Below are 105103 nucleotides of genomic sequence, written 5' to 3' on the forward strand. Positions count from 1 at the left end.
AAGTGAGTGTGGAGCTTGCATGCTCTCCTCTCATCAAGCAGGTTAATTCTGAGTGCTCTGGCATTCTCTTGCAGCCCAAAGACATGCAGTTTGGGTAGCTGGCATCTCTAACTTGCCCGTAGCATGCACCCTGGCATCCCATCCAGGGCAGACCCCTGCCTTGTGTCCCTTACCGCCTGGAATGGGCTCCAGATCCGTCCCCAACTCTTTCCAGGACAAGCCTTGCTTCAACATGGCACCATTGCACGTTCGCCTGGACTTTTGGTGTGCATCTGTCTGTCTTGTTTTGTTTGTTAACTCATTGTTATGTTTTGTTAAGTTCTTGTTCTTCTATGTTATCTGCGGATATAAGCACCAATATTGCCGAAACATATTCCTAGTACATGCGGCTGAACCTGGCCAATAAAGTGAATTCTGATTCTGATTCAGCTGCGAGATGGATGAACGGACGGAAAAAATGTGAAATATTTGGGTCCAACCACAGTATACATATAAGACAAAGAGAAGGTGAGTACATGAGTTCTGCATGTGTGGCTCCCCTATGAAGGATGGAGGCATGGTATATGGTTATCAGGGTCTCTTCACAATATCCATGTCAATCTCATCCAGCCTGACTATAGTAGCTCCAAAGGCATGCTACTCCATCAGGATTATAGCTGATCAGGCGGTACTTCAGCAAGCTAATGATCCGAAACATGCCTCAAAATTGTGCAAGAACTGTCTGGCGAAGACGGAAGGTGAAGGACAGCTCAAGCAAATGACCCAGCCAACCCGGTCTCCAGGCATCAGTCCCATAGAACTTGTACGGGACAGAAAAGTCAAATCAAAACACTCCAGAAACAGCACATCTCTGGCAATCACTGAGTGAGAGCTGGGAAGACCTGGGAGGTGGTTTCCTGCTGAAGCGTGTTAGCCGAATGCCTTTTGTTCGCAAAGCTATTATCTAAGCAAATGGCGGCTATTTTAGGGAATCCAAGATTTAGAGACAATTTTCTGTTTTTTAACACTGTCTTAGTGCTCCCCATCTTTTGTTTTGTATAATGTAATGTGCTTCTTCATCTTACATCTCTCAAAGATATATGTGATACATGAAAAATCTAGGCAAAACATTGTGAAAGAGCTACTACTAATTGTACTCAAACCTTTTACCAGAATATGTGTACACACACACACAGCTGTGGAAAAAATTGAGACCACAGCAAAATTTTCAGTTTCACTCATTCCTCAATTTAAGGTTATGCACATGTGTACAATATACATATTTTTTTTTGCAAATTGTAGCCTGGTTCTACCCTGTTTCTCACTAATGAAGGGCTTCTTCCTTGCTTTATGGGACTTCAGTCCTGTTTCTCGGAGCCTGATACACACTGTCCTAGCTGTGCACTTCACACCACTTAATGTTTCCCATTTCTTTTGAAGGTCACTTGATGTCATTCTCCAATTTATGAGGCACTGCCGGACAAGATGGCAGTCATCTCTGGTATTAGAAAGTCGCTTCTGCCCCCTACCTGGCTGGTTTTTGGTCGTTCACAGTGTCTCCTGCTTCACCTGGTTCTTGTGCACTGCTGTCTTAGACATGTTGAGCCTGGAAGCAACCTGCTGCTCAGAGTTACCTTCTTACAGCAGAATAATGATTAAATCAAGATTTAAAAATGCTGATTTTTTCCCAGAGCTGTGTGTATATATATATAAAACCAAACAAAATTCAAGACATTTGTAATTTCTGGTTTTTATTGCAGTCCCAAATTTTTATAAAATTGAGTTGCCCCTTCTGGGGACTGAAACGATGGTGCCCACGATGTCAAAATAACAGGCTTTTATCACATTGTGGCAATATTTGGCCTCCACAATGTAATATATAACCATGATTCATTGCAACCCAAATTAGCAAGTTATCAAGGTGCCATCGCCGCTCCCTTGGTATTGAGAAACACCCCATATACAGTATATACACACACGGCTCTCACTAGGGTACATTCCATCCATTGGGTGCAGGGATGGCCAAACCGCACACACCTACGGCGGGGAGCTTTCATTTCCTGACCCAAACGAGGCAGCGGCCAAGCGCTGAGCAGAAGAGTATCACCCGCTCTCAGTCCACTGGTCTCAGCCTTGATACGGTCTGAGGAGGTCCAAGCTGCCAGTCAGGAACATGCTGGGCGAAGGAGTGCAAGAAGCAGGCCATCAGCTGGGAAAGGGGGTCCCTCCATGGTCTGTTTAATTCATGGGTGGCGAACCTGTTCCATGGAAAGCCAGTGTGGGTGCGGGTTTTTGGGATGACCTCTCTATCAGCCAATCACAGTGGGTCCCCAGCACTGGAGTTAAGAACCACTGTTTTATTATTGGGTGATTGAGAGGCCATCCCAAAAACCCGCACCGGCCCTCCATGGAACAGGTTCCCATCCCTGGTTTAATTATTCCCTCTCCATACCTTATGTGGCAAAAGTAATAAGTGACAGCAGCAGCTCAATACCTTGTGGTATTTGAGGAGAAATGTCACCTGGGTAGAGCAGCCTTACCTACAGACCCCTGTGCTCACAAAATATTCCTGCCTCCTCCTGGCTTCCAGAGCCACAGAAAAGTCCCTCCACACTTTTAATAAAGCAGTATAGCCCCCTGCTGTTTGCTCAAGGGGGGTCTCCTTTAAAAATGCCGGGAAACCTACAGGGGGGTGTTTGTATTAAAGACCTAATGGGAAAAAAACGGCCGTACCCCGCTTTAATTGCAGCTCACCGAATCTCAGCTGGCCAGCCCTCACCGTGGTCCGCATATCGCCGGCTCCCAGTTGCCGTAGACGCGCCACCGTCTCACGGCAGTCTGCAAAAAAAACAAGATCGCCTGACCCTTCTTCCGTGGGCGAAGGCAATATAGGACACAGAGATGAGGGTGGGAGGGTCCTCTGGGAGCAGTGGACAGAAATACGTCTGAAAAGCAGACCTCCACTTTCTGTGCTATCGCTCCATCAGCTGGACTAATGCCTGAGGAGCTTTTCCTGGCTTTGGTTCTCCTATCGGGCTGGCGTTCCTCCATGCAAAGGGTGCTGAATTGACCTTACCACTTCCTCCCTTCCTTCCTACCTTCTGTCGTCTCTCTTTGGCCTGTCCTCAGGTCTGTGTGCCGCCTTGCTTGTGTAATAAAGGTAAGTCGCTCTGCTTTTCTCCTCTGCCTTTTTTCCGTAAAGGCTTTGTCCCTCCACATTCTGCCAGATTGTGCAGAAGCTTCTAACTATTTACTGCAATTGTACATTTTTTTTTGTTTTAAAAAAACCTGAAATTCTGTATTTTATTTAGAATTTACTTTGAACTAAATTCCATCTAGGACTGTACTCATCCACCACCCCCCCATCTCCAGCCTCCTTCTCCTGGTGAGGGATACAGTAAAAGAAGTCACAGCCTACTGCTGAAATCACAGGTTTGCGTTTAACACCCCCAGCTTTAAGTTAAAGGCTGCTGAGGGCCTCGATAGCTGATTAGCAACTCGCTACCGTTAGCTTCCTCCTGCCTGGTTGGTGCCTCATGCCCCAGTTAGCGCCTCCCCAGGGTTGAAGGAGGGATTGAGAGGCCCCCGGTGACACACGCCCAGACGTCTGCTCCATGCCGTAGGGCCGCTGTGATCGCTCTGCAGCTCCCGGCTCCATGAAGCCTCTCCTCATTAGGACTGATGAATTTCAGGCAGAGGTCATGTGTTAATCATGTTTTCCACTCTGCTCTGGCAGATCCTAAACAGTGACTCCGCTCTCTGCCACCTGAAATGATTACTTGCCTCCTTATTGATTTGACAGGCCCCTGCCAGCCTGTGTGAAACTAATAAAAATTATAACTTACAGGGCGTAATTCAACGTGGGGGTGGAACAGGGTGCCAGAGGTAATGGACAGCATTCTCCAGAAGGGGTCATTACCCTAAAATTAATTCTGGCCCTGCCTTGGTGCCACCTGTCTGGATGTGATCACAATCCGGCCAATGCTGTGACTGCCTCCTGTGGACTGGAGGAGTAACTGCAACTGGTTAAATGTGTATTTGTTAAACAGGACTAGACCCTTCCATACATTCTGACAAATACAGAAACTAATCATGGCCTAATGAAGCAGTTTCCACGTCTATGAGGCTTTCCAAGTAAGCCTGAAGGAATTTATGGGAAGTTTGTACTACATGGGCATGTTCACTTAAATACTGTACTAACCTGTACCATGTGCAGTTAGGGTGACGGGTTCTTCATCCTGTCAGTGGAAAACTAGTGTATGCTGAAGGGGAAGAGGTACAAGTCATTCCTGCTTAAAATGGAGAGCAGCTAGTCCTAGTCCACGTCATCCCAGATTGTCCTCAGCTCACCTGGAGGAGAACAACTCAGAGCAGGACGACAAAAGGTAGGTCTCCACAGCAGTTAAACAAACATTGAAAATTTGTCATACAACAGCAGACATGAGGAATAAATAAATGTGCTGTGGCACTGGCGGCCACAAAAAGGACGGCATGCACAGCGCTGTCATCCTGTCCTACAAGACGTGTATGAAGAACAAATGGCATTTGTCGTTTGGGGCTTTTGGACCCAGTTGTACAGTTCCAGTCTTTGGAAACAACAGGATGAAATATGGCCACAATCTCCGTGATGCACATACCTTTGTGAGGAACAAAAACAGTGAAGTATATGAATCCTTATATTTAGCTGCTGATTTGGTTCGCATAGCTACTGGAAACGATATTCGTCTACATAAAACTTGCATATTTTTTTGAAGGTCTTCCTTGAGTCGCCTGCTTCTGATCAGACAGCTTTTCCACGGGGTTTGAGGTCAGGACTCTCTCTCTCAGCCATTCTAAAGCCCGGAATTTCTTATGAGTCTCTCTGATGTTGAGTTTTGCTCCTGCATTTTGAGTCAAACTTCTTTAGAGTTTTGGATCACAGACGGACGCCCTGACATTCTGCTGTAGGATTTCTCTTGATACGACTTGGGATTCATCGGTCCATTGATGATTGTAAGCTTTCCAGACCCCGAGGCAGTAACAGAACCTCACACCACTAAATTCCCTCCACCATGCTTCATGGCTGAGGTATTGGTGTTGGTACACTGCGTTTTGTTTTTGCTAAACACAATGAACATGTTTACAGCTTTAAGTACATCAAGTTAAACTTCCTAGATCCAAGTTGGAAATTTCAATTGGAACACTGCCTGAAGCCAGAACCTCGGCAACCCAGACCTCAGAATTCAAGACAGCTGCACCTTTCATCAACAGAAGTGAAAGCTGTAGTTTTATAGTGTTTATTAGCATTTATATATTATTTGCGGCTCATTAAATTAGTCATACTGTTGCTACACTGTTTGCATGCACAAAATACTGCATAATATGTTGCTATAAAGTGATATTGCTAACGATGTCTAATAATGATCCTGGAAAGAACTGGGGCATGTTTCAGAAAGCAGGATTTGTTGCTTAGATGGATAACTTGTTGGATTTAAGGTAGCCTGTGCTAAATGTAATTGAAGGAAGAGAAAGGCCATTTAAACTGGGGTACCTTAAATCCAAGAAGTTATCTGGCTAAGCAAGAAATCCTGCCATTAAGGAACAAGTCTCCGGTATTGCTAAATGGCTTTTTGACTTGATGTACCACAATGCGGTTAACCCTTTCAGTCTCCCTTAAGCTTTAATAATTCTTCTATTTCTAGCCCCTGAAATTCGGCCATAGAAAACTTTACAGCCACCTGCTTTGACGAGCAGGTTACCAACATTGTGTGGTTTTATATGCTGCCAGACAGGTTGAACTCACACCGGAACTGACTGGAACACCTGTCTCCAATTACACTCTTTTCAAGAGGTAATCATCTTAGATGTTCATATAAGCTTTCCATCAATGATCTTAAGAGTTTAAACCATTTGTTCAATAAGGACAGGGCAATATAAAATTCTGTGTATTTGTTAGATTTACATATTATTACGACTTGATGAAAATCAGATCACATTTTGGAAGCCATACACACAGAAATCCAGATAATTGCAAGAATTGTTTTCTTACAACTATAGTTTAATTATATCGTAAATATACATGATCCATAGGGGTGATGTGTCCAGCATTCCTGAGTCTGCTAATAAAATTCAGGCGTCACACATCAATGACGATAACCACACACACACAAAAAAAAAAAAAGAATCGTCTTCAGCCCGCTTTCTTAAGGACTGGAGGGATTTATTAAAGCCTGATCGATGGAGCAGAGCAGATTTAAAATAAATCATGATAATACAATCCAGTGTCAAAAAAAAACACGCGGAGAGAGAAGGCATGCTTTCGGCAGCATGGTTTCCGGCCGTGACGAGAGGCCACCGCCGGCTCTGGGGACACAGACGAGGCCTGAGCTCTCAGCTTCATCCGCGATTCGCCAGCAGGTCCTGGGAAAAAAAAAAAAAAAAAAAAAGAGGCAGGGAGAGAAAGCAGAAGAGTCATTATCTTGGCGCCCCTGGCTAGAGAAGCCATCGCCACTGGGCTGCTTTCTGCCTCGACGGTCACAACAATCTCCACAGAAAAAAAAACTGATCCTGGTCCGTGCCTACGGCGAACCGAACGATGGGGACATAGTGACAAAAGCAGCTTTTGGGAAACAAGGGAGCGGCAAGAAATATGGTGCAGAAAAATATGAAAGGAAAAAAAAAACTGCAGTGGGAACATTAAAGTTATAATTGCATTTAGAGTTTGTGGCACACGACTCCGGGTCGGAGATAAAGCCATATGTTCGGGGGGGGAGGGTTTCTGTAAATAAGGACTGTGTCACCGCCGCGCGGCAGCGCTGCTCAGGAACCAATGGGAATATTCGGGTCTGGATTAGAGGTTAATGGGATTGGATTAAAATTAATTGTGAAACTCGCTCCGAGCGGCATAGGGAGGGGAGGAAGGAATGTAGACTTGTATTCGGAGACAGGAGTGGAGGTGGGATTATCCAGCCGATGGGGAGGAGCTGGGGGGCAGGAACCAAGATTTGGTCTCATTTTTGGTGGAAAAAAAACAAAGAACTTTGTCTTAATTGACTGGTAACGAGGGGCAGGAATGGATGAGTTTCTTATCTGGCTTTGCCGTGGACCAGGCCCCTGGCTACCCACAGCTTACACTAATATAAATACTTCATTTTATTAATTATAATAATAATAAGTCGAATTCAATAAACCCACCGGTGGCTGACCTAACACGCGCACATTCACCACAACACCATCAGGGGGCGGTGCCCGGCTCAGCAGGTTAGGACTCGTATCGGAAGGTCACAGTTTGAATCTCAGGGCTGACAGGGCAGTGCACCCCAAAACTTTCCAGGGGTACAGGAAGCTGGCCGAACCAGCGTCTCATGAAGGGCAAGACGGGACTGCCAACCAGACAACCCCCCCGGGGAAGAATCGCCATTGTATTCTGTCAGCTGTTTCAGTGACACGTCACGTATGTGCGCATGGAAAAGCTCAGAACTTTCCTATTTAATGGACATTTCTCTCTCTGTATTGCTTGATTATTCTCTTCTCCTTGTAAAATGACCTTTGGTTTGTGAAAGGTGCTATATAAAACATTATTATTATTATTATTATCATTATTATTATTATTATCATTACTATTATTATTATCATTATTATAATAGAACTTCCTTGCAGTCTGCACTTCTGAAGATACACCCAGAATCCAGAGCTCAGTTCAAGCGGACCTCTAGCTCAAGACCACCAGTCCTATCGTGACAGGCCTCGACACCACACCCTAGCGGTGTGTTTAAGAGTAACACCTTTGCGGGAAGGGCCACACACACCACGGCTGCGCTGATATCCAGCCGGAAGAGGGTCGATGCCGCAGCAGACTCGGCGCCACTGGCCCAGCGGGGACCGTGACTGCGGACCCAAGGAGATGAATAAAATGTTTTATGGACACACAAGGCTTTCCAGCTGCCCCTTAAATGACCAGTTAGACAAAGGTCATAATGGAGCGCGTGTCACATAACAGCAGCAAGTCACCAGCTGATGTTACCGGGCGACGGACCAAGTAGAACGTTAACGGCATTGTTAGCAAGCTCATATTTTCATTCATGGTCCCTTTCATCATCATACCCCCCCCCCCAGCATCAAAGAACAATCCTGTGGGCCATATTTCAGAACCTTTCTATAACAGTGAGGAGTGAATCGCTGCAGTGGGAAAAGGCTCATTATGGAGGCGGGGCCTCCAGTGAACTCCAGAGCCAATCAGAAGTCGGTATCATGTTAGCTCGCCGGCCGAACAGGTGTGACTAACATGCTAACAAATAGCATCCCTGTCCCGGAGCTGCAGGGGAACACAGTCATCCACAGGTAGCAGATAACAGGTAAGGGATTAGACTTCTACCCAGAAGGTCATGCCCCCGTGATACATCATACTGTTTTACCTCTGGGGAGGAGACTTAGCCTGTACTGCCTGTCCACCTTTCTGCTGGCATACGGCATACAGCACTGCGCGCGTGTCTCTCTGTGCCTGTTTGTTCTAGGAGAGAAGCCGGGCAGCATCACTGACCTCCGGTAAGGAGGAGGAATCGGCTGGAGGCGCCCATCTGCAGGCTTAATGAGCGTTACGGCGCCCCCACGCTGTGTGGAGGACAAAGAGCCACCGTCAACCTCAGACATGGCGCTCGATGGCTCCGTATCTCTATCTGGCACCCAGTGGAGGGCCTTGGCTCACTGAGGATCACGATGTGGTTAAGACATCTGACAGACCGAGCCCCCCACCCCACACACACTGTATTTAATGGAGGGAGTAGCAGCATGGCACCACAAGGATACTGCACACAGAGTGCCCCCCCCCCCCTCCCCAGCCACCCCCTGTACCAGAGCTGCTCATTCACTGTAACACTATCGTGATTCTCTTGCAGAGGGTCGGGGGTGGTGGGGGTGGGTGGTACAAAAAGATCTGGAACAGCTCTGATCTACCGATTCAGGGCGGCAGTGGGAGGATCCCCAGTGAGCAGGCCGGCTCCCCCCCCCACGCAGTGGAGCGTGCAAAGCTACATGGTTCACCTGAATACGTGAGAGTGATACTGCACATGGAATTTACACGATAGACACACAAACACATGCATGCATGCACACACAATCAGACACAGACCTATACAGTCATACACAGGGATGGACCCCCACACAAGTCCCACACTCACTGCACACCCAGCGCTGACAGCTGCCGACTCAGGCCCGCCCTGCGCCTCACACACGTCCGCCCTACACCACGGCGGGGCCCGAGTGCTCCTGTGCGCCGGATGGGCCCCTCGAGGGCCACGCTGGACCTCTGGACATCTCGCAGACCAGCAGTCTGACAGGAGAGAGTGCGGTTGCTGCGGCAACCAAGGCCCCGTTACAGGCTATACTGGCTGTCTGCACAAATGAAATAAATATTTTATCAAGGCCCGGCGGCAAACTTCCAATTACTCTGCCGTCAATGGAGAGCAGAGCTGACAGGCCCGTCAACCAAGGACTCCCTGTTCATTAGCGGCCTACATGCACACACACACACACACACACACACACACACACACATATGCACACCAACATCGTATCTGTCTAAACAGCTGCAGAAACACTAACAACCCTAGCCCCCGGTGTTGCTAAATAAGAAATGAGAAAAAACAGGACATTTCTTCCATATTAATCATTTCAATACCCTTCCTTTTGGAATACAGCATTGTAGAGGGGGGAAAAACACACACCACACAAACGCACGTCCGGGAGAAAGCGTGAGGTTCGGTCGGCTGTGTGAAAGGCCAATCCCCCACCCATCCCACCCCCCCCCCGGAAAGCGACGGCGCGATTAACATGCATGCGGCCGCTTCGGCTACGGCGCTGGGAGCTGGCATGGCGGCGGCCCTCTTCAAGGTGAGAGAATGAAGGATGAAGGAATTAGGAGGCAGGGTGACTTTGAGGAGACGCAATGGGCCGCGGGCCAGGAGCGACCTGCAGGGCCAGGGGCCTGCAGGAGACGGAGGATTAGAGCGGCCCGGTACCGAAGACCAGCCGCCTGAGAGCCGCTCTGCCAGCGAGGCGCTGGGAGGGAAGGCTGCAAGCGGTCCGCCTTGACTAGGCGATGACGGCACCACCCGATGGATACAGGTATTTGTTCTCCCGGTGAGGACCGGGCAACAAAAGGCCCACGGGGCAGGGTGTGTGCCCCGAGAGGCCAAGGCAAGAACCTGACAAGAACCTGATCATCCCCCCGCTGCGGAGCATGGAGGTGTTTATTTCCCAGGGTCTGGATGGGAGTTCCAGCAGAGCCTGAGCCTAAGCCTCGAGGGAGCAGACACAGAGATGTGGGTCGGGAGCAACGTGTCCGCAATGACACCCTGAACCAGGGTTACAGGGAGCCGATCCACAAAGCTACATGCCCAAGGCAGGGAATAACCCAGGAAGGGGCCGCGACCCATCGCAGACACCAAAACATATTAACGATAAAAACTACCTGAAATGTGACAAAAACAATGCGCAGTTTGGAATATCGCACACGTCACACTCCGATTTTCTAACTTCAGTCTAGGATCAGAAAAAAAAAAAATGCGGCTTTAACTTAAAGAGGACGGTGCATTCACTTAACACTGCGGCACAATCACTTAACACTGCGGCACAATCGCAGTGTCACTGGAAATGCACCTTGCAGAAGGCAGTCGACAGAGTGTTTTTTTTTTTTTTTTTTTTTAAAAGAGTGCGCTCGGGAAAGGGGGGGGGGGTGCAGCATGGCAGGTAAGGGGGAGGGTGTGAGCTGAGCCACATCCCAGGAACGGAGAGCAGCCGTTAGACACAATTACCTGACGCGGCGAGTCGATGTCAGAGCGGTGAGTGGGGAGAATAGAGCGTTTAATACGATGGTGCAAATTGGAGACAAACGGGGAGGAAAAGAAATGGGGGGGGGGGGGGGGATCTTTAAAGCGTCAAACGGACAGCTACTTAACCGAGAAGTGAAATATGGATCGCGAATCTGCGGGCAGAACTCCATTAAACGCGATGTGCTTGGGCAGCGGTGGCGGACAGGAAATCGTTGGCGCGCTCCAGACCGGCGTGTCGCCACACTTCCTCTGAGTGATGCGGGCCACAGCTAGGGGCTCACGCGCCGTCGGGGCCCCGAGCCGAACATCTCGCCAGTAAACGCACCAGGCGGCTTTGTCCCCTTCTCTTTACGGGGACACTGCCGCTTGATTCGGCACGGGAGGATGGGGAGGACAGGAAGGACGGGAAGGACGGGGAGGACAGGAAGGACGGGAAGGACAGGAAGGACGGGAAGGACGGGAAGGACCCTCGCCAGCTACGCGGTGACAGCCCACTTAAAGAGCAGGACTTCCTCTCTGCCGAATCCACAGATCAGCGTTTCGTTGTGTGAACGAGGCTAAGCGGCATTGCCTTTGGCGTGAAAAGGTGCATTAGTGGTGTCAGGTCATAAAAACACACGACGCAAAATTGAACAAGACGCTCGGCAGTGAAATCCACTCTAATCTACCGCGCCGGCAATCCCAGCGAAACACCGGCGGCTCCATTTGCCCAGGAACTCCCCACTCACACGACGGAAATATTTTATATACATATTACAGCAGTCTTTTCATTAGTGTGGAGCTGTCAGCGCGTTGATGGAAGGATCCTGCTGGCTGAATACTGACATGCTAGCTCTCCATCCACCACGGCATGCTGTCATTACAAATATAATCGAATGAGTAATTACCGGCCCCTTAAACAGCTGTGGATAATATCCCAGTGATGGTCATCACTGCTTTAATAAGAAATTCACTGCGGTTCTAAGTAGGAAAAAGACGAGTGTCACACCAAACAATCGCCGACTTTTTCCCCAGCTTCTCATGTCATTATTCATAGCTGCACAACATCCGAGATGGTCACGGCAGGTCACCCATCACACAGGCAATCGCTACGCTGACTTTTTACCCCAATGCTGCCATCACATTCTGCTGCTCAGCTGACTCTTTTTAGGGGTGTCAAACAGGAAAAATGTCTCATAGCATCTTGCGTTGCATCTGTACGCTGCGTCTGAATTCCTGAACCCTGCCATCAGCTGTGTGGATTAATTCTTTGGCTGTTATGGTGTTTATTTATGTTGATGTGTCTGATCTGTACTTTACAGGCTCTCACACAGAGAAAGCCGACAACAGCTCCGTTTATTCAGTCATGCCTCTTTCAGAACGTTCCTCAACTTTGCGAAGTTCATCGGTTTTTTTTTTTGCAGCAAAGTTGAGCCACGAAACACAATCTGGTCTGGATGCGCCAAATCAAAACCGGAACTATCCTGCTCATTAGCGAACCAAATACTTACAAGGTGGGAGAATAGGCCATTTTTGTAAAATTCTCAAATATCACGTAATCGGAGTTACTTAACGTTGCGGCAGCCTGAATGCAATGATGTTCTTTGTCCTTTGTGTCTTGCACCCCCCTTCGTTATTAAAATGTTAGCCAGATCCATGCTTTCTCTGGATTGTCATTCTTTCTGGTATTTATGCCATTTCAGTACCAAGGATAGCGCACCTTCTGAAAGGCCCATTTAAGGAACTCAGCATGAAACAGACCTCACAATTCATTTTAGTGGGCTGAGATCTGTTACCTCCACACATCATTAATTATAAACAGGGCAATGTCATTTAAAACGAGACTAGGAAGCATGCAGCAAATACATTTTGACCAATTACCCAGATTCACAAATGTTCACAAAATCTAGCAATGCAAATGTCAGGGAACACAGAAGCTCAAAACAACATGGCTAAACCACTGCACCACCTGGGTCTAATTTCCATAAAGACTCTCAGATTCCAGTGACTGCCAGCCTGTGACTAAATGTGACCAAGGTCAGTCCTTCCTGACTGACTGCTGTGTGTAAGTGGACCATGCAACCCAGTGGTCACATCATGCATATCTAATGGTGCAGCACACAGCCCCTTAGAATCACTGCACTTCATTACCTCAGCATTCCTGTATAAAAGGATAACAATTACTTTGGATAAACATGACTACTAGTAAGACAACAGAATGAACAGTAAGTGTGCATTGCAGGTGTCAGGAACGTACTTAACTTGGAAAGTCGGGCTATGAGGCCAATCTGTACCATCCAGGCACAGATCAGATCTAAAGGGCCCCGGGCAGGTGCGTCGGGTGTAAAGGGCCCCGGGCAGGTGCGTCGGGTATAAAGGGCCCCGGGCAGGTGCGTCGGGTATAAAGGGCCCCGGGCAGGTGCGTCGGGTATAAAGGGCCCCGGGCAGGTGCGTCGGGTATAAAGGGCCCCGGGCAGGTGCGTCGGGTGTAAAGGGCCCCGGGCAGGTGCGTCGGGTATAAAGGGCCCCGGGCAGGTGCGTCGGGTATAAAGGGCCCCGGGCAGGTGCGTCGGGTATAAAGGGCCCCGGGCAGGTGCGTCGGGTATAAAGGGCCCCGGGCAGGTGCGTCGGGTGTAAAGGGCCCCGGGCAGATGCGTCGGGTGTAAAGGGCCCAGGGCAGGTGCGTCGGGTGTAAAGGGCCCCGGGCAGGTGCGTCGGGTGTAAAGGGCCCCGGGCAGGTGCGTCGGGTGTAAAGGGCCCCGGGCAGGTGCGTCGGGTGTAAAGGGCCCCGGGCAGGTGCGTCGGGTATAAAGGGCCCCGGGCAGGTGCGTCGGGTATAAAGGGCCCCGGGCAGGTGCGTCGGGTATTAAAGGCCCCGGGCAGGTGCGTCGGGTATAAAGCAAAATTATAATATTATGTCTGTCAAAGTGTGTCAGCTCAGTCATTTCAAAACCTCGTATTTGCACTAAACATCTAACATACATGCGTTTTTTTTTTTTACTCAACCACTGTCCCACTTTGTTTGGCTCATCAATACCTCATTGAGATATTTAACTAATTAAGTTAATTAAAGAAGGGAACTGATAGAGAAATTTCACATGGATTGGCTGAGGTGCCCCTGAGGAGAGGTTTGAGAACTGAAACGGTACATATCAGTAACTTTTTAGAGGAAGGAAGAATTTTTTGCATGACTTTTAATGTGAAATTGTGATTTTTTTTTCTGAGCAAACTCATACTTAATACACAGACAAACATTTTATTTAACTGCCTGAAACTGTACGTCAGGTCTAATGAATCCAGGTTCGTGTCGAGTACAGTCTCAGTAGAGTCTTTTGCTGTGTGCAGGTGAAGGAACACAGATAGACTAAAGGAACGTCTCTGCTGCAGCTCTATTCACTGCAGCCCCATTTCTAGTTCTTGTCCACTGGGAGTGAATCGTTAAGCCCTCGCTTGATATCCCCACCTGCCATTATCTACAGCACATGGGGGGGCGCCTTTTCAAACACAGCACGGAGGCAGCTTCGCAGCAGGAGGGGCGTCCGGAGCTCCTAGATATATCGCGCCTTCAGTTGATGGACCTCATTGAGAAGGTTTACCATCGAGACACGTGGTTCGATACCACATGGGGTACCAACGATCCCACCGACAAGAGAAGAGACTTTTGTGTGGTACTGACCAAGGGTGACTGTGCAGAGAACAGGGACTATGCTCATTCACACCTGGAAAAGCCAGCGGCATGGTGGGACCAATCCAGGGATGGAAGCCACTTTCTGGGCCAAATCGAACCAAACAGCCTGCTTCAGAACAACAAGCTTCACCTCCCAACTAGGATTAACTGAGCAGTTTTAACACTAAACAGCAGAAGTCAGCATTCTCTATGAATTGTTATGCAGTGGTTTTGCATAGGCTAAGTACATTAGGGGGAGCTTTCATCGTTGGGGCAGCAGGGGGGTACTGGTTAAGGTAATGCTCTCGAAGGCTGTCAGATTGTGTCCCAGGAGAGGTTCTGCTATTGGACCATTCAGCAAATTACTTAGATAAGCAACTAAAAAAAAGAAAACCACAAGGAAAGGTTTAGGCACCTCTGGGCTAGACCAGAATAACAAGCATCTCAGAGATTTTCCATCACGGTGATTGGCCAAAGTCAGAAATCAGCCCCCCCCCACCCTCCCCCCCCTGAGGGCTTTTCCCTCTTCTCACCTCTTCTGGAGTATTCCACACCGCCGACCGTGACGGACACATTGAATCGCTCACAGAAACCATGATCCACACATCTACATGGCCCATCCCCAACTTGTGCCCCCCCAGATGAACCGCTGGTGAGATGTACAAATGTGTGCAGAAAATGCCAGCATACGAAGGCAGATTTGTGCTCGACGGGTGCGTCTAGTTAGCCCTCACCCCCCACCCTAAAAGCCCAGTTGCCCTAAACATCTGCCCAGCGCTGAGCAGGCCTGCCGTGACAACCACCTATCGCAACTCGCCAGCCCCTTTTCCAAGCGCTCCACGGTGGAACATAAGCAATAAAGGCCATCTATCACAAGGCCAGGTCAGGTCAAGTCAATGGCTTGGGATTAATTTCGGAATAACAAGGGAGGGGAGCGTAAGATCATACCCTAAAAAATCCATGGACAACCATGAGATCATAAATTCGAGTCCATATTTCCAAGCAAACGTAGAGTGTGGGTAATCTACAGTCTCTCAAGATTCAGCCACCGCTGGGGAAGCACACTTTGAAATATGTAATACAGCAGAAAAACTTTTTTTTTTTTTTACATGATCTTTTTGCTTCCTTCTAATTTCTAAGTGCTACTGAAATTCCGGGTCTTTCAAATGTCCAGGTTCATAAACTTATAGGTCATGATATATATCAATTCACTAGGGGCCTAATCACATGAAAACGAACTCATCCTTCAGATAGAGCTAAATGTGCATGACAAAATAACCTTTTAATAAAAATACAGATTATCATTCCCTTTGTAGCATCGGGAATGTCTGTCAGCTCACTGGGAGCCGGAGTGACTGTTTCTGTTCCTCTGACTGCAGTGACAAATTAAAATGTGAAATGCAGTTTTTCTGACATGCATGGGAGGTCAGAACTGCAAGTGGTACGGGACCTGAACGCCAAATGGGGTATGGGCTCAGAGAACTTCAGGATATGGGCTCAGAGAACTTCAGGATATGGGCTCTGCCCCCCCCCCCCCCTTTTCATCTACCACCCTCACACAAACCTGAACTGTTCACTGAGATACTCTATGTATTTCTCTCCTTCAAGGAGCACACTGCATTTTCAAGCCAGTGCAGGGACTGCTGAGGACTCTCTCTTTTGTGATTCAGCACCATTCACTTCCGTTCCCCAGGATGTATGCACTCCTTCTGTGGCCCAATCCCCTGTGCTGCTCTGCGGCAAGGTTATGCATTCTGTCAGTTGCTCTCAATATCTCTAGGACCGCCCCATCACCGTGACGACGTTCCAGAAATCCAAGGGTTTGCCTAGGGGTTAAAGATCAAGCAGGGGAAGACAGCTCACTAGGTCTGGTCCCCATTTATTGGGTTGGTAAAGTTTAATAAACAGAAATACTCTCACATCCTGCAAGACGGAGAGATTTTTTTATATTGCCCGTTTTAGTATATCAAAGACCAAATTCGGAAAAACGCCAGTCATGTTAATGGGTTTGAACTAGTGCAAACGGAGGAATATGCCGCTCAACAGCCACAGCACGAACCTTGAAATCACCTCCAACCACCAACACCCTCCAACAATGTGCCGAACCGGCAGCTCACTGCGAGGGCCAGGGCTACGTCCACACCATTACCCCTCTCGACTGCTTTGTGATTGTTCTGGAACAAAGAGGCACCATCGCAGTGACGGACAGAGGATGTTACAGGAAGAAAAAGGCAGGCTGGGGGGTGAGCTGTAAACGCGGTATAGTACCCCACACCTGCCCCACCTTCAGCAGCCTCACAAAAGGCGTCTCTGCCTCAGCGGTGACACCAAAAACATCCAGACTTCATCGTACCGTTGTCCAAAAAAATGCAGCCTGTCCCCTTTTACCTCCCATGTGAAAGGGACCGAGGCCACGGTGAATCTGTCAGGCCTCGGTGGGGGACCTTGGCATCACGATGTGGTGACGCCGAGCGCAGCAATCTGCAGGCGTGCTGAGAGACCCGCAGCGCGGTCAATCTCACGCCAAGCAGCCGGAATGCAAATATACCAGCGAGCCAGAGCACGAGGCGACACAGGGAGAGGCTTCAAATCCCATTAAATTACAGCCGCGACACCGTGCATCATCCTCCATTACAGGCAGAGGAACGGAGTGTCCATTCCGAATTAAAGAGCTTTGAAAGTCTCCTTCAAAGCCGCAACAGAAATGTCCAGGGAAATGTCCACTTTTCAGAGGGAGATGAATCATTGGAAATAAATAAGGAAAAGGATTTTTTAATTATTACTATACAAATATCCTCATCTGCTGTAATTCATGATGACAGGATGGGCCGAAATGCTTCTCTGATTGGTGGGAGGATGATTTACATGCCACAAATGTTTCTTTTTTTTTTTTTTTTTATAGCAGGCTATATCAAGGCAAGTCAACCTGGAATTTATTGTCATGCCACCCATACACAAGTACACGCTGGTACGGGACGTCGCTCCAACAGGCACCACGGTGCAACATAGGGTACAATTACAGGGGTAAAGTGCAGATTCACACATGACAAGGGGGCAGACACACAGTATACATATGAATAGAGAGAACATGACATAGCAGCAGGAACGTAGCAGCAGTATATAAATATGGCATATAAACTATGTAACATGGTTAGAATGGTGTAACTATTTGTACATAACAATATTGAATATAATCTTTCTGTACATTAGACGCAGTATGTGAACTATGAAACATAAATCGAAATGTGGTATGTAAGCTACTGGTACATAATATAGTATGGTATATTATAGTATAGGAGAGCAGCAGGTAAAGTAGCAGCAGATAAAAGTGCAAACATGCTAGTTAGAGAAAGTTAAGTGTCTGTAAAGTTAAGTGTCTATATCAATTCATCAATATCACGGATCAATAGTGATGTTTAACATTAATAATAATAATCTTATCAATAACAAGAGAATAACGCTGAGAAAACAAATGATGATAATGATGATGATGATGATGATACCACGGCTGAAATAATAAGAATGTGTGCGGTTGTAGTTTTCAGAGACAGCCACACCTGTGCGCACATGCACACGCACACACATTGCTCAGACTTTCATCACCTGCTCTGAAATTGCCTAGGCTGTCTGTACCATGTCAGCATATACAACATCACTTCATTATTCTGACGCAGAAAGTGGGGCATTCCGACAGCAGGTGGCAGAGCGGTTAAGGGTGCGGCTGTCAGGAGGACCGGAAGGTGACTGGATCTAACCAAAGGACCTCAGGGCCGGGCGTCAGGCGGGAGAGTGACGGGGACTGGCTGGACAATAATCTAGCCTCGCGTGCATGACAATGAGAGGGGCGTGACCTCAGTGACAGGAAGGTCAGGAACATGTACGGCCGGGTCAACTGACCAGCTGCGGGCAGACGGGAGGGACCGGGAAGGACCGGGCGGAACTGCGGAAAATGTCAGCCACCTGACTAGCAGAACAATGGGACGCCACTCCCACCCCCGTGACCTTTTACAGACACTCCAAAGGGGTCTGTCTGGAAGCTCGCATTTTCAGACAAAGGACACGCCCCTTCACGAAAGCTGCGGAAAGGTCACCCAACCATCACAGCTGGGAAAGAAGGCGGGGACCAGGGGACCCCTCCTCCACCGTGGTCAATCCCGCCCACCGGAAGTCAGGCCGCCTCCCTCGCTTCTGATTTACTGTATGGCTGTGAACGTGACCCTCTTAGCTCCCTGCGGACTGCAGAGCATGGAGAGATGATCACTCCCACCAAAGCTGCTGCAGATAGAGGGGTGATGCGGCCAGACCGTGGGCCAGTCACACGCTGAAGCTCAGAGAGCAGCCTTGGCCTGCACACTGCACCGTGCTGGAGTTTGCTCAGCAACACTGGCCAAGTCACGCTTGACTAGACGCTACGTTACAGACCGAAGTCCATTTATAATATCCTGCCGCACCTGTATCTGCTTTTTTCTTGCTTATTGTTGCTTTATAACTGAGATAATAACAATGACAAAGAATAACAGCAGCATAGCACAGCGAATGTGTCAGTCTTTGAACATATTCTCTAGGGTTACAAACACACCCACATAGATGCACCAAATAACACACATTCAGTCACTCCTGCGATCTCCTGTCCCGCCAGAGGCGGACAGCCCATTTGTCAGCTTTCCTCTAGACATTTCTGTGCGAATCAGGCCTCCATCTACTCAAGCAACTCAAATAACTTCATAGACTCGTTTACTTTAGACTGCATACCCAGAAGATTTCGCTCCGCCAGACAGTTATCTTTGTGGCTGTGTTTTTATCGTTATTATTACCGTGGTGATCCAGGGAGTGTCAGTAAAGCAGCAACGTGGCTCACATCTCTGCCTGCCGGTCGGAGACGGTGCCCAGTAAAGACTCCTCTGATGAAAATGCTTATTATTACGGGTGCTATTAAGCACTGGGGATTTCCGAATTGACGCTCACAGCTTTGTCATGCCTTTGTCACGCCAGTAGGCACCCAGACCTGGGGGGGGGGGGGGGGTCTCCTTGTTAAAGCGCTTGTGCCTTACAGGTGACACCGGTGATATGTGTTAATTTTCTGGAATGCGGCGTGACACCTTAACTTAGTGGGTGTTATGGGTATCAAAGTGGGGCGCGGGCAGTGGGGCGCGGGCAGCGGGGCGCGGGCAGCGGAGCCGGGAGTGGCCCGGAGTGGCTTTCGGGACACGCAGAGCTCTATTGATGGCCGAGCCAGACGAGACGATACCTTTAATGGACTCGGGAGTCTGAGATGAGACAGAGATGGATCGGCTCACTCTGAGTCAGCTCTTTATCCATAGAGGACGCAGCGAGCCGGGGTGGGGTGGAGGGCTCCCTTTCCCCCTTCAGTTCCGCTCGGCAGACAGCTGGGTCAGGTTTATGGGGGGGTAGGGGGTGGGGCGGCAGGCTTCTGTTCTTAATAAAAGCTGCTGCTGACTTGCCTCCATCCTGCACTCCACAACATCAAAGCTAACGGATCCCTTATTTCTAAATTAAATTCACATTTTTTTTTATTTATTTATTTGTATTGTGCTTTTTAACATGACGACCCCCCCCAGTGGTGCTTTTTATTACAAGCGAGGCACTTCAGTGCAGTGAAGCGATCCCAGAATAACTGAACCAAATCATAAGCGCTATTTTAAATGTTATTGTTTAAACGAGTGGGCATTGTCAACAAGGCATATACATCGCAACAGCTTGTCTTTACACACAGCATACGGCCGGGAAAATGATAAGTAATTCCTCGATAAACAGTAAGTGCGGGAGAAGCAGAATGCCTCGCTGGGAACGTCACCATTTCACAGCGGCTTGCGGTGAAAGCCGACAGCCAATCACTGCTGGTACTTAATTATGATGGACAAAGACGATGTAGAATAGAACTGTGCCAAATATTTAGGCATTTTACCGCTGGTAAAACCTCAGATGAAGAGAGAATTTGAAAGACAATCTGCAGATTCACCTTCATCAGCAGATGGCAAAGATGGACAGTGTGGTCATCTTTAAAGGGCCCTGAATCCCCCGCCCCCCCAAACACACAGTATTCCCATAAAACGTCCCTTCCAGCCATTCCCAAATCTCCGCCCTGGGTGTGCCTGGTGCCGTCGGAGCCCCTACCTTCTTGGCAGCGTTGACACACAGCATGTACTCCTTGGCCAGACCGGAGCAGCTCAGAGTCCGCTCTCCGTTGTCCCGGTAACAGTCGAGGATCTGGGCTTGCAGGCCGCTGCAGACTGGTGCCGTGCTCCTGGGCCTGGGGGGGGAGGGGGTACAGACGGGCCGGTCGCAGGTCAGTACACACCTCTGTGCCACAGAGAGAGCCATTTACTGCTTCTTTGGGGGTGGGGGGGCACTAGTGATAAAGCATCTGTGTGTGTGCTGGGGGGGCACTACAGATGAAGCATCGGTGTGTGCCGGGAGTGGGGGGTGGGCACTAGTGATAAGGCATTTGTGTGTGTGCTGGGGGGGGGGGGGGGGGGCACTAAGCTTCTGGGTGTGTGCCACACAGAAACGGTACTACCAGTGACTACCCAAAAAAGACGAGCATGAGACTTACTGCCGCCAGTCCGTTTCAGAGTCTTTTGACAAGGTTCCTTTCTGAACATCATCTCAGCGCTTCACCGAAAGAACGGTACAGCATACATACACAATCACACATTCAGATGACAGCAAGCCCTGTGAGGACGGCCCGACAGCACCAAGACGGTGTCGTGGTTCAGATCAGAAGGATTCTAGAATGGGTCCGGCTCCAGCACCCTCTGGAACGAGGCGTTCGACCTCCATTCAAATATCCTGCTGTAAATATGTTTTCCTGAAACTTGATTTTGATACCAGCACTAGTTTAATGGTAAATTATTGATAATGGCAAATATTTAGGTGCCCAAATATTTGGCACTATCTATAATTTACCATTAAACTAGTGCTGGATAATTCTGTCTGTCACATAATTTGAAATGTGGCTTTAAAACAAATTATTACATTTGGCCCAGTGTGTTCGGCACGATGTCCTTCAGATCACTCATAAGCTCGGTGCCCAGACCATGCCCGGGAGCATTAGCGTCGGCTGCTTTGTCATCAGTTTTTCGGTGCCATGCGCGATGTCGGGATTCACTGCATGCATGTCCGAAAGCAGACAGCTGGCTGCTCGCTCGCAGGCCTGGGGGATGGCCCTAGGGGGCGATCACCCAGCAGTCAGTGCACACTGCACCCCCCCCAATCAGGGAACCTTGGACAAGAGCAGCACATGGAGCATGGAGTTATGCTACTTCAGAATGGCTTGGCTACTGTGTTCTCATTGGCTTAAACTATGACTGACAGCACAGTAAGTCCCACCCACTGCAGGTCTGGAGTGCAGGTCCTTCACCCTGCTTATTCAGTAAGTGTCATCAATTTAAAACAGCACATTGCCTACACCTGTGGCAGCAGTGTTACCCCACCCTCGCCCACGTCGCTCCTGCCTGTTTTTTTCTTGAATCACATACTCATGCAAGATGGCACTTAGGCTAATGAGGCAAAACGCATGGGTCAAAGGCTTTGTGGCAGGTTTTTAGCTCTCTGCTATCCCAACGCCAAAGGTCCAAGTCTCACAGCCGTGACAAAGGCCGCCGTGCCCGTTTCTGGTCAGATATTTATTACGGTGTTAATTACCGCCATTTGTCCCACAAAAATTATGAACGTCGCCTTCGACTCGCTGGATACCAAACGGCCCCGTCACCGGGTCACTTGTCAGATGCCTCTGTTGCCGAGCGGGTTGTCATTAGCAAGTGGCAGCTTATACCCCCCCCCCCCCCACTTTGTAATTTATGCTACATTACACACCTAAATAGGAAACACATCCACTTTCACAGCAGCACCCTGGCAGAAGACCAAAGGAGCCACCTGAACCGGACCCATAATTCCTGGCCCTCGACCCCAGTAAACCGAGCGATTGTGTGTGTCTTTGCCTGGTCAAATGCCCCCCCTAAGTCCTCAGCTGAAGTACGTGGGAATGTGGAGGCGGCCGGATGCGTTAAACTGAACTAACGGAAGAGAAAATATTCATTAATACAGCAGCCAGACGGTGATGTATGATGATGAATAACTCAGTGCACAGGCTGAGCGTAACCTTGGCAACCTTTCGGCACGGGTGTCAGCCTCGGCCCGGTAAGCCGACACGCGGACGTATCGGGCCCTCCAGCCCGCTCTGGGTGGCACCAAACACACTCGGTGGCGCCTCATAAGGCAGCCAGCTCAAAGTGCCTGGGCTGCTATTTAACGAAGGTCTCTAAGCTCCGCTGTCAGCTCATACCCCTGGCAGCCACTTTGTATTAATTTTTCTGCCCCATGCAAACAGCGAATTCCCTGAGATAAGGCACACGTGCATCTCTCTGTTCCATGCCTGGAGTGAACACCTTTCTCTGCAGCTCTCGGACGCAGGGGGTGCTCAAAACAGGCAGAAATGTGCATGCGGTAGTAGGTGGTTCACAGGTGAGGGTGCCGTGCCTCTGACTGGAAGGTCTTTGGTTCAGATCCCACTATCAGCAACGATTTCACTGCCGGTTCCTTTAGTTGAGGCTCTTAACCCCTTATTGCACCAAGGACTGGCTAACCGTGATTTCTCAAAGCATCTACTAAATAAATAAAACCTTTTTTTTCCAGGGTCCACAATGTTCGTAGTGCAACACTGCCCAAACTGCAAATACCTGAATATCGCAGGACTGCCCAGGCGCCCGCACACCTTAGCCCCCAATATCGTTCCCCATCCAAATTAATTGAACGTGAGGTAATTAAATGCAACAGTTTCATTTTTTATTGCGTGTAGCAGCGGCCGCTTTAATTAAACCGATTCAAGACTTCCGGCCCTTTCAATAAAGTCTTGTATCGTTTCGTTTCTTTTTGTTATCTTGCTAAAGCGAATGGTATGAAAAAAGGGACGGGAGACGCACTTAGATCAACACATTTTTTGATCAAATGTGGAAGCCTATTGCGTTTAATTAACCCGGCAGTAAATGAATAAAGCGGGCGCATTCTTCACACAGGCGGATGAGAAACTCGCTTTTCATTTAAGGCAGATGAGAGGATGAGACGCCCGATAGGAAAGGCGCTTTAATAACGGGGTGTGAAGCAGAAAATTGGTTCGCCGCTGCACTGCGCTTCTTTGAGCCAAATTGGAGGTGAGGTCTTATTAAAAACATTAGCTGAGCCCCGTTACAAATTAACTTTGTGGAAGGAAATATTTTATATATATATATATATATATATATATATATATATATATATATATATATATATGAAAGTCGCTCTAATGCCAGTTCCTGGTATGCATCGCCAAGTAAATATAACAGCGCGTTACTTTTAATAGGAGATAAAAGGAAACGATAAGGAAATGAATAAATGCATAATTTTGAGGAGAAGACAAAGGCGGTTGGGTTTATTTAGTTCTCTTTAAGCTGGCCGACGCGCCGCCTTCGCATCTGTTCGGCGGATCCAGGAAGCGGAGCGAGCCTCGGTTCGTCAGTTACAAGACAGGAAAAGCGACGGGAAAATTAATGAAATAATATTAAATCACATCTACACGCTAAGCACAGATCTGGGTGGGCTGCCGACCCGCGGCCGGGCAGGTAACGGTGTAAAAACTGAGGTTACGCAGCCACGAAATTCTACTCGCATTCGAATTAAGGCGCCAGACTTACGGTCTATCACCGTAAGTCGCACAATCACCTCATTCAACAGACAACGGAACGGTGAGATGTTACAAGCTCATCGGCACCATATAACTCCGATCGTTTCAGCAAACACCCTGGCACCGACCTGCCCTGCAAAAGCTTTTACTTGTACTTGTACTTTAAATTCACAAAAAGCTTTTTCCTCTTTATAACCCTGACACTTTCCAGGGCACCAGTTGGTCTATCTCTCCCAGCATGACCCAGACCCTGCATCTACTACTTAAGACTCCAAACGCATAATATTAGAACATATACATTTTAGGAATAAAAAGACATTTTATCTAATTTCACTGTCCCTCACTTGTGTAAATCAGTATGAAAGGGAATTAGGATTAACAAATTATTCAATGTGTTAATTGTTCGGAAACCAGAAACTGCATAATTTGCATCATTGCAAAATTTAACAATTATAAAGTTGAACCAAGTTATTGTATTAAAGACTACAAAACAAAGAAACACTTTTTTTTTTAGGCTCTCATTAGCGCCAATGCACCAAACCAAAACTCTTCCAGAAGGTTGAGACTGGTTTGACCGGCTGCCCAGCAAAGCCCAATTATTCAACAGAACCCTGCGCTGATGGGAGTCCGGACAGGCCCGGTGGGCCGCTACTCCGCTGGACGTGCTGACATGCACTACGAAGGGCCTTACGAGAGGAACCGGGAAACTGCTCAGCTGTGATGTATTACATGGGGGGGGGGGGAGAGAAAAGTTAAGCCTACAGGAAAACTCTGGATAACTTATTGCACGGTTCAGCGCGTCAGCTAATGCTACCCACAAGAGTTATTACGGCAGGCCCGGCCGGCACCTGCCGCCCGCGCTGAGAGGAGTGGCGGGCGCCGTTACCGCGGAGAGGCAAGCCCTGCCGTCTGCTCTGCCGGTGATGGATGTGGGCCTCACATGTCCCGGACAGTCGGTGTCTCGTATAATGAATGCTTTTGTTTGGGGAGCGAAAAAACAAAACGGTAGGCTCCCTAATTGGCTCCTGTTGTCAGCTGCGGTTTGCAGTGACGTACGGGGGGGGGGGGGGTCCACCACCGGGGGTCGAACTTGTGTGCGGGCACCAAGGTTGACGTAGGCAGAGGTGGGGGAGGGGCACACTTGTGCCACTCACACTGTCAGATCCTCTCATACTGTGCCCTGGCTGCCCCCCCCCCCCCAAAAATCAGGCCGGAGGGTCCCGAAGGTCGGCCCTCATCTATATTTCAGAAGTCGACAAGCGCTTCCGAAACACCGCAGAAACCTTCCGAAACAACGCAGAAACCTTACGAAACACCGCAGAAACCTTCCGAAACACCGCGGACACCGGGAGGGCACTGTCACAATTCACTGAGCAGACTTGTGACGGGCACCGCCGAATGGGCAGAGGTGCATTTGCCACCTGAGAGATGAGAGGAAGGAGAGGAGACTGCAGGAGAGAGAGAGATAGGGAGGGATGGAGGATAATGCACCAGGTCCACAACCCAGAATGACTGTGGATTGGACCAGAACAGACATCATGTCCATGTTACCTAGCAGGTCTGAGCTTATACCCAGCATACCAGGCAAGCAGAGGCTTTACTCCCCCGCCTTACCCTACCCTGTACCCTATTACATCATTCCTTGAGAACTGTTTAAAGACATTTCTTTAAACTTAAACACACGCCCTCCCATCCTGACAGGAAGCCTCGCAGCACGCTAAGTGCTAGAATGAATTTCATGGCTGGCGTCGTCTGTTTTGCCCGTGGCGGGGGACACAGTTTTGATGTACCTGCCACGTGCTTTCGGCAAGATCCTCGCCCGCCCGGCGCAGCATTCCTGGACGCTGGATGTGGGCTCCTAACATCGCAGTTTAACGTGAGGAGCAACAGATCCAGCCACAGCAGTGGGAGGTCATCCCTCCTTGTCGGGCCAAGCTGGAGCAGCCGTGTGCAGGGGCCAATCTCACCTCCCGGAGGCTGGGGGGCAGCGGAGGAGGGGGCTGGTGACGGGTCTGTCAGCACATCCGCTAACTCTGCAGAGCGCCAAACCCGGAACGGGATGGAATAACAGCCGACTTCATTCCCCCCGCGGTTCTCCAGCGACGTCGTAATGAGAGACGCTCTTCCGCGCATCTCGCTGCGGCATGCGACACCGCCTCACGCATGCTGGGAGCTGCGGATTAGTCACGGGACCAATGAGGCTTCGGAAAACACAGCGGGTGGCATTCTGTCAGTCAGCGGCTGATTTGATCCATTTCCTGCTGGTCCCTTCATTGGTTTCCATCAGGCGGAACCGGTGACAGATGGCCGACGTTAATCCCGCCGAAAGTGGCTGTTCGAAGTTTCATTTTTTATCTCCCCATCACTAAAACAAATTCGAGCACATAAATATGCTTAGAGTCACTTGTAAGGGTAAGCAGCAGTAGCAGCGCACGGCCTGACATGCAGCCGATACACAACGACGCTCAAATTAACAGGAGGCTCTTCACGGTCACAGTTTATGTTGGTTAAGGGGAGAACCGGGTCACAGTTCTGTTTTTCACCCATAACCTGAGAATTTCTGAACCTTCTGAAGTCTGCCCTCTGTGATGCCACATGAGGAACGTTCACGTTAACAAGGTGTTTGTGGCTGAACAGGCCTGGGACGACTAAGCTTCAGAGAAGCAAAAGAACAAATTAACTGGGATTAGTAAGGGTCAATGGATTAACATTAACTACAAGGAGATATTTTGTGCGACGGGACTTCCAAGTCAGGGGGATTTAAAAAGTCCTGAAAACATCAGCAAGTAAGAAATGGCGAGGTCACACAGAAACCCCAGTAAGCCCAAGGCCACAGCAAAGGTCAACTTCGGATTACTTCCTGTGGAGCGGAGGAGGCCCGGTCTGGAGAATCCTTGGAAGTAATTCATTGAGCCGAGAACCAATCACGGCTGGATTCTGAATAGGCGGGCAGTGCGTGCGGCCCAATCGGGGGCCCGAAACACTTGCTCTCAGCAAAGGTCTCTCTTCCCTCACTTTCAGGTGAAATTCACTCAGGAGGATAAGTGAATAGAGCGGAGATAAAAATGAAAGTCTCATCAGTCTTTGAGTACGAGTGACTTAACCACCATTTTTCTGAGGAGCGCAGAAGCAGCACTTCTGTATCTCCTGAAGTGTCGAAGAGCTGTTCCCTGAGCCCCCATCTGAGCTCTTTTCAGACCTCCACACACAGGAGTGCCGTGGCACCGATGACCATGACACTCTGAAGAGGTTCCCTGCGGCATGGCAGCCTTTGACCAGAGACGTCCTGCCCATCGCTGATGTTGAAGGACCTCCTCAACGTGAGCCTGACTGCTCCTCCTAGTCTTCATGGTCTCCCTGGCACCTTCAAATGGGGTTAAGCTCTACACCACTTAACCAGCGCATGGAAGCGATTAAGAACAAAAATTTAATTTACAAACAATTTTCAGAGAACTACCCAAGGCATTTAAGAGCCTAATTCATTTTTATACTTAGATAATGCTGGGCAATTTTAGATTATCTGGTATAAGGTTCTAATTAAGAGACGGAGAATGTATTTTGTTCCTATGGGTATTCCTATCCTTTGCTAATATAAACACTACGAGAGATGGAAGGGATTAACAAGAGTTAACAATATTGGAATAGAAATATTTTAAACCTCCTTTCATTATCACTCTCAAAAAAATGCTATTAGCTTAGGCTTCTACGCTAATTACGCTTTACAGGGTCACGGTGAATCTGGAGCCTATCCCAGAATTGAGTGGGTACAGGCAATGGGACACCCTGGATAGGATGCCAGTCTGATGCATGGCACACACTCATAAACGCACTCTGTGGGCAATTTAAAGACATCAATTCAAGTAAATCGGGATACAAAGCAGAATCCCACACAAACAAGGCAAGAACCCTCTACGGCAAGGTTTCTCAACCCAGTCCTCGGGGACCACCAGACGGTCCACGTTTTTGCTCTCTCCCAATTCCCTGCCAATTGGGAGAGAGCAAAAACGTGGACCGTCTGGTGGTCCCCGAGGACCGGGTTGAGAAACCCTGCTCTACGGGAATTGATTCCTTAAGAGTGGCCATACTTGCCTGCTCTTAACCTCACGTATCATCCATTTTTGATATTAGTCGCAATGGCTGTAATGAATGCTCCATCCATTTTCAGTAACAGCTCACCCAGTGTCGTGTCACGGCCCGGCCGTTAAATGTTAAAAATATGCACAATATTCCTCTTGGTCGTGATGGCAGTTGGACATAGGCACCGGACCCCCTCCCTCTTAACGGGGACGTCACTCTGTCCACTGTGGCGGGAGGAGATGCTGAGTCACCCTTCAAGGAGGCAGGGGGTGTCCAGTCTGAAAGGCCGCAGCCCTGACCCAAGGGGGTGGCACAGGGAGCCCGAAATGAAATCCGAGCCAAACACCGGTCAAGTAGGAATGTCTGGCATCGCACATTAAAGTTTCTGCCAATGTGTTTGGGGCCAAAAAAAAAAAAAAAAAGTGTTGGAACAACATTATTTCAACTCAGTAGTCTGCTAATATAAATTACCCAAGCAAGACCTTACAAGCACTTATATGCAGCAGTTAGAAATGAAAAAGGGTCAATGCCGGGAAATGTTACTGGCCGTTTGTAAATACCTTTATCACCTTGATACGTGCGCGTACACATGGAATTAAGATGCAGCTCATATCCAGCTCTCTGCCGTTTCAATTCCTCAGTACAGGGCAATAATCTCGCTTTCTGTTTAGACAGGAGCTGGTAACGCAGTTTATGGCCTTGGTCTTATGGCGTTAAATGGACTGGAGTGTCTGGCTGTTGGGGAATTACCTGAGTGTTTAAGCCCTTGCTCCCACTGACATAAATGCAGCGAGGACCCCTGCCCATTCTGGTCTTATCCAGCATTTTAACACTGGACTGGTGGGCAGGGTCACTCTGGGCTAGCGGGCAGGGCCACACTGGGCTAGCGGGCAGGGCCACACTGGGCTAGCGGGCAGGGCCACACTGGGCTAGCGGGCAGGGCCACTCTGGGCTAGCGGGCAGGGCCACTCTGGGCAATGTATTAAGCTCCTGTCTACAAGCAACACAGAAGGCACATGTGCAAAAGTTGTCCTACTCAGCTAGTGTTTCCCATTCCATACCATCATTTGTGAAATCTACCATCAATAATTTAATTTTTTTTTTTAATCGATGTTCTACATTTTTTATTGCAAATAAGGATTTTTTTGTGCAGTTTTCCATTAGACTTATCTTTGGATCTTTGAATGGCCTGATTAAAAGAACCAGATTACTATCAGACATGGACACATAATTAGCGCACTGATCTAATATCCGTTTCCCCCGAGAGAGAGGCAATCCGCCTCCCTCAGATCTGTCCTTGTGTGAATACGATAACAAGGGGTCTTGCCTGAATGCTCAGTCCTAAATGTTAGTGCCCAACCCCTTGCTGTGGACAGGCAGAGAATCAGGGAAACTCAGCAGGGACTAAAGTGAAAATATGTTCTGGCGCTAGGCAATTTATCATAACAAATCTCGGCATAGTGTCGACCAATATCTCATCCACTGTTTTCATTCAATGAAAACTGAAACAAAAAAAAAATGCTATATTGCAGAAAGCCCCCTCTGTGTGCTCACTGTGTCAGAAGGGTGGAAAGTTCCTTAGCGGAGAGAAAACGGTTTTAGGTTCGAAAGCAATTTCAGCCCATTTCTGTCCACGGAACGAATGTACAAGTGAGCGAAGAGCAACGCACTTGCAGCGCAAAGAGAGGTGAAGAGGGCCAGCGGGGAGCTCGGCAAGCCAGGCCCCGGGTTCCGGCTCCCCGTCGCCGCGGTGACAGTGCGGAACACTCGGAGCTGTCACCTAGCTGACGGGGGAAGGAGGCGGCGCGACTCACGGCGCCACTGGGAGGTGGCAGGGGAGCCGCGGGAGGCCTCGGCTTCTACCGCGTCAATAAACTGAGTGCTTACTCGCTGAGGAGCAGCCACTGCGGAACGAAGCGCACTGTAATGCGACAGAAATGCGACGGTGCGGAGGAGGCACCCCATATGCCTGAAAAATAAATCAAGCAAAACCAGGTAGAAAATTTCTCTTTCACTGAAGCAGTAAATGTGAAGCGACGGGAAGTAAAGCTGCGAGGCAGGGCTGGGTTCGCAGGATTCCTCCTGTCGCTAAGAGCGGAGCCTCGGGCCTACGGGAGACAGCTAGCTGACGCGGACGGGACCCTTTGGTGCCTACGGGGTTAAAAAGGGTCAGCTGGCCGGCTCTGGGGATGACGGGCGATTCTGCAGCGCGGGCAAAGGAAGTCGCGCCAGGTTAGCGTGCGCGAACGCTTGCGAGTTCAGTCCCGCGACCTGACAATAAACCAATGTTTCTCAAGGTAGTCCTTGGGGATCCACATTTTTGCTCTCTGCCAGCTCCCAGCAGACCTGTATCTGCTGTTTGCTGTTCTCCATTGTTAGTTAAGGCCACCAGCAGATGAAAGACATCATCTCTGGTTCACATACAGAACTACAGGATGAAAACTAAGCAAAATTCCCAGACCGTGCTGCCCACACATATTTATTTTCACCCCCTCCACATGGTTCTAAGGAACCCCCAAACAAACAAAAATACAAACATAATTATTAGTATTTCTCTCCTAAGCTGTGAACAAAGTCCTAAAAAAGCAGGCTGAGCACAAAAAGGTGAGTGCAGCAGGTCACTCTTATTAGCTACATATTGGCAGATGCACTACTATTGGAGGGGTGCATCTATTGCCCATGACACTCCATCAGTCTGGAAACAAGATGAAGGGTCACCTAGCAAACACCTGGAGCCGAGAATGAATCCAGCAAACAGAACCAGGTGAAGAGGCCAGATCATTCAAATTGATAAGAGATTTTAGACTAGCCTCAAAAACTTATAGAGGTACATTACAATACTTCAATTTTATTTATGCTGCTTATCCGGCAGAATATTAAAAACGGAGGGGTGAGAGTCGGAGGCGGAAGGATACCATCCCCCCCTATCACCTTACAACAATCGATTATTCAGCTGCTAAAACGGCTCGTGTAAAGCCCATTAAGAAGCCGTGTGCAGATCCATTACCTTTCTCATGTTACAAGTGAAAACTGCAAAGTCAACAATGGACAATTTTGCTAGCTGCACCTAGCGGACGGGATCGGCTAAAATAAATCTATTCTTATCCATCAATTAATTAAAACGCTCGCCATTTCAACAACTATTACATTACAGGATGGGGCTCTGGGAATTTCTTTTTTTTTTTTGGGGGTACTTGCTACCTTGTCAGAGATAACTACATTTCACGGAGGAGGGGGAAAAAAAAATATATAAATGGTGTAGGAGATTGCTATCCGTGCAAGTTATTACCCTATAAATGAATGCACCATTGAGTCAAATTTAATTTACCGGGATACAAAGTTCGGGGAGAGCGCGGGCGAGGGGGGGCCAAGGGTGTGGGGGAAATTACACGCCATGGGGGGAGCATACGCGGAGCCTCTCCTGCCACTGCCTAAAACAATCTGCATTAATTACACGGCTCCGGCAAGGCCGGGCACCACGGGGCCCGAATGGCAGCGCCTGTCACACGGGCACATCCTGATAAATCCCCATGGGAGGAAAACGATACAGGAAAACAAAAATAACTCTTTCGGCCGGCCCAGGGCCTCTCCGGGGGGCGTCCTGTGCGTCCTCCTGCGACCGGTGACAGGAACACACTGATGTGAGACGCCGGGGTCAGAAGGTCGCGCCGTGCACGGCCAGTGGCACCAGCGGCGGGGAGAACTCCCACGCCATGCACTGCGGGGCCAGGGGAGTCTCCCCATGAAGAAAAAACACACACATTTTCTTCAGGGATCCGAGTCCTTCGGGGTGAGAGGCTGACGCTTCAGCTCTCATAGGCATTAACCTACTTCCTGCTACATTCTTATTCAAACAGATATTTTATACTTAAAACTCTGAAAGACTAAACAAATCATGTGTCTTCCATAAGCTTATCCAGTACAGTGTACCCGTGAGCCTAAAGCCCCTCCCAGGAAGCAGGGGACACCCAGGGAGGCATGCCAGTCCATCGCGGGGGGGGGGCGCGCGCGCGCGCGCACACACACACACACACACACACACACACACACATATCACGGAATTTAAAGACACTGTGCTGCCAGAATAGAACAATGCTATTTCTCCAACCTAAGCATTTTACTCGTGTATTTCAGGTTAAGCACCATCCTCTTGGGGGTAACAGCCGGGCACCTCTATGTGCTTATATAACAGCAGACCGTTTGCACAAAATAAACGTGAACAAGCCTGTGCCTATGGACCGGGCAAATATAATGCTGCAAGAATCCCAAGTATTACTCACTGCAACTTGGTACATTTAATTCATAAAAAAAAAAAAATGCAGATTCTTACTAATAATGCACAAGAAGTAACCAACGTATCCAGAAGTGTTTCGCTACTCACCTGATGTGGGCCTCGGCCTTGCTGGCGGCCTCCTGGTACTGGTCACACGTCATCTGGTAGTACTCTAGGTTCTGAAGAAACAAAACAGGCAGGCATTCAGACAACATGGTGAAAGTGGGATAACTGAAGCTCACAATCAGAGATTTTATGTACACAAGTGCAGCGGTTGACGTGCTAATGGAAGCCTCAGCATTAGCTTCAGCTTCACTCCAGAAGCACGCTTACGTTTGTTTCAGGGCTGCATCACAACAAGGAGACGGAGGTTAGCAGAGGTAAGAAACAGACAGGACAAGAAGTAAAACTATTTCTGACAAGTTGTTCACATTGAGATTTTCCAATTCTCTGCTTTATCATGTCAAATAAGTGAGTATCGCTTCTACAATAAAGTAGATCTTGAATCGGACCTCCGTTTGTCACGACAGACAGTGTCATATTAAGGACCTGGTTTGTGATGTCCCCTAGGTGTCTTTAACGGCAATAATTCACAGATCCCTTCAGAGCATGCAGATCCCCCCTCTCAGGAAGCGCGCAAGAACAAGCAGGGATATAAAAAAAAAAGCCGTTTGTGAGCTAATCAGCCCTGCATGTGTGTCTAATTACTGGCCACTTCGAAAATTCACAAAAAAAGTTCCGGGAGGTTCCTTGTGAAGTGTGCATCAATTTTTGACCCGAGAACTAAATGTCAATCTGGCTACAAATTAATTTTAAATGACAACAGCTAGGTGGAGGCATTGGCGACGCTTGACAGATAACAACCCCTGGAGCTCTTCAGGAAAATTACACTTGAGGAGAAATGATTGGGTCCGCTCTCAAAGCGACCCTCACGCCGATCGCAGTGGCACGGCCCAGATTAAGTAATTTATGGAGCCACGCGAAAATTCTAGCCAGCGCGGCGGCCGGCCTGGCGTTTAATGGGAAAGGAGAGCGTGCTCGAGATTAACGGGCAGCGGTGGCAGGTGTTTAACAACAGCTGTAAGCGGAGGCCTCTCACACGCGTCTCCGGACGCTAATCGCCACGCCAGCTCAGAGGGGGAGCGCTGAAGGAAATGAGCTCTGGGCCGGGAGGCCGCAGCTGCCCCCACTGCTCGCCCGGCGTGTCAGAAAAACACACGGCCTCGCACGTCAGGGGGGAACAGAACGGGAGCCCTACAGATGGGGGGGGGCATGACAACCCAGCCATGGTCTGTGCGGAAGCAGAAGGCAAGTTGGGCCTGACTTTTCCACCGTGTGTGTGTGTGTGTGTGTGGTCTGGGCTACTGTGTGTAGGGCCTTGCAGAGGAGGAGAGCTCAAAAACAGCCTGGGTGAGTCAACTCTCCAACTCCACCCTCTAAAACCCTGGACCTTCTCAGCTTGATGTCAGGACACATGCTGCATAAAAAGCAACATGGAACTGGAGCAGTTACACACCTAGAGACGGGGGCTTCTTTGGTACAATCGGTCAGAGCGTGATACTTAGGCAGCAGTGTCTGGTGGAGCCATGCGGAGGTTGAGAATTCGAGCGTCACCTGGAGCAACAGACTTTCTTCCGAGCGCTTTTTTCCTCTATACGACCATCTTCAACAGAAAATGGGCAAGTCTCACACAGACTCGGGGATTTCACAATTTATTCAAGGCACCGCAGGGATTCAAACCCAGGATGTTCTGTTCACTAGACAGGCACAGGTAACGTTTTTCCTTGTACCTGGTCCATAGCAGCCCCAGTTGCCGAATTCAAAAAGCATGCAGGACAGGGCAGGACCCACCAAAGATAAGGATGGGGCTTGGAGACCCCCCCCCTCTCTGAAAGCGAGGGCTATTCACAAAAATGACTCAAAAAAAAAAAAAAGATCCAAAACCTCGCTCCCAATTCTTTGGAGCCTCTGCAAGCTCACGACCGCAATCCCAGTCCCAAGCCGACATGACATGTGTGTGTGTGTGTGTGGTCTGGGCTACTGTGTGTAGGGCCTTGCAGAGGAGGAGAGCTCAAAAACAGCCTGGGTGAGTCAACTCTCCAACTCCACCCTCTAAAACCCTGGACCTTCTCAGCTTGATGTCAGGACACATGCTGCATAAAAAGCAACATGGAACTGGAGCAGTTACACACCTAGAGACGGGGGCTTCTTTGGTACAATCGGTCAGAGCGTGATACTTAGGCAGCAGTGTCTGGTGGAGCCATGCGGAGGTTGAGAATTCGAGCGTCACCTGGAGCAACAGACTTTCTTCCGAGCGCTTTTTTCCTCTATACGACCATCTTCAACAGAAAATGGGCAAGTCTCACACAGACTCGGGGATTTCACAATTTATTCAAGGCACCGCAGGGATTCAAACCCAGGATGTTCTGTTCACTAGACAGGCACAGGTAACGTTTTTCCTTGTACCTGGTCCATAGCAGCCCCAGTTGCCGAATTCAAAAAGCATGCAGGACAGGGCAGGACCCACCAAAGATAAGGATGGGGCTTGGAGACCCCCCCCCTCTCTGAAAGCGAGGGCTATTCACAAAAATGACTCAAAAAAAAAAAAAAGATCCAAAACCTCGCTCCCAATTCTTTGGAGCCTCTGCAAGCTCACGACCGCAATCCCAGTCCCAAGCCGACATGACCACCATGACCACCATGCCCACCGCGGAGGTCCCGTTAATTATTTTTTTATTAATTTATGCCCTCCTGCCGAAAGAGGGTAATTGAAGTGGACGAGGGCCGACTGATGGGATTGAGCGAGGAAGCCTCCAGAATCGCATCCATTTCCACTGCGCGGTTTTCCCAGTTCATGCAGTTTGGCCCGCTTCCAGGAGCGGCTCCGGGGGCAGGCCGAGGGACTCGTTTTCCATTTGCATTCACGGTGATCCTTAATCTATTACGGGGACAAATTAAATCGTCCTCCCTCACCCTTTTATTTAAAAAAAAAAAATTAAAAAAAATGGGGAAATATGTGAAAGCACGGCTTATAGAGAGCTGCTCTATTCTGAGCGGTCTCTTAAGGGATAATTAAAATAATTGCTTTTTAAATGTTAATGGTTTTTAATGACCCAGTACAGGGCTCATAACTTGAGCCTGCCTCCTGACTTTGCCGAGACGCGACTCGCTACCGGAGGGCTAGAAGCGGCGGGCCATGGGGTACTGGGGGGCCTGAGGTTGGCGAGGCGTCTGAATCAGTGCCAGAAAAATTAATGGATTCTGGGCAAAAACTGATAAACAAACAAAGCAAAAAATAAAAAATAAAAAAATACTAAAAAGAACAGTGACAAAAACTTCCATTTAATCAAAACGAGTCGCAGCTTTAACTTTTTAAATTAACAAAACGTGGCTGCGGATGTCTTCTTATGGCTGCTTTTTAATTGCTTGGTTTTATCAGAGTTACCGTTCAGCAGGACGACACGGAGACACCCTTCTGAAGACTCGCTCGTGCTCACAAAACCAGAAGTGTGTTTTTATCTCCTATCTGTCACACGGAGCCTCCTTTGCTGCTCGGGGGGGGTGTCGGACCAGCTGAAGCCGGATGCCGGGAAGCCGGATCGCGTCTCGCAGCCTTTTGAAGGTCCCGTGATGATGAAGATGACCGAAATGTCATCGCAGCCCTCTCAGGGCCTGGGGCTGAGGTTTCAGCTCAGGCTGTAGATGGGCGGGGGGGGGGGGGGAGAGGACTCAGAGCGACTCAGCGGAAGATATGAAAGGCGACCCAACTTCCCTCTTGTGTCCCTGAGCCAACCACCCCACTAAGGTGGTGGGGGGCGGGGGGGAGTGCAATCAGACAGCCTGCTAAGTCCTGTACACTTCTGCTGCTTGCCAAGGGTCCCTACGCTGGCCTACACCAGGCCATGTGCCAGACTACCAGCACCAAAGCCACGGAGACGGAGCCTGCCCAGCTCACAAGTGGGGGGGGGGCATGCCCATCAGCTCCGGTCTGTGGCTGGCCCCGCTCCCAAACCCTCCCCTCTGGCCACATGGTACAGCCCAGCGCATCTGCCTGCAGTGCCCAAAGACGGCCAGTTGCTACGGCAGCCTCCTCCCGCACCGACGTCCGCATAAGGTCCGCGAACACGGGCCGACTCCCTCCCTCGAGCGGCCATCTCAGAAAAGCGGAAACGGACAGCCGCCCCTCCGAACCGCAGCCGCCCCGCCGAACCGCAGCCGCCCCGCCGAGGTAAACGCGTAACTGAAGGTCCTCTGCAGGTGCCAGAATCCTGGCAGCCCCTTTAACCCTGGCTTTACACCACAGCTAATGGGCCACGGTACAGACAAACAGCAGAAACCAGCCCGCATTCATTTTTCATACCTGAAAGTCATCAAGTACAGAAAGAGTCAAGAAACAAGATACTAATAAATTAAATGCAAGCCACAGTTATTACCCTGGCACTGTAACAAGGAAACAGACATATGCGACTTCTCTCTACTTAGCCGTCAATTTACTTCCTGTCTATGCATTTACACAGTTTTTTTTTTTTTTTAATTATCAATTTATCGTTCATTAAGGAGAAAAGGCACTTTCTCCGGTCTAGAAAGACAGGCGTTAATGACAGCGGGGGCTGTGCACTATTTAAGATGCGTTTCATCAAATTAAATCGTGACATCTTTAAAAGCCTGATTCTAATTAGCTGCTGTATATCTTGCATTAGCTACGCAAACATCTTTTTCCCCGTTATGTGCTTCTAAACAGTCTATTTATGTTTGATGTATTATAATTTAAAACTAGAATATATTTTTGCCAAGTTGGAACGGAAAGTTTCAGAATCCGATCTCTGCAAAGTCACAGCACTGATATTTAATTAAATGTGTAGATCTTAATGCATAACCGTGTTAAGATTACAGACTTCGTGGTTATGACTGGCAATTAAAAAAATTGTTTTAGGTTGTGAGATGCTCTCAGGCAAAGAACTTCATGTTTGTGATGAGACTGAATGATCCATCGACCTGGAAACTGACCATTATGGCTCTGATCTCAGTGGAGGCTTTGCTCCTAGAACCATCCCGCCAGCGATCCGGTAGACGTGCTGCTCACCACGCTGGTGCTGCTCACTATGATGGTGCTGCCCTCGGTGACCCTACAAGCGACTTCACAGCTCGCTGGCCGCTGTAAATCCCTCTAATGGCGTCCTGCTCCTTTGGAGACCTTCCGTGGATCGCTTTCGGACATCGTGCCACTAATTCTCTCTTTCGCCCATTCCCTCAACTAAATTAAACCTTAAAAGACAGAGCCAGCATGTAAATGTACCTTGGAAATGTTACATCCACTGTACCGGGGAGCTGATGTCGTCCTCAAAGCAGAGGAGCTCCATTATTACCCTGAGATGTGCGTCTACCAAAGTCCTTCTCGGGGCACCTGCCTTACTGCCCATTCTGATACCAGAGAATAAAGCTACACAGAACCACTGTGCTTATAGGTCAGCTTGGTTTAGGGTGAGACCACCTCATCCACGTCACGGAGGACACAATCATATATATTAGTCTATGTATCTCTCAAACAGGAGGCCAACCAGAGTGGCACGTTCACCTTCAGTCAGCTGGATGGAAGCAGGGCTTCCTGGGATGGAGAGGGGGTCCTGCTTCTGATTACTCTCCTCACACCGGTCCATTTTCCACGCCATGTGAAACGTTCACTTACACATTAGCCGCCTCCAGCAGTGCCGGCGATAAGCAGCAAACTGGTGATTTTCAGACATTTTTTAATGTCTGAAATGCCGCTACATCACCTCCACTACAGCTGCCAGCGGAGACTCTCCCCGGCGACCGCTCATGCATCCCTACCACACCCAAAGCCAGCAGATTAATAAGAACCCGCAGCCGTTTAGGATCTAGTCAGACTGACAAAGTGTTTTACGCGTCTGTGACACTGAGGGGCAAGATCCTCACACCATCTGGATAGAAACACTGAAATAAATAGTCGCAGAGTCACTGACATACCTACAGACAGCAACAGACACAAATACCTGCACACAGATTCAGACACACACACACACACACACACACACACACACATAGACAGACACGCAATCTTTTCACTGCCAGACCTCACTTGCTGTTGTGAAATCATACTGGTGACACCACAGGTGACTTCTCACTTTTTATAAATCAGTGCAAATGATACGCACGCTGGTTACTGGAGTAATTATGCAGTGTACCCTTAGAACAAGTCAAATTAGTAACTATACCAGGTGGTGTACAGTGACATCAACAGGGGCTATAGCGACGCTGTCTGTGGGTCCACATGAAACAGGGCCACAGTTATATGAGAGTACTGCCTCTCGCTGAGGATGACCGGGTGTACGAGCCTAACTGTGTAAAGGGGGGGGGGGGCAGCTGGCTCTTTACCATGCCCCCCCCCCCGCCCCAGCGCTACAGGAAGTTCCGACTGACGCTAATGCGATTTTGGGGACCGTGAAGGGCTCAGCCGGTCGGCAAAAGGTGAAACCAAGGGGGAGGGACAAACCCCCTCCACAATTCGAGAGTGATCCATTCCATCTCGTGCAGGGGGGGGGTTCAGATATGTACCCTCGTCAACTCCTAGGTCGAACCGTTCCCTTGTCCACACAAAGACCTTACTTAAGGGTACAACAGCAGAACCCCTTGTGGAAGATCATCTTAAGAATACGATCCCACGTCCTTAACCACTGCGCCACCTGCTGGCCAATTTACTCTCTCACTGCATGAGGGTGGCCTGCGTGATGCCGGCCCTGTGATGCGTGGGGAGGGGAGACGAGCCCTGGGGGCCTCCGCACCTTCCTCTCCAGCGCCGTCAGCTGCTCCTTGTAAAAGGCTGTCAGCTCCTTCAGCTCCGCCTCCTTTTGCGCCAGGTCTTTAGCCTGCCGGGAGAAGGAGGAACAGTGGAGCGTCAGCAGGGGGTCAAGCCGACGCCTGGACGCCGGCCGCTCATGGGTCATGTGACTGGTGGATGGATGGATGCTGTAAATTCCTGTAAAACACAATATCTATCTAAACACATGTTCACGTACACATGTGCGGCTGAGGAGAAGCACACCCCATACCCCGCAAGATCTACTGGAGCTGCAGAGAGGGCTGGGGGGGGGGTGAGCATTGGAAGGGGGGGCCCAAATTACACACAATGCAATCATCATCTACTCCAGCCACTGTCTGCATGCAGGAAGAATAACTTCAATCAGCGCGCAGATGATATGCAATTTTCTAGATGAATACCTTTAAAGCGTGTCGATGGTGACGCTGCCTGCGTGCATGCGCGTCCCCCCCCCCCTTTTGTTAATGCACAATGAAAACATGACATTTGAATAAAGAACAGAAAGTAAGATTAACAGCAAGCGGGTCCTGCTCACCCAAGCGTCCAGTTCTGCGGGCTGGAGGAGAAGCAGAAGAGAAAGCGGGGGGGGGGGGGGGGGACAGGCAGCATTAAAAAGTGATTCATGGAGTCTGGCTCCCGATGCAGCCTGTGATTTGCTGATGATAAAATAACAGGGTTAAGTAAGAGTGGGCCGCCATTCCTCATCATTAAACAGACACCGGACTCCTGTTCCTGTTTTTGTTTATAAATCGCAAGCCATAATTCAATCTCACGAGGACCCGTTCACCAAGCAGAACGCCCCCACCGCAGCCCCCGCCGTCTTCATTACGCCCCACTCAGATGTCGGATAAAATCAGTCGGACGATTCGCAAATGAGCTCCACGCGAGGCGAGGACGGCAAGCAAGGAGAGTTGGGGGGGGGGGGGGATTTTATTTTGGTTTTCAACGCTGGTTCAGTTCAATGGCGAACGGGGAACGGCTGGTTCCGGAACATTCCAACCCGGCTGGTTCCGGAACATTCTAACCCATCAGCGAGACCTTGGAACCACTAATAAGTAGGGATGTGACCTAACAGAAATAAGAGCGACCCAAAGACTGATCTGATGGCAAGCAGAACCACGTGCCGGGGGTAGCAGGATGGAACGGGGACTTTATTTCAGAAGAGGAGAGGAATGGTGATGAGGAACAGAAAATAAAATATGCAGGAGAACAACACAGACAGGGGCTTAGGGGAGGGGGTTACAGCAGGGAGAGGGGTGAGGATCTGGATGCGAGTTCTGGGGAAAAGCAGAACCTGATATTAAAGGATCCATAACAAGGCAGAGGTGAAGTGGACTTTGGTCCAGCCCAGTGAGGCCGCGGCCCCGCGCTGACGCTAGGTACCGGCAGGTAAGCGCACCGACTGGCGCAAAGCAAAAAATCTGGCCCAAAATGCTTCAGATTCAAGTCATCCGTCCAGAAATGTCACATTAAAATTTTTTTTTTTTCTTTTTTCGAAGGATATTCCTCACTCTCTTTGCCAACTGATGCCATTATTCCGTTCAAAAACAGCAGTGAAATTGACTGGTCAATTTCACCCTCAGTTTTCACATAGAAGCCATACCAGTCTCACTAACGTTTTTCAGGAGATTCCGTGTAACCATGTGTAAGTGAATGGGAGGCCCCCACTCCTAAGGTCAGAGGGAACCCTAATAGTCATTATCTCAGAAACCATTTAAAGTAACGACACAAAAAAGTTTTGCGTTTGTGTCTTTATCTGATATCAAAATAAAGCATTCTGAATTATTAAATCTAACCCGGGCCAACTTCCAGTCTACCTGCTGACACGTACTCACACATCGCGTTTGTGCATGACAAGCCGTGACTTCACGCCAGCTGCAGTGTCATATCACGTGACCCACACATCCCCGAGTCAGCCGCAGTAAATGCCGCTTTCTTTCCGGCCTCCGAGCACCAAGGCAGCAAAATCGCTCAGTCACCTGAAACCGAGAGGCTCGTCTATCCCGCATCGATGACACCGTCTCTGCTAATTAGCTCCCGCTCCTCGGTTCCTCGCCGGCTTGCGGCTCGGTTGAAGGCACGGCTGCGAACGGGACGGAGGAGACCGAAAGCGGCTGCGAGGTATTCGCTCACCCCTTGAATCTCGCCTGCCAGACTGTGTCAATTCCACGTTCGGTAAATTGTAGCCAATAACAGCTGCGGTGCTGGAAAAACTGCAACGGTGTGAGAAAAGTGACTAGCAAACAGATTAACAAGACACCGGAGACCACGCCCCCCCCTCCCCCCCAGGCAGCCAGCAACTAAAATATGTGAAGGCGCAATTTCCTCCAGAAAATATCACTTTATGCACCATATACTATACGGACAAATGCAAATATTTACATACGTTATGCAAATGTTTTCAAAAATACTTCCTAATGGGGGCGCTGTGGTGGCCTCACAGCTCCAGGGCTATGGGTTTGAATCCCCTACCCAGGCCTAGTGTCTGTATAATGTCTAACGGTGCGATCTGCGACAGACCGGCGTCCCATCCAAGGTGTCCCCTGCTTCAGACTCATCGCGACTGGATAAGCAGAGTGCAAGACGGATTTCATCGCGGCATCGGAAAAAGCATCTTCGCCAAAGCCAGGGAACAGGCGCTTTAGGTGACGGCGGATTTAATGTGGCAATTTGGACCTCAGGTTTCAGACACAGACTTCCTTCTAAATCTGTCTTTACCCAGAAGCCTCTGTGTCACAAACGGGAATGAGCTCCCATGTGATGAAGCGGGCACGCTTGGTGAAATAAGCAGGTGGGGGGGCTGCACGGCCGCGGAGTGCGCCGTTTGGGGGGCGGGCGGCATGACGCCGTTACACCCAGCGCCATCTGTTTAACTGGCCCGTTCCCGCCTAGCTGGAGACTTCTGCCATTTACACTCGGCGGCCAGTCTCCGCTCCGTTAACCGCGTCCTCCTTCCCGCGGCCGGGGGGGGGGGGGGGGGGGGGCATCGCAGCGATTCCAAAACCAGTGCCCGGGTGCCATAAAATTAGAGCCATTTCCAAACACAAAGGGGGGGGCCCAGATAAAATGGCCGTTACCGCGTACGGATCCCAGCACTCGCAGCTAACGGGCTGCTGCCGGGGGAACCGCGCGCTCAGCCCAGACTCCCATGTACACCTCATTAAGCGCGTCCATTACCCCAGCCCTAGGCCCGCCTCCCCCAGACGTTCTGCGTTCCGTGGAAAACGTTCCAGTATTTTCCACGCCAATCCCATCATCCCTGTGTCAGAAACCATTCGGCGTGCGTGTGCCTGTCACACGCCTCTGCTCGAACCCGAGTTCCGCTCACTCCTCATGACCTCTTCCGCACAATGGCACCCCCTAATGTCAATGTGAATAGTTGCAGGGCAGAGAGGCACTGTCCCTCCATATGCGTCGTCCTTTGATTACGAGTTTGCCTTGTCCTCTCTGATTAATCGGATGCCTCGGCGGCACAGAGAGGCCAAGGAATGGATCGGCAGACACCGAGGGTCCAGACTTGTGTACAACACACACCCACACAAATCCAGGGATCGTGCAGGTTAAACCACAAAGTAAAGCCCCCCGCCTTAGCAAGTCTGCGTCCGGTGATCCTTAGCGCTTTATATACTTAGAGCGCCGGGCAGAGACCAGGGAAAATGCTGGAAAATTAAACCCAATCAAAGTGAGAGAGCAGAAAGGCGGCGGCTTAGCGAGGAGCTAAACGGATAACATGCAACCTTTGCGCGTCGAGCTACGGGGAGAAGCTCTTCCCCGGAAATCAATTATGTAAACTAAATATTATGCAAATCAGACATAAAAACCGAGGGTGTCTGCTTATGTGCAGCTTTGAGACAAAGTTTGTGGTGGGAGGGAGGATATCTCTGCACAGAAATCCATTAAAGGCTTGTGCCTGAAATGAATGAATCTACTCATTAATCGGCCCAGTTCAGTCCCCAGCAAACGGCCTCCCTGTCAACTCCGTAAGCTTACGTGAATAAGGTATGCATGGTCCTGCAGTGGCTCCCTGATCACCAGCAGGGCGAGGCCTCTTAGCAGGGCTATGGTTACTACAGCGCCCCCTCCTGTGCGGAGGACCACCGACCACTTGGGTGGCCAACTGTAGGCTCATATTCCACCGATACAGTTACTCTAACTGAATGAGATTCATATCGGGGGGAGGGGGTTCTGTGCCTCAGTTGGTTAGGATGCTGTGCTCATAATCAGAAGGTTGCTGGTTCAAATCCAAAGATCAGCAGAGTGGTTTTACCTTTGGGCCTTAACCCCAGTTGCTCAAGGAACTGTCTGACCCTGTGTCACTTTGGATAAAAATGCTGGCTGAAGAAGTAAAATATATTTTTTTATATATATAAAAAAGGCAGATGGTACATCAGGCTGTAGAACATGTACAGTAAATACAGAAACATGCATGTCATTTGTGTCACCGGCCGTGTGCTATGAGGACACTCAGGTGTGTCACTCACCACGTGATGACGCCTAGCAATAGGCAGCATTAAGTATGCTGTCAATCATAAGCCAATGAGGGATTTAGCCTGCAATCCAGGCTGTCGCTGGGGGGGGGGGGGTATGTTTGTCTTTGGTGACAAACCAAGAAAGGAGAAATGAGGCATAGGGTGGGGTTAATGGTTTATCCATTAATATAGATGGCGTACCCCTGCCTGGGCTCCAGGCCCCCTGTGACCCTGGCCAGGAAGAAGCAGGAGGAGACTGGATGGATGGATGGATGGATGGAGTAATGAATGGTGAAAAATGCAGTGAAGCTGAGCGGCTTCATTCCCTCCCCCATCATCCTTTGTCTGATCACAGGTTAACCAGCCTGGCTTTTTGGCTGATATGGGAGGGATGGGACTGGTGGCTGGGAATGGTGGGCACCACCGGTGGCTGTTGGCTTAACTCCACGGAAACTATAAGATTCCCTCTTGGGTTAAGACAGGCAGTGATTACAGTAAACATTATAAAGAGCACAGAGTAAATGCCACCCACAGCGGCTTCTGGAAACTTCTACCTTCAATAATTACCTGGACGCCAGTGTTCAGCGCTGAACCCTCCCACTCAGAGTCAGACTGGGCCTTTTGTTTATTTAAGGCATTTGTTCACAGCTCCGGGCACCGTGACAAATCCACAGTCGGCTGGTTGCTAAGAAAGAAAACGTGAACCCTATTCCCCCCCGACAAAACCCGGTAATAAGGATTCATACCAACAATAAATATTACAGGTTAAATCATCTTCACCTTTAAAGAACAAGCTGCAAAACACACATATATTTGCTGAAGAAAACAAGTTTGCCAACAAACTTTCAAAAGTTTTAATTTTCTCAGATTTTTCACAGTGGCACAATAAGAAATATACCGTTAATAGAAATAAGAAAACTTTTAAAAATAAAACGGAGGATGTGGAAAACTGTGAATTTGTAATGAGAATTCATCAAACATTGACCTTAAATACTTACTGGCCAAAAAATTAAAGGAAAATTAATGAGCAAAAGCTATGAATTGTACTACTTTGGACCTACTGAGTCGTACATGACGGCTAAAGTAAAAAAAAAAAAAACTCACCAGCGGCTCGTTAGAGGTAAAATTTATACCATTTCCTCAGTAAACGTCCTAATGCTGTGTTTGAGTTATTAATTCGGCAGTACCCATCTAAGCGTGGCTGACCTTTAGCGGGGCTGGGATCTGAAGACTGTTTGCTTAGAAGCCACATGAGTGTCTCTCCGGTCAGCGGCCGGCCTGCCAGCCATTAGCGGAGCTTTAAGCCTCCCTGAGCTTCAGGGCGTTAACACAGCCACCGGCTTTACGCTGCGGCAATCTAGGCGCGGCTGTGACCAACTTAACAACGAAAATCGCTGAAAACGGCAGACAGCAAAATGTCCAGTCTGAGCCTCCAAGTGAGAATGCAGAGCAAACGATAAATAAACAAACAATTTTGGCATAATATTTTATAGCATTTATTCATTTTAAGATCGGTTTTGCATTTAAAAGCGCAAAATTCTTCAGTAAAATGCAATATCCCCTGATCACAGGAAGCAGTCAGAAGACAAACTGATGGATAGTATATTGATTACTTCCATGCAACTCCAATATACACCCAGTGGTTTGATAATGCAGACAGTCTGCTCCTCTAAACAGCCAATCATGTGGCTACAGCTAAACACATACACCCTGCAAACAGGGTCAAGAGGTTCACTTGCTGTTCCGCTAAGCATTAGGATGGAAGGCGCATCCAAGTGACGCGGCGGTTCACAGAAACAGCAAAACTCCTGGTATTTCCATGCACTTAAGTGTGCAGAGTTTACAGGGAACTGCGATGCATGGGTGTCCAATCAGCAGCATATCTGTGGCCGAAAACACCTAGCTAATGATGTAGGTCAGAGAAGAACGGCCGGACTCGTTAAAACTAACAGGAAGGATACCAGTGCAAAAGGAACAGCCCAGTACAGCAGTGGTGTACAGAAAGCCTTCTCTGAATGCACAACTTGTTTACCCTTGAAGCGGTTTTGCAGGCATAAGTCACTAGCTAGGTATACGCAATAAAAAGGTCCCCGAGTGTATGTTACCAGAAAACTGTTTGTTTCCTATATAAATAAACTTCTCCTATAAGGAGCTCCGATAGACCAGAGGCCTGTATTTCACTCAAGGCAAAACAGCCTAACACACTTAAAAGCACGTGTAGTTACTTTGTGTATTTGGCTACGAGATCAAAAGGACCTCTGGGGCGGTAATGGCTTCAGAAGGACCACTGTATTTATTACCTCCGAGAGCACAGGCATTGTGTGCATTTATGATCTCACAGAGGCTTGTCAGTGAGCTCACAAGTAAAGCGGTGTGTTACAGGGAGCACATGTTTATTAATGAACCTGGCAACCAATCAGTAAGATCAGAGCCATCATAAATATTTATGACCTCATGGGTATTAAGGGGAAAGGGATTAATCGCAGGGACAGTTCTACAAGCTCACAGGCATCGCATATAGATGTGACCTCTCAGGGACTAGAGGGGGCATTCGTGATAAGATCGATAAGATCACTGGAACAGTTACAACCTCAAAACTATACTTCTTACGAGCATAACTAAGCACGTCACGAACAGCGACATGAGCTCACAGGTTTTGTATGTACTTATGATCTCTCAGGTAGGTAGTTATAGGCTTAGAATGATCTCTGAGGTCGTTAGGAACTCCCAGGGACCAGCTGGATATGAGCTCAGAAGGATCAGCCACCATAATTGAGCACCGGCCGCTGCAGGGCATGAAAGAGGGAGGTGCAGCATCCCATGGGGGGGGGGGGGGGGGAGGAAGCACAGCTGGCTGGAAACTGGTGCTGATTCACAGCAGAACGGCACCTCAGCCTCAAAACTCAGATTCACCGGTACATCACAGCTAGTATATTTTACCATTCTAGCATACCACACTTCGTTCAGTCCACTTGGTAACTGTGCCACAGCATGGATGCAACAATGCACGGGCTGGTGATTTCACACCGCAGAGACCTGCTCCAATTCCTGGACCCCGCAGTTTCGAACCTCTGCTGCCATCTAGTGGACGCAAAACGAGGCACTGCAGCATTTAAAGAATGAACAATATGACATGGGTTAGTGAAATGGTGAGCTGAGGGTGCTGAAATATTCATTGAAATTATCCTATGGAAACACACAAATTTTAGTTTTGGCAGTTTTGCAGTTTGCAGACTAAAACTACCAATAATTCAAATGTAGCATGACTGTAGCCTAATTTATACATTTACATATTTATTTCCAGGACGCCTTTATCCAAAGTGATGTACGATAGAGAAAGCAGAGACAGGCAGCCCCCAGAACAACTGGGGGTTAAGAGCCTTGCTGAAGGGCCCAATGGTGAAAACACTCTGCTGACCATAATGCACAAAGGCCCCCCAAAGTGACACAAGCTTAAATCCATTTTCAGCACAACGACAGTTATGTCCAGCCAGCTGAGCTATATACTATTTCAAGCAGCAGCAAACGGGGTTCAGTACCACACAAAATTACAGGGGGGTGGGGGAACGAAAGCACGCCCCCGAGTACATCCATGTATCAAGGTAGGGCCCCCCCAATCTGGACAGGAGGGCCAGAATCCAATACAGTTTGCAGATTACCCTGCTCAGACACACCTACTGAACATGGTAATTATCCGAGTAAGATGTGTTTGAGCAGGGAAATTGAAAACTGTGTTGGATTCTGGTCCTCCAGGGGACTCGGGCTGGGGTACGGCCCAAACGGGATGGGAAGCCAGGCCAGCAGGGTTCCTGTGGCCCCAGCCCTGTATAAGCCCTTGCCTGTGAAGCACTAATACACCACCCAGTATGAAGCCCCGTCTTGCCTCCCCCTGCAGTCCTGACAGGGTACATCATTTGGGTTGAGCAGCAAATGGAACAGAGCAGGCATGTTCCTCACTGAGAGCTCGCGACTGCCTCACCACAGAAACGTCCGCGAGCCTCTGACACACTGAGAAACGGATTTGAAATGACCTCCTGTGTACATGCTGGAGACCAGTCCGCCATGACTATTCATCCCAAAGACAGACCACCAGACCGTTTGCCAGCCGCACCCAGTGAGCGTCGCCGTGCGGCACAGGCGGTCGCTCTCCTGTCTGTGAGCACGGTCACCAAACTGAAGAACTGGGCTTTTCGGTCACAAAACGAGCCAATTTCATACAATTAATGTTCTAAACAACCATTCCAGTCAAAAGAACAAATCTGGATGAACCAAGTCTTTATCCTGAGAATAAACGCCGATTTAAGACTTACCCAGCAGGCAAAGTTGGCCAACAAACAAAACACTTATCAGCTAGCAGACGCTGAAATGAGGTTACTTTAACTATTTATTCCTTCTTTTCATGGTTTCCGATCAAACAGAAAGAAATGTTCACCAAATGGCCCTAATAATGCAACCCGTCATTATAAATTTAAAACCGATGCCAATTATATTTGCCTAAGAAGCAATATAAATGACTTAGACGGCAGATCACAGGTATTTACTTATGTCACACAAATCTCAGGAGCCATTCGAACATCTTCCACACCCACTCTTTGTCTTTCCAAAGCACCAAAGATTCATGGGAAACTGAGGACAATGAGGTGAGGTCCCCCCCCCCCCACCCCCACTCAGGCTAGTGCTGACCTGGAGATCAGAATAAGCTCCTGTCCAAAGTTACAGCTCCAATGTAAAAAGCTCTCTCTCTCCCCGGTACCTAGGGTGTCATTGCCATTTAATACTTCTACTTGCAAATGGTTTCCCCTTCCTTTATACGTTGAAGATAAATTCCATCTCTAACTTTTTCCTCCTCCAAAAAACGAAAACCTCAGCTTCAGAAAGCAATTTATCAGAAAAATAGTAATGGACAGACTACTGTAATTCTGTTTTACATAGTGATTCCATTTTCCATAACTACAGTATGCAATTCCATTATCCACAACTAAAGCTGACAATGCCATACTGTAACACGTAATTTAATTGTCCACAACTTCGTGAAACGGCGTGTCTTTGTTTGCGTGGTTTGTAAGCCAAAATTCCTGCCATCTCCCCTTAGTAATCCACCAAATACTTCATGTTATCACTTAAGTATCAGTGTTTAAGCAGTAAATTTCCTACTGCGGCTGTAACACATTAACCGCCACCCACCCATCTGCATTACACTAGTCCAGAGCGAATAAACATTTAGCAAGATCTCTGCAAAGCCAATTAAGCACTTGGCAGGTAAGACAGCTGTTGGGAAATTTAATTTTAAAACTATGTGTTAACAACTATTGCTTGTAGGGAGCAGCTGCTGACATTCAATTCAATTCATCCATCCATTTTCTGAAACCGCTGACCCAGTTCATGGTCTCGGGGGGTCTGGAGCCTATCCCAGAGGGATGGGGCGCCAACCCCTTGCAGTCAGTTCTATTCAATTTGATTTTATTTGTATAGCGCTTTTTCACAACATTACATTGTCTCAAAGCGCTTTACATTATCCCTGCCCAAAGCAACCAGTGAGCAAAGTCAGAGGAGACAGTGGCAAGGAAAAACTCCCTAGAAGGAAGAAACCTTGGGAGGAACCAGACTCAAACGGGGAGTCCATTCCCCATTGGCCCGCAAAGGAAGTCAACGTTATATGAGCAGTGCTGTCACTTCACTTTCAATGCTGTGACTGACATTAAATTTACATTTTAGTTCTTCGTTCAAGTGAGGATTTGAAAGCAGAGCCAAGCAACATGTCTGGAGCAACTGATCTTGTTTAAGGGTACAGCAGTGATATGATTACTCTGCTGGCCATGGGATTTAAACACACAACCTTCCGGTTACTGGCACAGAGCCACAAACTGCTGGACTATACACCACCCCCATACCCCATTCCATCTGTAGTGATTGCTTTGAGTGTACATGCTATGCAAATTTATTTCAAAGAGCTCATTTGCCTTTTAAATAAAAGCAAAAAATGACCAGGTGCAAGCTTTAAAATAATTGATAAACACATCAGGGTCAATTTGTGTAACTTCAGCTTTACTTTGGCTGCCTCTTTTAGAGACCCGATAGGACATTTCTAGTTCTTCTTTGATTCTGCACTGTGGATGCAACATCAGTAGCAGTGCTGGGAATCCGGGAGTAAAGAAAGAGGACATGGGGGCCCATGTGGTCTAAAAACACTGGAAAGGGGGGCCAAGGTAATCAAACCGAGAGAGAGAGAGAGAGAGAGAGAGCGAGAGAGAGAGAGAGAGAGAGAGCGAGAGAGAGAGAATAAGGGACAGGCGGTGAGTCAGAAAGAGGGAGACAGACAGAGACAGGCAGGAGAGCAAGAGACAGAAAGAAATGGACAGACAGGCAACGAGAGAGAAAGATGGAAAGGCAGGCAGTGAGAGAGAGAGAGAGAGAGAGAGAGAGAGAGAGAGAGAGAGAGAGAAGTAGTGAGTGTGAGAGAGAGGGGGGAGAAACAGAGAGAAAGATGGATAGAAAGAGCTAGAGAGACAGATGGACAAACAGGTAATGAGTGAGACAGAGATGGAGAGACAGGCTGTGAGAGGGAGAGAGACAGAGGAGGACAAACAGAAAGAGAGCAAGAGATAGAGACAGATGGACAGCCAGGTAGTGTGTGTGTGTGTGTGTGTGTGTGTGTCTGTCTGAGTGAGTGTCTGAGTGTGCGTGAGAGAGAGAGAGAGACAGAGATAGTGAGTGAGAAAGACAGAGAGTGACACAGAAAGTGGGGAATGGGGGGGGGGGGGGCACAGACGTGGCAGGAGCAGCCCTCCCCAAATCTCACTTCATCACCCATCCCTCTGACAAGCTGAGAAGGCGCTCAGGAAATCTCAAAGAGGGAGTCTCTTTGATGGCACCGCCATTAATATAATCACCTGCGAAAGAAAAGAAGCACCGGCAGAGAGGGGGGGCAGTCCAGAGAAGGCAGATTAAAAGGGAACGTGTGAAAGGAAAGACAGCAGGAGACAAGGAGAGCTTACCCGGGGGGGGGGGAGGGGGGGGCACGAGGACGAAGAGTTCTTCCATTAATATCAGATGCTGGCTTGAGCTTCCTCCACAGCATCTAACAATTTTGGCTCCGAGTTGACAAGTAAATTACTGTATTGGCTGGATCCCTCCGTCTATTTCTGCCCTTCGACTTAAATTATTTATAAAATTTGCATCAAAGGCTGCAGTCCCACACGCGCGTGAACAGGGGCGTCGCTCGTTCCCACGCTGGCTGCCCGGAAACTACAGCAAAACGCACCCCTAAGCGTTTCAAATTACCCAGCCGTCGCATAATAAACAAACAAAGACATACAAATAAATAAATAAAGCGAGGAATGCTGCCAGCAGCCACACCCCCACCCCAAACAGCGTGCCAAGACACAGAACAAGGGAGAAAACGCTCAATTAACTACAGCAGCGCACACAAGAATCAGGACGCGGGCCTGATCTGATACATCAGCAGAATGAATGTGAACAGCGTGAGCGGGACAGCAGCGATAATGCCGGCAAATTAGCCACGTCAGCTAATGGCCCCACCAGCTTTTTCCTTCATTCTTTATTTATTTATTTTTGCTGAGGAGCTTGAAAAGCACCAGGGCGACTTCACTGTTTTAGCAAGAGTCTGCAAACAGATGACAGGCCAGGTCTGCAAATAAATCATAATACATGAAAGCGTAACACACCGGCTACACGGCGGGATCGTCACACCTGAACTGCTTCTCTAGTGATTATGGGATTGATGAGGGTCTACGCAATCCCACTCCGAACTGGAAGCAGGGGGCTCCGGCTCCTACTCCGGCCGAACAGCCAGCTTTGCCAGGGCCTTAGTCTGACGGTCCTCACAGGAGCGCGAGGGTCACTGCTTGGCTCGGTTCTGCCAGAAGTCTCGTTTCCGGGTTTGAGGCTGTGTTCGTCTGCTGGAGCTTTGCATCTCCTGTGTGGCAGCGTTCCTCATCCGGGTTTGCGGGCATGTTGCCTTGGCATGTCGCTTCCGGGCCAGCCAAATTCCTGCCTCGGTATTAGGTTTGTGGTGAATTGGGTTTGGCCCTGGTTCATTATGTGGAGAACCACCACCCACCCCCCCCATGTCCCACCATTCCCCTGGTCTCAAAGTTGTTAGCTGGATTTTATTAGCTGGATGCTGGTTATAGCATCACAGCTGCTCTGTTGATTAGGGAAGTGAGCACAGTCCGTGTCACCTTGGTCTGGCCTGGAAATGGGGGGATCCAAGCTCTACTCAGAGAGCTTCCGTTATTTCAGATCATGAGATTTCATGAGGAGGCTCGTTGGGACGAGAATCAGCTCAGGAGCCAAGTGCGGAAGCACCGCCTTAACATTCAGTGTATTAACAAACAAGTCATGAGTTTAGCTAAATAATCGGAGGAAATGTACTGAACAGAAACACTGTCCGTCCATCAATCAAAAAAAGGGGGGGGGGGGGGGGGCACACACACAACTACATATCCCACGTCATTCTCATGGAGTAACAGCCGAATCAAGTCGTACAGCATTTTACGACATCACCCGCTCTGCCAGTTCCGGCACCAGGACCAACTGTGGGGGCTAAATTTGTCAAAACGAGCGTCCATTTCTACACACTGCCGGCTTCCCTGAGAGTGAGACATTTGTCCGTCGCCACTTATGCAACACAGGAGCTCTGTCTTGCTCTCAAGATCGCCCCCATCAGGACTGCGTACCATTCGGGTTAGTATTCAAGTGCCGTAGCGAGGCTGTCGGAATCACTCATATTACCAATTTATTCTCGTTTTGGTTTTTGGTTTCGCAGGTCTGTGGGCAGACTGGAGGGGGGAGGGGTGATCAGAACAGGTTACTGTGAGCGACGGGACAGGAGGGCAAGGCTCAGCACATTTATCTACCCTCTTGACAGGACTACCCGCTCCAGAATCTCACCTGGGCACCCAACAGCTAATTCCTTCTCATCCCGGAGCTCATATGCAGATTCCATTACGGAGCGTTTTACAGCCCCGATCCGTCAAAGGGTCTCAGAACGGCTGGTCTGTTAGCCGCAGGACTGAGCAAATCGGCCTCCGCTTTTGGCCTCCAGAAGCGAACTTCAGCCATGCTGCAGGGTCACATCTCAAACATGGAAGAAACAAAGAGCTTGGTCCAGACACTTCAAAAGACAAAGCTGAGCGAACCAGCCCTTACTTTGCGGAGACTGACCGATACAGCCCATCTCCATACTTCACGGTGATCATAAATCCAGGCCGAAACAGGGTGCACCCACATTTCCATTAGTCAATCACTCCATTCTACTCAGCACTGAAATATTTCTGCATCTAGGCTCAGGATGAGCCATCATTCGGTGCCAGTCCTGACCGAAATCTCTCTCCTTTCAAACCCTTTATGAAACATCCCGAGTCGCTTCTCACTGAAAACTATCCACCACCCACCACTATCATCTCACTTCATTCCCCCACATACTTCAGTCTGCTTTTTGCTTCATTGCGAGATCACACTTCAGAAACCATCAACCTCTCAATTTCAATCCACTAACAAGAAACTAGCCAGCAAAATGAAAACATCCAAATCACACCCCGGCTCTCTGAACTTTACAGTCGGCTGTAATTCTCGCCACATTTACAGGAAACGAGTGCACATCTGGGGAACGGCCACGGGAAGACAAGGTGCAACCACCGCTACTAGCGAGATTTGTTATACAGCCATTATAAGTGCCTTAGCCATGGTGAGAGAGAGCCCCCGGAGGGCCTGAACTGCAATTACAACTCTGCGACAGCTCCCTCAGCCCGAAACACATGCCATACACGCACGTCTCCTGCAAATTTCTATTAACGGCCAGACGCGTGTCGGAGCAGAGATAAGGTGCAGCAGAATCTCTCCAGCCAGCCACAGAAATAGGACGGCGTGCAGAAACACAGGCCAGTATCTGCATCCCGAGGACATACTCAGGTCATAATTTCACTTTCATACACAGAAGAGCAGTTCAGACTGAAGAAGTCTTCGGAGGACGGAAATTCTCAAGAGTGCAAGATATTTTCTCCTAACATGATATTATTTTGGAGACCAGACGGGACCTTTTGACTTCACTAGGTACAAGAAAAGCCAATTTAATACGGCTAGACTAAAAGAAAATGGAAGAAAGTGATTTGTCACAGAAGTCTAGAGAAAGACAGACATCTTTGATCATAAATTTTCATTTGGGAATATACCAAATCCTTTTTTTCAGTAGCATAAGTTAAAAAAAAAACACCAATTATATAAGGAAGCATTCCACTTTTCCCTGCAGATTAGTAAGGTAAAAATCAATCCTCAAGACTCAAGAAAAAGCAAGTAGTAGACAAAAATTACCTTAAAGATGAACTTATGGCTGAACCTATTTTACATTTAGAAGAAATCGAATTTTAAGGTACTACCCAAGCAAGGTGTAAGTCCTACCTTGCAGTAAACAGTGAAAGCCTGTCTTCATCATGCGCGATAGGCAACAGAAAATAAGCATTAGCCCCACCCCCAAATAAATGTTCAGTCTAAATAATGTATTTTCATTAAAATCAGACCCCCCTAGTGAAGACTTAACCCCCCCCATTACGTAAATCTGAAGTGCCGAACTGCTCCGAGTTACACTGTCGATTAGGGACACACCAATACCATTTTTCTAAGACCGACTACGAATGCCAACGCTCATTTCGGGACTCTCCAACCCACCATTTAGAAAGTTACGAAGTATGGTGAGACTAATGCAGTGTTTCTTGTGGATCAAGAAGCTTGGCCTGGGGGCAGAACCAGCGAAAAAATGCAGACAGACCATTTTGCATGTTTCGTTATTGTTATTGTTGAGTAATTTATGAGCTAAATTGAGGAGACCGACTAGATAACTAGCTATCATTTCATGTGAATGGAACTCTGCCATTTAAATAGTTTAAGGCTATTTCAAAGTTTGGTGCCACTTTGCAATAAGGCTACCCTTATAAAGGGATTATACATGGTTTATAAGCAGGTTATTAATTAGGCTGTAACACTTTATAAATCATTACTAGACAATTATAAACAAGTTATACCAGTTTTCTTCATATTAATGAGTTACAAGCATTTATAAGTGGCAAAGGGAGCCTTACTGGAAAGTGGTACCTAAAGTTACCGTAGCAACCAGGCTAGCTGTCATAGCGACTAGGCAACCCTAGCGACAGGGGGCCATTTCTGCTGCAAAGTCTAATTTAATTTAAATTCCGCTCACCAATAAAAAAAAAAAAAAAAAAAAACAGTGCTGGGTTCATAGTGACCGCAACCACTTGCAGCGGCTGTTGAATGGCTTCACATAGACATTAAACAATCCTGAAAGAAATAATGTAACATCAGTGGGCAGGGGGCTTACTCTGATATCAATGAAGAGATTTTGGCGTGGAGGCCGCCACAGAGAAATGTTACCGGCGGAAGCTCCGCTGATTCTTAGAAGAATGTAATTATAACTTATAATCAGGGATTAACATAAGTGGTACACATGTACGCATTTGGCATATAAAGCAACAAGCACAGCAAGTTCTTGTCGTCACAGCGCAAACGCGTGCTTGTTTTATGCGTTTGTGCGCTATTATGACAAGAAATCACCATGTATTTTAACCTTTAAATGGCAAAAGCGATTTGTTATCGATGCACCCCTGCTGTCAACTATTAACTGCTGTAACGTCTGAATTTTCAGGTAAATCTGGCAGTGCCTAACTGTGCCCATTGTATCCCACCCACAGTGGGACTGGGAGCCTCTTATATTGCCAGCATTGCAACATTGGTCTAATCACAGTAGGTGGGGGGGGGGGGGTCTTTTGGGAAAGTAGGTGGCAAAGGCAAGATGTTAAGCGAAGACCAGCCTGCTGTCTCATCAAGTCTAAAACCCAAACTGGATTTTCATTATTTACATTAAGTGCACAAAATAGCCTGTCATTTAAACACTAAAAACAGGGGACAGTCGGAGTAGCTATTGCTAATTCCACACCCGTCCTTGACAAATTGATCTGAAGACTTATCAGCTACAAGGATCTCGATTCAGTGGATAATAGAACCCCCCCCCCCCCCCCCAAGACACACACACAGTAACTCAGCAGTATAAAGCCCATCACAGAATCAGCCAGCAGGAAGATTGAGTTATTGGCAGGATGACAAGATACAACAACAATACTACGAACTTGGGGGTCCACTGGCCCCCGTCAAACCCACCACAGCAGCTGTGTTTGCCTGCCAGCATTTTATATTCACCTTCCTGTTTACTTCCTTTGCATATTATTAAAAAGATAAAAAGAACAAAAAAAACATTTATCTTTGTATCGTCTTCATGAACTCTATCAACTTGTTGACAGTTTTACTGTGTGCTGCGTGATTCACTCTCTAAATCATAATCACAGATCATGGATCTAAATAAGTGATGGAAATACTCGCCAATTTCATATGTGCCATTGTGCGAATTAATTGGAACAAGCAGTGATTTTCAGTTTCATTCCTGAAAGCCAACAATATGCCTTCATTAGACACTTATTCGATGGCCTGTGGTCACGTCATCATATGCAGGAAATTTCCTGATGGGTCAGTCATCTTTCAGCATGGTCTAGCCCTGTGACACATGTCGAAAATGGTGAGGAGTTTCATCAACAAGAAGAAAATCAAGACACTTGACTGGCCTGGAAAACCTCTGGATTTAAACCCTAAAGAGAATGGGTGGGGGTGTGTGTCCTGAGTCTGCCCCGGAGTCTCCTCCCTGTGGGACTTGCCCAAAACACCTCCCCAGGGAGCCGCCCAGGACGCATCCTAGATAGATCCTCGAACCTCCTCAAGTGGCTCTATTCGATGAAGGGGGGCAGTGGCTGTACTTCGAGCCCCTCCCAAATGTCCGAGCTCCTCACTGTGTCTCTAAGGCTATATGTGTGTGTATGCACGCGTGCATGTGTGTATATATTATATATATATATATATCACGTCCCCTCCTCCTTGCATGTTAGCTTGGGCTCAGCACAGGCATGTGGAGATCTTTAGCGCTCTGGCTGAACGGCACAGCTCTGCTAGGTGCCACTGGGGGGGCGCTCTCACCAGCTGCTGGGCCCTGTCGGCCTCCTCACGGACCCGGGCACGCTCCCTCAGCACGGCCGCGCTCTGCTCCTCACGGCCGGCCTCCTGCTCCCGCCGGGCCACGCGGGCCAGCTCCTCCTGGACCAGAGCACGTTCCCGCTCATACCTGCACAGCAACACACAGGCTGGGGAGACGGACGGAGGGACCAGCGACCCGACGGGCGAACGTTCCGTCACGATTCCGCCGAGCGGAAGGATGACTGACCGCAGTCACCACTCAGGGACAGCGCTGATCCAGCAGTTCGCCTATCACCCCCCCTGCAACCCCCCAGCTGCCGCACATTCCACCACCCACATATTTACATAACTAGACAATTTAACTGCTCATTAAGTCCTTTGTTAGCTGAAAAAGCAGCACTGGAGGGGGGATTCCTGGAATGTATGGGGCTTTTATCAGAATATTTAGAAATTGCTAGTATTTCTGCCGGTTTAGAGAGAGAAGTATAAGAAACGACACATCGCGGTCCCTTCGGACCCCGGACCGAGAAACACTGACGTAATCTTTTTCGCAACAATTCCAAGACCCCCCGCAAGGTGCCGCTAATCCCCCACCAAGGCTCCTCAGGTTCTACGGTGGTTACTTTAAAAGGATGAAATTAAGTTCTTCATATGCAACGTTTCCTCTATAAAACAAGCTGAACCTTGTTTAAATGAAACATTCCTATCCCCAGCTCAACAAACAAACATGGTTCGACACCTACCTCCGGCGCAGCTCATCTTGCATCTCGGAGGTGCTGGGTCCTGGTCGTTTACCTGCAAAGGCAGTCTTATCAGGAAAGACCTCTGGCTCTGGTAGGGCTGCGATATGCATGGTTCTCAATTACACCTACCCCAACATTAGTTTGTCCCAATATTATATTATATTGCTTTTCAATATTAAATCATGCCCTATTTTTCCCTTTTATGATTAGCATGTCATGGCAATGTAACCAGATTGGATCTATGCTTCAGGTGTCGACAAGGCGGTGCAGACTACCGGCTTCCCCCGAGCGGCTGTCAGAGGCGGCTGGTCTCTGGGCTGCATCCCGCATCCGCTGCAGAACATCCTCTGAGAGCTGAGATGGGACACGTTAATATAAATAATGCTGTCCCCTCACAAAGAGCTCTCTGTCCTAGTTCCCAGTGCCGAGGACTCAAACCTGTAGATTAATCTAGATTAAAACCACAGATTAATCTTTTACTCCAGTACAATATGCTGATTGTGGTGATACCGGTGTTCTTTGTCGAGTTAGGCTACCGTAGTGCTAATCGATAGTCCTAACGCCTAACCCTAACCCAACCCCCCCCAAAAAAGCATTTGTCGATAGAACACCCTGGTCCAAATCATTAAAACGAACATACACTTTATAAATCTGACATCTGTTGCTCTCAAATAGAGGGTAAACAAAATAAAGGGTTGGAGACATTTGGGGTCAAAAATGTTGCTTCCTGTTCATGTCTACCAAGATGTTTTCCAGGTGTACAGGACAGAAACGAGAATAGTGCAGCCTTGGTCTACATATAGGCCTACGATTCTTCTTTAAATGATTTTAAAAAATACTAATACGATCCTGTATGCTTTGTCCTCACAAAGACCTTCAAAAGGGTTAAAGGACTTATGGGATGTTCCTTAAATGAAATGGGGGAGTGAAACGTTCATCCATTTCTTTGCGGACCTTGTTGAGTTTCTAGTTTTTTTCGCTTCTTTTTAATCGCCGTGCAATGACGACAAACACTTCAGGCATTATCAAAATGCAGACTGCGCACAATGTAAAGTAAACGTAAAAGAAATAACGCAGCAAATAACCACATGGACTTCAAAGTCAAGTGTAGTCCTCTTTCACCATCGCTATTGTGGGTAACTGTCCTAACATCAGCACACGCCGAGCCGTGTCCTGCACACCGCATGCTAGAAATTTCGCTGCTTTCGGAGCCTTTTAACCCCGCAGCGAGATGTAATTAACCCGCACAGCTGTAGGTACCGCCGTTCCAGACCCAGTCTACGAAAATCGCCGGGACCCTGCGGTTCCACCACCATGGTCAGGCGAGTTCGTCCGGTCATCGGAAACATTTTGTCCAAAGTAACTATTTTTTTCACCCCCAGTTAGCTATACGGCCTCATCGCATGGTGGTAAACGTGCACTTTCCTAGACCCTAGGTGCCGTGTGACATTCGCGCTGCCCACTATGGTTTGGGTATGACAGATATCATTACCTTGACTCCGTTAAGGATTCTAACCCGATCCTCCTCGTCGAGACCGAAGGACACTCTCCGGGTCGAGCTCTCACCGGCCCCCATACTTGGCGCCTGTGCCGCCGGTGCTTTAATGTTAAAGGAGACCGGGTTTATCTAGAATAGAATTTCTTATAGCGGACTCTAAGAAAGGTCACCGTCTTGGACAGGGCAGTATTCTGAACTGCCATTGGAGGATTAGCAACGAAACACCAATTGCGTTTTATGATGGTCCTTACGCGGTCGCAAAGGACGCTGGGACCTGTTGTCCTTGTTTTGTCCCGAACCCTCGATTTTCTGTTTAAAAAATTACTTTTTAAATAATGTTTCAAACTTAAACAATAGATAAAACTTGTTAAATATTTATTTGCAACAGAACAAAACGGTGGTAATTAATTTGATGATAATTTTATATTCGTATATCAGAGAAATGTGTATCAGAGAAATAAAACTGCAGCAACACGTGAACCACTAGAGGGCCTCAGTTTACATTAAATTTAACAGCAAATAATAGTAAAACTCTTTTCAGAAACCTGTGAAACCATTCATCCATAAAAATTATTAAAAACTATTCAGAAACAATAATTTAGCTTATGATAAATGACTACATCAATTAACACTGACATCAATCTTGAATCTTGAACAGCATATTTAACTTGGAACTTGTTACCTAACATACTGTACAATCATTTATTACAGTCAGACTATATTTTGCTATTTGTCTTTGGGAAATGCATTCAAAATCACCACAATTTAAACATGTCTAAGGGTCTGTTATATGCTGCAGAGCAAGGGCGGGGCATGCAAAAAGCGACAGACAATGAACCCAGTCAACACAACACACAGTATCAGCTATTACAATAAGACTGATAAACACATTATGCAATTATTTCCTCCACATAAAAAACCTTTTTTTTTTCTGGCAGAAAGTGGCACCTGAAGCAAATAATTCATTAAAACAATTATTATCTTCCCTGGTGGTTGTGACTGACAATAATATATGTGTTGAGCATTGGACTTATTGGGAATCTTTGTTTTGCTGCTTTGTGCTTAAATTAGGACTTTGCATCCTGGTTCAGAAGGTCTGGGCTTAACACAATAATTCCACATCTCATTAGACCTCCAACAACCTCAGGAGTCTGGGGGGGGGTGCCGAATTAGCTCACTCACAAAAACAGTTATTAATTAAATCCGTATACATGCCAAACGCCCACAGGCCCCAGAATTAGTGAGTATAGAAGCATTACCTTACCACCTACTGCAGCTAGGTGTTTGATTGGACAAAGGACTCAACATGACGGACCATGTGCCTCCCCATTGGTGGCCTGCCCGCTTGCTACCAATCACTGAATTTAAAAGAATTGTTCTGAAAAGCATGCAGGCAGGTGGCCAAAGGAAATGGACAGATCTGGTTCCAACAAACAGAAAGGAATTATCACAGAGGTCATGCAAGCAGATTCAGGGCCAAATCTGAGACCAGAGGAATAGCTGCAATTTTTAAATCAAAGTCATTGTTTTACCAGAGGATAAGGCTAGTTTGCTACTATATACACCAGCAAACATAACTTTACGTAGAAACGTCACATTCTGTAAAAACTGTTAAACTAAGAACTTGTGTCTCATTTAAACTTGCAAAGCAAAAAATCAGAACACTCAGCTTTTGTGTGCAAAATATTTTCTTTAATTAAAAAAATAAAATACACACACCACACATGTACAGAAAACACACCACCCCCCCATAAAGCAGAGAGACCGCGGGTCTCGGATCCTCGTTGATTGCCATCAATGTCTCTTTCATGTACATCCAATTACTCAGCATATCTGCAGAATTAGTCAATCTGAAATTAAAATGTAGGAACTGTGGGGAAAATGAAAGTAATGAGAGTCTCCTACAAAACAAACGGTGCTAAGAACTCCACAGAACCTGATTTTAGTGGTGCGAGCAGCTTTTGGTCACAGGCCTCAAAGGCAGAGTCCAGGGAGGTTCTGCGGCTCTCAAACTTAGGGACTTGAAAAGCACATTGAAGTTGATCAAGTGTGAAATATTAATAAAGCAAGTTCAGAAGGTAAATAATTGAAAGGCAGTTACTTGCATCAGGTGGTTGAGCACCCGGCTGCAACAAAATCTTATAGACATTCACCTCCAGGACCAAAACTAAGAAGACTCATCTTAAACGGTCTTGGAAATTCAGGAATCACTGATTTAGCTCAACGCTAAGGTGCAAAGGAGCCACGTGGCCACCTCCTCTGCAAGGCCAAGAGTCTAATCTCATTTGCACAAAGGCCTCGCGTGGGGAGCCCACAACATGCAGGAATGTAAAAGAACGTCCTGGAATACACACAGCGCAGGGTATTCAAAGGCCACCTATCTTACAGTTCCCCCAAAGCCTTCCTTTAACAGCACAGGAGGGCTGATCAAATCTCGGATGTAATACATTCCAGGACCAGAGCTGAAGTATCGAAACGGTCACAGAGAACAAATGATCCAAATTCACAGATATCATGCAAAGATACGGCCAGATAGCCAAGAGTCCCAGCTGATCACTGACGCTAATTTTCACATTATTTTTCCAGTCGATTTCCTTAAAATTATTTTAATGGGGTAACACTTAAGGTGGCTGTGGATTGTGCAGCTCAAATGCATCTTCTGAATAAAACACAAGGCCGATTCCCATGGGACCAAGCTCTCTTTGGGAGAGCTTCAGAATACTGCTCCCTTCCCTGCATCTATGAGTGACTGTCCTGCTAGGAATGGTCTCGCTCCCTCAGCCAGCTCCTCTTAGGAGTTGAAGGCCCTCCAGCGGTCACTGTCCACACTATTGATGCTGCCCACGGGATAAGGCCCTGACACAACATCATCCAGGTACGCAGAGGAGCTGTCGATGTGTGTGCTGGAGTAGAAGTCGGGATAGAGGTCCTTCCTGCCCACGGCATAAGTAGGAGGCAAGTGTACATCCATGTCCTCTGGCTCGTCTACCTGGGATCTGTAGGAGAAGAGGATCTTTGGCTCCGAGCTGCAAATGGAGACAAACAGTCATTGCTGGTGATGGAGGTATTTTTTTATGACACAAATGATCTCAAAGATAGTATCAGGAACTCAAACTGCAGTCAAATATTATCCTTCACAGCCAAGTAGCATGCGGAATATTATAAATAACTGCCTAATAATCATCTGAGCCATCCTACTGGTAAAAAGGCAAGGAATTCATACTGAAGTCCTATTAACTACTGATTAAGTAATTAAGGAAAATATGCAAGCAAGAAAACAACATACCCAAAAAAGCCTTTAAGGAATGTGACATAGATGAGTGGTGCAAAGGCAGAGAAGTAGAGGAATGTGGTCACATCAACACAGCTGCAAGGAAACAAACCCAGGAATCAGCACAAATACAATCAACCAAATGGCAGTGTGAGGAAGAGCCAAGGCAAAAAATAAATAAAAAAAACTCACAGCTTTGGGCCTACTAAACCAGCACAGAGTGTGCATGGTCAAATTACGTCCAACCAAGTATGAATCCTGGGTTTAACATATTATCAAATGTGAGCCCAATTCAAAAAGGATGAAAAACTGACCAGAGTCCCTCAATGATGTCCGCACACAGCAGAGCGCTACCGATCCCCTGTAGCAAGTTTAACAGGGACAGGATGGCAGCATATACGTAGAAGGTCTTCTTGGCTGTAGATACAACACTGTGCATTAAAATTTGGCATATTAAGCAAGAAAGACTGTCTTTCTACTGATCTCAACTGATCAAATTGCCTACACAACAGGAGTTGGCGACAAGTCCTCTTGGTAATTTTATTAAGCTGTACCACGAAGGAAATCAGTACCTTTTGTGTTGGGCTCTTACTAATAATGAAAAAATAACTATTTACACTCACATGGTAGGAAAATCCTCTCTCTCACAGGAGTCTTGGGAAGGATGACTATGAAGGAGTAAACCTTAAATTCAGAGGAAGAAAAATTAATCCTCAAAAAAATCATTCAATGTGATTCTTCAAGCAGCTGGTTTTGGTTTCCATAGAAGGCTGTGTTCCTGATTAAGCGTCAAAAATACGCCCGACTTACCAAGAAGAAGAAGCAGGAGCTAGCCAACCAAAAAAGTCGCCCCCCATGGCCATAAATGTTAAAGTCCTCTGCCGACAGGTGCCTATCAGGGTAGAGGATCTCCAGGGTGCCCTGGAAGGCAGCATGACACAGGCAGGTCACTCTCTCAGCATCAGTGGGTCACAGATGTGTCATGTGCCAGTTAATCCTGAATCTACTTTGGACATTCAGTCCCTCTTCTTCATTCAATATTTGCTTTTCCATGACGATATAATTTCAGTACCAGCCAAAATGTAGAATTAGTTTATCTTTATACAGTGAAATATAAACCAAAATAACACAACCAATATTCATCAGCATATTATCAGCAGTTTGCAAAGATCCCTGTTACTAGCCAAATGGTGATGTTAGTGTCTGATGTTAAAGCACCAAGGATCTCCACTGACATCAATTACAACAGATCTGCAGGTGACACTTTAAACATGCAAACGCTCACATTTTCAAAATCCATAAGGGATCGTCCAATTAACGGCTAATAAAATCCATTCACTAATATATTGCTAGTTTTCCTCTACGAGGCAAAATCACAAGTTGCAGACCCACTATCATTATCAAGACAGCCTCTGACCTGCGTGACGGAATATCCCAGAGACAGCACTGTTGTGATCGCCAGAACACGCTTGATGCTCAACTTGCTTTCAAGGTGACCTTGGAACAAGAGGGAGATAAAACGCAAAAAAAGAAATAAAACCCAAAGATAAATGCAGATGTCACGGTACAAAGGATGTGATATATTAACAAAGTACTGCTTATGTTTAATGAGTGTCACCTGACCAGTACTGCAATAACTATCAATACAAAAATGAAACACATTGGTAATTCACATGTATTCCACAGGCAAGAAATTGTTTTTATTTATTATTTTCGTCTGTGTTTGTCAAATATACTTTTATAGATCTTACATTCCAGGAAATGTCATCGGCCTTTTAAGGAAGCAGGAGTACAGAAATTATATTTTATATTTTTACCTAACATTTGCATATACATAATTTTTTTGCTGAGAGATAAAGGGGTTTCCTACAAAATGACAAATGCACAAAATGTGCTTTATGACAGTCGTACCGAAGGCCAGCCCCAGTATAATGACGCTCAACTCGATGGCCAGCAGAAAGAAGCGTGTGATCTCCCACAGCACCTGAAGGGACGACATACCAGCCATTCAGACAGCTACACCCCGGGCTGCATTGGCGAATCAAGAGAACAGTTTAGTGATACTTTATTAATCCCCAGGGAGAAACTCTCTGTTTGCCCACCCCATCTTGCTCTCCATGAGACACGCAGACACACATGCAGGTGAGACCATGCGTGGGGTGACAGTGAGGGTCAGTCAGCGTGCAGGACGCCTGGAGCTGGGGGTTAAGGGCCTCGCTCACGGGCCCATAGACACGTGCCTATTCTGCCAATGCTGGGGCTCAAACCAGCAACCTTCTGATCACACGCACAGAGGCTTAGCCTGCTATGCCACATGCCAACCCCAGTCAATCTGGTAAAACCTAATTTATAATTCACTTATCCACGTGCCGTTATGGTCCACGCAATTTGCGTGGCGTAAATTTTGTCACCATGATTGTTTGCAGGGACTATAAGCATGCAGCCCAGTGGAATTTTTGCATATTTCCTATGCATGTACAAGGAATTGATAATGTATGACTAGGTGTTTCCAGTAGGTGGCAGCACTAACTTTCACAGAGCTGAGGTCAAAGATGGAAGTGAAAGAAGACCAGTTGTAATTACAGATGCTTTTGATGAGCAGCTGCAATAACTATCAATAGTGCAATAGTGCAAGAGGTGCAAAAGAACCTGCACATACATATCTTCCCACTGAAAAAGCACAAGGACATATTCCGTAGCATGAATTCACATGTAAGCTTCATTCAGACCAAGAAGACAACATCTGCCCTCTGCTGGTCTGGTGGAATATCACTACTTTCTGCACCAGCTGAACATGACAGCCTACATACACCGACAAATGTAGTAGGCATGCAAATGTACAGGCACGCAACTACAACTACAACTAGGCTTAAGACTAGGGAAGGTTGACGTGTAATACCTATGTGACAAAGAAAACAGTTGTCTTCAAAGAGGGGAAACTCAGAAAAACATTTGGCGTAAAATCACGGGAGATTTTGCATACTGACCGTTGTCCTTAATTCGCGCATGAGTCATTTTATAGCGACAAAACTTGCTGAATAATCATTCAAGGAAAACAGGCAACTGTGTGTTCATGAGAAATACAAAACACAAAAGAAGGAACAAAAACAAGAATCTGGAAAGTTCCCAAAAAACACAGCTTGCACCAGGGAGATCCTCCTGATTGGAGACGTCTCGTCTTACCTTGTCGATAATGGTAGCGGCGCTGGAGGCGCTGACCGTCATGGAGACGACGGCACGGGTAATCCCGACCGCAGCAACGACAAATACCTGCAGAACATGTTCACGGTACCCGCTGAAAACCACTGAGCGAAGCAGGAGTCAGTGGAGCACGTTTTTAAAAACAACAAGTCGCAGCAAATTTCCTCGTTATCCACCTAAACATTCAAAGTCAGGCAGCTGACAAATACTCGCTTACATTTCCGATACAGCTCGCTAAATCTGACCTACCATCCATTCGCACAGACAGACGAAGTCAACAATGCAAAATAAACACATGCACATACACACAGTATTACATATATATATGACAGAGACTGTTATGCTGATGGTTACCTGCTCTGGACCGCCCAATGCTCTACACTGCATGCACTAGTTAACCACACTGAAAACTCGTCCAGTAAAGCCACCAGTTGCTATTGTCAATGGCTGAAAGTGTCAGATACATGCGAATAAGTGCCACAATGCTCTAAGATAGTCCTCCTCACCAGTATGTAGAAGGTGATGAAGATTGGGCTTGGGGTGAGGTGGATCTTGGCTCGAGCTGATGGCAGTTTCCACAACAGGAACCCGAAAAATGCCACGTTGGGCACCAGGAGCAGTAAATCCCAGAAACGCACCCTGGCGAGGAAAAGGTGATGATACAATAGTCTGCAGTACCACATCACACTTATCTGATACACCGTTTCAGAGTTACTGACACATAGGTAAGGTAAGCTCAATGCTCGCCACTGCTCAGCAAAAACCTCTCGGGACCAACACAAATAACACTGATATGTACTGATATGTACGGGGGGAAATCTTAGAGCTGACAGTGTGAATTGAACCATGTCAACAAGGCAAACCCAATTCCAGCAAAAGCTTTTATTGCTTTCAGATTCGAAAGCCTCCGTTGCAGGATGAATATGGAAAATGAAAGTATAATAAAAGAATAGCAGTCCAGGCGCAACCAAACTAAATTTATACTGCCTTTCGTTTTAATTGTATCCTTGATTTGAGAGAAAATTTTATGTAAATAAAGAATATAATCTGAAAATGACTCAAAGCAAGGACGCGGAGGTGGTGTAATTGATATCCCTACATACCAGGAGTCGCCGATGTCTTCGTAAAGAACCTGCAGACACTTGTGCGTCTTGGTGCCGTTGTTTCCGCCGTTCACCCCCCAAACGGGACTAACGGAGCCGTTCTCCATCGCCGCTGCCGCCGATCCCCGAAAGCTCAGCGCCGCGTCGGTAGCACCCGGCGTCCTGCGGCGCTTCCCGCCCCCGCTTCAGACCGTCCTGGCAGGAAGAGCGGAGGGCAAATCCGCGGTCACTCCACCGCCTACTTCACAGTCACGGTTAATGAGCTCACACACCGCCCGCTTCTGCTCTCCGGAACCGTCTCGACGGATAATACCCACCGCAAAATTTGAAATCAATCGGGTGCTGCACAAGTGGGAGATGGAGCCACACCGTGATGGCAAAAAAGAAAATCCCGTCGCGGGGATTCATTGAATGCACCATAGCTAAGGAACTGTCCCTTTTCCCTCCATACACATCCAGACTGGGGGGTGCGCATGCAAACCCCTGAAATGGCACCACGTGCGCCACCAAATGTCACCCGCGCGCTGGCGCAGCGTCCCTCCCGTCACCGATTCCCATCAGAATGAAAGCCCGCTTCATTAACAAAAGCCTGCCGCGTTATTAACCTAGTTTGAGTAGCCAGTGACGAAATCTTGAATTACTTTCAAACCCCCTACAGGAATAACACAGCGATCCCATGATCATGACACAAAACACCCACTTCATAAATATCCTGAGATCATCGGAGTGTGACGATACATTACCTTTAAAGAAACCTAAATAGAGCAAAATGACCCAAAGCACCATATGAATAATATATATGGATTATAAATACACACAAATATACAGCGATATACAAAGGGATTCAGTATCTAGACAGATCAGATAGCTGCTATGTATTCGAGCTGTATACTTACTAAATGAAGTTTCACTACATAAACGAAGAAAAGTCATATGTAGATCCCTTGACTGAATATCCAAGGCTACTGTACTAAAGAGACAGTTGAATGGTAATTTTTACTATTCTTAACGAAGAACAAAGTTGGAAAAACAAAAATGAAAGCAGCTAATAGCGCCGGCTCGCGAATTTTCCCAGTCAGCTGACAGCGGCCGCCCCGCAAAACCCGCCCCCACTCCTTTTTTGGAAAAGTGTGTCATACTTTTTAAGAACCTGGGAAACGACATGAAAAAACGCTGCGAGAGCCCTTCAAACATTTTCATTTTTATTTGGTAAAATACACTGGTTTTAAGTTTACCTTACGAATGTATAATAATAGGGATGCATATTGATGTTTGACATCGCAATCCGGCGAATTGCGTTGTTAGAAGACTTAAATTCCCGTTTCATTTTGGATATTTGTTTGATGGTGCATTGTGGGATTCGTAGTCCTTTGTTTCTTTATTGACAGAAATTGGGTGTTTTAAATGTAAAAATAAGTAGGTCGTATACGCTACAAATCTAATATTGACACTGAGCTATTTGTAATGCTTGAATGTAACATAAGCATAAAGGAACTGAAAATGTATTAAAGCGCGCCTGTTCTGGCCGTAGACCAAGTCTTATTGGTTTTTCTTATTTGCTAAAACATTAAACTCTCTGAACAAACCTGAAAAATGCCAAAACTCATTTATTTGATCAATCACATAAACCGTAAATGATGTTCACCTAGTAAAACTCAACTTCAAATGGACACATTCATTAAGTGGAATGGAGGATCCGACGCGGCTGTCTACCATCCTGTCTACAGGTATCACTCTCAGCAAAGACCTTCTTTCAGACTCCACAAGCACTGGCACAGTGGCAAGAGGAAGGTGTGACGATTGGTTTGTTCTCCCTTCCTTCTCCAGGTAATAGTGAATTCCCTGTCCGCACGTGTTAATCATTGTAGAATGAACCCATGGAAGATGATGTAATGCAACAAACAAATAAAAGCAGGCTCGTGAAGTTGCTTATCTTTTATGAACAACTTTAGTTGTTACAGTTAAATATAATGTAAGACAATGAACAAAAAAACTTGAGAAATTTGACAAAAGTGTATATATATATTAAAAAAAAACTATATTAAAAAACTATATAAAATGTTTTAAAATCTCATCTTTTATTATATGTAACGCAAAATAATCAATTTTATATGGTAACGTATAGGTCTATATTTTTTCCTTAGTTTATGTAAGATTTGTCATTTTTTTCATCTCTAACACTGGTCGTGGATTTGGTTTAATACTTTTATTACAGAAATAAATTGTAATATGATAAAACTAACTACCACAGAGGCAAAATCAACAGTTTAACTAGGCCTGCATAATCCATGTCAGGAGGGATGCTATGAACTACTTCAGGTTTTACAAACTACTTTACAACCAAAAGGCTCAGGCGCTTGGCTAATTAGTTCAGTTCTTCTTGTGCTTTTACTGGTTTGTTTCCTTGATTGAAAGACTAATCCAGCTGTTTCACATTAACATCAGTGACAGATGCACGATTATAGGAGACCAACCAATCAGCACACAGCAAGAACTCAGTGCTTAAGTGAAATCCAGATCCTTTTGATTGAAATGGTAGCTTACAAACCCTGTCGTAGCTCATAGTGTCCCCCTGACAAGGGTTAGATGGTCACTGCATGTAAGCTACGATGTTAATATCTACATCATGCTTTATGTACATGCAGTAATCACACGGCAAGGACCGCAACAGTCACTCAATATCATATTGCATGTTAAAAAACACAATGCAAAGGTCACATGAGTCCTGCACACACTCTCCAATCCAAGCATAATAATTTTCATCCTTGCTGTTTCAGTCACTGAGACAATGTGAGAACTTTAAGAAAAATTAGTGGAGGAGAAAAGTGAACAAGCACTAGTCACCAAAAGACCACGGTCTTGCACTCTATGAAAATATTTTGGATTCCATAGATATTTAGCAAAAACAAGGGATTTGTAGGCACTGCTTTGCATCAGCACAGCTCACCACAACAAATCATCCGAGAAATTCTACTGGCAGACAATACAGGTTCTATTTGGCTGTGTTTTATTTTGGATTTTATTTTCTAGATTTTCATTTTTAATAAATATTACAATAGTTATAAAAATGTGAAATATCACAAAGCTATTTCCCCCAATATGGTGCAGCCCTATGAATTGTATAATTTGAGCCCATCTTCAAAATAATTGTAAAAGCAGAGTTCACTAGATGTACTCATATGCATTGTGCCTGTAATGCAGCAGGTATCAGACAATTCCATCACGGTGTGGCTCCATCTCCCACTTGTGCAGCACCCGATTGATTTCAAATTTCACACAGGATCTTGTTTTTTGGTCCATTTTTAGAAGTGCCTGGCCAACATATCGCCCAAAGGAGAGCTCCTCACAGCCACCTTCTTGATCAATCTTCCGCAGACGCAGCATCACTGCTTCAGTCAAAGAAGTCTGGCATTCTTTCCTCTTTCTTGATCTTTGGCAGTGGTGAAATGGAGACTCAGGTGAGCTCTGGTCTGACATTTCCGATAGGGATGGGGATGGTGGTGGAGGCGGCAGGCATAAGTTTTCTGAAAATGTCTCCTGCTCCATGTCAGCGACAGAGGGCCCCGACGCGATGCACTCCGATTCCAGTGTTTGGGACTGCCGTTTCCGTGGGACAACTGGGGAAGTTGTTCCGGGCCCGGACCCAGGTGGAGGCCCAGGGGGGAGGGGCTGCACGTCGTGAGGGCCCAGCTGAAATAATTTTGTAGCGGGCCTGGGATTTTTCCGCGGCGGGCCTGCTTGTGTCACAGCTTCACTGGAGCCCTCGGTCTGAAATGACGATAACAGGATGCATTACGTAATGTACAGGCACCAGGTAACATGCTGAAAAGCAATGCTGTCCCAGAGCACTACCTAAAAAGTAGACGGTGTTTCCTTCCTTCGATCCAGTCGCTTCAAGAAACTGATTCTGCAATACTCACATGCACGGTGCACAAAACACATTTTATTGCAATCAATCATTCCGCACTCAAATTAGCCGATATTCGCATCGTTTGTTTGTTTGTTTAGTCGGAGCCAACAAGGTGCAACACAAATATAATGTTCAGATAAGTTTTTGGTTTAGCTGCTAGAGCTACCCCTTATAAACAACTAGCTAGTTCAATAGTGTCACACAGCGAATTAATTTGGGTTAGTGCAATTCGCTACTTACCACATCACTGGCCACGTTGGAGTCCGTATCCCTGTGACTAACGTAACTTGACAGCCAGCCCAGCATGGCTAGGATAGGTGAGCGTTTGTTGCCTCTTCTTCCAGCGGTTTTCCGTTTTGCTTTCACATATCTGTCTCTCAGATATTTCCACCTTACCCTACAGTAACTTTCATCTTTACCCAATGTTTGGGCGATTTGCTTCCATGAATTCCCGCACAGGAATATATCCCTGTGCTCTTTCAAAAACGCGTTATATATGTGCGGGTTCCTCCGCACCTCCTCACACAATCGCTCATCCAAATCACCCATAATGACTATTCTTCTTCTAACCTTTCTTTCTGGATCCCGGCTCTGTGAAAATCAATGCTGCCACCTAATGGAAAACCCTAATAATGCATCAAGTCTTTGCACGTTACTGAACTAGGCTCGGCGCCCACAGAAGTACTCACCCCCTCTGTAGGGCCGACAGCTACGTCATCAGGGAGTGGGGAAGGGTGTGGCAATTAAGTTTAGCACGGACATTCTAAGTTAAGTAGGCTGTCAAATGATCCACACCATTGTCATTTAATCGCATATGCAGTTATTCATATTCAGAATACAAATTCAACTCTATTAAAAATATTGGCTCATATTATCAGAGTTGCCAACTCTGGTCAGAATCAGAATCAGCTTTATTCGCCAAGTCTGCTGGGACACACAAGGAATTTGGTTCCGGCTGCTACATACTCCCTAGTACACAGACAATAAATGAAACTGTACAAACTGTACATGTCAGTTGGCTGACATGAGACTCAGCCTGCGGGCTACACACACACACACGCATATATAGCCGATATATGTATATACACTGCTCAAAAAAATTAAAGGAACACTTTTTAATCAGAGTATAGCATCAAGTCAATTAAACTTCTGGGATATTGATCTGGTCAGTTAAGTAGCAGAGGGGGTTGTTAATCAGTTTCAGCTGCTTTGGTGTTAATGAAATTAACAACAGGTGCACTAGAGGGGCAACAATGAAACAACCCCCAAAACAGTAATGGTTTAACAGGTGGAGGCCACTGACATTTTTCCCTCCTTATCGTTTCTGACTGTTTTCCCACTAGTTTTGCATTTGGCTACATTCAGTGTCACTACTGGTAGCATGAGGTGATACCTGCACCCTACAGAGGTTGCACAGCACAGTCCAACTCCTCCAGGATGGCGCATCAATACATGCCAATTGCTAGAAGGTTTGTTGTGTCTCCCAGCACAGTCTCAAGGGCATGGAGGTGATTCCAGGATACAGGCAGTTACTCTAGGAGAGCTGGACAGGGCCATAGAAGGTCCTTAACCCATCAGCAGGACCAGTATCTGCTCCTTTGTGCAAGGAGGAACAGAATGAGCACTGCCAGAGCCCTACAAAATGAAAGGGTCTGGAGAAGCTGCGGAGAACATTATGCTGCCTGTAACATTGTTCAGCATGACCGGTTTGGTGGGGGGTCAGTGATGGTCAGGGGAGGCATATCCATGGAGGGACGCACAGACCTCTATAGGCTAGACAACGACACCTTGACTGCCACTGGGTATCAGGATGAAATCCATGGACCCATTGTCAGACCCTACGCTGGTGCAGTGGGTCCTGGGTTCCTTCTGGTGCACGACAATGCCCGGCCTCATGTGGCAAGAGTAAGCAGGCAGTTCCTGTAGGATGAAGGAACTAATAGCATTGACTGACCCCCACGCTCGCCTGACCTAAATCCAACAGAACACCTCTGGGGCATTATGTTTCAGTCCATCCGACGGCGCCAGGTTGCACCTTAGACCGTCCAGGAGCTCAGTGATGCCCTGGTCCAGAACTGGGAGGAGATTGCCCAGGACACTATCCGGCATCTCATTAGGAGGATGCCCCGACATTGTCAGGCATGCATACAAGCATGTGGGGGCCATACAAACTACTGAGTACGATTTTGAGTTGCTGCAATGAAATTTCGGCAAAATGGACCAGCCTGCCGCATAATTTTTTCACTTTGATTTTCGGGGTCTCTTTGAATTCAGCCCTTTGTAGGTTGATCATTTTAATTTCCATTTCATGGAGCAGTTTTTTTATTACCTTGTAAGTATAGTCTGTAGGGTTTGCAAACTGCCCAAACATTTTTGGTGTAGCTAATTTTAGGTTTATAACGGAATAATATCGGTTTGCCGTAAGAATTCCCGTGTGGGTCTGAAAGCACGCCTGTCATGTCAGATGCGCGAGTTGGCGGCCCTGTATTATTCTCCATCTGAGATATCGAAATTAACGTTAAGTTAATGTAATCAAAGACATAACACACTATGACTTAGAAGCACCTGTTGGGCACAAGAGGCTTTGACCAGCACTGTCAAAGACCAATCCTGACCAATCCTACATTTAACATAAATAACATAAATTAGCTCTTTAAAACACATCTGCCTTAGAACAAAACCACACACTAAAATGAGAGCATTTTCTTAACTGTCTCTTCAATGACTTTATTTCCCCCAACATAGTTTTATATCAGATGGAAGTACAGCAGTCTGACATCCACCCTCAAAGTGTGAATGAGCCCTAGTCACATTCAGCCAAGTTTGCCAGCCTCAGCAAAGCTCCTCTCCAGTCTCTCCAGCATCTTACTGTGCTGCTGCTGCAACAGAAGGGTTAGCTCTGGCAAACCTTGGGGGTTAAAGGCAACAAAAGGCATTGTTAATTACAAGTACAAAGTATCACAGGACAGAGAACAGACACTATTAAATGTGCTTTTTATAATTGCAAATAATTGTCAATTTTGCATTGCACTGAAATGGAAGTTGAAGCGTATTCAAATAATGACAAATAACGATTATAAAACTGAGGGAAAAAATAAGGTCAGCCACCCTTCTCTCTTTATAAATTTAACATATTGCCCTTTAACCATTATATTGATTGCTCTGTCTTTACTTTACTCCAGATCCATAGATTCACCTGAAGTAATGAAGATTAGGTTTTTTTTATCCTAGGCTTGAGAAACAGCTATTTGAAAAACTTTATCTTATGCAAATACATACATTATGGTTGGAATAAAATTCAACACTTCAACAGTGAAATTAAATCTATGAAATGACTGAAACTGGCTTTAACAACAGTGGGAATAAAAAAACAAACAAACACAAACAATCCCAAAACAAGACATAAATAAAATGGCACTTCAGGTCCAGTTACTCCCGGAAGAAAATTCAGCTTATAAAGGAGACCTCTGTAATATGCATATATTAGCCCAGCTGTAAACATTTGGTCCTTTCAGACATGTTTTGATACATTATTAAATGTCAAAGAATTATTCTAGTGCTTTGCTGTATAGCAGACATGCAGATATATATTTATGCAATCAATGCAAAAATGTACATAGTGGTTTCTTGTGAATAACTGAAGTTTGCATTTCAAAATAAAAATATGTATATTGTCTGGGTGCTGGAACAGACACTTGGCATAAGAATATAAGCATTTATTCCATTTGCTGACTATAGTCAGCAGGCCAGTTCGGTCCTGACATGGCCTGGTTCTGAACTGTAGATGTGCGGCTTGAGCGATGGCACACAGATTAGGACTGACTCTGGGTTCGATGAACTTTGTGCAGATGGAGGCCCTGCATCGTTTACCATGGTTGCAAGACACGGGTAGTGTTACAGTGTATGGACATTTGCGATATCCCTTTGCAAAATTCTGCACATTTTGTGTCAGATAATATCAAGTGCTAAAAAATAAACAAGCAAAAAAAAAAAAAAAAACTGCCCAGTTTGTCAGGAAGGTTGGACATTTACTTCACATGCTGCGTCTTTGGTCTGTTACAGAATTGCTGTGCAGAATTGCATGAATGTCCTAGGGAAGTCCCATTGGCACCAGGCAGGATCACTGCTAAGCCATATTTTTAGAGCTCCAGAGAGGAATTTCCCTTTGGGATCAATTAAGGTCATTCTATTCTAATATGAGGTGAGAGAGTGAGAGCGATCAGGCACAGGGCGGCCTACGCCAGCTCTGAGAGGTCCAGCGGTGGGAGGAGCTCCCTCCAAAAGGTGAAGTGGCTGTAGTCCGGACAGTCCAGCGAGGAGGCCCTGCCCCGCACCACCAGGGGGAACACATGCTCCACCAGCTCACTCAGCCGCGAGTACCTGACACAGAGACAAAGAGCAGCCTGTCACACAGCGGCACCAACACTTCCATGCCAGACGCCGAGGACAAGCTACTCACGATAATTTGTTTCCCTTGGTTTTCTCCTGGATCAGCTCTCCTTTGGGATTGACGGTGAACATTCTCATCTCCGGCACTCCCACCTGCTTATAAGCATAAGCATCCTGCAAAAGGCGGCAAAAACGCGGATGCAAGATCACTGCGTGAAACCGCTACAGAATATTAAGTGGCGACCGTCCAGAAATATCTTACATTGGTCCTGTTTCCAAAGGCTGCATAGAAAGGCTGCTTCTGTGGGCTGAAGAGGTCACGGATGTCACTCAGGCAGGCGATCTTGAACACCTCTGGCTTCTTTTCAATCACCTCCCTGCAGGAGACCACAAAGGCATCCCATATTACCCTTAGAGCTAGTTAAATAACCTCCCCCACCCCAGTAGGGGGCGATGATGGCATAAGAGGTTACTGTACCTGTGTAGTGCAGAGAAGAGGCTGCTGGGAGCGAGCAGAACGGGCCCTTTGGGCAGGACCGTCCCCTTGTCGTTGACCCAGTCCAGGTAGCCCTTTGTGATGTCTGCCATGCCGATGGCACGCGCTGAGCAGTACAGGAACTTGTAGCCGTTCCTGATGGAAAGACAGGCAGTAGTGGACACTGCACTAAGCAGGGCACCGAGCCTGACTATCAGCACAGGCTGCTAAAAGATAGGTACATAGACCTGTCATCCCCATGGGATAGGGAGAACACATCCCAACACATCCCAAATGCACAGGATCACAACAATGGAAGGATATTTTCCTATAATGTTAGCGTGCCCGGGGGGGTTGGACAGCCAGCTGACCTTCAACCCCCAGAAGTTTTTGTCTCCCTACTTGGGAGGTTTTTGTTCCTCTCCTCTGTTGTCATCTGGCTTTATTTCTTTAATTTCCTTGTCTTTCCTTCTCCCTGTTTTTGTATTATTTATGTTGTAATATATCTCAACACACCCATGAATAGCCTTGGGGAGACTCTGTAGTGAAAGGCGTTATACTAAAATAAACTGAATTGCATTGAAAGTGGCTTTACTCCTTTAAAGATCAGTGTGTAAAAGCATAAAGGGTCAGCAATTGCAAAAAGAGAATGGATGCCAGTAAGTCTAAGGGCATGCAGTCTAAAAAAGGTTACTCTCATGTTAATGCATGCATGTCGCACTTGAGCTTACTGGTGGATTTTGTGGTAGAGTTTCGCGATGCCATGGTGAGTCCAGTCCTTCCCCAGCTGCGGCAGAATGTGCCCAAGGGCGTCAGACCTGTGAAGACAGAGTGAAGCACATCCGCCCAGCTGCTACCTCACGTGAAAAATGACAGCATGCTGCTTGTTTACTTCTGCCCATCTGCACATTGTATATATTAAGCTGCTCACACATGATTGGCTGTTTGCAGAAGCAGGCCGTTTGCATTAATGAGCCGCTGAGCATAACTGTCATTTCTAGCTAACCTATTGGGAGTAGGAAGTGACCATATTAGCTAATAACAATTTAAAAGGCTATGATTATTATCTATGTTTGTTTGTGCATTTTAATATTTCCCATACAAATTATAGATTAATTTTAAATTATGAGCAGTGTGCTTAAGTTGTTAGTTTTTGTTAATATTGAATTACACCCCAAATAGACCCTTGTCATGATTCATTCTACTCAGCGCTATTCAGCAAGCCGTATGGGGTTCAAAGGTCATGATTTTTTTTCCTCAGTTCAAGCATCCCATGGTAACCATCCACAAACTCACTTTGTGATGGTGCCATCGATGTCTGAGATGATGACCTTGTCGTCCCAGTTCCAGAGGTAGATAGCAGCCTCGCAACGACACGTGCCCTGGTACTGTGTGGTTACGCTGAACACAACTTGGTTGGCTCCCTCCCGCAGATTCAAACGCTCCTGAGATTGAAGGAAAGAAAGCAAGCATATATAGTGGCAGATACAGTGGTACCTCGGTTCTCAAACTCACTAGAACTCAAATTTCTTGAAAGTCGGACAAATCACTTTGACCTAGAACTCGATCTGAATGTCAGAAGTCGAACCGTGAATGCTGACCTAATATAAATTGTACGCGCCAGGAAATGAGTCATACTACAATGCAATTCTTACTTGAATGCCTTCTTCACAGACTGGACGATTAACCAAATAAAGCAGCGCAACATTACAGTAACTAACAATAAATAAACCACTAACTTACGTGTACTATTAGAGGATTTATGTCATTTATTTAAACTTTATTTTACCAGGTAAATTAACTGAAAACCAGTTCTCACTGCTTTACGTGATATTCGGGAGAAATAGCAGATTACGCATCGGAACTGCCTGGGATACAAACGTCATGCGTGTAACTAAACTCTTCAGCCAATAAGGGCAAAGGTGTGTCGTCACGGAGGCGGTTCCAGTTTGTGCAGCCGGGTGAGAGGTCGCAATACATACGCATTGCGTCAGGATCAGAATGCGTTGCTTTAAGCCAGCGCTGTAAGCAAGTCGAATGCACACAATGACCGGACTGGGGAAACAAACTGAAACGCCGACTTAATACAGAGGACTAATGACAAAAACCAGAAACAGCTGATCACATGGGGATCCCACACGAGGTTAACGAGAGGGCGTGGCACACAGAAGGAGCAGACGATCGGGGCAGGACAGGGGTAATGTTGGGATAAGATCTTTATCGTTTTGGAAGCCATTAAGAAAAAAATGCTCTTCTTGTTTTATCCTATTCATTTTGTGTTTAAATGCTTTAAAAAAAAAAAAAAAAAAAAGTAGGTGTAATTTTAGGGGGCTGGGAACCAATTAATTGGTTTTTCATTATTTCTTATGAGAAAAATTCGATCAGAACTCAAACTTTTTAGGATTCGATCCGGAGTCCGGAACGGATTAAGTTCGAGAACCGAGGTACCACTGTATCCCCATGGGCACATCCCTCTTCGTCTCTCTTCTCTGGCTCCCTATTGGTGCTCGCATCAGATAGAGAGAAGGATGGCTGGTGGCTGACCTCCATCAAAAGGCTCCTCAAGACCTATGTCCCATCTTGGCCCATTCAGTCAGCAAACACTATTTGAAGCTCCCTCCACCTTCAAGAAACGCCTCAAGAGCCATCTGTTCCACGAATTCCTCTACTAGTCTGATGTCGCTTTCACATTCCCTGAATGTTCTTATGTTGCACTTTCTGGTCCTTGATTAGTTTTTCTAGTTTCTTGCTTTGCTAGAAGTTGTTGCGCAGCTTATGCTCAAATACTGCTTACACTTGTACCTGGGCATTCACTGGAAGCTCAGCCTAAATTCTGTACTGTAACTGGGCATTCACTGGAAGCTCAGCCTAAATTCTGTACTGTAACTGGGCATTCACTGGAAGCTCAGCCTAGCTGCACTTATACCTAGTCGACTGCTTGACAAACGTATGTTTGTAATGTGCTATTCCTTTCACTTGTATGTTGCTTTGGACAAAAACGTCTGCTAAATAAAAAAATATCGCAATGTAAGTTGCTAATGTGAGCTAGCGTGAGCTAGTATGGGTAACATGGGTCAATGCAGGCCAGTGTGATTTGGCTGGTATGACAGTCGGGGGCAGTGTGGGCCAGTTCGCGGGGCAGGTGCTCACTATCTGCTCGGAGGAAAGACGCAGCGACTTGCGGTACATCTGAGCGATACAGTGTGTGGTGGACTGAGCCTCTGTCAGTCTGGCCTCACTCATCCGCCCGAGGTCGTCGTCATCACTGAAAGTCCCGCCCCTGTGGAGAGAGACAAACCAATTGGTCATGTGAGCTTAGTCCAATGTGGACACATTACAAATCAAGATATGAAATACCAAAACAATGTTTTGGAGTACCATCTCGAAAATCAAAAATAATCGCAATGGTTATATTAAATGCAGAGGACACATTTCATTGTTGCGTACTGTGTGCTGTGCTGTGTTAACAATGACCACTGATCACCAAATTCTAATTCTAATTCTAAATGTGCCAAATATAATAGCAAATTAAAAATGATGTTTTAAGCAGATATGGTGGGTCTTTTTGGAAGAAGCTGGTTTGGTGTCAGAGGAGAGAATGGGTTCCGTACTTCATGGCTGAAGGACCAGCAGATGGTTCAAAGGCCTCTGGTCCGGCTCCTTCTCCACCTTGCTGGGACTCTGCCTGGGATGCAGAGGGACAGTTAAGTAGCTAAAGGTCCTCTGTAATAAGGTACTCAGATCTACCTCACCTTAACTATAGTATATTATAATATGAAACCCTCAGCAGTAACTAAAACATGCAGAATTTGCCAGCATTGCTGATGAATTATCCCCCAAACCCCTTACAAAATTACAGAACACAAATTCTAAAGAATGTTTGAGATTTGCATATGCCATGTGCTTCTGACACTGAATATACTGTCCTGACCAATTTTTGTGTGATACGAAAAAAAAAGCTTATATTATGTCTAGGTCTGTCTGAAACTAGCAAAATGTGTTTCTTCCCTAATTGCTAATAATGTTTCTGGTCACAGCCTAATGGTTTCAGCCTGTCAATAACCATCTATAACATGCTTATTCAAGGTCATTCAAAGAAGAAAGATGACAGGATCGTGCACTTTCTAGGAAAGCTATACCTGATTGCTGTCCATGTCTTTGCGCCTCCAGAACCACCACCGGCCGGACCTCTTGGGCATCTTCTGCTTCACCAGCTGATCTACGGTGGCCTGTAGAGGAAGAGGGAGATGAACAGGCAGTGCTCACTGGCTTTGTCTTCAGGTTCTAGTACCGGTATAGGTGGGACACAATTAGGTGTTCTGAGCTTGCCCTGGCTGATGAAGTACCTTGGGCAAATTCTTCTGGAAGGCTTGCATTGACAGGATCATTGGAGCGGCTACAGCCCAGTTGTAGTACCTGAAATGGGAAGCACTGGTTCATAACTGGTGGATCTGAGATATAACTTGCAACTCAGGTGACAGCATCGTTAGAATTAAAAAGGGCTATTTTTATGAAATTGCATTAAACTCCAGGAATAGAAAATGATTCATAATTAATATATGCTGTACAGATCTGTCTCTTCCCCACCCAGCCCAGACTGACTTTGAGTTGATGCAGATGACGAGATTGGGGTCTTCGATGATCCCTGGGTTTTCGGCCAGATCCTGAAAGCTTACGATGTGCTCCATGAATTTTGCTGAAACGGGGATAGACCCAGAGAGGAACATCAACAGCAGGGTTCACAGCAAACGGCGGGGAGCTTCCGGCCACTCAGAAGTCCCCTGTCCTTTACCTTTGTCAATATGGCTCGTGTCTACCACCCTGCCACAGAGGGACAAGGTGACGTCACACAGGTCCCCAGTGGAGTCCGATAGGTAATCTGTGCCACTGTCCATCGCCCCGCTGCCCACTGACTGGGGGGACTGGTTTCCGGACTGGGAGCCTGATTCCACCCCCCGACTGCTGAGATCCATATCGCTGTCAAAAAAGTAATAAATAAATAATAATAATAATACTTTTTAAAAACAATTCCATTTCCAATCCTGACAGTCTCAGGCCTGGCCCACAAAGCAGGACTGAGCACCTTTTAGGGAAGTAAAGAGATGCCTCCTGAGGGTCAAGTTTGGAAAGGTCGTCCAGGTAGATGTCTGCTGGGCCCAGGTGCTGATTTCGCTTACCTGTGGGAAGAAGTTTCAGTGCAGCTGTTATAGCACAGATTTTCATCTATCAATCCAACATTTCAAAAACCATTACTCATAATCAGAGGCGCAGCGACAGGACAGGCAGGGCAGGCGATGGCCTGGGGCCGCCAGCGAGGAGGAGGCCCCGAGGGCGGCTGATTATAGGAACATAAGAACATAAGACATTTACAAACGAGAGGAGGCCATTCGGCCCACGGGGAGGGTGGGGAGGATGGGGAGGACAGGGAGGGCGGGGAAGCACGGGGAGGACAGGGAGGACAGGGAGGACAGGGAAGCACGGGGAGGGTGGGGAGAACAGGGAGGACGGGGAGGACAGGGAGGGCGGGGAAGCACGGGGAGGACAGGGAGGGCGGGGAAGCACGGGGAGAGCGGGGAGGACAGGGAGGACAGGGAGGGCGGGGAAGCACGGGGAGGGTGGGGAGAACAGGGAGGGCAGGGAGGACAGGGAGGGCGGGGAGGACAGGGAAGCACGGCCGAGCTGCTCCTACTTCTCTTTTTCTCCTGTGTGTCTTCTTTAGTGGCTGTCTCCAGGGAGCTGCTCTGATTTTCACAAGTACCGCCCTCTTCGCTCTTTTCGGCCCCCTCCTTCACCAGAGCCATCCCGGTCACCTGACCGTTGGGGGAGCTCTCAGTCGCAGTCGTTGGTGTGTCCTCCCCCCTCACCACCACGCAGGCGAGACAGCTAGCGCCCAACTGGCCACAGGTCTCTCCCTCTGCCGCCCCCTGCAGGTCGTCTTGAGGCAGGCCACCACCTCCATCTGGTGGTGGGTCAGGAAGTACCACCACCTGCAGGCCTCCGGTACCCAGCTCTGAGTCCCAGGTCCCAGGGGGGTCGTACTCAGACGGTGGCAAGCTGGTGCTAACAGGTGCGGTGAAGGGAGGTGGGGAGTCCTCCGCTCTCCACACCCCCCCCGGCCGGGGCTCAGGTCTCAAGATGGTCACGCAGCTCTCCTGGAGGTCAGGGTCTGCATCAAAGGAATCTTGCCGGCGGATGGTGCGGAAATGCGTGTTCTCCGAGAGTGGAATGGTGGCCATGTGCTGCACTTCCTGCGCCGGCCTGTCACTGACGCACACCTGGAAACACAAAGTGGGGCATCACCGCTGGAGACCACGCTGAGAAACAGCACCACCACCCGGCCATGATGGAGAAACTCAGGGACGCATCTGAAACATACTTCAGTTCATTGATACTTCAATAGCCTCTACTTTTCTGGCAAAAATTTACTTTGATGTTGGAACATTGCTGGTGGGATTTGCTACCATTCAAGACTGAATTGATATTGGGTGAAGGTCCATTTCAGTGAGTTTATGTGGCTGACCACTTCACAACAGATGTTTTGCCCTTCACACTCACTTTACTTCTGTTTGGCAAGGATAGCTCTAGCAAGGCAGAAATGTGGAAAACTGATTTGATGGAAAGATGGTGTCCTGTGATGTTGCCAAGGGGAAAGTCACTAACCTCACCTGTACAACAACCACCCATTCTGTTGATAATGATTGTTCCAGGTGACTTCTCTTAACTCTGTGCTTAATTATACACCTGTGTTAGCGGTGGGCGTGGATTAAGCAGAAAATTCCTCTGATTCGTTAATTGCATTATAATATATAATATTATATATATTATTTCCATATCAACCATGTTGCACCAACATCTTACATTAAAATGTCCAGTGCTAGACAACACACATGAAATTAAGTGCGATACAATTCTCCCAGAAGTCTGTATGCTTTTGTGGGCCCCGGCTAGCGACCCCTGACCTTTGGGAAGGCCCCCCAGTTCCACTGCATCTGGGGTCCTGAAGACTCGATGGACTTCATTAGCAGCTCTGAGTCACTCTTAGGGGACGAGGCCCGGTTGTAGAACACACTGGAAGGGAGTGATGACATCACAATGGGAAACGAATGAATTGGCAGGTAGCACAGATTTACAATGCACCCTAGTGACTAAAAGGTCATAGGTTTGAGTCCCAGTAGGACCCCACTGCTCCAACTATATCAACAACTAAATGTAGATGAACCAAGATGGCCATGCTACTACTGCTTCGGGGCAAGAAGGAAGGCCTCACCTCTCAGGCGCACACTCCCCATCGGAGTAGGGATAGAGCTCTCGGGACTGGCTGTTCCCCATCCCATCCTGCGGCTCCTCCGACAGCGAGTAGTACACAGATTTGCTGCTCAAACCAAAACAAGTGGAATTATATGGGGGACACGGAATGTGGCGTTGGCTAGCTTTAGCATTAGCATCACGTAGTGTTCCCTTTATTCATGCTACCCAGCACCTTGCCATTGGTGGCGTCCCACATGGCAGCTAATGGCTAAGGGTTAGCGTCGCGCACCTGGAGAGAATGGCAAGATGAGCTTCATCTTTGTGTCCCTCTGCCTCCACAGGTTCCCTCTCGTCGGAGGACGAGCTAGCTTCCTCCCGGTGGGCGTCAGAGCGCGCCCGCCGGCGCCGCCGCTTCTTCTTGCGGGATCCGGGGCAGGGTAGCGAGTCGGGGGCCTCGTCGTCCTCTGCATCTACCATGGGGATGGGGGAGGTGCATAGGTGTGCCGGGAGCCTCTCCTGGGGACGAGATGGCCTGAGCATGTCACCGCTATCACTTCACCCATCATCATTTGCATTCAGTGAAATGACTCACATATGACACTTTAGCTACAAGAAGAAGGCCTCTGACTGCGCCCACTCACCTCCAGGTCCTCACTCTCCTCCAAGAAGAAGGCCTCTGACTGCGCCCACTCACCTCCAGGTCCTCACTCTCCTCCATGAAGAAGGCCTCTGACTGCGCCCACTCACCTCCAGGTCCTCACTCTCCTCCAAGAAGAAGGCCTCTGACTGCGCCCACTCACCTCTAAGTCCTCACTCTCCTCCACGAAGAAGGCCTCTCCATTGTCACCAAGCTTCATGTGCAGCTCCACTGGCTCGCCATTGATCTCAATATCCACCTACAAGACAGAGAGGGGCTGAGAATGAATGTGTGCCCCACCCCCCAACCCAAATCCTCCTCCGGCCCATAGACGGTGACCTCCACTCACCACCTTCTCCCTGGAGCGCAGCACCCCCAGCTTGCCGAAGCGCACGTGGAAGGGGGAGCACTGCAGCAAGCCGTCGGGCTGCCGCACCACGATGACATCGATGCCTCCTGTGAGCGTGGCTGGGTTCAGACCCTTGTACAGCTCCTTCACCGTCACGAACACAGTCTCTGCCAGCTGGCCCACGTAGTTCATTGTCTGTTTCTGCAGGGGACAGAGGGAAGGGCAGGCGTCACTGGACAGAGTGCAATACAGGATGGCTCCAACCCGAAAACGAACCCGCGCCGAGTGATGACCTAAAAAGTCCACGAGGTCCATGGTGTTGCTATGCTAACAATACCATCCCCACTCCCACAAAAGCTCATGCATCAACAAAAACACTCTGGAGAATAATACAATATACGTGTCTGGCTAATTAAGTGCACTGCTTAGCAATTCTTACCTTAAAGAGACATACACAAAAAACACAGGTATACACCTAACCCTAACTTAGAGGGGAAAATGCCCCTATTCAAAAGTAAAAACAAACAAAAAAAACTACTACTTGAAATGGAAATTCAAATTTGTCAGCAAATTAACCAAACAGAACATAACAAGACAAATGGTTGTAAAAAATTGCTTTTTTCAGGAATTATCTAGGAATGTGCGAGGAATAGATGAAAGACATATAGCAGTACCACCCGCAGCTGCCGTGGCGTTTCTCAGTGGCCAATCACTTCCTGCGAGCCTGACTCCTCAACTCCAAAAGGCTAAACGTCACTAGGAAGTGGTAGCTATAGGACAATGTACAATTTTTTATCTGAAGTTCCGCATCAAAATCAATATGGAGTCCTAATTATGTCAGTAACATGTACTAAGGTCATCCTGTCGTTTCAATGTAACAGCACCTCCAAAGAGAACCTAGGGAAATGGGATAAATGTTTGGTAGTATTATTATAATGAGTAAATCTGTTACAGTAATAAGACCAAAGTCCAAATTCAAGTACACAATGATCCTTCCTGGGCTTAACCTCCTGAGTCCCGGGCTTTTGTTTGGTCTGCATGTTTTATTTCCTTTAGCTATTTGGGATTAGTAGGACCTCATAATCATAAAAACCAAACATTATTTTTTTGAACAATTAATAGTTTCAAATTAAAATGATGTCCTTATATGAGGACGTAGGGTCTCAGGAGGTTAAACCTATTAATTCTGACTTCCTCCTAAACTTTATTCATCAAAGTGAATTGCTTTGAGTACTCATTGTCCAATGAAATAATTCAGCTGAATCTCATAATGGAAATTACATCAAGCTTAATTGGACTATTTATACTACAAATATGAATTAATGCTCAGTCATGATTTGATGCCAGGCTAACTTCTGCGGACCTCACCAGAAATGGAACTACCAGTATTTCAATAAAGCTGTTTAATACCAATTCCTGATAATAAAATAAAAAGAGCTACTGTGAATGCTAGTATGTTTTGTGGAAAACCTTATACTACACCAAATTTTCTGTAATGAATAATAATACTGAAGGATGCCATGAGTAATAGTAAGTGTAATAGTAACTTGTTTTCAAATGTTTGTACACCTGTTGGAAGTACATGTCTGCAGCAACCTGAGAGTAACTGAAAATAAAAATGCAACATTTATCCTCCAGCGAAAAAAACAACCATTTTAAAAATGTGTTTTTCAAAATGTTGCCAATTACATCTAAAATGTATTGGGTAAAGGTTCTCCGGTGTGTTGAAAATGAAATATTCAAATTACTTTCAAATCGATTATGACGATGAATTTTCTAACGTAGGTTTTATTCAGCCTCCCAAGACAGCTGCCGTTCTTCCAGAACAAAGCACAGAGCATTAAATCAGTGTGACACTTCCAGAACCTGAACTTGCAATGCACTTTCCTATCAGACAGAGGACCAGTGGACTATAACAGAACACATAACAGAAACAAAAGAATGTTTTTAACAAAGGAACAGTTACGTGTAGCAAATGTACAGTGCTCAGAAACCCTTTGGACACTTGCTTAATTCAGTAAAAATATTGCAAATTTATTGGCTTTATAATAAAATTAATCACATAATTCATTTGTTTATTTCATTGACGAGCAGTCTCATTGGGTGCTTTTTAATTAATAACACCTTTGCAATAACATAAAATCCCTTTGGTGCCAGTAACTACAATTGCAATCAACAGCAAAATAGCAAGAATAGAACTGAATGAGCCAGTCAAAATATTCTAATACTTAATAAAAAGAAAATGTCTGAGTGGAAGACGTGTAGATATGTTAAATATTGTTTGTCGATGGACTTTTGTTATCGCAACATTTTTACAGAATTAAGGAAGCATCCCAAGACTTTCTGTATATATACCTCCATAAGCCAAGATGATCTCCTGTGCACTACAAAGACAAATATAATTAAACAACTGCAATGGGTTGGCACCCCATCCTGGGCTGGTCCCTCTCTTGTGCCACTAGCTTTCGGGATAGGCTGCAGACCTCCCACAACCCTCAATAGAATGAGCGGGTACAGAAAATAGATGGATGGATATTTAAACAAATCCTTATTTAAAATACTCCCAACTGCTTACCCACAGAAAGTGGGGGAGATACCCCATTTCTGCAAGGTTTGGATCCCTGGACTTGCAGCTGCCACTGGACACCAAAACTGCCCGCATCACCTGCCTCTATTCCTCTTCCACTGTCCGTTAGTAACCCCCCTCCCCCCTTCACCTACTTGATTAGTCAGTCTCCCTTCTCCACAAAATTTTTGCACCCTATCACCCTCATAGTCTGCTTCCTGCTGCCCCACCCCAACCCCACGGCACCCTCCACCATTCTGCAGTGCTGCAGCTTATGCACATGGGGTTCAAGGACCTGTCACATGAGTACAACCCCAACAGACCTTTCAACAAAGAGGACGCGAGTTTGCACACACAGATGAATTCCACACTCTGACTGGTGCAGCACAGGTCAATCCTCAAATGGTCAAGCTCCTCTCAACCAGATTGTAAACACTGGATGGCTCTCTTTTGGGACCCGACTATCTGAACCAAACCTGCCTGGGTAGGATTCGACCAGAAATAACACAAAGGTTTTGGAATTTTTCAGATAAACAATAAAATATTAACATGACACAAGCCATTTACATCATCACTGATGGCAAGTCATAAGGAGGATTTAGGAGTGATATATCATTTTAAGCAAACAAATTCCAGAAATGGAAATTCTGCTGGAAAGAACATGATCCCTGTACATGCCGATTGCTCACCCTTTCCTTGGACAGGAAATTTCAAGTGTTTTTTTCTGTATTGGTCACATTGCAACAGAAAGCAGTTTTTTTTTTTGGATCAACAAAGTCAGCCAGCGTAGCGAGTATTTGTGAGAGGGATTGGAGAACAAAACCCTGGTAGAGTAAAATGTGCTGAATTCAAAATAAAAATGCCACATATCTTTCCATTTGTATTCTACCATCTACTTGTCCTTCCATAAACTGGGCTAAATTTTTACCACTAATTTTTTCACACATCAGTCATTATCAATGACAGCAATATAACATTTAGCTTATAACTTAAAAAGCCTGCAAACTTCATATGTGCAGGCAGTGGATGTACAGATGGGACTCAGGCAGTGTCCTGGGGGGCAGGGAAGCATGTTCCTGCTGGACAAACACTGTCTGGGTGTGCCTGGGTACTTATGGCTATAATGGCATTATGTCTTAACACATACCCACATGGACATGCTGGCTATGAAAACTTAAGCTACTGTCCAATTTCTTCAAAATATCTCATAAAAACTAGACATTCGTTTTGATATGTAATGAAGTACTAATTTTTGACACTTAAGTAAAAAAAAAAGATGTCAACTTACAGAGACACGTTCTATTTACACCAATCGATACATATAAATACACACACAGTCATGTGACAATATTATTTTTGACACTTTGCAAATAAAGTCTCATTTTAAAGTAAATTCAATATACAACTAGATTATGAAGCTGAGTAACAAAGCGGATTCACGAAGCCTTCCTTTTTGGCGAGAAAGACGGTTGCTATTCCATGACTGCCTGACTAATGCAACAATGTTAAACATGAGCTGTAACCTTTTTTGTATCCTTTGTGTGTGTGGTAAAGAGATGTGCTGTTACACTTTGTATCTCTGTGCTCTTTCTAGGTGCCAGTAGTTGCTGTGTTGTATCGTGCCCGAGTTTAATCTGTGCTGTGCGCCGTTGACGTTCTTCGTCGTGTTTCTGTGTCTCTCGCTCAGTGGATGGAATTATTAGCCCAGGCTGCTAAGCTAAGTGGCTAACAATTACATTTCAGCTGTCAACAACGCTGTGCACACCTACTGCAATAAAGTCACACAAAAATATCGTCGAAACGAGCTTGTTAACTAACTAATGTAATACTAAGCCCAATGATGCTAAAACCAGTCTTTCGACGTTGAAACTAAAAAGTTAAAACGTAAATTCACTTACTTTATCGATTGGTTAAAGGGGCATCACCGTGGACGATGATCAATGTGGCGCCGGTAACTTTTTCAGAAGCTTTACAATCTGAACTGGAATCAGATTTCGCACTGCTGGCCACGGCTTAGATCAGTAGGTACACAATGGGGTACTGACTCTGGGTCAGCTATGACTGCGACAGAGCGCCGCCTAGAGGTAGCTTCCTATTTCCGGTTGTGACGCTGTTACTCACTCTTGTAAGAACTACGTCAGTGTTTCTTTTGTTTATGTGGAAAGTACGTGTAATTACTCGAAAGGCGCTCCTTTGTGTCTTGCAGCGAACTGGTCTCTCCGACATCATAGAACTGTGCAATGCTTGTCGGTCGCTGCATAAACCATTCTCTTATGCTTGGATTGTATAATAAACACCACAATAAAGGACCTCTCATCGTAGTGGAGCTGAGTTTATGCTTGAGCATGGAACTGATACATTTTAGTTCCAGTAAGAGATATGTAAATTTGTATTCTATAAGCCCAGGGACCAGGTTTTATTGGTGTCAAACCCACCGATGCTGTGCGTATGACAGTGTTGCAAACAATGCACTTTGCTGACGAGAAACTTTGTAAATTCTTTGTAAAACGAGGGGAATAATTTGTCACTACTACAACGGCATTTCCTTGTTTGGTGATTACAGTATGATAGCTTGTTTCTGTGCTATAAATTGCTGTGATTATATTGCATAATACCATGTGAATTTAATGCGAAAAAAACAAACTTCTCAGCTCGTCCACGCAATAAGAATCAAAGCGTTCGCATGTAATGAAATGTGTAAGATATTTTCATAAAGACTTTCCATGCAAGTGGAGTAAAGAGCAGTAGCACAGAAAAGGCTGACAGCAATAAAAACCAAGCTGCAGCGACGGCATCCCAAAGAAGTACAATGAGGAATCAGTCATGGGAGAATTCACTGCCTTATTAAGCCCCTGGCCAGCCGGAGAGTGCAGATCTCTGCCTCCTGTCGCTCCAGATACAGGCCCACAGAAGTACACACTGCTTTTTTTTCTCTAAATAAGGCAGTCTTATCTCAGTTCCTGTAAATTCTAAGCAACTCCCAAATATCCTGAAATCCACAGCAGTGGCAACAGAGCGCACCCAGCACATTCTTTTGCCTTGTATGGGTAACTCGCGGCTGTGGGCGGGGCATCCTTGGGAGAAAGGCGGCCTGCCATTGGCCGGGAGGGAGGATGGAGGTGCGCTGTTCAAGGCTGATGCTTTAAACAAACTTTAAGCTAACGGTCTCTCTCCTTGGGAAGCACGACTAGACAGAAGCATTGGAATCCTAATATAATTCCTCTAAGGAACTCAAGGTGAGCTTTATATTCTTCTTTTGCCATCTACAGTGAGATTTGTGCTGTTTTTTTTTGTTATATGTCCGTTTAAAAACAATGCAGAATTAATTATGACACTATAACCGTTCAAGACAGGTATGCTCTGCATACTCTTACGATCACGATGTGATCCTCCATCTCCACACAGCTCGGTGGTCTGTAGGCTTTGCCACTAATTACATCAGATAAAAAATAAGCCATTATTTTATCTCTTGCTGTACTCAATGTCTGTCAAGTTGTACTGACTTCGCACTCTGTTGACACTACAACTGTATGCCCCTGTAGGGAGCCAGACACTTATATCCGTGCAAGTGAAGGAAGTGAGGGATGTAATTCACTGAGGCAATTTGGAACAAAAAAAATGTGAACTCGCGCTACATATTGCCAGATGAACTTAAGCAATACCAGACACCTAGCTAAAAGCAGTCATTCAGAACACCACGATCGTAGCAAATTTATGCCATTTGTAAATTTTAAATACATAAACATTGTTCAAGGACGTAGATGTATTTTATGTGCTTTTTTCCGTTTTTTCTTTTTAATATGGTTTGTTCAAGGTGTTTAAAAGTAGTAATTTTATAAGCCTGCCTTTTGTTAAAAACGGTCAAGATGAAAGGTTACTTCATTTCGCTGCAGAAGTCAGCTGTGCATGAGGAACTTATTTTAATTAGAAATAGGATTGTAAGTGTTTAATCAAACGATTTACTGTTTCAGTTGTTTGAACATTAACTGTTAGCTGAGAGAACATTTAGTCTTGCAGAGAATTTAACCAATGGCCTATACTAATGAACGAAGTCAATAATTATTTAATGAAGAGTGGCACAGTAACCTCACACCGAAACGGTTGTGGATCTGTTTCCTACCCTCACTCTGTGTTTCTGTGGGTTTCCTTGCTCAGTCTGAGGCAGTGGACCAGGTGGACTGTCTTCTCTGAATCTCCCTTAGTGCATGTGCTGTGACGCATTGCCTTCCCATTGAGGGTGTACTCTGTGTGTTCTGGGATGGGCTGCATGTTTCCCTCCACCCTTTGTTAAACTGAGATTCTGAGAGAATGAACAAAGTATTCAATTAAGTGTAAATAATACCTCTCTCGCATGACACGTGATGGGAGTGAATGGAATTCTTCTGCTAGTGATCGATTCAATCATAATTGCCCTATTATGTAAAAGAGAGAGTGTGAAATGACATCTCTGCTGCCAGATTTGCATGTGGTGGTGAAACACTAACATTTTGAATGCACACAGATGAGAGAGTGATAAGGCAGACCCGACTGTCATTTGTTCATTTCCATCATCGCTGTGGATTTGTTTAATTTATCCGTGCAGTAGAAAGGAGGGGCGATGTGGTCCTCAGGCAGATAAGGAAAATGAGGATCAGGAGTAGGAAGGATTACTAGAGGACGTCTTGATGTCTGCTGATGCACAGCGTTGTATATACAACATTGTAGTTGTGCATCTATGAAGAGCAGCCCATATCTGGACTGAAGCCTGGAAAAGGCAGTCATCACCATACCCAGGACTGTACAGAAGTCTGTCCTCACATTCCAAAGGTGGTCCCTGGTTATAATATGACAGAATGAATTTTATTTTTTTACAGAATGCTAGATTTTTTTTTTTACTGATATTAATTCATAAGGACGTTCTGCAATCTCTTGCAATCAAGTCACACATTTGATTTTGACAAATTATTATTGGATTTACATTATTTACTTAACATTATTTAATATAGATAAAATATATAGCTATGATTAATATTCAGGGATTGTGCTTTAATGTAGAAACCAAGTGTATTGAGTGAACAGTAAAACATCTAGTATAGATGAATTATGGCATTTCTGTTTAAAAAGTGCTCTCTTTCTGTTAAAATAACCTTTGGCTTCTAAAAGCAATGTTTTATAAAAGCCTCAATGAAAATTTTCATACAAGAAGAATATGGACAAGTCACATGGTGCTGATTTTGGGAATTTTACTCATCATGGTCATCATTAAGTTCTAAGTCCTTGTTTGTGACCTTCAGAGGTTCTTTGATCATCTTGCATATGCATTTACTCATCCATTGGCCCTTTACGCCTGTTGCTTTCCTTTTTCCACAGATCCATCCAGCCACCAAGATGTCCAGCAAACGCACCAAGGGGAAGACCACAAAGAAGCGCCCACAGAGGGCCACGTCAAACGTATTCGCCATGTTTGACCAGTCCCAGATCCAGGAGTTCAAAGAAGCCTTCAACATGATTGACCAAAATCGTGATGGTTTCATTGACAAAGAGGACCTCCATGACATGTTGGCATCTCTTGGTATGTCAGTAGAAAGCTTGGGAGTATAATGGGCTGTGATTCCGAATCCATAATGGCCCTCGACTCCAAATCCAGGCCTTGTTTTCAGTTCTCCCAGGCAGTTTAATAATGACTGATTCTGATTGGTTACAGAGGCTTCACACCTGGCTCACTAGTAAAGGTAGGCTGGAAAATCAGCAGGACTCGGCCCTTGTGGACCATGATTTGAATAGGCCTGCTGTAAACATTTCAAATCCAGCCTAATGAAAGGAGGATGAACAAGATTGAGAGTAAAATTATGTTTTGGGAAGCTATTTCATGATAATATGCAGGCATAGTAGAAGAACTGAGAAAGAATTATGAAAGAAAATTTGCATAGTATTTCCAGAACATCCTAAATCGTAGTAATTGAAGAAGAAGAAAAAAAACAGTCGAAACCCAAAGTCAGTCAAGTGGTTGTTGTGCACTGCTGATCTCTGACTCATTTTATCCCAAGGCAACCATTAAACAAAGGAATGTGGGTTAAGACAGGAAGTGATTAATGAGCACAGTTACTCCACCATGCATTGACAATGAAGCCGCGTTCCTTCATTACGCTTACAAAAGGAAATGAAATTAAGCTGCCATCACTGTGTGTATCCCAGGTAAGAACCCGTCGGATGAGTACCTGGAAGGCATGATGAGCGAGGCACCAGGCCCAATCAACTTCACCATGTTCCTCACCATGTTTGGGGAGCGCCTCAACGGCACAGACCCCGAGGATGTGATCCGCAATGCCTTCGCCTGCTTTGACGAGGAGGGATCCGGTATGATGGATTTCAGTCAGCCTTATCCAGACCAGCTATAACAATGCCTTGTATCACACAATTTGTAGGCAATATATACTGCATAACTGTTAAAATATTCCCATGGCTTTTATAAAACATTAAAAATCTCTAGCTCATTATTAATCAGCAACAGCTCACAAACTGCTGTTAATTTGTGTTTAGTCTGAATCTCTTTTCAGTGCATTTTATTTTGTAAATTATCCGGGTGTGTCTTTCTAAAGCAATCTACAGTAACACAAGCGGGCGAATAGTTCCATAGTTAGTAATTGTTATCCATGTCCTGATTATTTACTCTGGTAAATGGACGCAGACCCAGTTTATTTGGTATGTGGATTTCCAATTCTGGAAGCACAATGGTGATGTATTACAGGGGTGATCCATGAAGACCATCTGAGAGAGCTCTTGACTACCATGGGTGACCGCTTCACTGACGAGGAGGTGGACGAGCTGTTCCGCGAGGCCCCCATTGACAAGAAAGGCAACTTCAACTACTCCGAATTCACACGCATCCTCAAGCATGGTGCCAAGGACAAGGATGATATTTAGAGACTGGCTTTTTACTTCTTCCACCGATGACCTCTGTCGCTCACTGCAATACTCTTCCGCATTTGCACTTATACTTTCAATGCCAAAATAAACAGGAAGTTGTCTTCAAGTGAAAAGTGAGCTTCCCCCAAATGTGCTGGTTTAATCACCCAGCATCCATAGCAGGTCTCACCACAAACCTTGGCACAAGTCCATCACCATTCTCCCAAAGTGACTTAAATACCCGAACGCAGTTCAAGATGTGAAAAGTAAGGGTGCACTTTTTAACTTTTTATCAGTACCAGCTTGTGCAAGATGTGTAACCACCATGAAAATCGCAAACTCAAAGCGTGGATCTAAAATCAGCTTTAAGGCAGGTCATCAAGATCTGCAGATTAAGGGCTTTTCACATTCCACCAAACAGATGATTTGGGTCATTCAAGGGCTAAAGGAAGACCTCAGGCATGATGACTGGTCCCTTACCTTAGAGATGCACTCCGTCTGCTGTCGTTTACCATTTGTATTCTCTGTTGGAATAATAAAAATATTCCCTTATGTGATTTGAGGTTATTCTGCGATACATGACGCATTCCACTCTTATCGTAGTTCAAACCGAAGAACCGTGACCAAATTTCATCACTCAGAGGAAGGTGTACATGAAGCTGATAAAGGCTTTAACAATCGCTGCCATATCTTGTGGTTTGTACAAGCAGTAATGGGAAAACTGGCACAATTGGAGGAAAACAAGCCTATCTGACTACTAGTGGGTTTTTTTTCAGCCAAGCTCCTTATCTTTTCGCTTTGGCCTCTAAACTGAACGACAGACAATGGAAATTACTTTCACCCTAAACACATTGGTGGGGGAGGGGGGCTTAGGCTTCAAAGGCGGCCATAAATACCCGAAAATTCAATAAAAGTAGGGGGTATTACCCAGAGGAGGAAAGTTCAGGTCCAGAAAGTAAAAATCTGGACCAAGGTTTTGTTTTAACCAACCACCTGAGTATTCTGTGAATGACATTGAATGCTGAACTGGTTGGTTGAAATAAAACCTTGGTCCGGATTTGTACTTTGTGGACCCGAACTTTCCACCTCAGGTATTACCATATCAGTTTGATAGAGAGTTTGATGATGTAGTTCATGCAGATGAGTTTAGCATAAACAAATCTGTATGAACTCCAGCCGTCACAGGCTGCAGTGTGGCACCCCCTAGTGGAAGGGCAACACATGGCATGCAACTCAAGAGCCCCAGTCAGAAAGTGCAGCAGCGTGACAGCCTATGTTGAGTCCCCTTATACCAGGAGTGGCCAATCTTATCCGCAAAGGGCCGGTGTGTATGCAGGTTTTTGGGATAACCTGTAGGTCAGCTGTTCAAACCCAGGTGTGAGGACTTTTCAGCCAAATCAGTCCTCTAATCAGTAATCTAATTAAGGAGCTGCAGCGAAAACCTGCATTCACACCGGCCCTTTGTGGATAAGATTGGCCATCCATACCTTATACAGTAGAACCTATAGATCATCATCCTCCAGCTGCAAGCATGACGTTCATGATGACTTAAGTAGACTCCCCTTCAAGGGAACACTTAGAAATGCTTCGGAAACCAAATACAAGCCCCTACATAATAAATTAATTTGAAACAAGTGTAGGAAAATTAGCCTTTTATTCTCCAAAATGCACATACAAAAAGGTACAAAGTTTAAGACTACAGATTGATAGCTTGAAGAGGTTTGCTTCCTGAATACTGCGGCCCATGAAGTGGCACCCAACCCATTATTCCAGAAAGGCACGATATGCCGAACGTGAGATGAGATGCTTAAACACATCAGAGCGCAAAGATGACCAATATTCCCATTGTGCTGCAACATTGTTAAGAGGAAAAAACAACAACAATGCAACACTTTACATTTGCATCTATAGCCTCACATTCAGTTAATATGAAAATGCCCCTACAGGAACATTATCAGGGATATACATTTTCAGGATAATATAGTGTGATAGGCTGGTGTCCAACTCACTTTGAACATCACATTCTAGGCAGAAATTTCTGACTGATCCTAGTCACACAACTGAGCTGATAAACTGCAGTTTCAAAAACAGGTAGAATTGGATTGTTACACTATCATTAGTTAGAACTCAAATCATGACAAAAAGTGGCTTCTTCAGCTTCTCCCTGTGCAGCACAAAACAGTATTTCAGATTTAATGCGCAATTTGAAGCTGAAATACTGCTTTACTTAATTGCTTACCTTAAGTATATTTGCACTGAATGAACCTAGAGTAATAAATTCCGGGCATGTAACAAATGAGCAGCAATTTTCGGGGTCGTCCCACCCAGGAAAACGTTTTGTTTCATGGAAACCGTAGAGTTGTTGAGGGGAAAAGTGGCTGCAAAATTACAACCTTCTAAAACGAATTTTGAAAAAATAAAAAGTCTGACAGTCCAAACTCCTCCCCCAGGGTCAAATAAAGCACGAGTCCTCACTTCTGAAATGTGAACAGCCCACGGAGAGTTTAGACCATCTTTACCCCATCTGAGGACTTTGGAAATGCTCTAATGACACAGTGATCAGTCCAGCTGGTCCGCTTTCAAATGCCCGGCATTCCTGAAGGAACCTGGCAGCGGTCTCTAAATACCCCAGGGGAACGAGGAGCCACAACACAGACTGGCATCCCCTCCTTCCTGGGCTCCCAGCAGACAGGCCAACGAGCCGCTCACAGCAGAGTCTCTCACCGAAACTAGAACGTTTAGCAGGCTCCATTTTTAAAGTGCGTACAAAGGTTGCCTATAGAAAGTCACAATCCATTCATCTACTACTGGCAGCACTGAAAGGCAATGAAACAGCCTGAACCCATCTAGCTCTGAGCATCTTTATAAGCTTCCCACTGTAAAGTATTAAGACATCCGCCTTCTAAATGTATGTTCTGGTCTGGGTCTCAGGGTATTACATAGATAATACCAATGAAATGTGCTTGACATGTTCCTTCCCCATCAAACCTCCATATTTTACAAAACAAAATATGAAAACCAAAACAAAATTCCAACTCATAAAAAAAAAAATCAAAAAAATCAAAGCACCTATAAAAATCATGCTACACTTGTCATACCACTTTGGCGAAATGAGCAAACTTGGCCTGTTCCCCCATCGTGAGCGAAGCTGGGGCCTCAAATATGAAAATAAAACTGCCATGAGCCAACGCTACATTCCCTGTGTGTTTCATGGCCTCATCAGTTAACCACCTCCCGCACGGCACAGAGGGCGGGCCGAGGGCCCCATGTGGTCAGCCTGCCCTCGCCGCACAGCACCCCCCACACAGGGGAGGGGCCGTTCATCTTCTCGGTTGGCAAACCATGTGTGGTACCAGTCATTGGAGTATCCCACCCTGGGGATTTCTGATCATCTGCGGAGTCCCCGTCCGCTGAGATTGGTGCTCCGGGCGATGCGGGTGTGGCCTTGTCTATGTTTGGCTCCTCCTCAGAGTCCGCGTCTCCCCGGCCCGAGCTGCCCCGCTGGAGCTCCTGCTCCGCTGCCCGCTGTAGAGCAGCATCCACCAGCAGCCGCAAGTCACTGAAGTCCTGGCTACACGACTCCGGGGGTGTGGGGGGCGGCGTGTTGAGCGCCGGGCTTGTCGTGCCGTATCCACCAGCCCGTCCGGCCCCTTTGGCCACGCCCCCATCTCCTGCCCGCAACAGGGCGGGGGCGGTGTCCCTACATGGAAAGCCCAGGGAGGGGGTAAGGGAGAAGCCGGCGCTTGTCAGGATGGCAGTCGCAGTGTTGCCCAACAGGTTAAGGTCCAGCAACGGTGTGGAGCGTATCACAGAGGGACGGGGGAATTGAGGGAGCGTGCCATCCGTGTCGGCTGCCGGTTTGGCCGCACGCCGGGAAATGGTGAAGTGATTGGGGTCTTTGCCATCTTTCCTCAGCAGGTCTGGGAGAAGCCTCCGTCGGGCATTGATGAACCAGTTACAGATCTACAGAAGCACAACAGACCGCTAAGTCACTTTTCGTGATCTAGGCAAAATGAAACATTGAAAGATATTGAAAATGAAAACAGCCTGCAGTCGACAAACATACACGAGTACTGAACTCTAAGAAGCCACCACCTCTAACAGAACACCTGTTATAATACATAAAACGAGCAGAGCCAATAGCTGCAGAAGGTAAAACTCAATAGCCGTGTCGATATATCCCTCTAGTGGCAGCGCTGCACAACTGCAATTTTGGTATGACTGCAGGTCACCAGCTGTAATGACATCACGGTACAAAAATGTCAGAAAGAAGACAAATAGTCCTGATATTCTAGCAGGGCCACAGGAAACATGCCTGTCAGTGCAACGGAAACCAGACTGAGCCATGTGCAGGAAATTCCTTTAAGCAAAAAGTTAACAATCACCTTCAGACATGTACTGGGATCCAAAATAATATTTTGAGAGCAATAGGAAATAGGAATGAATACAACTCAACAGTAACCTTGTACAAAAATTGAATTATAACGAACTTGTTATTTTAGATGGCGGAACAGTTTCCAATTGCATTTCAATCCTCTGCTTTGAGGACAACAGTTTCGTCATCTAAACTGCAATTATGGGAAATTAGTATGAGACAAGTAATCAGTGGATTGATTTTTAAACATTCATCTCGGTATACAGAGTCATGAGTCAAGTGCCAGACAGGGTACAATTTGGTTCATATAACGGGTTTGTCTGGGTAAATAACATGGACATTACCACCCACGATGCTCCAATAAAAATCGGGCAACTGCATCAACGGGTGAAAAGTGTCACTTTGGGGAAATAACCAGATAAGTCTGCATGAGCTAAAAGAACAGTAATTTATCACGCATTACAATTAGGCTACATGCTAGGCGAATAGGCAATCAAGCCACTGTGGAAAGGAGACACTCAAAACTGAATAAGCCTAGATTCTTAATTTAACACCAGTAACGAGACTGGGAAAGCGAGGCAGTTACCTGTAACACAGAGAGGCTGGTCTGCCCCGACAGGCTCAGTTTTTCCTGCTCGGATGGGTAAGCGTTGAAGCGGTGTTCGTACAGCCAGCTCCGCAGGACCTGCACGGCTTCCTTTGGGAGATTCCCGCGGCGACGGCGCTTCCCCGGACCGCCCGACAGATCCAGCGGGACGCCCTCGCCCCCGTCATCCTCGCACGGGTCACTATCTGACAGCACAGAGAGCTCGGGTCCCCGGGTGCGCTCCGGATGCAGGGCTGGAGAGAACATGGGACAGGTCCCGTCGATTAATGCAAAATTTGCAAAATAAATAAATAAATAAATAAAAAGCAACAACATTCAGCTGCATGTTTATCCTGTTAGACAAGCACCATAAATCCATTCAAACTGGAGACATCGTTAAAACGTAAAATGCAAAACGTACAGAGGGCCATCAACTAAGAAGGGACATCGGGGATTACTGGTAGACATGCAAAATCCTCCCCCCACCCCCTGGCAATCAGATCTCCCGCATGTGTGAATTCCTCGACACTTTCCCGACAAAAGGGAGACACGGCGGACAATGCAAGTCCCTTAACTTGGCCACAGACACACAAAACACACACACACACACACACACACACACACAATGCTATTCCTGCAGCACCAATAAATCTGCCGCACTTCAGATACTCAAGGCCCGCCAGTAAAAACGTCCCGATCGACACGACACGTCGGCAGTGCATTACTGTCATGCAGCAGAACGAGACCGAGTCACATCTCCGCGCAGTATAGACGATTAACCAAACATGTTGTTCAAACCCACGATTCTAGGCAATTATTACTGATACGTTTCTTACTGACCAGTGACAGTCTTCACGCTGCTCGCCGCTAATTAATAATGGCAATTAATCAGGATGCTTCGGGGACACTCGCCCATTTGCCGCAGAGCCCAAGCCTTCCAGCGTGCCAGAAGGGCTGTTATCCGCACTGGCTGGAGACCATTCCCGCTCCGCTTCTTCAGCATGTCAGGCGCTGGAATTCCCCTTCCCCATAAGGGTTAATATCCCACCGAGTGCATTTAAATTGTTACAAGCAGAAACGAGGAAGTGAAACGGTCTTGAGATAAACGCATGGCAGTGTAAAGTGAGCCCCTCCGCTTTCTTAACAACCCTCCTGACTTCCAAAAATTTCCCTAGTTAAGGTTCAGCCACCATCTGGCTGACTGGCTAATACAAAAGATCCCTCCCTCCCTCCGGACACAGGCCTCCTCACTCAGCACTGTTTTTCCTGCGTTCCGCCAGATGGACACCATGCTTTAGTACTTCCCAACATAACTGTCCCACCAAATTCAGCCGCACGCGTTTGCGCTATTATCCACACAAACAAAAGCACTCTAAAACCCCGAACTTATCCATATTCCACCCCGCCGTGGCCGGAAAACAGTCTCTGTGAGTGCTGGTGGTGGGGGGTGCACGCCAGGAAAATTCAACTTACCTCTTTTCAATGTTTTCATTCTTAGGGGTGGCCGAAAATCTTCGCGAAATACGCACCTTCAGAGCGAAAAAAAATCACAATTTCAAAACGCCGAGAGTATCAAAGGCGTATTTCAACTCGAGGGCTGGTTACCTTAACGGATACAATGTCTCCCAGCAATGTTTCCCTTTAAAACGAAATCCCCCGTTTTTATCAATTGTCCCTCGGCAGTGTCTACCTGCACGCAGTGGTCCGCCCGTCCTTAGCTCTACCAACCAGATAGTGGGACTCACGATGATACCGCCCACTGTGTCTGCGTGGTCCAATCACGGCCATCAAAACGATCCACGCAACCCCCTGTATAATAGATTGAGTGACAGCGAAAGCGTAGCTTTCGAAAGCCAAGAATGCACGTTTTGTCCGGTGGCGTTTGAGCTGAGGTTTGAAAATCTTAAAAGTTTATAACGCCTCCAGAATCATCTTGGATTTAACTTAAAATACACCTGTCTACCGATGGAGTAAACCTGTTTCCTATATGATGATTAGAAAATTAAAGTCGTTAATGAACTAAGTAACCGTTCGTATGCAACGGTATACAGTGCATATGGTATTCAGCATAGAAGTATGTGTGTCGTAAGTTTAAATGTGTGGTCACCCGGAGTACAACGATCTGTTTACCTGAGAATATTCGGCTCGGTGTTTCACATGCTAATGGTAGTGAAGAATTCTCTTGAAACGACCCATTTTTCATTCAAATGGGGCACTTCCTCTGGGTTGACATTCATTCAGTTATAATCCCTAAACTACCACTCATTGTATTATAATATATTGTTAAAACGTAAGGCATGGAACACTTCAGTTTGAAGATCTGGTAAGTGTTACCGACGTGCAAAAAGAAACGTGGGTTTTTAAAGCTTATTACAAAACGCACAGTATACGCAAACGGTTAGGTTTAGTGAACAGATGCTGCTTTGTTATAATATCTGCGTTATCGTCAATCGTGTGTGTAAAGCTCACCAGTGCATAAGATACAAAATAAGATACAAAATATGTATATATATTTCACAAATTTTATTGAGAGATACTTTTCATAGTTAGGACAAATGCGCCCTTTCCTACAGAGTAAATTAAATCTAAACTTAATTCTGTTGCCCGCTGTTGTTAAAGCAGGCGGGGGATGAAGTACATGGATTAGAAGGATCACAATGGTCCTCCAGTTTCCACTCTCCATCTCCCTCCTCCCTGCTCACTGACAACAGTATTATGTTGTCTACAGGTCAGAGTGCCACATTTTGGGAAACCAGTACACCCCTTACACACCCATTAACAGTCTGTCAGGCAACCAGCTTCACCCAAATGACAAAATACATTTCCAGAATAACAGCGTGACTTTAACCCATATTACATAGATATCAGAAATAAAACATTTCGTAATGTCCGCATTACCATAGTATTTTTCTCTCCGACATTCTTCCATCCCTGTATGTTTGCGTTAAGGTTCTGTTGACATTCATTAAAAAAACATTTGTTTAAAAAGCATTTCCGTTGTTTTAGAGCCCTTTTCCCTGGTTTGCTTCCCCCCCGCTTGCACAGAAATAAGTACGAGAAAAACTGAAGGACAAAGAACATAAAAATACCATTTACCTTCCAAAAAGTTTAGTTCCTGTTTGTTACAAAGGTACATATTTTATTGTCATTTGCATTCATATCACAGGTAGTAGTAGTGCATATACTTTGGGGATGTTTTGTTTATTGCCATTTTAAACACTAGAAAACTGAAACGCGGAAGCAGATAATTAAAATCAATTGTATATACACATTACTCAGTATATCAACAGTAGTTTGCTCATCGTGTTAAATGTAACGTTTTAATCCAGGTGCACCTATAATTTCACGTGAAGTCTATGAAGTGTCAGATATGTAGAAACGAGCCTGTATTTATCATCCAGAAATGCTCTAATGTACGTAGGTCTGGGTTCAAGAAAACGTATAATTGACCGAATAGGTCAGTACAACACTACTAAGTACATTTTTAATCAAACCTGCAGATCTAAGAGCTAGGAAATGAAGTTTGATATGCTGTACAGCGGACGGGGAAAATACAATTAGTATTGTCTGTGTTTCATTTATGTATTTAATAGTTGCTATTCTAAAAAAAATAAAAACGAAATGAATTTCTTATATGTCCACGAGGGGGCTGGCAAAATAAGACATGTGGTCCTCTAGATTTGGGTAACTTTAAAACTTTGAGTACAAATAGTTTGTTCACAAAACACAGTGAGGTTCTTTAGTGTGAAGTATTCATCTGGACGTGTTGAGTCTGATATCTGAATAAAATCCTCTCCCCATGTTAATTAGGTCAGTGAATTTCAATGACTGTTTAATTGTTATGCAAATGACAAATCTGTATTGTGTGCATGCTAGCAAGTTCAGCCCCCGTCAGCTATGAAAACGCTCCTGATCCTTGTGGTGTTCAGATTGAGGCCAATATCAGTCTTTCCTGAATCGCATAGTGTTACTTACAATTGATGTATTTTTTCACTGCATGTGAAATATATGTAAGTGTTCATTTGAGGTGTTTCCCCAAGGTGTTTAAGGTCATTCTTAACTTTGGCCACACTAACCTAGTAATCGTTTAAGTGTGGTTAAACTTAATTTCAGTAATGTTAGTCATGGTTCATCAACTAATTATCTGACTGCGCACTCACCATGAAGACAGTCATAGATTTCCCTAAATCCACTTATTCCCATTAGGTTACACAAACAATATTACCCCAAACTGAGAAGACTACAGGCCCAAAATGAGCAGCGGTTCACTGAGAGGGAGGTCGATTATAAACACCTTGGGAAGTGGGAGGTCAAATATGGGATGCTGGCCATTTAGGTCATTTTGTTATATAGTCTGTGGGCAATCAAGCACAGCAGGCATGTACACGACAATGAATTTTTCACTTAAAGCAGTTTCCAAAATTCATTAGTCCTGAAATTTCTATGTTCATTCTTTGTGGTCAGCTACTGAACTCACGATGCATACATCAATCTTCCATGGTACTGCAGTTTAATAGTCAAAACCTTATTTTACTTTGCCAAACAGCAATTCAAAGAGACATGACAATTCACATTCGAGTGTTCACATGTCAGTTTGCATTCTGATCACAGTTGTAGCTTCTTGAATGTCATGTTTAACTGAGAGTTATGATAACTGGTCAACCTTAAGATATTGTGCTTCCTTTAGAATATTTGAGCTAAACAGTAATGCTTGACATTATCTAATTTATATAATATTTAAATAACAAACAAATGCTAGGTTGTAAAATATGCTCCTGGTCAACAGAACAACTCGAGATGAAATCGTGTTGTGCCTTAAGTATTACTTATTGGTACATAAATTATAAAAGGAAAAAATGAGATGATGTGGACAAATAATCATTGCGCAGAATGTTCCCTCACCCTCACGCCCACTGTCACTAATATACCGCTGTGTTCAAAGAATCTATACAGTTCTTCTGTCTCCAGAAAAAATACCTCCAATTATTTGACTCTGCACTATTGATCTATTTCCGTTGTAGCCCTTTCTTTCTAAACGGTTAAAAGAAGTTGTTGCCAATACACAATTAAATGAGTTATAAACACAACGAAAAGGCAATACTACCTCTATGCAGGATGGAAAAGGGGAGTTACGAAATAGAAAAAGCACAATGGTTATTCCCTGCCCTGCGTCCACAGATTCCAGGATATGCTCCGGATACCCGTGTCCCTGAATACTAGCGAATAGCTTAAATGGGGAAAATATATGGACAACTTGTAGAAAGCCTCGACAATATTTGCAAGCAAAATCCGACCACTTAAAAACAAGATCTGTAGTGTATTTTTGTTTATTGTAAACGAAACAATAGTATGAATGTATATCGATGGATGGCTGAATTTTAGGACTGAAAAAAGCTCAGAAATATATAAAAATTAGTTTGGATGCGGCGAGTGACGCTGTCCACATAAGTCACTCATCCTTTGCACAAGCCTCAGCTAGAAATTAAGGCACAGTGCCAGGCAACATAGAGCGCTAGACAGCCACCTATCTCCTGAGGGGGCGCCCACTTAGCAAGCCAATGTTACGTCGTCTCAGACGAATGGCGCCATCGGTGAAGCTTGCTTACGATGTCACATAGGTTTTGGCCGGATACAACATTCACAAGGAGCACAACATTTACATTGTCCCAAAAAGAACCACTCATTGCCGAATTTGCATTAAACGTGTCAATAAGGGCGGGCACCTGATCAGTCTGTTACTCAATGTTATACCCACCGAAACGCAGCAGCAGCACACATTAATATGTGCTCCTCTGTACCCCAGAGCAAACTTGAAATTACCCAAGAGAACAAGCGACGAATGGAGGTGGGACGTACAAGGATACTGATCTGCCTGTGTACCGTAATCCCATGCGCCCGAAGTATCCGTGTTTCCCGTAACGCTCGTGCGTCAGGATAAGCTCCCAGCCCGAGCCCCCGACGTTCCCTCGCGGCCACGTTCACGCACAGAGTTGCTCGTACCCGCCGTCACATGACCCGTATACCACAGCCAGAGTTGCCAGGTACGCGGTTTTCCCGCCAAATCGGGTACAGTTGCAGGTAAATGTTAGGAGGTCGCGGGTTGCCAGTTTTTGGGCTGCTTTCATAATGTTCCGCGGCAGCCGACTGTAAAGGGGGAAAATACATTATTATGACTACAAGTGACTCCTAATGCTGAGCAATACTGACTCACTAGCCACCCAAAGTCAGACAGACGCACACGGAAAGCAGGGCTGCCAACTCATCCACATCTGGCATGATACTGACGCGTTCAGACTCTCACGCGGGTAATCTTATGGAAAATCTATATTATTCCCTTATAAACCTAAAATTTGGCACATCAGAAGTGTTGGGGTAGTTTGTAAACCCTACAGACCAGGGGTGTCAGACTCCAGTCCTGGGGGGCCAGAGCCCTGTGTAGCTTAGTTCTTTTCCTGTTCCATCACAAATGATTCAGCTCAAGAGCTGTGTGGCAATTATCACAAAGAGGTGCAAGGACCTGAATCAGGTGTGTTAAACGAGGGAAATCCCAAAAATGTGCAGGTCTCCGGCCCTCCAGGACTGGAGTTTGCCACCTGTGCTACAGAATATTTATAAGGTAATGAAACTCTTACATACATGTATCATTGTGTTTAACTGAGGGTTTTAAAACGTTAAGCATTTGAATGTTATCATCATGCAAAGTACTGGTTTGTTTACTTGAGATGCAGTATACTGAGATTTCAAATATTGGGCTACTTTCAGCTTCCGTTGGGCGGATTTTAAGCAGAGCTTAGGCTGGAGATTTTTGCTGGACCTGGCAACACTGACCACAGCCCAGTTGTAATAAGTCATGCGTAGAACCGAGGAGCTAGCATTCGATTGGACATCACCAGAAACTGGCATTCGATTGGACATCACCGGAAGCTGGCATTCGATTGGACATCACCAGAAACTGGCATTCGATTGGACATCACCAGAAACTGGCATTCGATTGGACATCACCGGAAGCTGGCATTCGATTGGACATCACCGGAAGCTGGCATTCGATTGG

At 46.5% G+C, this 105103-nt stretch overlaps 5 protein-coding genes and 1 long non-coding RNA gene across 11 annotated transcripts; 1 reads left to right on the top strand and 5 right to left on the bottom strand.

Annotated features, from left to right (window-relative positions):
* Positions 1-5995: 5995 nt before the first annotated feature.
* LOC111856427 (MICOS complex subunit mic25a-like) lies at positions 5996-59264 on the bottom strand. 2 transcript variants are annotated; one of them, XM_072715432.1, is made up of 9 exons: positions 59052-59264; positions 57835-57913; positions 57560-57611; positions 56820-56964; positions 39833-39853; positions 39263-39346; positions 32571-32641; positions 20569-20704; positions 5996-6378 (listed from the first exon to the last, which is right to left on the bottom strand). In XM_072715432.1, exons 1-9 carry the CDS (start codon positions 59133-59135, stop codon positions 6355-6357), a joined length of 696 nt encoding a protein of 231 aa, XP_072571533.1. In that variant the 5' UTR covers positions 59136-59264; the 3' UTR covers positions 5996-6354. The 2 variants fall into 2 exon arrangements, with proteins under 2 accessions (XP_072571533.1, XP_072571534.1); XM_072715433.1 differs by lacking the exon at positions 39833-39853 and having other exon boundaries at positions 59052-59263.
* Positions 59265-60775: 1511 nt separating this feature from the next.
* LOC111856431 (transmembrane protein adipocyte-associated 1 homolog) lies at positions 60776-67734 on the bottom strand. 2 transcript variants are annotated; one of them, XM_072715434.1, is made up of 12 exons: positions 67529-67734; positions 66950-66974; positions 66633-66827; positions 66036-66168; positions 65512-65598; positions 64240-64312; positions 63746-63825; positions 63139-63249; positions 62952-63012; positions 62643-62745; positions 62344-62424; positions 60776-62083 (listed from the first exon to the last, which is right to left on the bottom strand). In XM_072715434.1, the coding sequence occupies exons 3-12, from the start codon at positions 66737-66739 to the stop codon at positions 61849-61851; spliced, it is 1071 nt and encodes a 356-aa protein (XP_072571535.1). In that variant the 5' UTR covers positions 66740-66827; positions 66950-66974; positions 67529-67734; the 3' UTR covers positions 60776-61848. The 2 variants fall into 2 exon arrangements, with proteins under 2 accessions (XP_072571535.1, XP_023692151.1); XM_023836383.2 differs by lacking the exon at positions 66950-66974.
* A 1888-nt stretch (positions 67735-69622) lies between these two features.
* LOC111856432 (uncharacterized) lies at positions 69623-71264 on the bottom strand. The gene is made up of 3 exons (XR_002841138.2): positions 70783-71264; positions 70485-70539; positions 69623-70400 (listed from the first exon to the last, which is right to left on the bottom strand). It is a non-coding gene; the product is annotated as an uncharacterized lncRNA (long non-coding RNA).
* Positions 71265-73241: 1977 nt separating this feature from the next.
* On the bottom strand, positions 73242-90379 carry LOC111856414 (phosphatidate phosphatase LPIN2). Of its 3 annotated transcripts, none has more exons than XM_023836348.2 (20): positions 90327-90379; positions 83641-83841; positions 83455-83550; positions 82944-83170; positions 82674-82778; positions 82366-82474; positions 81096-81681; positions 80490-80583; positions 80199-80383; positions 80009-80102; positions 79753-79822; positions 79546-79635; positions 79018-79091; positions 78557-78686; positions 76703-76851; positions 76138-76224; positions 75410-75562; positions 75194-75308; positions 75002-75105; positions 73242-74922 (listed from the first exon to the last, which is right to left on the bottom strand). In XM_023836348.2, the coding sequence occupies exons 2-20, from the start codon at positions 83830-83832 to the stop codon at positions 74778-74780; spliced, it is 2805 nt and encodes a 934-aa protein (XP_023692116.1). In that variant the 5' UTR covers positions 83833-83841; positions 90327-90379; the 3' UTR covers positions 73242-74777. The 3 variants fall into 3 exon arrangements, with proteins under 3 accessions (XP_023692116.1, XP_023692117.1, XP_023692115.1); XM_023836349.2 differs by lacking the exon at positions 90327-90379 and adding an exon at positions 88105-88241; XM_023836347.2 differs by lacking the exon at positions 90327-90379 and adding an exon at positions 84315-84554.
* On the top strand, positions 89284-93643 carry myl9b (myosin, light chain 9b, regulatory). The gene is made up of 4 exons (XM_023836353.2): positions 89284-89442; positions 91556-91757; positions 92381-92542; positions 92934-93643. The coding sequence occupies exons 2-4, from the start codon at positions 91574-91576 to the stop codon at positions 93107-93109; spliced, it is 522 nt and encodes a 173-aa protein (XP_023692121.1). The 5' UTR covers positions 89284-89442; positions 91556-91573; the 3' UTR covers positions 93110-93643.
* Positions 93644-94728: 1085 nt separating this feature from the next.
* On the bottom strand, positions 94729-99933 carry LOC111856416 (homeobox protein TGIF2-like). 2 transcript variants are annotated; one of them, XM_023836350.2, is made up of 4 exons: positions 99743-99933; positions 99526-99581; positions 98053-98306; positions 94729-97054 (listed from the first exon to the last, which is right to left on the bottom strand). In XM_023836350.2, the coding sequence occupies exons 1-4, from the start codon at positions 99838-99840 to the stop codon at positions 96311-96313; spliced, it is 1152 nt and encodes a 383-aa protein (XP_023692118.2). In that variant the 5' UTR covers positions 99841-99933; the 3' UTR covers positions 94729-96310. The 2 variants fall into 2 exon arrangements, with proteins under 2 accessions (XP_023692118.2, XP_023692119.2); XM_023836351.2 differs by having other exon boundaries at positions 99658-99760.
* Positions 99934-105103: the final 5170 nt, after the last annotated feature.

This window comes from Paramormyrops kingsleyae, chromosome 8 (genome assembly GCF_048594095.1).
Source record: "Paramormyrops kingsleyae isolate MSU_618 chromosome 8, PKINGS_0.4, whole genome shotgun sequence".
In the NCBI taxonomy this organism is placed as follows: Eukaryota; Metazoa; Chordata; class Actinopteri; order Osteoglossiformes; family Mormyridae; genus Paramormyrops; species Paramormyrops kingsleyae.

What these genes read in the sequence shown, in the direction of transcription:
- LOC111856427 (XM_072715432.1), bottom strand. Translation starts at nt 59,135, where the DNA reads ATGGGGGCCGGTGAGAGCTCGACCCGGAGAGTGTCCTTCGGTCTCGAC. An exon ending in GAATCCTTAACGGAGTCAAG is followed by an intron (nt 57,914 to 59,051) that starts GTAATGATATCT and finishes GTCCCATCTCAG; the next exon opens with CTCTCAGAGGATGTTCTGCA. An exon ending in CCGACAGGGCCCAGCAGCTG is followed by an intron (nt 39,854 to 56,819) that starts GTGAGAGCGCCC and finishes CTTCTCCTCCAG; the next exon opens with CCCGCAGAACTGGACGCTTG.
- LOC111856431 (XM_023836383.2), bottom strand. Translation starts at nt 66,739, where the DNA reads ATGGAGAACGGCTCCGTTAGTCCCGTTTGGGGGGTGAACGGCGGAAAC. An exon ending in TCATCACCTTCTACATACTG is followed by an intron (nt 65,599 to 66,035) that starts GTGAGGAGGACT and finishes CATGTTCTGCAG; the next exon opens with GTATTTGTCGTTGCTGCGGT. An exon ending in TGGGATATTCCGTCACGCAG is followed by an intron (nt 63,250 to 63,745) that starts GTCAGAGGCTGT and finishes GCTGCCTTCCAG; the next exon opens with GGCACCCTGGAGATCCTCTA.
- LOC111856414 (XM_023836348.2), bottom strand. Translation starts at nt 83,832, where the DNA reads ATGAACTACGTGGGCCAGCTGGCAGAGACTGTGTTCGTGACGGTGAAG. An exon ending in ACTGGGGGGCCTTCCCAAAG is followed by an intron (nt 81,682 to 82,365) that starts GTCAGGGGTCGC and finishes TTGTGTTTCCAG; the next exon opens with GTGTGCGTCAGTGACAGGCC. An exon ending in CTCTACCACAAAATCCACCA is followed by an intron (nt 75,563 to 76,137) that starts GTAAGCTCAAGT and finishes TCTTTCCATCAG; the next exon opens with GAACGGCTACAAGTTCCTGT.
- myl9b (XM_023836353.2), top strand. Translation starts at nt 91,574, where the DNA reads ATGTCCAGCAAACGCACCAAGGGGAAGACCACAAAGAAGCGCCCACAG. An exon ending in TGACATGTTGGCATCTCTTG is followed by an intron (nt 91,758 to 92,380) that starts GTATGTCAGTAG and finishes TGTGTATCCCAG; the next exon opens with GTAAGAACCCGTCGGATGAG. An exon ending in CTTTGACGAGGAGGGATCCG is followed by an intron (nt 92,543 to 92,933) that starts GTATGATGGATT and finishes GATGTATTACAG; the next exon opens with GGGTGATCCATGAAGACCAT.
- LOC111856416 (XM_023836350.2), bottom strand. Translation starts at nt 99,840, where the DNA reads ATGGCCGTGATTGGACCACGCAGACACAGTGGGCGGTATCATCGTGAG. An exon ending in AATGAAAACATTGAAAAGAG is followed by an intron (nt 98,307 to 99,525) that starts GTAAGTTGAATT and finishes TGTTCTCTCCAG; the next exon opens with CCCTGCATCCGGAGCGCACC. An exon ending in CCAGCCTCTCTGTGTTACAG is followed by an intron (nt 97,055 to 98,052) that starts GTAACTGCCTCG and finishes GTGCTTCTGTAG; the next exon opens with ATCTGTAACTGGTTCATCAA.